The 140,323-nt window shown below is 45.8% G+C and overlaps 7 protein-coding genes across 10 annotated transcripts in view; 3 read left to right on the top strand and 4 right to left on the bottom strand.

Moving 5' to 3' along the window:
* Positions 1-13,523, top strand: part of PRPF4 (pre-mRNA splicing tri-snRNP complex factor PRPF4) — a 15,175-nt gene extending 1,652 nt beyond the window's left edge. The window contains exons 4-15 of the mRNA XM_087704689.1: positions 317-503; positions 597-684; positions 1,625-1,704; positions 2,775-2,868; positions 3,808-3,902; positions 4,839-4,897; positions 4,995-5,118; positions 7,590-7,679; positions 8,852-8,974; positions 9,454-9,561; positions 10,244-10,362; positions 12,950-13,523. Of these exons, the coding sequence (XP_087560815.1) occupies positions 317-503; positions 597-684; positions 1,625-1,704; positions 2,775-2,868; positions 3,808-3,902; positions 4,839-4,897; positions 4,995-5,118; positions 7,590-7,679; positions 8,852-8,974; positions 9,454-9,561; positions 10,244-10,362; positions 12,950-13,143 (1,361 nt within the window). The 3' untranslated portion in view covers positions 13,144-13,523. The remainder of the gene's footprint in view (positions 1-316; positions 504-596; positions 685-1,624; positions 1,705-2,774; positions 2,869-3,807; positions 3,903-4,838; positions 4,898-4,994; positions 5,119-7,589; positions 7,680-8,851; positions 8,975-9,453; positions 9,562-10,243; positions 10,363-12,949) is intronic.
* Positions 13,524-16,318: 2,795 nt separating this feature from the next.
* On the bottom strand, positions 16,319-17,143 carry RNF183 (ring finger protein 183). The gene has a single exon (XM_014075040.2). The coding sequence runs from the start codon at positions 16,964-16,966 to the stop codon at positions 16,319-16,321; it is 648 nt and encodes a 215-aa protein (XP_013930515.2). The 5' UTR covers positions 16,967-17,143.
* Positions 17,144-33,235: 16,092 nt separating this feature from the next.
* On the top strand, positions 33,236-50,936 carry SLC2A6 (solute carrier family 2 member 6; the record flags this gene model as incomplete). Its single annotated transcript, XM_087703655.1, has 10 exons — positions 33,236-33,402; positions 36,645-36,810; positions 38,334-38,540; positions 40,233-40,332; positions 40,433-40,644; positions 42,286-42,438; positions 43,725-43,833; positions 45,009-45,182; positions 46,963-47,108; positions 50,080-50,936. Coding segments are annotated over 10 exons (1,605 nt in total), but the record flags the coding sequence as incomplete, so codon positions are not given.
* A 4,955-nt stretch (positions 50,937-55,891) lies between these two features.
* Positions 55,892-63,965, bottom strand: CACFD1 (calcium channel flower domain containing 1). Its single transcript, XM_087704688.1, has 5 exons — positions 63,693-63,965; positions 60,489-60,561; positions 59,488-59,613; positions 57,509-57,616; positions 55,892-56,966 (listed from the first exon to the last, which is right to left on the bottom strand). Exons 1-5 carry the CDS (start codon positions 63,811-63,813, stop codon positions 56,870-56,872), a joined length of 525 nt encoding a protein of 174 aa, XP_087560814.1. The 5' UTR covers positions 63,814-63,965; the 3' UTR covers positions 55,892-56,869.
* A 2,015-nt stretch (positions 63,966-65,980) lies between these two features.
* ADAMTS13 (ADAM metallopeptidase with thrombospondin type 1 motif 13) lies at positions 65,981-104,699 on the bottom strand. The gene is made up of 28 exons (XM_087704687.1): positions 104,555-104,699; positions 104,261-104,400; positions 103,468-103,551; positions 102,347-102,471; positions 101,058-101,204; positions 98,603-98,737; positions 97,224-97,371; positions 95,727-95,831; positions 94,823-94,973; positions 93,846-93,928; positions 93,439-93,565; positions 91,978-92,129; positions 91,682-91,802; positions 89,527-89,607; positions 86,691-86,872; positions 84,881-85,016; positions 84,644-84,773; positions 82,596-82,789; positions 80,183-80,209; positions 80,052-80,123; positions 78,784-78,913; positions 77,436-77,612; positions 75,073-75,277; positions 73,417-73,756; positions 71,745-71,891; positions 69,271-69,447; positions 67,626-67,810; positions 65,981-66,430 (listed from the first exon to the last, which is right to left on the bottom strand). Exons 3-28 carry the CDS (start codon positions 103,489-103,491, stop codon positions 66,284-66,286), a joined length of 3,648 nt encoding a protein of 1,215 aa, XP_087560813.1. The 5' UTR covers positions 103,492-103,551; positions 104,261-104,400; positions 104,555-104,699; the 3' UTR covers positions 65,981-66,283.
* Positions 104,700-109,844: 5,145 nt separating this feature from the next.
* REXO4 (RNA exonuclease 4) lies at positions 109,845-117,311 on the top strand. The gene is made up of 8 exons (XM_087704686.1): positions 109,845-110,108; positions 111,278-111,615; positions 112,595-112,744; positions 113,835-114,028; positions 114,614-114,702; positions 115,588-115,662; positions 116,213-116,287; positions 117,200-117,311. The coding sequence occupies exons 1-8, from the start codon at positions 109,887-109,889 to the stop codon at positions 117,293-117,295; spliced, it is 1,239 nt and encodes a 412-aa protein (XP_087560812.1). The 5' UTR covers positions 109,845-109,886; the 3' UTR covers positions 117,296-117,311.
* Positions 117,312-119,402: 2,091 nt separating this feature from the next.
* Positions 119,403-139,614, bottom strand: STKLD1 (serine/threonine kinase like domain containing 1). Of its 4 annotated transcripts, XM_087704683.1 has the most exons (18): positions 139,441-139,612; positions 138,109-138,153; positions 137,258-137,332; positions 136,472-136,576; positions 134,335-134,405; positions 132,864-132,979; positions 131,341-131,459; positions 130,114-130,265; positions 128,649-128,779; positions 128,421-128,504; positions 127,391-127,510; positions 126,266-126,406; positions 126,019-126,147; positions 124,757-124,885; positions 123,183-123,311; positions 120,797-120,937; positions 120,626-120,705; positions 119,403-119,709 (listed from the first exon to the last, which is right to left on the bottom strand). In XM_087704683.1, exons 1-18 carry the CDS (start codon positions 139,546-139,548, stop codon positions 119,626-119,628), a joined length of 1,959 nt encoding a protein of 652 aa, XP_087560809.1. In that variant the 5' UTR covers positions 139,549-139,612; the 3' UTR covers positions 119,403-119,625. The 4 variants fall into 4 exon arrangements, with proteins under 4 accessions (XP_087560809.1, XP_087560808.1, XP_087560810.1 ...); XM_087704682.1 differs by having other exon boundaries at positions 119,707-120,705; positions 139,441-139,614; XM_087704684.1 differs by lacking the exon at positions 124,757-124,885 and having other exon boundaries at positions 119,707-120,705; positions 139,441-139,614.
* Between the last annotated feature and the right edge of the window lie 709 nt (positions 139,615-140,323).

Raw genomic sequence — 140,323 nt, 5'->3', positions numbered from 1 at the left:
CCAGAGGAAATAAAAGAGGAGCGACAGGGGAGTGGAGTTTGGAGGAGACAATTAGTTCGCTTCATTGGTTCGTGACTCTCCGAGACTCCTTGCCAAGTTCTGCAGAGATCGGCCTGGCAGCTCTCCAAGCCAGATAAAGTCTGTGACTGTAAATCCTCCTTCGAAAGATTTTCCTGGATGTGAATGAGCAGAATTCACGCGAAATTAATAAAAGGGTTTTTTTGTCGGGACCAGGAGTTTGCTTCAGGCTCTTGGGAAGCCTCCGCCAGAACAACATAGGATGCCTGATATATACTGAATTTCTCCTCTGGCCTAGGGGAAGTTTTTGACCTCGATGACCACATCAGCGAACGTCAAGCAGAAGTCCTGGCCGAATTTGAGCGCCGGAAACGGGCGAGGCAAATCAACGTTTCCACGGATGACTCCGAAGTCAAGGCCTGCTTACGAGCGCTCGGAGAACCTATAACGCTGTTTGGGGAAGGCCCGGCCGAAAGGAGGGAGAGGTGAGAGCCGATGTATTTAGATTGAACTGTCCCTCCCCTTGCCCTTCGTACATTTAAAAAGGCATTTTCACGTTGACATTTCCTTCTCGCCAGGCTACGTAATATTCTCTCGGTTGTTGGCCCCGACGCCTTGAAGAAAACCAAGAAAGATGACGAAAAATCTAAGAAGTCCAAAGAAGAGGTGGGTGTGTTTTATACAGTTGCTGCTCAAGTTCTTTGTCTCCTCTTGAGCTGGACTTCCACGATGCCTAACGTATATATAAAAGAACAATCCGTTTGAAACGGAAGGGATCAAGAGTGTTGATTTGTGCGTAAATCATTTGCAATTAACCGAGTTAGAGGCCAAATCAGTTGAAATGAATGTCTCATGATTTTCCAGCGAGGGTGAAAATATATAAGAATCCTCTGTGGAAAATACATTACACATCGCATCACTTCTGAAAAAAATTGTTCTGACCTAGGCTTCCTGAGACCGAACAAAGCACCCCAAAAACCCTCTTTTTAGTTCAACGGCTGTGAATTACGTTCATTCACAGCCTGCAATGAGTCACAGATAGTTTGTAAAGAGTCCGATAGAAGTCTGCCAAAGTCTTTCGGGATAAGGCTGATAAGCACCCACCTTTATCTCCCTTGAAACGCTGCCAAAGACCTGATTGGCAATTAGCTTTGCAAGGCCACACGGAGCGCAGAGTCAAAACGGAGCTTCAGACTTTAAACCGACCAGAACGAACAAGGTTGCTTCCTGCAGAGGCTCACGGGCCTTTGCTCCTCCTTTATGGCTTATGGGAGGGGCCAATCACCTCCAAAGCCTTAACTTCCGAGTTCGCCCCTTTTGTCTTAACTGTTTTTGTCTACTGGCAGCTCTCTGCATGTTCACACTGAGAACAGGCTCCCTCTCTGGCTCCAGAGGCAGCACATAACTCCCAGATGGCCCTGGCCTTCTCTCTCCCTCCGACGCAGAGCCCTCGTCTGAGCCTTCCCCAGACTCCAGGACTGGCCCATTTTCCTCCCCAACCCTCCTCATTGTCCAACTCTGCTGCCAGATCCGCTGGCCGCTGGTGGACCACAACAAAAACGTTGGCTCTGTGCCTTCACTTCTTTTTGCAATTTGTCTTTCTTAGTATCAGCAGACCTGGTACCACGAAGGGCCAACCACCTTGAAGACAGCGAGACTCTGGATTGCAAACTACTCCCTTCCCCGGTAAGGCTATGAGTGAAAGGGAGAGAGCAAACCCCACTCCCTCTAGCACTGATGTTGTTATCAGCTAGGTAACGAAACGTCTGCAAGAAAACAACGCAGCTCGGCAAGCAACAAGGGCCCCACAGTTCTCCTCCTTCTCACCCTCCTCTCTGTAAATCTCTCTCCCTCCTAGCACTGATGATATTCCCTAGTTGGGTAATGAAATGTCTGCAAGAAAACCACCAAGCTCAGAGCTTCTGTATATAAACAGAAAGTCCCACTCCCTCCTAGCACTGATGATGTTCCCTAGTTGGGTCATGAAATGTCTGCAAGAAAACCACCAAGCTCAGAGCGTCTGTATATAAACAGAAAGTCCCACTTCCTTCTAGCACTGGCGATACTACCTAGTTGGGTAATGAAACGTCTGCAAGAAAAGCACCAAGCTCAGAGAGTAACAAGGACCCTGCAGTTGTTCTCTTCCTCCTCCTCTTCCTCCCCCCCTATAAATCTATCCCCCCTCCTATCACCTAGTTGGGTAAAGAAACTATACAAGAAAACAACCCACTCAGAGAGCATCAAGGGCCTACCAGTTCAATCCTGAGCTACCAAAATCCTCTTCCACGTGTTTTCTCTGTCCTTGCCCTATAGCAGAACGGGTTTGTATATGTGGTAAAGGAGAAGTGGAAGATAATTCACATGTTCTATTACACTGCGAGCTATACAGAGCTTGTAGGTCTGCACATATTCTCCCCTTATTAGAGAGATTGCCAGGGAAGGCAGACCGTTTTTATCTAGGCTTTCTCCTCCAGGACACTAACCCGGTTACCACGTATGAGTGGCAAAGTTCTGTGCTGCTGCAATGTCCATAAGAAAAAAATTGGCTACAGAAGTATAGTACCATCTTGTACTAATTATCTGGACATACCTTTAACAATCTTTGGACCATTATGTTATTATCCACTTTTAATGTCAATACTTTTCCATTATATTTTAATGTTAGCATTTTTTAATATAGCTGTAAAACCTAATGTGTATTGCTGGTCTTTGACCGTAATAAAGATTTTACTTACTTACTCTCTGTCCTTGCGCAGGGCAGTGAAGCGACTGGACGAAGCCCGGTGGTTTAAGGAGGTCCCCGAAGCCACACGGACATCCCAGAAACAAGAGCTTCACAAATCTTTAAGGGTGAGTAAGGGGCCCTCCCCACCACGCTGCAGGTCAAGAGAGTTGCAACTTAAAAACCTCCTCAAAAAGGTGGAAGCTTTGCGCGACTTAGATCTGCTTTGCACCGGTAAATGTTGCAGTGGCTTTTCTCTGGCCGAGGGGAAATCTACGAGTCTTGTTGAGCAAACCTCATGTCGGGATTGTCTTGCTTAGCCACAGAAATGCTGGGTTCGATTGTTGGATCGTAAGTCAACAAAAATAAAAAATAAAAATTGCCTTCCAAGTCCCTCAATAAATGATTTTGAGGGTGTAACAGGAAGCATTCGGGAAGTTTTCTTCTTCCTACTTCTCCTCTCCCTCCCCTTTCTCCCTCTTCTCTTTACTGCTCCCCCTTTCCCCTTTTTTCCTACTCTCCCTTTCTCTCTCTCCCTTTCTCCTCTCCCCCTTTCCCTTTTTCTCTTTTCCTCTCCCTCTCCCTTTCTCTCTACTCCTTACTCTCCTTTCCCTTTCTCTCTTCTCCTCCCCCTCTACCTTTCCCTTTCTCTCTTCTCCTTACTCTCTTTTCCCTTTCTCTTCTCCTTTCTCTCCCTTTCCCTTTCTCTCCTCCTTCTCTCTCTTTATCTCTCCTCTCCCTTTCCCTCTTCTCTCCCCCTTTCCCTCTCTCTTCCTCTCCCTCTCCCTTTCTCTCTCTTCTCCTTACTCTCTCCCTGTCTCTCTTTCTCTCTTCTCCTTGCTCTCCTCTCCCTTTCTCTTTTCCTCTCCACCTCCCTTCCTCTCTCTTCGCCTTACTCTCCTCCTCCCCCCCCCTTTCTCTCCCTCCCTCTCTTTTGAATCCTTATGAAAGATGATCATTTATCATTTAGCATATGTCATATCACGCATGGACTGGCAATATATATTAATAATAACTGTTTGGAAAGAATTGGCAGCTTCATCCTCTTGGTGTCCTTTCATTTCCAGTCCCTGAATAACTTCTGCAGCCAAATTGGGGATGACCGTCCTATTTCCTTTTGTCACTTCAGTTCCAACTCCAAATTCTTGGCCACAGCCTGTTGGTAAGAAGGATTTTGTTGTCTTGGAGGGAAGGGGGGGGGGGTTCACCTCAGGCAGGAGAGGGCAAAAGAATGACTGAAGGGGGGCACCCAGTTTAAAACAAAAAAACTCTGACATTTATAGAATCAGCCTAAATCTAATTTAAAATCATTTTTATTAGGTTCTGCACACCTTCATGATGTGTGGGTGATATTGCTCTCTAGTTATAATTATTCTTTAGTTTAACTGATTATTGCTTTATTAGTTGCCATGAATAACTGTGAAGAAAAAAAATTAGAGGCCTCTCCTAAAAAAAACATAGAGATGCGGTGAACCCTCAGTGAACTGAACACTAACCCACTGAACCCAGTGTCCCGCTTAGTGACGGAATGTTTGGGCTCCATTGTAGTCGTAAGTCGAGGACTACAGGCAAGCCAGGCCTACTCCATCCTATCATTGTTTATTATGGCATGTAAGTCACTTAGGTACATGGTGGCTCGGTGGCTAAGACGCCGAGCTTGTCAATCAGAAAGGTCGGCAGTTCAGCGGTTCGAATCCCTAGCGCCGCATAACGGAGTGAGCTCCCATTACTTGTCCCAGCTTCTGCCAACCGAGCAGTTCGAAAGCACATAAAAAATGCAAGTAGAAAAATAGGTATCATCTTTGGTGGGAAGGGAACAGCATTCCGTGCGCCTTTGGGCGTTGAGTCATGCCGGCCACATGACCATGGAGACGTCTTCGGACAGCGCTGGCTCTTCGGCTTTGAAACGGAGATGAGCACCGCCCCCTAGAGTCGGGAACCACTAGCACATATGTTTGAGGGGAACTTTTACCTTTTTTACTAAAAAAAAAAAATCCATATGCAAAGAGGGGAGCTTGGAAGACTTTGAACATGAAAAATTTGGAGCAGCAAAGTGTCCTAATCTTTTCCTTGTGGTCTCCTTTCTTTCGGCCCACAGGAGCGGGCTCTGTAAGATATGGTCGGTGCCGGATTGCAATCTCGTCCTCACTTTGCGAGGTACTGCAACTCTCCCCTCCCTTTGAGCCACAGCCTGGTTCAGAACCGGGCAAGCACATATCCTGGTGTACCTGACAGCTTTCTCACCTCTCCTAAGGGCATAACACCAACGTCGGCGCCATCGTCTTCCACCCCAAAGCCACCATCTCATTGGACAAGAAGGACGTCAATCTGGCGTCTTGCGGCGCCGATGGCTCCGTCAAGCTCTGGAGTCTGGAAAGGTTCGTGCAGGCTTTTCTCATTTGCTATTTCCAATAAAGCCTCAGGGCGGATGGGATAGGTGGCTCAGGGGCTAAGACGCTGAGCTTGTCGATCAGGAAGGTCTGCAGTTCGGCGGTTCGAATCCCGAGCGCCACGTAACGGAGGGAGCTCCCGTGACTTGTCCCATCTTCTGCCAACCTAGCAGTTCGAAAGCAGGTCAAAAATGCAAGTAGAAAAATAGGAACCACTTTTGGTGGGAAGGGAAAAGCGTTCCGTGGGCCTTCGGGCATTGAGTCATGCCGGCCACATGACCCCGGAGGCATCTTCGGACAGCACTGGCTCTTCGGCTTTGAAACGGAGATGAACACCGCCCCCTGGAGTCAGGAACGACTAGCACATATGTGCGAAGGGAACCTTTACCATATATATCATATATATATATATATATATATATATATATATATATATATATATATATATATATATATATATATATATATATATATATATATATATATAAAGGGAGATCTATACTAGTCTCCCTTTATTTATTAGCACAAATACAACATATATATATATATGTAGTATTTGTGCTGATAAATATTTGTGCTGATATATATATATATATATATATGTGTGTGTGTGTGTATGTGTGTGTGTGTGTGTGTATGTATGTGTGTGTGTGTATATATATATATATATATATATATATATATATATATATATATATATATATATATATATATATATATATATATATATATATATATATATATATATATATATATGATTTTTTTACAACCCCCGGTATGCCCAAATATGGGAGGAAGCTAACTGCTTCCATTCTCTGTCCATCGGCTCGTCACAAGAGACCATCCAGACAGAAACCCAATATTTTTACTGTTGCCTTTTGTTACATTTGTGTTGTATTTGTGCTGATAAAGTCTCTATTTATTTATCAGCACAAATACAACACACACACACACACACACACATATAAAACTCCTCCCATAAATTCACGACACTTTTCCCCAGTAATGTTAAAGACTGAACGCCCCACTGCAGGGAATCAAGTGTGGCTGCTGGCAGAATCTGCTGATGGCCTAAATTTGCCTTCCAGAATCTGCAGCCCTTCCGATGTTGCTGAGCCAGCATTAGGCAACACGGAATCTGCTCGTGAGTGGGGGCGGCTGGAGTTGTTGCCAAGCTACAGCTGAGGGGGCAGAAGGGCCATTTCATTTCAGCAGAAAATTTGTTTAGCGCTGGGTGTTCAGTGCTAGGTGACCTCCGGTTGGGCCCTGAAAGGTCCACAAGAAAACAACCAGAGAGGACCAAGTCCTCCTCCTCCTCCTCTTCCTCTTTCCCTTCCTCTTTCTCTTCCTCCCACAGCCTGCTTCTAGCAGTAATGCCGTTACCTATTTGGGTAATGAAACATACGCGAGGAAACAACCAAGCTCAGAGAGCACCCAGTCCTCCTCCTTGCCTTCCTCCTCCTCCTCCTCCTCCTCCTCCTCCTCCTCCTCCTCCTCCTCCTCCTCCTCCTCCTCCTCCTCCTCCTCCTCCTTTATACCCTACTTCCTTTTAGCACTGATGCTGTTATCTATTTGGGTAATGAAACATCTGCAAGAAAACAACCAAGCTCTCAGAGGACCAAATCTTCCTTGTCTATCTCCTCGTCTTCCTCTTTCTCCTCCTCCATATCCTACTTCCTTCTAGCACTGATGCTGTTACCTATTTGGGTTGCAAAATATCAGCAAGAAAACAACCAAGCTCAGAGAGGACCAAATCCTGCTCCTCGTCTTCCTCCTCTACCTCCTCCTCCTCCTCCTCCTCCTTTACACCCTACTTCCTTCTAGCACTGATGCTGTTACCTATTTGGGTAATGAAACATTTGCGAGGAAACAACCAAGCTCAGAGAGGACCAGATCCTCCTCTTCCTCCTCCTCCTCCTCCTCCTCCTCCTCCTTTACACCTACTTCCTTCTAGCACTGATGCTGTTATCTATTTGGGTAATGAGACATCTGCAAGAAAACAACCAAGCTCAGAGAGCACCAAATCCTCCTTGTCTTCCTCCTCCTCCTCCCCCATACCCTACTTCCTTCTAGCACTGATGCTGTTACCTATTTGGGTTGCAAAATATCAGCAAGAAAGCAACCAAGCTCAAGAGAGGACCAAGTTCCCCTCCTCCTCCTGTTTCTCCTCCTCCTCCTCCCCCCACCCCCTACTTCTAGCACTGATGCTAGTAACCCACAATTTGGGTTACAAAACACCTGCAAGAAAACAACCGAGCTCACAGACCCACAATGATCCCACAGTATTGACCCCTCTTTGCCAAGGTCATCCGCTACAGGTTTGCCAAACCCTGTGACAGGCGTGCGTGTTTGCAAGCATCAAAAAATGAGTAACAATCCACATTTACGGTTTGGAGAATGGGACGCTCCCCTCCCCTCCCCTGGTTTCTTATCTTCTGCACCTTCTTGGTTTCTTTCAGCGATGAACCAGTGGCTGATATAGAAGGCCACACAGTGAGAGTGGCCCGGGTCACGTGGCATCCCTCTGGCAGATTTTTGGGCACCACATGGTAAGAAGGTCCCTCTCTCTTTCTCCCTCTGCTAAATGGGGGTGGGGGGGAGAGGATTGAAATTGTCACTGCCCAGCTAGCTGAAGATTCTGGGATTTGTGGTCTCGCGCCATCCAGAGGGGCAACCTGTTGAGGAAAGGTGGTATCTATAATTCTTCCTTAGCTAGTTCTAGAGTCCTTAGCTCTTATATACCGCTTCACAGTGCTTTTACAGCCCTCTCTAAGCGGTTTACAGAATCAGCCTCTTGCCCTCCAACAATCTGGGTCCTCATTTGACCCACCTCGGAAGGATGGAAGGCTGAGGCAACCTTCAGCTGGTCAGGATCGAACTCCCGGCTTTGTGGGCAGAATTAGCCCACTGTAGTGCATTCTAACCACTGTGGCACCATGGTTCAGATCTAGGTAGAGTGGGGAGAGAGAAAAAGAGAACAGAGAGAGAGAGAGAGAGGTGAGACGATTAATGAGAGTGGATAAATAGACAGACTGATATATATATGCAGATTAGGTAGATAGGTGGGTAGGTAGATAGCTAATGTAGATTAGGGGGGGATGGATAAATAGAGAGAGAGAGATAAATGGATGGAGAAAGTGAGAGATACTGGTTGGAGAAGCAGATAATGGATAGATAGAGGATGGATGGTAGGTAGGTGGAGGTAGATGACAGATAGATAGATGATAGATGAATGACAGATAGATACAGTAGATAGATAGATTGATTTGATTGATTGGTAGATGATAGATGGATGACAGACGGACACATAGATGATAGATAGATAGATAGATAGATAGATAGATAGATAGATAGATAGATAGATAGATAGATAGATAGATTTGATTGATTGGTAGATGATAGATGAATGACAGACAGACAGACCGACAGAGAGATAGATAGATTTGATTGCTAGATGGTAGATGATAGATTGATGACAGATAGAAAGATAGATGATAGATAGATAGATAGATAGATAGATAGATAGATTTGATAGATAGATAGATAGATAGATTTGATTGATAGATGGTAGATGATAGATGGATGACACATAGATTAGATTAGACAGATTGACAGACAGACAGAGCTAGCTAGCACTGGGACTTATGCCCCGTGGGGGGAAACACTTGCTGGACCTCTACAAGATCTGCCAGGTTAACCTTCCTTGTTTCTCCCACTGTAGCTATGACCACTCCTGGCGTTTGTGGGACCTCGAGGCCCAGGAGGAGATTCTCCACCAGGAAGGGCACAGCAAAGGGGTCTACGACATCGCCTTCCATGGCGATGGCTCCTTAGCCGGCACCGGGTAAGCCCTCGACCTCTGCACCAAGGCCTTGGCTGGCCGAATGGGATCCCAGGCCAAGCACCGAGGCTTTCCTAAGGCCAGCCTCCACTTGGGACCCTCCCGCAAGGTGTCCTTGCTTTACGGCCTCCATCAAGGCCAGCATTTCCATTGCTAAGCCAGGCGGTTCTTAAGTGAGCCGCGCCTTCATTCTATGACCTCTTTGCCCCCGGTGGTTACGCAAATCACTGCAGTCATTAAGTGAGCCGTGCTTTCGCTGAGCAAATCTGCCCCCCCCCCCCCATTGACTTGGCTTATTGGCTATCTCCTGGGAAGGTCCGAATTTTGATCAGGTGACCATAGGGATCCCGCGACGGTCATAAGTGTGAACAACGCTTATGAGTCACTTTTTTTCAGTGCTGTTATAACTTCAGCAGACATACTGCTGTAAGTTGAGGACTACGTTTTATTTATCGGACATATTTTGTTTTGTTTTCTTCCAGTGGTCTGGATGCCTTTGGCCGCGTTTGGGACTTGCGCACCGGAAGGTGCATTATGTTCTTGGAAGGTCATCTCAAAGAGATCTACGGGGTCAGCTTTTCCCCGAACGGGTAAGAGCCACACTGTGAAGTTTCCAAAAGACGACCTAATTAATTTACGAGCCTCGAGACAAAGTTCAAAAGAAACCCAGTCATTGATTAGGAGCAACGTTTTGGCATGTTCTTCTGCAGAGCCGAAACTGATTTCCTGTTAATGGTCTTTGCACTTTACCCCAAACTCTCCCCTCCCTCAGTCTGTGTCATAAATCATATCCACCAATGAGGTTGTAGAAATATGAGATCCGGCTCTGGACGAAGGTATGCATGGAATCCTCCCTCCCAATGTCAACTTGATAATAGTTGCCGCGGCTCATGTGTCCTTAATGTTGATTCATTCACCTTCCCATGCTGGCCCTGTGGTCAGAGTGCAGTACTGCAGGCTACTTCTGTTGACTGCCGGCTGCCTGCAATTGGGCAATTCGAATGAGTATTGAAGGCTCATTCTGCCCACTGCCAGGAGTTCAATGCTGATCAGCTCAAGGTTGATTCAGCCTTCCGTCCTTCCGAGGTGGGTCAAATGAGGACCCAGATTGTTGGGGGCAAAAGGCTGACTCTATAAACTGCTTAGAGAGGGCTGTAAAAGCACCGAAAAGTGGTATATAAGTCTAAGGGCTACCGCTATTTCTACTCCCCCTCTGCTAAGTGTAAGCCCCAGCTTCATTCTTCTTCTTCCTCTTCCTCCTCCCATTCATAGATACCACATCGCCACTGGCAGTGGAGACAACACCTGTAAAGTTTGGGACCTTCGCCAGAGGAGGTGCATTTACACCATCCCCGCCCATCAGAACCTGATCACCGGAGTGAAATTTGAACGTAAGCCTTTCTGCCGCGAGGCCTCAAATCTGGACTCTGAAAACTCAAGCTTCAACTTTGGGGAACCGCCGAGAGCCTCGCAGTTGGGGCTCAGATTTGAGGGCAAGGGGGCAGCTTCCCTTGTTCTTCAAAGCCAACTTAGCTTGCCCGCAGGGGCGCCTCCCAGCGAAGCAGCCTCACATCAAACTGGGTTAAGATTTGGCGAGTGAAGCCCTTGGAAATGTAGGTGAAGCTTCAGGTTGAAAAACGAAAGCACCTCCCAAATTTCGGACTGGAAACAAGGAGGTTGTGAGTTCTAGTCCCACTTTAGCCATGAAAACCAGCTGGGTGACTTTGTGCCGGTCACCAGGAGACAGTGAGTTCTAGTCCCACTTTGGCCATGAAAACCAGCTGGGTGACTTTGGGCCAGTCACCAGGAGACAGTGAGCTCTAGTTCTGCCTAGGCCATGAAAGCCAGCTGGGTGGCTTTGGGCCAGTCACCAGGAGACAGTGAGTTCTAGTCCCACTTTGACCATGAAAGCCAGCTGGGTGACTTTGGGCCAGTCACCAGGAGACAGTGAGTTCTAGTCCCACTTTGGCCATGAAAGCCAGCTGGGTGACTTTGGGCCAGTCACCAGGAGACAGTGAGTTCTAGTCCCACTTTGACCATGAAAGCCAGCTGGGTGACTTTGGGCCAGTCACCAGGAGACAGTGAGTTCTAGTCCCACTTTGGCCATGAAAGCCAGCTGGGTGTCTTTGGGCCAGTCACCAGGAGACAGTGAGTTCTAGTCCCACTTTGACCATGAAAGCCAGCTGGGTGACTTTGGGCCAGTCACCAGGAGACAGTGAGTTCTAGTCCCACTTTGGCCATGAAAGCCAGCTGGGTGACTTTGGGCCAGTCACCAGGAGACAGTGAGTTCTAGTCCCACTTTGACCATGAAAGCCAGCTGGGTGACTTTGGGCCAGTCACCAGGAGACAGTGAGTTCTAGTCCCACTTTGGCCATGAAAGCCAGCTGGGTGACTTTGGGCCCATCATCAGGAGACAGTGAGCTCTAGTTCTGCCTAGGCCATGAAAGCCAGCTGGGTGTCTTTGGGCCAGTCACCAGGAGACAGTGAGTTCTAGTCCCACTTTGACCATGAAAGCCAGCTGGGTGTCTTTGGGCCAGTCACCAGGAGACAGTGAGTTCTAGTCCCACTTTGGCCATGAAAGCCAGCTGGGTGACTTTGGGCCAGTCACCAGGAGACAGTGAGTTCTAGTCCCACTTTGGCCATGAAAGCCAGCTGGGTGTCTTTGGGCCCATCATCAGGAGACAGTGAGCTCTAGTTCTGCCTAGGCCATGAAAGCCAGCTGGGTGTCTTTGGGCCAGTCACCAGGAGACAGTGAGTTCTAGTCCCACTTTGGCCATGAAAGCCAGCTGGGTGACTTTGGGCCAGTCACCAGGAGACAGTGAGCTCTAGTTCTGCCTTAGCCAGGAAAGCCAGTGGGTGACTTTGGGCCTATCACCAGGAGACAGTGAGCTCTAGTTCTGCCTAGGCCATGAAAGCCAGCTGGGTGGCTTTGGGCCAGTCACCAGGAGACAGTGAGTTCTAGTCCCACTTTGGCCATGAAAGCCAGCTGGGTGACTTTGGGCCAGTCACCAGGAGACAGTGAGTTCTAGTCCCACTATGGCCATGAAAGCCAGCTGGGTGACTGGGCCAGTCACCAGGAGACAGTGAGTTCTAGTCCCACTACGGCCATGAAAACCAGCTGGGTGACTTTGGGCCAGTCACCAGGAGACAGTGAGTTCTAGTCCCACTATGGCCATGAAAGCCAGCTGGGTGACTGGGCCAGTCACCAGGAGACAGTGAGTTCTAGTCCCACTACGGCCATGAAAACCAGCTGGGTGACTTTGGGCCAGTCACCAGGAAACAGTGAGTTCTAGTCCCACTTTGGCCATGAAAGCCAGCTGGGTGACTTTCATTTAGTCCTTCTGTGTTACCCCAACCCACTTTTGTTTTGTAAGAGGAAGAAGGTGTGGCGAATATGCCCCCCATCTTTATTTATAAAAATAATAAAGTTGGGCTATACAAATTAAATGATAATAATAACAACAGTTCCCTCCATTCAGTTTTCCCTCCCTCGCCCTCCTCTCCTCTTCCTCTCCGTACCTGTTTTTAGCTGCTTGCAATAGCAACCCCATGGGACACGGTAGCTCAGTGGCTAAGATGCTGAGCTTGTCGATCAGAAAGGTCGGCGGTTCGAATCCCTAGCGCCATGTAACGGGTTGAGCTCCCGTGACTTGTCCCAGCTTCTGCCAATCTAGCAGTTCGAAAGCACGTAAAAAAATGCAAGTAGAAAAATAGGAACCACCTTTGATGGGGAGGGAACAGCGTTCTGTGCGCCTTCGGGCGTTGAGTCATGCCGGCCACATGACCCCGGAGACGTCTTCGGACAGCGCTGGCTCTCCGGCTTTGAAACGGAGATGAGCACCGCCCCCTAGAGTCGGGAACGACTAGCACAGATGTGCGAAGGGAAGCTTTACCTAACAGCATCCTTGTGTTTCCTGAGGTCAGTTGCTCTCCTGGAGCCCCCGTGAATGGTTCGTTTTTGTGCTTCCCTCCTCCCAGCGAATCACGGCAACTTCCTGCTGACCGGGGCCTACGACAACACGGCCAAGGTGTGGACCCACCCGGGCTGGTCTCCCTTGAAGACCTTGGCCGGACACGAGGGCAAAGTCATGGGCTTGGACATCTCCATGGACGGGCAACTGATCGCCACCTGCTCCTACGACCGGACCTTCAAGCTCTGGATGGCAGAATAAGCAGGGTATTTCCACCCATCGGAAACCTTCTCCACGCCACCTGGGGGATTTACCTGGGTTTTATGTCGGGGGGAGATCCGATCACAACTGGCCTTGCAGAGTCCATCCTCTTCCTCCTCCTCCTCCTCCTCCTGTTACGCCGGCCAGCCCAGGTGATAAAAGGTTGCAAACCACCCCCCCTCCCTGCTGCTTTTGCTGGCCTTGGACGGAGATGCTTCTGGGAGATCGGAGGGTCCCCCTCAAATAGGTGGTCTTTGGACCTCTCAGTTTGGGACCGGAGTCGTTTTCTCTGTTGGGCAGAGACTTTTTTTAAAAAATCAGAAAAAAAAATAAGTGTATTAAAACGAAGTGGCTGCTTCTGTTTCAAAGCCTCCACCGGTTCCGTTGTCTGCAGTCTCTCTTTTTCACTTAGTGCCTGATAGTTTGTACAGTTAGTCCTCCTGTTACAGCCACTTGTTTAATGACTAAAGACCGACAGTTCCTTCCTTCTATCTTTTTCCTTTCCTTTCCTTCTTTCCTCCTCCATTCTCTTTTCCTCTGCTCCCCTTTCCTCTCCTCTCTCCTCTCTTTATCTTCTCTCTTCTCTTCACTTTTCTCCTTTATTCTCCTTCTTTGTTCTCCCCTCCTCCTCGTCCTTTTTTTCTTCCTCCTTTCCTCTCTTTCTCTTCCCCTTCTCTTCCCTTCTCTTCCCTTTTTCACACATCTCTCTGTCTCTCTCTGCCCCCGCTCTCTCTGCCCCTCTTTCTCTCTGTCTCTCTGTCTCACTCTCTCTGTCTCACTCTGCCCCTCTCTCTCTCTCTCTCTCTCTCTCCCTGTCTGTGTGTGTGTGTGTCTGTCTGTCTGTCTCTCTCTCTCTCCCTGTCTCTCTGTGTGTGTCTGTCTCTCTCCCTCCCTCCCTCTCTCTCTCTCTCTCTCTCTCATGTCTCCTAGCAGATATATCTTGAAAAACACCAACATTATTTTCACCCCTTTTGTTTAAAAAAAATAGAGTTTTCTTCCAGCGCCTTCCTCTTAACTGTTATAGAAAATACTAGCTGGATAACAAAGTACAGATTAAGCCATCATCCTTTTGTCTGAATTCAGCCTCTTTTGCAACCCTGGCTACCTCTCTGCCCTAGTCCATCTGACTTTCCTTTTTTTTAAGTATTATTTGCTAACTGAAAAAGAGGATCAAAGGCCTTCAAATGATTTTTGAGTAGTTTATGTGACTCCTCTGCATCCTTGGTCTCTCTCCTTTATGCGCTCATCCACAGGAACTTCATGGAACCCAGAGTGCAGAGTTGGGGGGGGGGGATGTTAAAGTTCCTAATTAAAATCTTTTCCAGGCAGATTTTCCTGTCTTGATTCAGAAAAAAAAAGCTTTAGGAGAAATTCCCTTCTGGTTACCCAAGACGGATTCCTTCCTCACCCGCCTCAATAAATTTAATTTCACCCCATTGATTGTAACTCAGTAGCAGCACTGACCCGGTGGCTCATTTAGCCCACATCGGCATTCCCATCCCTGAACTGGACACCAAGCAGGTCAGGTTCCCAAAACTGGCTCGGCTGCAAAAAAATAAAATTAAAAAAAACCTCCCCTCACCTTGCTCAAAACAATTTTACAGTGAGAGAGGAATGTATTTGCTCGGTACACAGAACATGGTGAACTTCGTAATATTTGGACAGCGAGAAGAGAAGCATTTAATAAATAAGTGATACAAACCAGCCCAGTAGGTAAAGGGAAAAAAGTAAACATTTAATATGCTTGATTTGATTTTTTGATTTCTGTCTCTCTGTCTCTTTCTTTCTCTTCTCTTTCTCTCTCTCTCTCTCACACACACTGTCTCTCTTCGCTGTCTGTCTCTCTGTGTCTCTCTCCTCTGTCTGTGTGTGTGTCTCCTCTCTCTCCTCTCTCTGCCTCTTTCTCTTCTCTTTCTCCCTCTGTCTCTCCTCTCTCTCTTTTCCTCTCTGTGTCTCTGTGTGTGTGTGTGTGTGTGTCCTCTCTGTCTCCTCTCTCTCTTTCTTTCTCTTCTCTTTCTCTCTCTGTCTCTCTCTCTCTTCTCCTCTGTCTCTCTGTGTCTCTCTCCTCTGTGTGTGTGTCTCTTCTATCTCTCTCCTGTCTCTCTTTTCTCTGTCTCTTTCTGTGTGTCTCTCCTTTCTTCTCCTCTCTGTGTCTCCTCTCTCTTCTCTCTATCTCCTGTCTCTGTCTCTTTCTCTTTTCTTTCTCTCTCTCTGTTTCTCTCTCTTCTCTCTCTCTCTTTCTCTGTGTGTGTCTCCTCTCTTTCCTCTCCTCTCTCTCTCTCTCTCTCTCTGTGTCTCTCCTTTCTCCTCTCTGTGTCTCTCTCCTCTCTCTGTGTGTGTCTCTTCTCTCTCTCTTCTCTCTCTCTCCTCTCTCTGTGTCTCTCCTCTCTTCTCCTCTCTGTGTCTCTCTCCTCTCTCTGTGTGTGTCTCTTCTCTCTCTCCTCTCTGTGTCTCTCCTCTCTCTCTTCTCCTGTGTCTCTCTCCTCTCTCTGTGTGTATCTCTTCTATCTCTCTCTCCTCTCTCTCTTCTCTGTCTCTCTGTGTGTCTCTCTTATTTCTGTCTTTCTCTGTCTCTCTCTCTCCCCCCCACACACACATGTCCACACTTTTGCATTTACAAATGCCGCATTTTAAGTACAGAGAAAAATTTAACTTGATTTTCCGTTAAGTGCTGCAACAGACTAATTAAGAACTGGAAGGGACTGTGTGAGGTCTTCTAGCCCAACCCCCTGCTCCAGCGGGAAACCCTATATATCATTTCAGGCAGGGTCATCCAAACTTTTCTGAAAAACCTCCAATGTTCTGCCCACACCTAGCAGTTCGAAAGCACGTAAAAAATGCAAGTAGAAAAATAGGAACCACCTTTGGTGGGAAGGGAACAGCGTTCCGTGCGCCTTCGGTGTTGAGTCATGCCGGCCACATGACCACGGAGACGTCTTCGGACAGCGCTGGCTCTTTGGCTTTGAAACGGAGATGAGCACTGCCCCCTAGTCATCCTAGCCATCCTTTCTCCTACCTTCTCGACCCCCAAATTCAGAAGCTGAGCTCCTTAGGAAAGGATTTTTATCCCCCTTCCCAAAAATACTTTCCGGCTTCCTGCGCTCCCAGCCCCTGCGGAATCCCACCCCCATCACCCCATGAAATCAAAACCAAGTTTCCAAGGTCGTCTTCTCCCTCATCCCAAACCCGGGAAAAAGTTTTTCGTCCAGAAGATGGAGAAGACGAGGAGTAAAGTCACGCTTAAGATAATGACCATCAAGTAGGTGAAGATCCGAAGGTGCGGGTTCCGGGTGCATTCCCGGAGAAGGGAGCGCCGAGGCACGGTGGGGGTGCTGGCCACAGTCGCTGGCTGGGGGCTCTCAGGATAAGGCTGGGTGCCGAGTTCAGGGTCCAGGCCCAGGTCCAAGGTGTACACCCTGGGTTGCCGCAGGAAGTACCTGGTCTTGCGCTGCTCCTTGAGACACAGTTGTCGCCCTTCGAGGATGATGTGGTTGGGCTCCAGGCCCAGCTTGTGCAGAAGCGCGACGTCGGTGGGCAGTTCGGTCACCTGCTGGTTGGCGGGGAGCAAGGTCAGGCAGCGGCAAAGCGGGCAAGGCAGCTGATTCTGGGTGGCGGCGATCAGGCTGAGATGCGCCAGGCACTCGATGCAGAAGGAGTGGCCGCACCGCAGGAGTTTGGGGGTCCGGAAAATGTTATCGTAAGCGTTCCAGCAGACGGGGCATTCGGAAACCAAGCTGGGCTCCTGGTGTACATTTTTGGCCATGGCTATTTGGCTCGGGAAGCCGGAAGCGGTTCGGTTAAGGGTGAACGACCTGCTCCACATGGGAAGGGCTCAACTGGAGACTTATCGCTCATGCAATAAATTCACAGGAACCTTCCCCGACTGGCGGTTTGCACCTGGACTAGACAAGGCTCAAGCGGGATGAGATTTTGCCTTCTTGTGCCCACGTAAAGATTCCAGACTAAGTCCCTGCTTGACTCCTTCCTCTGGTTTGGCCAGTCTCTCTCCTGACAGTCCGACGCTTATTAAAATCACCCACGAGGCTCGGAAGAGCCAGCAGAAGCATGGCAGATCAGTTTTGTAGCATCCTGGAAAGGGGGGATTGCTGGGCAGGCTGAAGCCCCCCCTTAAAGCGCGTGAAATCCACCCCTGGAGTGGGGAAAAAAGAAACCCAGAAGAGACAAGTTAGAATAAGAAGCAAGGCTAGGCACGAGTGCAAATCTCCCGGGAACGCTCTAATTATACGCTGCTATTTATACAGTGCTACCTGAGGACGTAACGCGTTACCGAATACGGCAATGCGTCGTCCCCGGGGGACCGAGTCTCTATGATATGACCGCAGAGATAAGAGTGGGTGGAGGCGGAAACGAGCTGGCGGCAAAGGTGCACTGGAAAAAAAAGTTTCTAGCCCTCATGACGCAGACGTAAATGGGACGCCCTTCTGTTGCAGCCGTCAAGGGGTCAAAACTCTGGACATTTGGCAACTGGTATGTTTTGAACGACAGTTGCAGCCTCTCAGGGTCCTGGAATCACCGGTTCCCCCCCCCCCCCAAAAAAGCCAAAGCATTGGGGCAAGTTGGATTCCCTTCACAATCCCAGATTTGCTTAGTGATGTTACTTAACCGGAAAAATGACAGCGCGTCTATAAATATGAATATTGTTGGCTTCTCTTGTTGAATTTCAAGGATTCATTTCTCAGTCCCTGTGATCTCCCAAACTAATGGAGTTTCTTTTCCTTTTTAAAAAAAATAGTATTTATTAAATTTTCCAACCTTTAAAAGACAAAACACAAATTTACACTTTTCCATATTTTTCGCGACAAACCTATTTACAGAAAATTCTATTTCTATGTCGTTATCCTAAGTTACATCCTTATTTAGATGCTCTCCGTACATTTACACGTTGTGCCTTAAGTTTTTAACGTTTATTCTCAAGCCAGGAATACCATCTATATTCCAAATTCGATAGCACTCGGTTTCTTCCCTCTCCTTCGTTTCAAACTAATGGAGTTTCTGAGCTGGTCCCAAATCGTAGCAGCCGATGGAATCGGAATCACAGGGCTGGAAGGGGACCCTGGAGGTCTTCTAAACTGGTGTTTTTCAACCACTGTGCCGCGGCACACTAGTGTGCCGTGACATAGTGTAAGGTGTGCCGTGGGAAAAACACCTGCCTATAGTCAATATAGGCACAGAGTTAAATTTTTTTAACATTTTCTAATGGTGGTGTGCCTCGTGGTTTTTTTCATGAAAAAAGTGTGCCTTTGCACAGAAAAGGTTGAAAAACACTGTTCTAAACCAACCCCTCGACCAGGGCAGGTGTCCTTTATTCTAACCCAGACAAATCCCCCACTATTAAAACATCAGAGAACTTTGGAAGCAGCTTTTCAAACAGGCCAGTTTTGGTCTAACCAAATATTTGGGGTTTTTTTTTTGAGCTGACTTTGATGGTTACCAGGTTTCCAAATCTTTTTAAGCCTTGAACTCAGAATCTTCGGTGTGCAGAGCGAAGGTTTTCCCGCTGAGCAATGCTCCCTCCCCTAGGAAGGGTAGCAAGCCACCCCCTTACTAGATTTAAACCCAATCTACCGCAATGTTGAAATGTTTTTTTTCCCCCTGAGTTTTATTATTTTTCAATTACAAACAAAAAAAAATAAACATTCCATCTTCCCTTCTGCAGTGTGTCATCTGGGTAGGAACATCTCTGCGCAATACCATTCTTCTTTTGCCACATCTTTCCCATTTATGTTAACATTATTTCCCTAAGTTTAGTGTCACAATACGTTGAGCATTTAAACGTTAGAGAATTCTCCCATTTTTCTTCTTAAATATCGTCTAGTAGTATCGATAGGAAATGTTCCCCCCCCCACTTTGCACCCTCTTTCCCTCCTGCCCATCGATTCTCAAAACTGCACCTCTTTTGGGGAGACGCGAAAAGTTTACCCAGGTCCCCGCCAACCCTTCCTCCTGCCCCCCCCCACTTCAATTAAAACAGCAAGATCTATTAGAAACAGCCTTTTTTCTCTAAACCCTTTTCTTTGCTCGAGATTAAAAAAATGGGTACAGCTGCAATGGATCTCCAACACACTTCCTTCCATTCGTCCAACCCCAAATTCTTCATCCTGGGGACACCGCAGGGGATAACATCTCCCTCCTGGCTCCCCGCGCACAAGCCCAGCCCCTTCTCCGCGCCCACGCCACCCCTTCCCCCCTGAAAATATCCAGCCCACCTTGCCAATGGCATCATCCTTATTCTTGCATCTCTGGTGTTGGGGAGTAACAGGTCTGCAGGTTGCACCGAGAGAGGCGGCGCCTCCCTCCATGGATGGAGAGGGAAAGGATCCTCCACCCCCCCACACCTCCCTCTCAGGACAAGATCCTTGTCTATCGGTGGTTTCCCTCTGGGGCCTGAGTTTTTCAGCACTGCGAGAGAATGGGAGGCAGCTGTTGTTTATCACTGGATAACCAAGGAGACAACAGCCTAGGAGTCACCAGGGCTTCTCGGGCAGGGGGGGGGGGGGGCTGCTATGGAGATGGGACACCTTGATCTCGGCTGCTGGTATTGTCCTCTGCAAGGACAACAGAGGTTTCTTTCTCTCCCCCCACACCCCCACCTTGGGGGGGGGGACGACAAAACAACCAGAGGCCAATTCGCCTCCTGCCTTCTGGTCAACCTGACATCTGTCCTCTCAGCCCAGCCATCACCAAGGACAACCTGTTCTGGCTTGTCTATAAATCCTGGGTTAGCCGGAATTTCAACTAAGAGAACAAAGGGACTCCAAAATTAGTTAGTTAGTTAGATAGTTAGTTAGTTAGTTAGCTAGCTAGCTAGCTAGCTAGCTGTTTCTCCTCCTCTTTCTTTTCTTATCCTCCTCCTAATTCTCCTCCTCCTTCTCCTAATTCTTCTCCTTCTCCTTTTTTTCTCCTCCTCCTCCTCCTCCTAATTCTTCTTCCTCTTCTCCTTCCCCTTCATCTCCTCCTCTTCCTCCTCCTTCTAATTCTTCTTCCTCTTCTCTCTCCTCCTCCTCCTAATTCTTCTTCCTCTTCTCCTTCCCCTTCATCTCCTCCTCCTCCTTCTAATTCTTCTTCCTCTTCTCCTTCCTCTTCTCCTCCTCCTAATTCTTCTTCCTCTTCTCCTTCCCCTTCATCTCCTCCTCCTCCTCCTAATTCTTCTTCCTCTTCTCCTTCCCCTTCATCTCCTCCTCCTCCTCCTCCTTCTAATTCTTCTTCCTCTTCTCCTTCATCTCCTCCTCCTCCTAATTCTTCTTCCTCTTCTTCTCCTTCATCTCCTCCTCCTCCTCCTTCTAATTCTTTTTCCTCTTCTCCTTCTCCATCTTCTCCTCCTTCTAATTCTTCTTCCTCTTCTCCTTCTTCTTCATCTTCTCCTTTTCCTTCTTCTAATTCTTCTTTCTCTTCTCCTCCTCCTCCTCCTTCATTTATTTTATTTATTTAGTTTGTCAAACATGCGCAAGATTAGCAAGTCTAAGTATTGTTGAAAGACATGTCCTTCTGGGTTCGGCTCCAAGTGGGGGAGGAAGACACTGGAGACATGGAGGCTGCTTGGAAAGATGGTTTATTGTTGGACAGGGCCACATGGCTTGAGCCCTGAACAGAAAAGATGATCACATGCTTCAATGTTGGTGGAGAAAAAGAGAAGGGCTGAAGGAGGGGCTTGCTAGGCTTTTTATACCCTGTTTAGTCCCACCTCTCTTTTTCCTGTTCTTGTGTAAGAAATGTATTCTGATTGGTTGTCAGACTCCCATGGGGCCATGCAGGGGCTACTCTCTAGGCTGTGATGAGTTCTCAGATGCCTTGTGGTCAGTTGAGTAAAGTTCCAACATCATCATGCCTTTACTCCCCTCCTCCCTGGGGCTGCAGTGGAGAAGTCTTTATTATGTAAAGTGGACTAGCCTGGCCTTCTCAATGGTCCATTGAGAAAGTGGGGATGGGCAGGAAGCTACAGGCAACTATTCTGTCCTTTAAAACATGTTTCTTTTCACATCCAGAGAAACATTCTTCTTTTTCAATATTTCCCAGGATATTTTACTTCTCTGGGAGAGGGCTGGATGATAACTTCCCACAGTATGAATATGGACATGAACAAAGGAAGTAAATACAGATAAATGGGGACAGTGAGACAGGGACGGCAGGCACGCTAGTGCGCTTATGCACGCCCCCCCCCCCCCTTTACAGACTTCTTAGGAATGGGGTGAGGTCCATGGTGGACAGTTTAAGGTCGAAGCTGTGGGGGTTTGAGGATGTAACAACAGAGTCAGGTAGAGCATTCCAGGCGTTGACCACTCTGTGGCTGAACTGTTTTGTTATATATATATATATATATATATATATATATATATATATATATATATATATATATATATATATATATATATATATATATATATATATATATATATATATATATATATATATATATATGTTTTCTGAGGTTTATATATACACACACACACACACACACACACACACACACACACACTGGAACACCTCAAGCAATTTCAACCAAACTTGATACAGAGATGACTTACTTACCCTCTGGAGAAAAATACTGTGGTGGTAAGACACCTCTAACTCCCCTCGGGGTGTGGGTTCTGTTAAGATACAGCCTGTTGTGCCTTTCAATGGCTTCTACTGCACAGCACCGTGGAGTTGCCATGGTAACGGCTTTACAGTACTCCACAAGGGGGCTCCCTCTGATAAGGGGGAAAATCCAATAGTAGCAATTATGATCGGTCTGGACAAATACTGGCGGAGGGGGGGTAAGACACCCCTAGAGTGTGTGTGTGTGTGTGTGTGTGTGTGTGTGTTCCAGCATAACTCTGGAATGCCTGGTCTGTTAAGGAGAACAAGCGTGGCGTCCTAGAGCAGCAATTGTTTATGATGTCCGTTCCTTTGCAGCTTCCTCTGTGAAGCCAGCGGTGGCGTTCGCCCTCCAGTGGACCGATGGGGAAGTGCCCGATGGATTTGGGACAAAGTGCCAGGATCGTAGCCAGGGCAGGAAAGAGGAGCGCATGGGAAGTGGAAGGGAGAGGGCAGGGATGATGGGCATGGGAGTAGGGGGAAGGAAGCCCCCACTCAATGGCACCCTGTCAGACAAACGCTTTGACGTCTATAAATACCTGGGCAACTCGGAGTTATCAGCTGGTATTATATAGAAAGAGAAGTTAATGAATCCTGCTGAATCAATTACCTGTGTGTGCTTTCTGGGTTTGATTGCTGCAACAAACTCTGAAACGGCACATATCACATAAGCCACCTTTAGCAAACCAACCCACTTTCCAAATATGGCTCAGATGTGATGAAGAGGACAAGATAGTCCTTGTGGTCAACCTTCACCTCCTTTGGTCTCCCATCGTGATTCAAGCTCAAGATTCTTGAGATCAATGAAGGGATCAATCTTTGGAGCGGGAACTTCTCCCGAATCTGCTCCACGCCGTCCCCCAGGAGGGCAAAAGCGTTCTTGGCGACCCCCCCTTTTCCATCCAGCAGACTTTCCCAGGTCACCACCAGTCCTCGCGGGAGCCTCTGTTCCCCCCAAAGAACCTTCACGCTGCTGATCAGCCAGGTCCTGTTTTCAGAAGAACCCATCGGAGGAAGCCAAAAGCTGGTGGAGTCCAGAAACTCAACGCCGATGGATTTTTGCCGAGTCAGTAAGGAGAGCATCCTTTTTGTGAAGCAGAGAAGGGTCCGGCTGGCATCTCCTGGGCCGATTCCAACCAGGATCCAAGGCTCCTCCAGATGAGACTTGCCAACAGATCGCAGGATTGTTCTCCAGGTGGATTCCGGTTGGTTTGGGAAAAGGAGATGAAGAGATTGGAAATCTTCCTTGGGAAGATGAGCAGTGTTGAGACTCAAGACTTTGAGGTTCCTCAAAGAAAAGGGGACAGTCTCGTGACAAAGTAGGACCATTGAAACAGAGACAAAGACCAGGGCCAGAAAGGCTGCCATAAAGACGGAAGGGAGGCAGTCGGATTCCTGAGGCTGACAAGATGGGCTTTCCGAACATCCAGACTCCGCAGAATTGTCTGTCTGGTCCTCATCCGTGTGCTTCCTGGCTCTACAACAAAGTTCTGGAACATTCCCGGCGTCCATGCAACTTTCATCATCCCTTCGTCTTTCCTGCATCTCTCCGTCTTTCAGCACAGAGGAAGGAAAACAACAACAATACAACTTTCATGAGTTTGAAAATAAAAAGCAGGACAACATTCATGCTCAATCAAGAGGCGGGATCTCACTGCTGATTACTTCCTGCCAAACTGTTTCATAAAGCCTCTTGCTAATCAATAAGTAAACCCAAGGTTCTGTTTTAGGCCCAGGACACTTCAACATCTTCATCAATGACTTGGGCGAGGGGGTGGATGGGGAAACTCATCAAATTTGCAAATGACACCAAACTGGCAGGAATAGCCAACACTCCGGAAAGCAGGCTCAAGATACAGAAGGATCTGGACAGACTTCAACATTGGGCGCTAGCTAACAAAACGAAATTCAAGGGTGAAAAAAAGAAGGTTCTACATTTAGGCAAGGAAAACCAAAATGCACAGGTACAGTATAGGTGGCACCTGGCTCAATAGTAGCAACTGGGAGAGGGATCTTGGAGTCCTAGTGGACAACCATTTAAATAGGAGCCAGCCGTGTGCAGCAGCTGCCAAAAAAGCCAACACAGTTCTAGGCTGCATCAACAGAGGGATAGAATCAAGATCACGTGAAGGGTTAATACCACATTATAAGGCCTTGGTAAGGCCACACTTGGAATATGGCATCCAGTTTTGGTCGCCACGATGTAGAAAAGATGTGGAGACTTTGAGTGCAGAGAAGAGCAACAAGGATGATTAGGGGACTGGAGGCTGAAACATATGAAGAACGGTTGCAGGAACTGGGTACGTCTAGTTTAATGAAAAGAAGGACTAGGGGAGACATGATAGCAGTCTTCCAATATCTCAGGAGTTGCCACAAAGAAGAGGGAGTCAAACTATTCTCCAAAGTACCTGAGGGCAGGAGAAGAAGCAATGGGTGGAAACTAATCAAGAAGAGAAGCAACTTAAAAGTAAGAACTTAGAATAGCTTTCTATTCTATTCTATTCTATTCTGGGCTCGTCATCAACACACCCGGAGGTGAGTATGGGGAGCAGCCGGGGGGAGGGACGGATGAAACAACAATGGATGGAAACTAATCAAGGAGAGAAGCAACTTAAAACTAAGAAGAAATTTCTTGACAGGGAGAACAATTAATCAGTGGAACAACTTGCCTCCAGAAGTTGTGAATGCTCCAACACTGGAGGTTTTTAAGAAGATGTTGCACAACCATTTGTCTGAATTGGTGTAGGGTTTCCTGCCCAGGAAGCAGGGGGTTGGACTAGAAGACCTCCAAGGCCCCTTCCAACTCTGTTATTCTATTCTAAACCTCCAAGGAACAGGCTAGTCTAGAATTGTTCCCTGATAAGCTAGCTTTCTGGTTGCAAGGTGCAATTACATAACTTTACGTGAAAAGTTAAATTTTAGGCACGCGCCTATCTTGCTGTCCTCACCTGGTAGAAAGCCAAAATTAATTCGGTGATGTTTTTATGTGACAAAAACAGTTCATGCCTTAACTTCAAGGCCTCTTGTAGCAGAGAGTTCCATAGCTGAGCATTAGGGTTGGAGGAAAACCCATCTAGCTATTAACCAAGAAATTGCAAAGTGACAGTGGCTATTTACCGTCCGCCAGGCAATCCAACATTTCTTGTTGTCCTCTGTTCACAAAATCCTGCAGATCGTCTGACTCCTATTAAACCATGGAGAGAAAATAAGATTGGCCGAGCAGATCCCAGTAGCATTTTGTTGCAGCCAAAGAACGAACCTTCGAAACTTAATCCACTTTTTCCCAAGCACGTCAACTGAAATTATTTTTATTTTACTTTACTTTAGGAGAGGATCCTTGGTACTCTCTGAGCTTGGTGGTTTTGGTGCAGATGTTTTAATATGCTAACTACTGATGGCATAACCTAGTTTGCTCATGAAATGTCTATTCTCTGAGCTTGGTGGTTTTCTTGCAGATGTTTTTTTTTTTTCAATGTATGTAAGTGTTTTAATGGTTTTGATTTTGATATATTCAAAAGAAACCAAAAGCGAAAACTAAAAGACGAGAAATACATGGAGAATATGTTCACAATGTCACATATGTTCACAATAAGACGAGGTGGCGCAGTGGTTAAATGCAGGACTGCAGGCTACTTCAGCTGACTGCAGTTCTGCAGTTCGGCTGTTCAAATCTCACCGGCTTAGGGTTGACTCAGCCTTCCATCCTTCCGAGGTGGGTAAAATGAGGACCCAGACTGTGGGGGCAATATGCTGACTCTGTAAACCGCTTAGAGAGGGCTGAAAGCCCTATGAAGCGGTATATAAGTCTAACTGCTATTGCTATTGCTATAATAAATCTTCCATTGAATGAAAATCATATTTCATTACGATCATCCATAGCTATTTATTTATTTTTTAAATTGTTATTTTAAACACATAAACATATCAACAAAAACAAACACTTGACTTAAAACAACATAGGAACAAGTTCCATCATATACCATACAGCAGTTCCGTATCGGTTTCTTTACAGTTAGTGTTTTCCCTTCTATACATTTCTATCTTGCATTCATGCTTTCTTGCAGATGTTTTAATATGCTAACACTGATGGAATTACCTAGCTTGGTCATGAAACGGTCTGCAAGAAACGTTTCATGGCCAAACTAGGTAATACCATCAGTGTTAGCATATTAAAACATCTGCAAGGAAACAACCAAGCTCAGAGAGCACCAAGGACCCCCTCATTTCAACGCCAACCTCCTCTATCCGTTCTTTATTTATTGTTGAATAAATACGATTTTGTTGGGGGAATTTCAACATGTTATCATCTCCCTTCCCCATAAGAGAGAAAAAAAACCCACCAAATCTCCAAAAAACCCATTCTCCTGTAAGAGGCCCAAGGGTGGGGAAAAAAATAACATGGCCTTCAATTAAGAAGTAGAAGAACTGGAAATTTTACTCAGATGCTGAACTTTGTTCCAACTCACTTCCTGCTTTTCGCTTCTTCTTTTTTTAAAATAAGTTGGGCCTCCTCCAGGTACTGTCAAAAGAAGCTTTTATTACAAGCAACTTGTTTCTAGGTACCCCCAGAATCAAGTATAACTTGAATAATATAAGCTGTAAAGTAAGGCTGGCTTTTATTGGAAGAGAAAAATCAAGATTAGATGGACCAATGGAGAAAGTTATGTTCCAAGTCTTATATTACTCCTAGATTTTGTTATACGTTTATTACATGAATGTAAAACTTCTACTGGAGCGTAACAACAAATGGCTAAGAATGAATGTCTTAAATTAATGAAGTTTAATACATAAAATCTAAAAGCAGTGCAGGATTGTTTTTCTGAAGCTCAAACTAGATGTAGGCAAGAAACAGAACTGAGTAAAAGGTTGTTATGTGATTTCTTCCTTCCTGTTTAGTATATGAAATCAACCCAGGTTTGAATGCCTCCTTGCATTACAGAATGTCATTAATTACTATTATCTTAGCTGTTCATTTACAATTGATCTGTTCAAGAAAGTACAAACTAGAAGGGATGCTGTAAAGCATTTAATTATTAATTCAACATTAATATAGAACCATTTTACTCAGTGCACAGGACAGCCACACCACGCTCTCATAGAAGCTACGAGGATCTTCCTTGGTAGCAATTTCAAAGTCAACCGTGAAGATCAGATCAGGCCGAGTAAAATTTAGATAAACAGGCAGGTATATCGTATATTTTAATTTATTCAAGGGGTGCAGATGAGAGGCTGTAATGTTTTGACGGACATATCTGTGTTTACTTCTGTGTAGGCTTGAAGAGATTTCTTTTCATCCCCATTATGTACTAAGTACACACACACACACACACACACACCACTCCAAACTCAATAAACCCGAGAAGGAAATCCTTCTGAGTCTCCATCCCCAAAGGCTTCAAACGCTAACCTCCTTAGCGCCCGTGAACTGCCAACCTCCTCGTAGGGTGGGCTCGGAGCAGGGGGGAAGTCTTCAGTCAGATCCTCCTGTGTGGATGAGAGAGTCAGGCAGATATGTCACCTCAAGGCTCAATTACTGTAATGCGCTCTACATGGAGCTGCCCATGAAAAGTGTTCGGAGACTACAGTTGGTCCAGAATGCAGCCGAGCGAGCAATATCGGGTGTACCTAGATACACCCATGTTACACCCATCCTCCGCGAGCTGCACTGGCTCCCTATTGGTCTCCGAACGCGTTTCAAGATGCTGATCATCACCTGGACCTGGATACCTGAGACACCGCCTCCTGCCACATACCTCCCAAAGGCCGATAAGATCTCACAAGTTGGGCCTCCTCCAGGTACTGTCAACTGGATAATGCCGGCTGGTGGCTCCCCGGGGGAGGGCCTTCTCTGTAGCTGCTCCCGCCCTGTGGAACGATCTACCCGTAGAGATCCGGACCCTTCCCACTCTCTCGGCCTTCCGAAAAGCCACGAAAACCTGGCTATTCCAGCAGGCCTGGGGCTGTTGACTTCATGAACGAGGTCCAGCCCCACCTAGACTGAATGTATGGTGTGTTATTTTTAAACTTGTTCTCTTTTCTATTTTTAACCTTTATTTTTTATCTTGTTTTGTAAGCCGCCCGGAGTCCTATAGGATAGGGCGGCATATAAATTTATTAAAATTCAAATTCAAATATGTGACACTGGGCCGTGAAGTCTTCACTCAGGTCCTCGCATGAAGACGATAAAGCGAGGTGTAAGTTACGGTTACCATGATATGCTGTTCACTTAGGTGTCTCCATACACACACACACAATCAAGTACACACACAGACACACTTCATTGCTTTCTTAGGGAGAAATTTCTGCTTCACGGGGGAAGAAGCCTATGGAAGTTCTTTGACAGAAATCCCCTCCTCCCCTCCCCTCTCTCTCTCCATTTAAAGGTATAAACTACTGTGCACTGTGAAGTCTTCACTCAGGTCCTCATATGAAGATGAAATAGATAGGCATAGCTATAAACCACCGTTTTCTGCATTGTGGAGTCTTCACTCAGGTCCACTTCTCTTCCCCCCCACTCTTTCCCCCCTCCCCTCTCAGATATTACTCTCCATGGTCCACTTCTCTTTCCCCTCCTCTCTCTTCCCCCCCCTCCCTCTCTCCCCTCAGATATAAATTACTCTCCAACATGAAGTCTTCACTCAGGTCCACTTCTCTTCTCCCCCCCCCCTCTCTCTCTTTCCCCCTCCCGCTCTCCCCTCATACACACAGCTATAAACTACACTACGGTATATTATTAAGTCTTCCCTCAGGCTCATTTTTACACACACACAAATAAAGACATATAAATGGTACAAAAAGACAAATACAAAGACAAAAATACACAAAACAGGCATATACACACACACAAACACACACACAGTCATGTCTTTAGGTCCTCTCTCTCTCTCTCTCTCACACACACACACACACACACACACACACAAACAACCAGAAATCCCTCCCGTACATTTAAAGTCTTCACTCAGGTCCACCCCTTCTCCCTCCATAACTCCAACTACATCTTCATTTGAGAATCTGTGGCAGAAGAAGAAATCCCCCCTCGGATATAAATTATTCTTCAACATGAAGTCTTCACTCAGACTTACAGATTAAATAAATACACACAGCTATAAGCTAAACTGCGGTATATTATCAAGTCTTCCCTCAGGCTCATTTTTACACACACACACACATACACAAATAAAGACATATAAACGGTACAAAAAGACAAAGACAAAAGACAAAAATACAAACACAAAACAGGCATACACACACACACACACAAAAACTGTCATGTCTTTATTTAGGTTCTCTCTCTCTCATACATACACACACACACCCTTCCTGTACATTTAAAGATATAAATTATTCATTTCCCGTTTAATTTTCTCTCAGTTCCTCATATTTTGATTAGGTAGAGATATCAATGTAAGTTACCATCTCCATTTCAAGATAGACTACTGTGTATCATGAAGTCTTCACTCAGGTCCTCACATTCAATGGGCATGGCTATAAGCCACAATCTGGGTGCATTATGAAGTCTTCACTCAGGTCCTCACATTAAATGGGCATAGCTATAAGCCAAAGTCTGGTGTATTGTGAAGTCTTCAATCAGGTCCTCACATTCAATGGGCATAGCTTTAAGCCACAATCTGGTGCATTGTGAAGTCTTCACTCAGGTCCATCTCCCTCCCTCCCTCCCCCTCCTTCCGCTTATACATAGAACATTCTATTGTAGACTAAAGTCTTCAGTCAGGTCCTCCTCACAGATTAAATAGGTAGGCATAGCTATGAACCACAGTGCAATGCATTGTGAAGTCTTCGCTCAGGTCCACCCCCCCTCTCTCCCTGCCCCTCCATAACCCCAACTACTTCTTCATTTGAGAATCTGAGGGAGGAGGAGAAAAGCTGCCAATCGCCTTTAAAAATAACAAAACTGCCTAATTTTTTTTGCTAGGGTTTTAACTGCTAAGGATGGGATCTTATTGAGCAGCCTCTCCCCGAATCCTCCTTGGAGTAAGGGAAGGGGGGAAAAAAACCCCGCGCATAAGCAAATCAAATAAACCCATCCGCCCCTTCTCCCCACCATCAATCCTCAAGGGGTGGGACTACCTCAATCCTCCTTGTAGCTGCTCTCCGGAGGCTTTGAGGACAATGAAGGAGGAAAGTTAAAACTCCGGAGCTTTTCTTCCAAGTGGTAACAAATCTTCCGGTTGCAAGTTGGTTGCTTCATTTTTAATTAATTTATTTATTTTTTAAAAAAGAAAAACTTGTTGCAACTCTTCCTTGCAAGCTTTCCCATGGACCTCCCACCTGTATCTAGGTAAATGTCGTGGTGGTTGTGTAACTAACATCACCGTTCCCCCTCCTATGCTGTAGGTGTAGTAGCTAGAACTGCAGTGTTTCTCAACCTTGGCGACTTTAAGTCCTGGGGACTTCAACTTCCAGAATCCTCCAGCCAGCACAGCTGTGCTGGCTGGGGGATTCTGGGAGTTGAAGTCCCCAGGACTTAAAGTCGCCAAGGTTGAGAAACACTGAGCTAGAGGTTAAGGCATCAAGCTAGAAAGCAGAAGACTGGGAATTCTAGTCCTGCCTTGGGCACCAAAGCCAGCTAGGTGACTTTGGTCACGCGCTCTCAGCCCAACTCAAGCTCACAGGGTGTTTGTGGAGAAATAGCGCAACGAAAGCCAGTTTGGTTTGGTAATTAAGGTACAGGACTCTGAGCAAAGGGAACACGAATTCTAGCCCCATCTTTGCCATGAAAGCTGGCTGGGTGACTTTGCGCCAATCGCCAGGAGACGGTGAGTTCTAGTTCCCTCTTAGGCATGAAAGCCAGCTGGGTACCTTCCCACCAAAGAAGGTCCCTATTTTTCTACTTGCATTTTTTAACATGCTTTCGAACTGCTAGGTTGGCAGAAGCCGGGACGAGTCACGGGAGCTTACTCCGTTACGAGGCGCTCGGGATTCGAACCGCCAAACTGCCGACCTTTCTGATCGACAAGCTCAGCATCTTAGCCCCTGAGCCACCTAAACACTGGTGTACTTTTCGGGATGAGGGGAAATTCCGGCACCCACAACTGAGAGAGAACTTTATAGGAGACACAAAAATGCTTTCTAAAAGAGCAGGGAGCTTTTAATCCTTTTTAAAACCCACTTCCAGAAATCTCTCCCGGTTTCAGTTTGTCAAACTAGAAATATTTTCAGGGGATGTAGGTCTGTAGTTAGCCAAGTTTATTGGAAAGAAACTTGGTTTAAACGCTATTGAAAAGAAGGACTAGGGGAGACATGATAGCAGTCTTCCAATATCTCATCGGTTGCCCCAAAGAAGAGGGAGTCAAGCTATTCTTCAAGGCACTTGAAGGTAGAACAAGAAGCAATGGGTGGAAACTAATCCAGGAGAGAAGCAACTTAGAACCGAAGAGGAATTTCCTGACAGTGAGAACAATGAATCAGTGGGACAGAAGTTGCCTCCAGAAGTTGTGAATGTCCCAACATTGGAAAGTTTTCATGAAGACGTTGGATAGCCATTTGTCTGAAAGGGTATAGGGTTTCCTGCCTAGGCAGGGGGTTGGACTAGAAGACCTCCAAGGTCCCTTCCAACTCTGCTATTGTATTTGTATTTGTGTGTTTGTATTTGTGTCAGGTGAAGAGGGAAAATCTACCAAGATGGGGAAAGATTCAAAACAAGGTCAATTTCTCCTCAGGAGGTTTTCTTTGCTAGTCAACTTGTTTTGGAAATGTCGGCCTAGATGAGTTTATATTGGAATTTCCCCAATTTCTAGACTTGGCTTTAAATACCCAAAGTTTGTGACACATAAGGCCACACCATAAACCACAGCAGATGACTTGCTAAAATGTTGGTCTACCGACAGGGATGCTACTCTGAGGGAGGGGAGGGGGGGAGCACTGGACCTGAGTGAAGACTTCTCAATGCATAGTACTATGGAACCTATCTGTGCCTATCTATTTAAGCTGTGTACGAGGACCTAAGTGAAGACTTCATGGTGGGCAGTCATTTATATCTTTAAATGAGAGGGAGGGGGGAAGTGGATCTGAGTGAAGACTTCACAATGCAGAGAACTGTGGCTTACAGCTCTTACGCTGTCTTATTTAAGCTGTCAGTGAGGACCTGAGTGAAAAGTTCACTTTACAGCACTTTATACACAATGTATAAAGGAGGGAACACAGAGATGAAGGGTTATCCAACATCTTCTCCAAAACTTCCAGTGTTGGGGCATTCACAACTTTAAGGGGCAAGCTGTTCCACTGTTTAATTGTTCTGTCAGGAAATTCTTCCTCAGTTCTAAGTTGCTTCTCTCTTGATTACTTTCCACCCATTGCTTCTTGTTCTACCATCAGGTGCCTTGGAGAATAGTTTGTTGACCCTCCCTCCCTCCCTCCCTCCCTCTCTCTTTCTCCCTCTCTCCCATTCTCTCTCTCTTTCTCTCTCTCTGTCTTTCTCCCTTTCTCCCACTCTCTCTTTTTCTTTCTCTGTCTCTCTCTCCCTCTCTCCCACTCTCTCTCTTTGTCTGTCTGTCTGTTTTTCTCCCTCTCTCCCACTCTCTCTTTCTCTCTCTCTGTCTGTCTTTCTCCCTCTCCCTCTCTCCCACTCTCTTTCTCTCTCTGTCTCTCTCTGTGTGTGTCTTCCTCTCTCTCTCTCTCTTTCTCTCTCTGTCTGTCTGTCTTTCTCCCTCTCCCTCTTTCCCTCTCTCTCTTTCTCTCTCTCTCCCACTCTCTCTCTCTCTCTGTCTTTCTCCCTCTCCCTCTCTCCCATTCTTTCTCTCTCTCTCTCTCTCTCTCTGTGTCTTCCTCTCTCTTTCTCTTTCTCTCTGTCTCTCCCTCTCTCCCACTCTCTCTTTCTCTCTCTCTCTGTCTTTCTCCCTCTCCCTCTTTCCCACTCTCTCTCTTTCTCTCTCTCTCTGTCTTTCTCCTTCTCCCTCTCTCCCACTCTCTTTCTCTTTCTCTCTCTGTCTCTCTGTGTGTGTCTCCCCCCCTCTCTGTCTCTCTGTCGCCCTCTCTCCCACTCTTTCTCTGTGTCTATCTGTCTGTCTGTCTCTCTCTCTCTCCCTCTCCCTCTGTCTGTCTCTCTGTGTGTGTCTCCCTCTCTCTCTCTCTCCCACTCTCTTTCTTCTTCTGTCCGTCTGTCTGTCTGTCTTTCTCCCTCTCCCTCTTTCCCACTCACTCTCTCTCTCTCTCTGTCTCCCTCTCTCCCACTCTTTCTCTCTCTGTCTATCTGTCTGTCTGTCTCTCCCTCTCTCTTTCTCTCTCTGTCTGTTTCTGTGTGTGTGTGTGTCTCTCTCTCTCTCTTCCCCCACTTCACCCTCTGTTATCTTGCTCCACAGCCAGTTTCTTCACTCTCTGTGGCTTCCTCTTCTCACCCGTGATTTCCCTCCCCCCAAATTGCACATCTTGGGTCCTTTTTCCTTTCGTTTTCGTCCTTCCTTCCTTCCTCGCTGTTCAGCTCCAAAGCTCCCTCGGCTGCCCACCGGAGGAGAGAAGCCCCTCGCTGGCTGTCTGACTCCCATCACCTCCCTGCTTTTTCTCTTCTCCTCTCAGCGGGCAGCCCACACCTCCAGCCACCCTGGACGCCAACGTCAACACGCCACTGTTGGCCCATGAGGTCTTGGAAGATTATGACGCGCTGACGGACAAGGACCCTCGGCTCGTGGAGAAGGAATATTACAGGTACGGTTTCCATTTCTCTTGAAGACCCGAGAATGCCGGGTTCTGCCAAGGGAGGCAAGTTGTTTTGATGCGCTCGCTCAAGGTGCTAGTCCTCATCGTCAGCAGCTAATGCCCACTCTTCTAGATCTGGCTGGTCTTCCTCTCTCCCCCTTTTCGCGGTTTGATGACGAATAACACAAGCCGGTCGGTGCTTTTCTCCAACCTGTCATGTATTAAGGGAATCAGTGGGGTTCGATTCAATGAAACATATGGGAGATCAGCCGTGGATTATGGGCTGTAGGAAGATTAAAAAGCAACCAAGATAAATGCATTGGCCAAACCTTTCTATATCTGTTGCGGCCCGTCAGTGGAGCTGGCAGCAGCGTCGGACAGTGAGGAGGTTGGGGAGGAAGATGGGCCAGTCCTGGAGTCTGGGGAAAGCTCGGAGGAGGGCTCTGTGTCGGAGGCAGAGAGGGGGCTGAGGCCGTCTGGCAGTTATCAGCTGCCTTCGGAGTCAGAAATCAGTGAGGCAGAAGAACAGCTGGAGCCTGTTCCCAGTGTGCACATGCGCAGAGTTGCCAGACGAAGGGAAGAGCTAAAGAACAGAGGTCGACATGGGAGTAAGGCCACAGGTGGACGGTGAATGGCCCCTCCCAGAGGGAATAAAAGAGGAGCGAAAGGGGAGTGGAGTTTGCAGGAGGCAATTAGTTCGCTTAATTGATTTGTGACTCTCTGAGACTCCTTGCCAAGTTTTGCAGAGATCGGCCTGGCAGCTCTCCAAGCCAGATAAGGTCTGTGACCGTAAATCCTCCCTGGAAAGACTTTGCTGGATGGGAATGGGCTAAATTCACAATAAATTAACAAAAAGGGTTTTTGTCGGGACCAGGAGTTTGCTTCAGGCTCTTGGGAACCCCTCGGTCAGGACAAAACCTTGGCAGGAAAGCTACATCTCCAAAAGAAGATCTCTGGCTCCAAAGAAACTTTTTAAGTCATCAATATTTTCTCAGTTCCGGCTGTTTTTCTCAACTTCCCTTCTTCTCTCCCGACCACATAATTACTTGCACTTTTTTAAAAAAAATATCCTTTCACTTCAGCTTGCCTGTTGCCTGACTTGAGCTGGCATTTTGCAGAAGGAAAAGGAATTGGCAGATCCGCTGGGTTGCTCTTATACGGCAGAATATTTGAGGGTCTGCCCTCAACAGTTTTTCCCCGAACTCCATCACTCTGCTAAACAAATAATTCCCTCACCACTGTCAAACTCTTTACTAAGTCTGCATTACTATTACTATTAGTCTTCTCATCGTTCCTATCACCCATCTCCTCCCACTCATGACTGAAAGGACTGTAACTTTCTTGCTTCTGTCCTTACGATTTATACTGATTGTTTCCTACTATGATTTGATTGCTTATTTGTACCCTATGGCTTTCATTAAATGTTCTACCTTATAATTCTTGATGAATGTATCTTGTCTTTTTATGTACACTGAGAGCATCTGCACCAAAGACAAATTCCTTATGTGCCCAATCACACTTGGCCAAGAAAAATTGTTCTGTTCTATTCTATTCTATTCTATTCTATTCTATTCTATTCTATTCTATTCTATTCTATTCTATTCTATTCTATTCTATTCCATTCCATTCCATTCCATTCCATTCCTTTCTATTCCTATTCCATTCCAATTCCAATTCTATTCTATTCTATTCCATTCCAATTCCAATTCTATTCTATTCTATTCTATTCCATTCCAATTCCATTCTATTCTATTTCTTTCTTATCCTGTCCTGTCCTGTCCTGTTATGTTCTGTTTTATTCTATTCTATTCCATTCCATTCCTTTCCGTTCCATTCCATTCCTTTCTATTCCTATTCCTATTCCAATTCCATTCCAATTCCAATTCTATTCTATTCCATTCCAATTCCAATTCCAATTCTATTCTATTCTATTCTATTCCATTCCAATTCCATTCTATTCTATTTCTTTCTTATCCTGTCCTGTCCTGTCCTGTTATGTTCTGTTTTATTCTATTCTATTCTATTCCATTCCATTCCATTCCATTCCATTCCATTCCTTTCTATTCCTATTCCTATTCCATTCCAATTCCAATTCTATTCTATTCTATTCCATTCCAATTCCAATTCTATTCTATTCTATTCCATTCCAATTCCATTCTATTCTATTTCTTTCTTATCCTGTCCTGTCCTGTCCTGTCCTGTTATGTTCTGTTTTGTTCTATTCTATTCCATTCCATTCCTTTCCGTTCCATTCCATTCCATTCCTTTCTATTCCTATTCCAATTCCAATTCCCATTCCATTCCTATTCTATTCTATTCTATTCTATTCTATTCTATTCTATTCTATTCTATTTCTTTCTTGTCCTGTCCTGTCCTGTTCTGTTTCGTTCTGTTTTATTCTATTCTATTCTATTCCATTCCTTTCCATTCTATTCCATTCCTTTCTATTCCTATTCTATTCCTATTCCTATTCTTATTCCTATTCCATTCCAATTTCAATTCAATTCTATTCTATTCCATTCCAATTCCAATTCTAATTCCAATTCTATTCTATTTCTTTCTTGTCCTGTCTTGTTCTATTTTGTTCTGTTCTGTTCTATTCCATTCCATTCCATTCTAAGAAGAGGGCAGAGTCGTCAATGTATTCTCCAAAGCACCTGAGGGCAGAAGAAGAAGTAATGGATGGAAACTTATCAAGGAAAGATATAAAATGATTTGAGATTCCTGAAAGAGGGCAGAGAAGAGCAACAGAGATGATTTGGGACTGGATGCTAAAACATATGAGGAACAGTGGCAGGAATATCTAGTCTAACAAAGAGAAGGACTGGGGGTGACATAACAGCTGTCTTCCGATATCTCAGGGGCTGCCCCAAAGGAGAGGGAGTCAAGCTATTCTCCAAAGCACCTGAAGGCAGGACAAGAAGCAATGGGTGGAAATTAACGAAGGAGAGAAGCAACCTAGAGCTAAGGAGGAATTTCCCAATATGGGGAACAATTAACCAGTGCCTCCAGAAGTTGTGAATGCTCCAACACTGGAGGCTTTTAAAAAGAGATTGGACAACCACTTGTCTAAAACGGTATATCGGGTCTCCTGCTCAAGCAGGGGGTTGGACTAGAAGACCTCCAAGGTCCCTTCCAACTCTCTTATTCGGCATTCTGTGTTTAAAAGACATTTAGTTTCTCTCTGATTCACGCTTTGCCTTCAGCCCATTCTCTTTGGTTCCTATTCTCTCTCCCTCCCTCCCCCCCAGGACACTTGGAAACCAGAGTCTCCTCCTTGCCTGCTTCGCCGCCGTGTTGGGGAATTTCAGTTTCGGCTATGCTTTAGTGTACACCTCACCCGTCATACCGGCTTTGGTGAAATCTCCTCCAATCCCCAACTTGCAACTAACCGAGGTTACCGCTTCCTGGTTTGGGGTAAGTAGCCTAAATTGAGGAATCCAGTGACACCCAATGGAACTCCAAATGCCCAGTTAAGAATTGAGACAGGCATGCCTCAAATTCAAGTAAGAGCCTGGAAGATGATGATCATTTATTGGCTTAAAATGCATTTCTTTCCAGAGGGACTGTCCCCACTAGTGTTGACTGACAATTTCCCATCCCTCTGGAAACAAGCAATTGATCACAAGCTGGGCTCTTATGGGCTCTCACCATTATTCTTAATGTCCCTAGGCTTTGAGCAAGCCTAGGGACATTAAGAATAATTAATAGAATGAGGGACATGGAGTTCCAAGAAGAACTAAATAGGTTGCCTCTCCACAGTAGGGACAGAATCAAACAGGGTGTGTGGGAATTGGCAAGATACCTAAATGACCTGATCTCCCCAAAACAAAGAATAGCTTTCTTCAGAGCCAGATTTGACATTCTTCCTTCAGCACTCCTGCAGGGCAGGTATAAGGGAACACCTATAGCAGAACGGGTTTGCATATGTGGTAAAGGAGAAGTGGAAGGACGGAAGGAAGGAGGAAGGGAAAGGAAAGGAGGAAGGAAGGAAGGAAGGAAGGAAGGAAGGAAGGAAGGAAGGAAGGAAGGAAGGGCAATAGCACTTAGACTTATATACCGCTTCAGAGTGCTTTTACAGCCCTCTCTAAGCGGTTTACAGAGCCAGCCTCTTGCCCTGCAACAATCTGGGTCCTCATTTTACCCACCTCGGAAGGATGGAAGGCTGAGTCAATTTGGAGCCAATCAGGATCGAACTGCTGGCAGTCAGCAGAATTAGCCTTGCAATACTGCATTCTAACTACTGTGCCACCATGGCAAGGAAGGAGGAAAGGAAAGGAAAGGAAAGGAAAGGAAAGGAGGAAGGAAGGAAGGAAGGAAGGAAGGAAGGAAGGAAGGAAGGAAGGAAGGAAGGAAGGACAATTGCATTTAGACTTATATACCGTTTCACAGTGCTTTTACAGCCCTCTCTAAGTGGTTTATAAGAGCCAGTCTCTTGCCCTCAACAATCTGGGTCCTCATTTTACCCACCTCGGAAGGATGGAAGGCTGAGTCAATTTGGAGCCAATCAGGATCGAACTGCTGGCAGTCAGCAGAGTTAGCCTGCAATACTGCCTTCTAACTACTGCACTACCATGGCAAGGAAAGAAGGGTGGAAACAAGGAGGAAAGGAAAGGAAAGGAAAGGAGGAAGGAAGGAAGGAAGGAAGGAAGGAAGGAAGGAAGGAAGGAAGGAAATAAATCAATAGCAGACTTATGTACCACTTCACAGTGCTTTACAGCCCTCTCTAAGCGGTTTATAGAGTCAGCATCTTGCTACTCCAACGATCCAGGTCCTCATTTAAACCTCGGAAGGATGGAAGGCTGAGTCAACCTTGAGCTGGTCAGGATCGAACTCCTGGCAATGGGCAGAGTTTAGCTTGCAAGAGTCCATTCCAACCCCTGTGCCGTGATCGCGCGGCCTTCCCCCTTGACCCTCCCTCCCCTCTTTCTGTCTTCTAGTCCGTCTTCACCTTAGGAGTCGCTGCGGGTGGGCTGTGCACCATGTACTTCAACGACCGCCTGGGGCGCAAGATGAGCATCATGTTCTCCTCCCTCCCTTCTGTGATTGGGTTCTTCTTGATGGCCAGCGCCCACGAGGTCTGGATGCTCTTGGTTGGGAGGCTTCTGACAGGCTTCGCGGGAGGAGTCACCTCGGCTGCCATTCCAGTGAGTATGGCCCTCTCCCCATAGGTCCTTCCATGGAAGATCTCGAGATCATTGACATTCCTTCAAGGAACTTAGGGATGATTCAAGAGTGCTAATCTTGTGATCTAAGAGGGATAGATCCCAAGGGAGGAGCATGGGAAATTGTTCAAAAAGTCAATAAGAGTTGAAATACTTATGAATGAAAATTAACCAGAGTTTCTAATCACTATTACCAATTTTGTTGTATTTAAGTACAATGACAATAAAGATTATACTTATACTAGTAAACTCAAAGTATTGACCACAATGTAAATATAATGGTGATATGAACTATTAATAATATTACAAGTGTAGTATTATTACACTATTACAGAAGTTAAAATCGATAGGGAGGCAATGGAGAATGGACAACTACAGAGGCTAAATATGAATGCCAATACAGAAGGCTGTATAATTATTTTATATTGTTATGTTTGTTTGTTTATGTGTGTGTGGTTTTTTCCCTATTTTTAAAGGTAAAAATGTTTAATAAAAGCTTTTAAAAAAAGAGTTGAAATACTTAAAAAGGGCAAGAGATGACGGATAGATACAGAATACCTCAATATGGGACTTTTGTCTTACTAAAAACAGAGCTAGAAAATGAAAACTGGGAAAATGTCATTAAGTATACTGTGTGACATGATATAAGTTACTATAATTGGTATGTATATGTAAATGTTAGAAGTTGAAAGACTACTACTATGCATTCTTAAAACGTAACGGGTAAGAGATGATGGATAGATACACAATACTTAATATGGGATTTGTCTTACTAAAGATTAGAAAAGAGAGCTTGAAAATGGAAACTGGGAAAATGTCATTAAGTATTAAGTATACTGTGTGACATGATATAAGTTACTATAATTAGTATGTACAGTATATGTAAATGTTATAAGTTGAAAGACTACTGCTATCCATACTTCCCTTCCCTTCTTCCCTTCCCTTCCTCCTTCCTTCCCTTCCTCCTACCTTCCCTTTTCTTTTCTTTCCTTCCCTTCCCCTCCCTTCCCTTCCTTCTTCCTTTCCTTTCCTTTTGTTCCCTTCCTTCCCTTCCCTTCCCTCCTTCTTTCCCTTCCTCCTACCTTTCCTTCCTCCTACCTTTCCTTCCCTTCCCTTTCCTTTTGTTCCCTTCCCTTCCTTCTTCCTTTCCTTTCCTTTTGTTCCCTTCCCTTCCTTCCCTTCCCTCCTTCTTTCCCTTCCTCCTACCTTCCCTTTCCTTCTTCCCTTTCCTTCCCTTTCCTTCCCTTCTTCCCTTCCCTTCCTCCTTCTTTTCCTTCCACTCCCCTCCCTTATTCCTTCCTTTCCTTTCCTTTCCTCTCCTCTCCTCTCCTCTCCTCTCCTCTCCACTCCACTCCACTCCACTCCACTTCTCTCCTCTCCTCTCCACTCCACTCCTCTCCTCTCCTCTCCACTCCACTCCACTCCACTCCTCTCCTCTCCTCTCCACTCCACTCCACTCCACTCCACTCCTCTCCTCTCCTCTCCTCTCCACTCCCCTTCCTTCCTAGGATTTCCTCTTTTTCATCCTGTAAAAATCCGCTTTTTCTTACCTAACTGTCAAAAGGCCCATAAGTATCTTGGGAAGGTGATGAGCTCTGGCTCACAAATGCCTTGATTCCCACAACAGAACCACTTATTATTATTTTTTTAAGAAATCTTTTTGGCTTCTACCAGGTCTACATTTCCGAGATCTCCCACCCAGGAATCCGAGGGGCATTGGGCTCCTGTCCTCAAATCATGGCCGTTTTGGGAGCCCTCTTCCTTTATGCTTTAGGCAAGTACTGAGCCGCTTTTCACCGCAGTTGTGACGTTAGTGACACGGTCGTTAAGAGAGCGTTGGTTTTAGCTTTGGCTGTGTCTTCTCCTCACCCTAGGTCTCAAGGTGCCCTGGCGTTGGCTGGCCGTCGCCGGAGAAGTCCCTGTTCTCCTCATGATCTCGCTTCTCTTCGTCATGCCTGACTCGCCGCGCTTCCTGATTTCGAAGGGGAAGGAGGACGAGGCGCTGCGCGCACTCCGCTGGCTGAGAGGCAAGGATGTGGATTATTTGTGGGAATTCGAGCAGATCAAAGCCAGCGTTCGGGAACAGGTAGGCTCACGTTAAAGGGAAAACGGCAGGGAGTTAACCGATACCGTATTTTTCGGAGGGTGAAAATTTGGGTGCGTCTTATACACTGAATGTAGCCCCACCCACCCATTGGCTTCTGCCTCCCAGCAATTTACCTCCTTGTAGCAAACGGGGAAAATGGGGCTTGCTGAGGCTGCAATAGGCGATAGCAATCCCTGAGCCTGAAACAGCTGATGATCGGGAGGCCCAGGCTGAAACTGAAAGTGAAAGTTGCTGTATGCAAATTGCTGGGAGGCAGAGGCAGAATTTTTTTTCCTCGTGCTAATCAGGCTGTTTGCTGTTTGCCGCAAGGAGGTAAGTCAATAACTATAAATGCCTATAGAATATACAAATTATTAGACTTATTTTTTAAAGACTGCTTTATTATTGTTCTAGACAACAAAATGAGGGAGCTTTTTAAAAAATAAATACTTGATCGGAAGAGGCCCAGTGTGATTGTATCTCCTTTTAAATAGCAGAGAATAACGTATACTTCCAGAAATCCACATCAATTTTAACAGCCTTTGTACAAGTGTAGCCTGAAATGTAACAGATATACAAACAGTGTATATCCTCTGTACTGTTTGCTGTTTGCTGCAAGGAGGCAAATTGCTGGGAGGCAGAAGCAGATTTTTTCCCCTTTGTTTTCCTCCCCAAAAACTAAGTGCGTCATACTTCGGAGTTGCCACGGAGTTTAGGGTGTGAAATGGTTCGGTTCAGCCAGTTTGTATTTCAGGAGTCCTTGGTGTCCTCTCAAATGGGTTATCTGCTTGCAGACGTTTCATCACCCAGCTAGGTAACATCATCAGTGCTAGTGAGAGCGACTTGCTCCCTGTTTGGATAGAGGAGATCTGAGCTTGGTTGTTTTCTTGTGTAGATGTATCACGACCGAAGGAGGTAACCTCATCAGTGCTAGGTTTTGTCCATCAGACTGAACGTAGTTGGTAAGGCAGGGGTTGAAGGGGAAGTTACCTAGTTGGGTCATGAAACGTCTTCAAGAAAACCACCAAGCTCAGAGAGCATCAAGGATCCCATATTACTTCCTCCTCCTCCTCCTCCTCTTCTTCTCTTTCCCCTTCCTCTTCTTCTTCTCCTCCTCCTTTTCACAAACTCCCTCCTTTTTAGCACTGATGATGTTACCTAGTTGGGTCATGAAATGCCTTCAAGAAAACCACCAAGCTCAGAAAGTATCAAGGATCCCATACTACTTCTACTTCTGCCCCTCCTCCCCCTCCCCCTCTTCCTCCTCCTCCTCCTCCATTTCCTTCTAGCACTGATGATATTACTTAGTTGAGTCATGTAACGTCTGCAAGAAAACCACCAAGTTCAGGGACACCAAGATGCCCACAGTCGTCGTCGTCTTCTTCTTCTTCTTCTTCTTCTTCTTCTTCTTCTTCTTCTTCTTCTTCTTCTTCTTCTTCTTCTTCTTCTTCTTCTTCTTCTTCCTCTTCCTCTTCTTCTTCTTCTCCTCCTCCTCCTCCTCCTCCTCCTTCTTCTTCTTCCTCCTCCTTCTTCTTCTTCCTCCTCCTCCTCCTCCCAAGCTCAGAGAGCACCAAGGACCCCGCAATTCAACCCAGAGCTCCAAATATTCTTTTCCATTTGACTTTCTCTGTGTTCCTCCAGAGTCAACCCATCACTTGGACAGAGGTTAAAAAGCCACACATCATCAAGCCCATTGTCATCACTTTGGCGATGAGGTTCCTACAGCAGCTTTCAGGAGTTACTCCGGTCCTCGTTTACCTGCAGCTGATATTCGACAGCACGGAGGTGATACTGGTAAGCCCACCTGGAGAGCCGGGGACGCCAACCGTAGCCACTTCTAAGGCTTGTGGACTTCAACTCCCAGAATTCCCCAGCCAGCATCACTGTTGAAGAGCCGCAGGTGTTAAAGATGCCAAAGTTGGATCTCTCCTCCTCCTCCTGCAGAGGGTCCATGACACTTTTTCAATCTAAAACACACAAGGTGTCACCGTTTCCTTCGTCCATATTCAAGATTGGCCCCCAAACAGCAGGTCATGTAATGCAAAAAAAACCCCAAAACAAACCCATTTTCCCTCCCAATATTTTCACGTCCCGTGTTGTGGGCTGCCGGCAGTCAGAGCACCTGGCAGCAAAGTCAGAAAGTGAGGAGGTTGGGGAGGAACGTGGGCCAGTCCTGGGGGCTGAGGAAAGCTCAGATGAGGGCTCTGCGTCGGAGGCAGAGAGGGAGCTGGACAGCAGTGAGGCAGAAGAACAGCTGGAGCCTGTTCCCAGTGTGCGCATGCGCAGAGCTGCCAGAGGACAGGAACAACTAAGAAAACAGGGTCAACTTGGGAGTAAAGCCACACCTTGGAGGTGATTGGCCCCTCCCAGAGGGAACAAAAGAAGAGCGAATGGGGAGGGGGCTTTTGCAAGAAACAATTTGTTCCTTCGTTTGTTTCAAGAGTGGAAAGTTCTGTTTGTGATTATAAGAGTTAAATGCCAAGTTTTGCCTTGCCCTGCTGTTTGGAAGCTAGTTATCTGGCAGCTCTCCAAGCGAGATAAGGTTCGTGTTGATAAACATTCCTTTGAAAGACTTTTGTTATGTAGCCTTGTTGACTGTGAATGAAAGGAATTCACAAGTCCTGTAAATAAAAGGGGTTTGCAGGGACCCAGATTCTACTTCTTGCTTTCTAAAGAAGCCAAGATCAATACACCCCCTCCTCTTATAGGTTTATAGGTTTATTAAACTTATATGCCGCCCTATTCCCAAAGGGATTCTTCCTAACCTCTCTCTGCCATACTATATTACATTTTTCTCTAGGTTCAATCTAAAGGAAAGATAGCTCTACCTCTTCCTTTTTAAAAAAAATAAAAAAACTTGGCAGAAATAAGTCTTTTTCAGAGCATGTGAAGCTTTCCCAAATAGAGATCACTTTTATTGTTGTTTTTCGGTACACCCAACGGCACACATTAAAAAGGGGCAGGTTTTAGACTTGAATGAATGAATGAATGAATGAATGAATGAATGAATGAATGAATGAATGAATGAATGAATCAACCAATTTGATTGACAGCTCACAGCCATTATTGTGACTTTACAGGCCCCTAAATATGATGCTGTTATCGTGGGCAGCGTCCGCTTAGCCTCGGTCCTGGTGGCAGCTTTCTCAATGGATAAAGCTGGACGAAAGATTCTTCTCTACATCTCGGGTATGGGTTTTGTAGTCCTTCCTTTTACACACACATATACAGATAGTCCTCGATGTACCATCGCAATGGAAACCAGAATTTCCATGGCTAAGCAAGGCAATAGTTAACTGCCCGATGTCGCAAAGCTTTTGCCCTGCACTTACGCAAATCCCTGCGGTTGTTAAATGAATCACACGGCCATTAAGCAAATCCGGCTCCCTCCCATGGACTTTGCCTGTCGGGAGCCGGCTGGGGAGGTCTCAAACAGAGATCCCGTGAGCTCAGGACGGCTGCAACCGTCATAAATATACCCCAGTTTTGATCACATCACCGCAGGGAATGCCGCAGCGGTCGTAAGCGCGAGGACGGTTCGTAAGTCACTTTTCACAGTTCCATTTCAGCTTCAAAGCGTCACTAAATGAATGATTATAAGCCAAGGACTCCCTGCAGAGGCGAGGGTGGATAATTCAGGGATAACGATGTTGCAAAAGAGATTTTCTCTGTTGGTTTTGAGATGTTGTCTTCTGCTGTGGCCCACCAGCAGCCAGGAGAGCTGGCAGCAGATTCGGACAGTGAGGAGGGTTGGGGAGGAAGATGGGCCACTCCTGGAGTCTGGGGAAGGTTCTGAGGAGGGCTCTGGGTCGGAGGCAGAGAGGGGGCCAGGGCCGTATGCAGGTTATCAGCTGCCTTCAGAGTCAGACATCAGTGAGGCAGAAGAACAGCTGGAGCCTGATCCCAGTGTGCACATGCGCAGAGTGGCCAGACAAAGGGAACAGCTAAAGGACAGGGGTCGACTTGGGAGTAAGGCCACAGGTGGATGGTGAATGGCCCCTCCCAGAGGAAGTAAAAGAGGAGCGAAAGGGGAGTGGAGTTTGCAGGAGACAATTCATTCATTCGGTCGTTAGATTCCTTTCAGGAGTGTGAAGATCTGTCCGTGAATCTCAGAGACTCTGTGCCCAGCCTTTCCTTGCGCAGCACCTCATTTGGGAAAATATTGACATGGCAGGTTTCCAAGCTAGATGAGGTCTGTGGTCATAAATACTCCTTTGAAAGACTGTTTGCCAGGCCTTGGCCTGAATGGGAAAGAGAGGAATTCACCTTCGTTTAATAAAAGGGGTTTTGTCGGGATTAGGATTCTGCCTCCTGCTTTTTGGAGAAGCCTAGATCAGAACAGTTTCCTTCCCTTTCTTTCCTAGCTTGCCTCATGCTCGCCTCCAACCTGACGTTGGGTTTCTACATCCGCTTCATCCCTCAACTTCTCCATAATTCGTCAACGCTGGCGGGGAATGGGACCCACGTGCATCTCGGCGACACCTCCATGGCGGGTCTCACGGTGATTCCTCTGGTGGCCACCATGTTCTTCATCATAGGTAGGCTGGGGAAGGGCTGGTGGCCAACTTTTGGGCTCCAGATCAACTTTCTGGAGCTCCTCTGGGGTTTGGCCAGAAGACGATCAGCTGTAGAAGAGACTGCAGAGGGATGTTTTCCAAGAAAATATGGTGAGTTTAGGCATAGATACGGTTTTGGGACAATCAGCCTCTCAATTTCTCTCAATAGAATAGAATAACAGAGTTGGAAGGGACTTTGGAGGTCTTCTAATCCAACCCCCTGTTTAGGCAGGAAATCCATAGAATAGAATGGAGTAGAATGGAATAGAATGGAATAGAATGGAATGGAATGCAATGCAATGCAATAGAATACAATACAATAGCAGAGTTGGAAGGGACCTTGGAGGTCTTCTAGTCCAACCCCCTGTTTAGGCAGGAAATCCATGGAATGGAATGGAATGGAATAGAATAGAATAGAATAGAATAACAGAGTTGGTAGGGGCCTTAGAGGTCTTCTAGTCCAACCCCCTGTCTAGGCAGGAAATCCATAGAATGGAATGGAATGGAATAGAATAGAATAGAATAGAATAACAGAGTTGGTAGGGGCCTTAGAGGTCTTCTAGTCCAACCCCCTGTCTAGGCAGGAAATCCATAGAATGGAATGGAATGGAATAGAATAGAATAGAATAGAATAACAGTTGGTAGGGGCCTTAGAAGTCTTCTAGTCCAACCCCCTGTCTAGGCAGGAAATCCATAGAATGGAATGGAATGGAATAGAATAGAATAGAATAACAGTTGGTAGGGGCCTTAGAAGTCTTCTATTCCAACCCCCTGTTTAGGCAGGAAATCCATAGAATGGAATGGAATGGAATGGAATAGAATAGAATAGAATAACAGAGTTGGTAGGGGCCTTAGAGGTCTTCTAGTCCAACCCCCTGTCTAGGCAGGAAATCCATAGAATGGAATGGAATAGAATAGAATAGAATAGAATAACAGTTGGTAGGGGCCTTAGAAGTCTTCTATTCCAACCCCCTGTTTAGGCAGGAAATCCATAGAATGGAATGGAATGGAATGGAATGGAATGGAATGGAATGGAATGGAATGGAATAGAATAGAATAGAATAGAATAGAATAACAGAGTTGGTAGGGGCCTTAGAGGTCTTCTAGTCCAACCCCCTGCTTTGGCAGGAAACTCTATACCCATGATGGCGAACCACAGGTGGCACGCAGAGCCCTGTCTGCGGGCACCCCAGCCGTCGCTCCAGCCCAGCGCCACCGCACATGCATGGGTGCCTCCCGCCAGCCACCTGTTCTTCGGGTCTGTTCCGCACATGTGCAGTAGGTGGGGGCTTTCCCAATCTCTGCAGATGCCCCCCAGCAGGCTTTCCTTTCTCCTCCATTTCTTCCGCCTGCACCAACCTGGAAACCAAAACAGGGTGCTGGGTGGGGGGAGGCACATGCACGGGGGATGCAGTGGTGGGGTGCATGCACCCTCGCATTGCATTTTGGGGATTAGGGCACGCACACATGCCTTGGGCCCTCAGCACCAAAAAGGTTAACCATCTCTGCCCTCCGCCACTTCAGACAAACATCTATCCGACCTCTTCTTAAAAACTCCCAGTGTTGGAGCCTTCACAGCTTCTGGAGGCAAGTTGTTCCACTGGTTAATTTTTGCTACATGGATCTGATAGATCGGATTTGAAAACTTCAAATCGTCACTCAAGGAATCGTTTTTAAGTCAAGGATTAACTTAATTTCTCCGCTGCTCCTGATTTCTTTTTTGTTGTTGTTTTCATTTCAATGGTTCTTCTTCTTCTTCTAGGCTACGCCATGGGTTGGGGTCCCATCACATGGTTGTTGATGGCGGAGGTCCTTCCCCTGAAGGCGCGAGGAGTGGTCTCGGGTCTGTGTGTACTTGTCAGCTGGTTGACTGCCTTCGTTTTGACCAAAGTCTTTCTGTTGGTTAAGGTAAGAACACGGTGAAATCTATACGGAAAGGGAAAGGTTCCCCTTGCACATCTGTGCTAGTCGTTCCCAACTCTAGGGGGCGGTGCTCATCTCCGTTTCGAAGCCGAAGAGCCAGGGCTGTCCGAAGACGTCTCCGTGGTCACGTGGAGGGCATGACTCAACGCCGAAGGAGCACCGAACGCTGTTCCCTTCCCACCAAAGGGGATCTCTGTTTTGCTACTTGCATTTTTTACCTGCTTTCAAACTGCTAGGTTGGCAGAAGCTGGGACGAGTCACGGGCACTGTTCCCTCTAAGGTGCGCGGCTGCGCGGGCGCGCACGTGGCAAGAAAACCCCGCGCAGCAGTTTCTAACTGCCGCGCAGTGATTTCTGCCAAAGCAAACGTGGAGAAGTCCTTTGCAGGCAGCTAGAACTGGCCGTCCGCAAAGGACCTCCGCAGACTTGTTTTGATGAGCACGGAGTGACTGACGGTAGTTTGTGCCGGCCGCGGCCGCTCAAACTAGCACCAGTCGCCCCTGTGTTCAGCAAAGCAAGCCCGGGGAGATCCTTTGTGGGCGGCCAATCCTAGCCGCTTGTTCCCGGCGCTGCGGCTGAAGTAACCCCCCAAAGCCCCTGCCGCCACCAGAATATCTGCCTCCTCCTCCTCCTCCTCCTCCTCCTCCTCCTCCTCCTCTAACAGCACTGGATTTGCTGCCCGACGCCGCGGCTGAGATGAAGCCGCCAAAGCTCCCGTCAGCAGCACCCCCGCCTCCCCCTCCACGCGGAGCACCTGAGCTGGCCCGCACGGTATCCCTCCCCCTTCCTCCTCTGCCGTGCTTTTGAGGAGTTAGTAGAAAGGCGGCGGAGGGGGCGGGAGCAGGAGAAAAGGCCTCATGTCTTCTCAAAAGCACGGCAGAGGATGAGGCGGCAGCAGGGGGTAAATGCGGTGCCCAGCTCAGGTGCTCCGAGCGGAGGTGGTGCCAGCGGGAGCTTTGGCAGCTTCACGTCAGCCGCAGCGCCGGGCAGCAAATGTGGTGGTCCTCTTGGAGGAGGGGGGGGAGGCGGCAGCAGTTATTCTGGGGGGGGGCGGGGCTCGTCGGCATCTTCAGCGGCAGCCCTGCCCCCTGTGAAAAAAACCCGAAGATGGAGCAGATCCACGCAGATGACGTCGCCGCAACATGACTGGAGGAGGAATTCTGGGAGTTGAAGTCCACAAGTCTTAAAGCTGTCAGGTTTGAAGATCCCTGTGTTTTTTTCCCCTAAAGGGTTATGGGTGCAAGGATCTTGTAACTTGACAGCTTTAAGACTTGCATGCTTCAATGCTAGAGTTCCTGAGCCAACATGACTGGAGGAGGAATTCTGGGAGTTGAAGTCCACAAGTCTTAAGCTGTCAGGTTTGAAGATCCCTGTGTTTTTTTTCCCTAAAGAGTTATGGTGCAAGGATCCTGTAACTTGACAGCTTTAAGACTTGCATGCTTGAATGCCAGAGTTTCTGAGCCAACATGACTGGAGGAGGAATTCTGGGAGTTGAAGTCCACAAGTCTTAAAGCTGTCAGGTTTGAAGACCCCTGGTTTTTTTTTTTTTCTAAAGGGTTAGGGGTGCGAGGGTCTTGTAACAACAGCTTTAAGATTTGCGTGCTTCAAAAGCCAGACTTTCTGAGCCAACATTTTGGTTGCTAAGCAGGAGCGTTGTTAAGTGATACTGATATTATATAACACTTTTAATTAAGCGGGTACCTTGAATAAACATAACTTTGAGTTTCAAATAATACTGATTTCGTTGTTGTCTTAGGGGACATCTGTTAAAATAATTCAGATGCTCAGGCATGAAAATATGCCGCTCAAACACTCACACTGCTCACACTGAAAAAAAATTAGAGGGAACATTGGTCACAGGAGCTCCCTCCATTACACGGCGCTAGGGATTCGAACCGCCGAACGGCCGACCTTTCTGATCGACAAGCTCAGCGTCTTAGCCACTGAGCCACCGCAAAATCTATAGGTTTAATCATCTCCTTTCATCCAGGGAACAACTGGAGCCAGTCTTTCATATTTAAGCGGACTTGGTTTATACTTGGAAAAGAGACCACTGTGAAATGCCCAGATAGTAGGCTTATCAGGGAAAACAAAACAGCCCACAGAGGAAAATATCTGTAGCTTAGAATTGAAATGTGGAATCCTTAGTGATCTCTGAGCTTGTTGTTTTCTTGTTCCCCAGCTAGGTAACATTATCAGTGTTGGTGAGTGGGGTTTGTCCTCTGTTTATATACAGTTTACATACAGATAAACAAGGATTTACACCAGACAAACAAGCAAGGAGAAAACAATGTTATTTAGGAGGGAGTTACTATAGAGAAAATCTCACCCGGCCAATCCTGTTGTATATAAAGAGGGAGCAAACCCCACATTCACTAGCCTTGATGGTGTTACCTAATTGGATCATGAAACGTTTGCAAGAAAACAACCCAGATCAAAGCGATTGTATATAAACAGGGAGCAAATCACACTCCTTCCAGCACTGATGATGTTACCTAGTTGGGTCATGAAATGTCTGCAAGAAACTAAGCTCAGATCTACTGTATAAAAACAGGGAGCAAATCACACTCCTCCTAGCACTGATGATGTTACCTAGTTGGGTCATGAAACACCTGCAAGAAACTAAGCTCAGATCTACTGTATAAAAACAGGGAGCAAATCACACTCCTCCTAGCACTGATGATGTTACCTAGTTGGGTCATGAAACACCTGCAAGAAACTAAGCTCAGATCTACTGTATAAAAACAGGGAGCAAATCACACTCCTCCTAGCACTGATGTTGTTACCTAGTTGGGTCATGAAACGTCTCCACAAGAAAACAAGCTCAGAGAGCACCAAGGACTCCACACAGTTAACTAAGCCCTAATGGAGTTCGTCTCGTTTTGTTTTTATTTATTTATTTTGCCGATACTTTTTTAATCCGATCATCTCAACAGTCCGTTTGTTCTATTTCGCAGGAAAAATACGGTCTGGAGGTGCCCTTTTTCTTCTTCAGCATCATCTGCCTCATCAACCTCTTCTTCACCTACCGCATCCCCGAAACCAAAGGGAAATCCTTGGAACGGATCGAGTCGTATTTCCGCACAGGTCGGAAATCATTCCTGGAATCCTTCCGGCGCCATAGATGAGCCCAGCAACCCGACTCTGGATGCTGAAAGCAGCCCCTTCCGAGGGACATCAGCCTGTGGCTACATCTCCTCTCTCTCTCTGTCTATCTCTCTCCCCCGTGAAAACCGGGAAGGGCCTCAAACCAACGCCCTGTGCATCGCTGGCTGAACCGTTAATAATAACAATCCGAACAATTCCAAGCAGAACGAGCAATTCTGCATCTGGATCCCATCGTCGCTGGCGGCCAAGGCTGGCTTGGATGGTCCCTTCCCAGCTGCAAATACTCTGGGAAAACACACTCCCCGGCTTAACCTGCCTCGTTGCTAAGAATGGCGGATCGCCGTGGTTTAATGATAAGCGTAAAATATGAAGTATGAGCAGGTTAGTTGTTTTTTTTTTTAAACTCACAGATGCCCGATTCTTTAGATTTGGTCCCCAAGAGAAGAAAAAATGTGGGGAATTTAAGGCTCTAGAGGGCAATTCGAAGGAATATATTCAAAGTGGTTTGTAGGTGGCTTTATTGGTTATATTACAGCTCTAACTTATTTGTATGCGTGTTCCTTTCGATGCTTTCCACCTCTGAGAAACATGGGTGAAAGGCAGGGGATTCAAATTCAAATTTAATGAATTTATATGCCGCCCAATCCCGAAGGACTCCGGGCGGCTTACAGAAATACAACTCTAAAAAGGATAAAAATTAAAAATAGAGAAGAAAAGCAGATAAAAAAAAAAAACACATCATGCACTCAATCTAGGGGTTCCACCACAAAACCACGTTCGACTAAAGCGCGCTCGATGAAACCGTGTAGCTGACGTCATCACAGTGCGACGAAAAAAGCACGCTGCGAACGCTAACATTAACCCCTAAACCTAAACCTAACCCCCCTAAACCTAATCCTAAACCTAACCCTTAACCTAACCCTAAACCTAACCCTTAACCTAATGCTAAACCTAACGCTAACCCTTAACCTAACCCTTAACCTAACCCTAACGCTTACCCTAAACCTAACCCTTAACCTAACCCTAAACCTAACCCTAAACCTAACCCTAAACCTAACCCTTACCTTAACATGAATTGGCTTGCTTTCAAAGCGCTATTTAAAGCGCCCTTTTTTCTCCGCGGTCACTGTTGTCGCCCTGCTGATGACGTCAGCGACGCGGTTTAATCGGGCGCGCTTTAGTGGAGCGCGGTTTTGTCGTGCCACGAATCTAGGCGGGGCTGGACCTCATTCATGAGGTCAACAGCCCCAGGCTTGCTGGAATAGCCAGGTTTTAGTAGCCTTTCGGAAGGCCGAGAGAGTGGGGAGGCTCCGGATCTCTACGGGTACGTCGTTCCACAGGGCTGGAGCAGCTACAGAGAAGGCCCTCCCTCGAGGAGTCGCCAGCCGACATTGTCCGGTCGACGGCACCCGGAGGAAGCCCATCCTGTGAGATCTTATCGGCCGTTGGGAGGTATGTGGCAGAAGACGGTCTCGCAGATATCCGGGTCCTAGGCCATGTAGGGATAAAACGCAGGCAGTTCTCGACATACGACATAAGAATCAGGGCCCAGGATTTCCGATGCTAAGCGAGGCAAACTGTAAACTGAGTCGCGCCGGATTTTGCGAACCCCGGTTTTTGTTGTTGTTTTTTAAGCAAATCACTGTGGTTGTTAAGTGAATCGGGGGGCCGTTCACTGAACCCGGCTTCCCCTGCCATCTTGGCTCGTCGGAAGATCGAAAAATCGTGACACTTCAGGATGCTGCAGCTGTTGTAAATAACACGCCAGTTGCTTGAATGTTAATCCCACGGCCGTGTTGGAATGATGCGATGGTTGTAAATGCGAGGACCAGTCATTGGTTGCTGTTGTAACTTCAGGCAGTTGTTAAACGGACTGTCGTAAGCTGAGGAGTGCCGGAACCGGCTTTGTTTTAAACTCAAGAGCAATAGAAGAAGCGTTAGAAGTGCCTTGGGTTAAAAATTCCAGAGAATTTCCACCCGCTCCCAAGTTTTTCAAGCTATTCTTCGCAGATCCTTCCCAAAGAATTTAACAAAGAGGACTAGAAACTTAGAAGTTTTTTTTTTAATGTTGTGGAAGGAATAGGAATGAAGTAAGCACTCATAAGGGGGAGCCTTTATAGAAAAGGTGATAAAAGATTATTTTTTTAAAAAAATTAGTAAAGAACTTACTATTTTTTTCCCTGAAAAGGGTAGCAAAAACTGGACTTTAATTGCAGTTAAAAACACATTTTGATACCTCTTTGCATGCCCACAATTTCAATTTTTTTTAAAAAAAGCATTAAAACCACACACCTTATTACCAGAGGTAGAACGGTGTTTTTGTTTTTTTTTATTCACTGCATACACAAAAAGAAATTCCATTAGAGTCAATTTTATAAAACGGCGGTTAAAGAGATAATTGTCTAAGAAAAACACTTTTTTTTTCAAATCTAGTTCCCCCCCCCCCCCCACTTACAGTTCAGCTTTTTATCTTTTAAGACCTCAGAAGGGGAAAAGGCAACAATGGGAAACCACTTGAGCTGCTGATAGAATTTATAAATAAGGGGTTAGAAGCTGCCTGTTTGAATGAGATAAAAGTAGCCCAGAAGTCAAGATCTCTCCATTGTTAACTAAGCCATGGTTAGTTAAACTCTGGTTAGCGGAATAAGCACCATTTGGCTGAGGATCGAACGGTTGGGTGCACCGAGCTTAAAACAAAATCAAACATCACCCTGAAGGGTCAAACTAGCATCTGAGCCATTATTTTTTTTTGCAAATGTAGAATTCTGCTCTTCCTTCAAGATAATTTCTGTTTCCTTGACTTAAAACCTTTTGTTTAGGAACGGTTTGAAGTTACCACCCTGGTCACGTGATCGAAAATACAGGTGCTCAGCAACTGCTTCCTACTTACGACGGTCTCCTTTTGCGACTTTCTGAGTAGCCAAGTCAAGGGAGGGGGGGGAGACAGATTTGTTTAACGAACAATGCTACAAACTGAACGGCCCCAGGGATTCACTTAACGATTGTAGAAAACGGGGCCGAACTCCCTTAACAACACTCTCGCCTCTTAGCGACTGAAATGTTAGGCTCTCCATCATAAGTCAAGGACTGCCAGCCCCCCCCCCCCCCCCGGTCTACTGCCCCTTCTCATCTGAGTCCTAACAGCAAGGCAAAAAGCCTCATCTGGTTTTAAGTCGTCTTCGCGCCAAATTTCACGATGTCACATGCGAGAGATGACATCAACCTGAAAACAAAGTTAGAATTTTGCCTTTCCCAAATCCCTACAAACACTTGTTTTTTACAGTTCCCCAACACCATCCCGGGACAAGGTGGCTCAGTGGCTAAGACGCTGAGCTTGTCGGTCAGAAAGGTCGGCGGTTCAGCGGTTCGAAACCCTAGCGCCGTGTGTAACGGAGTGAGCTCCCGTGACTTGCACCAACTTCTGCCAAGCAGTTCGAAAGCATGTTAAAAAATGCAAGTAGAAAAATAGGAGCCACCTTTGGTGGGAAGGGAACAGCGTTCCGTGCGCCTTCGGGCGTTGAGTCATGCCGGCCACATGACCATGGAGACGTCTTCGGTTTTGAAATGGAGATGAGCAGCGCCCCCTAGAGTCAGGAACGACTAGCACATATGTGCGAGGGGAACCTTTAGCTTCAATGCCATCCTTAGTGCTCACAGTCGGTCCTCTTAGTTCCATTCCCAAAAAACCCCCGCAAACTTCCAAAATCTAATTTCCCAAACGTGTTTTGGAGTTTGGAAATCCAAATCTTTAAAGCAGCTGCCTCTTTTCTTATCAAAGCTGCCTAATGTGTTTTTCCAGTCAAAACACCGAATATCACTCTCCATGTCTACTGGGAAGAACATTTGAATTCACGGAGCCTTACTCTATAAAATAGGCTGAGATTGCAGCTAAAATTAATACTTCGCAGCATTTCCTCCTAGAAATAACTCCGTGTTTGCCTTCTGGTAAAGAATAAACAGTTGATTAAGAAGCAGAATCTCAGTGCCATAACAACAGATCTTAAGTCTAAATGAATATCACACAAAGGTCAAATAAAATTTGAATGTATGTATGAATAAAACTTTCTCAATAATAAGTTAACCGTAAACCAACAGTATAAAATAGGTGTGGGGCGGGAGACATACAGAAAGCTAACACATGTAGTCCTCAGCTTACAGCAATTCAGTTAGTGACTATTCAAAGTTATGACGTCACTTTAAAAAAACCGATTTACAACTGTTTTTCGTGCTTAAGGGCGTTACAGCATCCTCTTGGTCACACGACCAAATTCAGAGGCTTGGCAACTGGCATGTACTTATGACAGTTGCAGTGTGTGTGTGTGTGTGTGTGTGCGAACTTCTGACAAGCAACATTGTTGTTGTAAGTTGAGGACTATCGATATGGACAACGATGCAAAATATATGCATTGTGTCACAACCCCTGGTATGCCCAAATATGGGAGGAAGCATATTGCTTCCTTTCTCTGTCTATCGGCTCATCCCAAGAGACCATCCAGACAGAAAGCCATTATTTTTAATGTTGCCTTTGTTACATTTGTGTTGATAAATAAATAAAGGGAGACTAGTATAGATCTATTTCAAGTTATTTAGCTCTCATCAGCTAGCCATACCCTTATTGGGAATCGAACCTGTGCTGTATTACATATTAGGCAGTTGTGTTAGCCACTAAGCCACAGGCTCTCCTCCCTTCTCAGCTAAGCCAGGGAAATAGGTATACTGTGGCTTAGTGGCTAACACAACTGCCTAATATGTAATACAGCACAGGTTCAAATCCCGGTAAGGGTATGGCTAGCTGATGAGAGCTAAATAGCTTGAAATAGATCTATGCTAGTCTCCCTTTATTTATTTAGCAGCACAAATGCAACACATACACACACACACATACATATTCCACAACAGAAAATGCACCTAGCCCAAAATTTAAAAAAGGAACCGAAGTGTTGTGCTTTTCAATTACGAAGAATTGAAATGGTTTTACATCCATTTAACCCTTTCCCTAAGAAGATCTTTCATCTACCCCCCTAAAAAATAAGAAAATTTGCGCTGCTGGGAATTTTTCCTTCGTTTTAATAACGCAGTGGATTGGCCCAGCCTTATTCGACTGTTGCGAAAACCTCTCTTTTTTTTTCTCGGCATTTGAAGCCGCTAGAAGGAAACAGCCTTCGGTATGAAATTCCAAATTTTGGTTGCCGAAAATCCTAGAATAAGGAAGAGACCCCCCCGAAAGGGAAATTAAGACACACTGCCAAGAAAACAATCGTTCGGTTATTTCTCTGCCTAATGAAACGCATCACACAATCAGAACACACTCCGCTAATTTCTAACAATATGAAATCACAGCAGTTTTAAAAATGCAGAGAACAAGGCTCTGGGTTGTGAAAAAACACCCCCACCCCCCAAATGCTTTGCAAAAGTTTGAAGAACGGGTCAAAAACGACACCAAAGTCACGTCACACTTCGGAGCGCAAAGAGTACATTTATCAGAGGGAGAGAGAAAAAAAACGCAATCAAAAAATTCATTTCTGTCCTGTTTCTGGTTTCAAAAATTCCTTTTCCTGGTTTCAAAAATTGCTTCCTTTCCCTGGTTTCTGCGACTCTCCAACGATAATCAGAGATGGATTAATTGCTGCAAATAAACACGGCATGGATTTTTTTTAAATCTTTTTTTTTTTTTACTCTTGAGTTTTAATTTGAGACATTCGGCATTCCAATTCTCATCCCCCAAAAAATCTATCCATGTTTTGGCGTTGGTTTTGCAATATTTGCAAATTCAGGGACGCGATGGCTCAGTGGCTAAGACGCTGAGCTTGTCGATCAGAAAGGTCGGCAGTTCAGCAGTTCGAATCCCTAGTGCCGCATAACGGAGTGAGCTCCCATGACTCGTCCCAGCTTCTGCCAACCGAGCAGTTCGAAAGCATGTTAAAAAATGCAAGTAGAAAAATAGGAGCCACCTTTGGTGGAAAGGGAACAGCGTTCCGTGTGTCTTCGGCATTGAGTCATGCTGGCCACAGGACCATGGAGACGTCTTCGGACAGTGCTGGTTCTTCGGCTTTGAAACGGAGATGAGCACTGCCCCCTAGAGTCGGGAACGACTAGCATGTATGTGCAAGAGAAACCTTTACCCTTTTGCAATTATAGTTGGACATCACTGCAATACACAAAGCTTCTAGAAAACCATTGATTTCATCCTTCCCCTGCACTTACACACTGTTGTGTCGGTTTTGTCACAGTTGTGAAGTGTAAAAGGAGCAGGTTTTTTTAAAAAGCAGTGGAAACCGTGGCAACATTAGGAAGAGATCTTCTGCCCACTCTTCAAAATTTGAGATGCAAACTGTAACGGATGCTTCCATCTCTTCCAAAACAGCCAAAGAGAATTCACCTGGATGTGTGAAAAAAAATTCTTCCTTGCACCTGATTTGATTTCACTTTGACCTGAGATCTTAAGCAGGGCTGGGAGTTGTTCAGACCCCGTTTCAAATCCTGAAAAACGGCAGCGTATTAAAATTCACAGTGATGCAGAAATTCAAGGCATTGTTGTTGTTTTTTAAACGGAATTCATTTCGGAAGCACTTCAAAAAGAACACAGGGGACGTGGAGTGAAAGTCTGCTTCAAAAAGTGTGTGTGTGGGGGAGAAAACGTCACACCAGTTGCGCATGAATGTTGCCTGTTGTCCCATCGCCGCCGGCTGGCTTTTGTTGAATTTGTTGCATCCTGGCATACGCGATGGCATCTCCCCTGTGGAACACAACAGAGGTGTCGAGAGATCGCTCCGCACAACAGAATCAGATCCACACCTGGAGTAGGCCTTCAAGAAGATTGCATCTTTTTATTTAATATTAGCCGATAAGCCGGCGTTTCCCGGGTATTTATTTATTTATGGGGGGTGGGGAATGTCCGGACCAAACGTAATTTCTAATATTGGATTGTCCCCCTTATCAGAGGGAGCCCCCTTGTGGAGTACTGTGAAGCCATTACCATGGCAACTTCACGGTGCTGTGCAGTAGAAGCCATTGAAAGGCACAACAGGCTGCATCTCAACAGAACCCACACCCCGAGGGGAGTTAGGGGTGTCTTACCCCCACAGTATTTTTCTCCAGAGGGTAAGTCATCTCTGTACCAAGTTGGGTTGAAATTGCTTGAGGTGTTTCAGGGTTAGGGTTAGGGTTCCACTGTGCTGTACAGTAGAAGCCATTTCACGGCAGTACAGTAGAAGCCATTTTAGGGCGCAACCAAATTTAATTCCCCAGGGGGAGGGAGTAGGGAGAAAAAAATCTTACTTTTTACCCAGCGCAGACAGCCCATAAAGCACGCCCGTAGCGAAGGCAATGGCGTTGCCGAACAAGGTAGTCAGAGTCAGGCTTAGAATAACCGGGAACACAGCCATCCTGGAAAGAAGGAGAGACGAACCAGAGATAAAAGCCAAATTCATCACGATTTAGCCAGGAAAGATTCAACGGAGACAGAAAATGGAAAAATAAGACACGGGTTGAGGTTTCTTTTTTTTCCCTTTGCGTCTTGGGAAACCTTTCCCTGCTGCCCACCAGATATTCTGGAGCCCAAATCAGCTCAACAGCGTACAGGTAGTCCTCGGTTTATGACCGATTGCTCATTGACCCACATTACGCCCTTCCTTGCCGAAAAAACGGAGTTATGACCTAATTGCCACCGTTCTTCAGCAAATCACTGCCGTTACCACTTGAATCATGCAGTTGTCAAGCAAAATTCTGAAACTTTGGATCTTTGCTAAAGCAAGGGTCGTAAGTCGAGGACATAAGTCGTAAGTCAAGGACAGGCGGCAGTTATCTTACTTGGCAAGGGCACTCAAAGAAGCCATTCTTCCAGCGTTTTCTAGAGATAATAGGGATCGGTTCAAGGTTTCTCGGGGTGAAAGAGGCAGTGTCATCGCAAGTCCTCCGAGGCTGGTCATAGAAACAGGATCATCAGACAGGAAGGGACCTTGGAGGTCTTCTAGTCCAACCCCCTGCTCAAGCAGGAGTTCTTACACCATTCCGGGCATATACATATGTCAATAGAAGACTAGAACAACACCCAGGAAAAACAATACTGGGTTATGGTCAGTGAGTAAAGGAGACGAGATTTTTTTCTCTCCGCAAACACAAGGGAAAGATGTTGGCGGGTGATTTTGGAATTTCCCTTCCCCGCTTCCCCATTTTTCACGGAAAATATCCAGTTGCTAAAGCTGGCCTCGATCCCTATACGGTGAGGTTCACATCATCATAGCCGTTTGTCCGAAATGGTGTAGGATCTCCTGCTTGGGCAGGGGGGGTTTGTCTAGATCAGTGTTTCTCAACGTTGGCAACTTGAAGATGTCCGGACTTCAACTCCCAGAATTCCCCAGCCAGCGAATGCTGGCTGGGGAATTCTGGGAGTTGAAGTCCGGACATCTTCAAGTTGCCAACGTTGAGAAACACTGGTCTAGATGACCTACAAGGTCCCTTCCAAAACTCTGTTCATCTGTTAAATGGCTGTCCAATTCTCTCCTTAAAAACTTCCAGTGTTGGAGCATTCACAACTTCTGGTTCCACTGATTAATTGTCCTCACTGTTGGGGAATTTCTCCTTAATTCCAGCTTGCTTCTCTCCTTGATGTGTTCCCATCCGTTGCTTCTTGTCCTATCTTCTGATGCTTTGGAAAATAGCTTGACTCCCTCTTCTTTGGGGCAGCCCCTCAGATACTGGAAGACTGTTATCAGTCTTTCTCTTCAATACGCTAGACATATCTGCAGCAACCAGGATGATTAGGGGACTGGAGGCTAAAACATATGATGAACGGTTGCAGAAACTGGGCATGGCTAGTTTAGTGAAGAGAAGGATCAGGGGAGACAGGATAACATATTCTAATATTTGAGGGGCTGCCACAGAGAGGAGGGGGATCAAGCTATTTTCCAAAGCACCTGAAGGCCAGACAAGGAAGAATGGATGGAAACTGATCCAGGAGAGATTCAATCTTGAAAATAAGGAGGAACTTTCTGACAGTGAGAATAATCAACAGAAGTTGCCTTCAGAAGTTATGGGAGCTACATCCCTGGAAACTTTCAAGAAGAGATTGGACTGACCTCTGTCAGAAATGGTGTAAGATCTCCTGCTTGGGCAGGGGGTTGGACTAGATGACCTACAAGGTCCCTTCCAACTCCGTTCATCTGTTTATAACCATTCGTTGTACAGCTCAGCCTCCAGACCCCTTAAAAAGCGAGGCTGTTTGCTAAGACCGAGGATAACACAAAGGTAACACTCACCCACAATAGAAAAGGGCCTTCTGCCAAGGACGCAGCTTATCTGCTCTGGCCGAGACAATATTTGCAAACTCAATGAACTGACAACAGAAGGGAGCTTCGCATAGTATGAGAATGAAGGCATTCAACCTTGGGAAGGAAATAAACGGATTCAGTTAAGGCAGTTCCCATCTATTCTTCTGCACAGAAAACCTTCCCTTTCTAGCCAGTTCCTTTTAAAAAAAACAATGTTTCATTCCCCCGCCCCCCCTTGATATAAAATACAAATGGAAATAAAAACTGCGGGGAAAATCGGTCGAGGAAAAGAACACAACTAAAAGGGAGATTTTTTTTTAATCCAGTGCCATAAAATCGCAGAGTTAAAATTCTAACCTCAACTTTTCACTTAACATAAGAATAATAAACTCTCTCCATTTCTGTCGCAACAAAGCGTTTAGCCCTGGAAAAAATCAAAACCAAGGGTTTTTTTTTTAAACAGTAACAAGAGTTGGAAGGGACCTTGGAGGTCACCTAGTCCAACCCCCTGCTCACGCAGGATATCTGTACTAGGGACTTGAACCGCTGAACTGCCAACCTTTCTGATCAACAAGCTCAGTGTCTTAGCCACTGAGCCGCCTTGTCAGAGCAATTTGTATTTCTTTGGGGCAGAAATCCAGAGGTGATATCAAACAAAGCTAGTTAATGTCTCTTTTCCCTAATTAAAGTAGCTAATTTTAACCATCTTAGCCAATTCCAGAATTTTCCAATCTGTTCTTCCATGGTAGGAATTGATGTGGTTTTCCAATTTGGCAGATGCAAAGATTCTCGCTGCGGTCATTGGGGGGGAAATTCTGAATTTTCTCCCCAATTCGTTATCCAATAGATGTAAACTTCCTAGCCATTGCTTTGAGGCTATCAACAGAAAGGTATCCGGCCAGCCACGGTCCCAGATTCGATCCAGTCCCAAATTCAGTCCAGTCTAAATCCAATCCCAGATTCGATCAGGGAAATGGATCGATACTTACATCATCCAGACTCCGGCGGCTATATTCAGAGGGTAAATGGTCAGGCACATCCAGAGCCCGGAAAAAGCACAAGCTGGATGAAAAAGAAAAGAGAAGAAAGGAAGAAGAAGTTGGAAGACAAGAAAAATCACATAGTAGGCGCAGCTAGTCCTCAGCTTATGATCACATTTGAGCTCAAAATTCCCGTTGCTGAGCAAGACAAGTGAGGTTTTGTTCCAGACTTTCTTACCAATGGTACCTAGTTGGGTAATGAAACGTTTGCAAGCAAACCACCAAGGACCTCACATTTCTCCTCCTCCTCCTCCTCCTCCCTGCAAACCCCATTTCCTTCTAGCACTGATGATGTTCCCTAGATGGGTCATTAAATGTCTGCAAGAAAACCACCAAGGACCTCAAATTCCTCCTCCTCCTCCTCCTCCTCCTCCTCCTCCTCCTCCTCCTCCTCCTCCTCCTCCTCCTCCTCCTCCTCGCCCTCCCTGCAAACCCCATTTCCTTCTAGCACTGATGATGTTCCCTAGATGGGTCATGAAATGTCTGCAAAAAAACCACCAAGCCCAGAGCTACTGTGTGTAAATAGAGAGGGAGCCACACCCGCTAGCCCGGATGATGTTACCTAGTTAGGTAATAAAATGCCTGTAAGCAAACAACAGAGAAATACAATCAAGATCAAGGGAGGTACTAACACCACTTTATAAAGCCTTAGTAAGACCACACCTAGAGTACTGCGTCCAGTTTTGGTCACCAGACTATAAAAAAGATGTGGAGACTCTAGAAAGAGTTCAGAGAAGAGCAACCAAGAGGATTAGGGGACTGGAGGATAAAACATACGATGAATGGTTGCACAAACTGGGCATGGCTGGTCTAGGGAAGAGAAGGACCAGGGGAGACAGGAGAGCATCTTCTAATATTTGAGGGGCTGCCACAGAGAGGAGGAGGGGGATCAAGCTATTTTCCAAAGCACCTGAAGGCCAGACAAGGAATAATGGATGGAAACTGATCCAGGAGAGAAATTCAACCTGGAAATGAGGAGGAATTTTTTTGACAGTGAGAACAATCAACCAAAGGAACAGAAGTTGCCTTTGGAGGTTGTGGGAGCTTCATCCCTGGAAGCTTTCAAGAAGAGACTGGACTGCCGTCTGTCAGAAATGGTGCAGGGTCTCCTGCTTGGGCAGGGGGTTGGACTAGATGACCTACAAGGTCCCTTCCAACTCTGTTAATCTGTAAAGGATATTGAGGCTCTAGAAAGAGTGCAGAGAAGAGCAACAAAAATGATTAGGGGACTGGAGACTAAAACATACGATGAACGGTTGCAGGAACTGGGCATGGCTAGTCTAGTGAAGAGAAGGAGCAGAGGAGACATGATAGCATCTTCCAATATTTGAGGGAGGGGCTGCCACAGAGAGAAGGAAGGGGGCCAAGCTATTCTCCAAAGCACCTGAAGGCCAGACAAGGAATAATGGATGGAAACTGACCAAGGAGAGATTCAACCTAGAAATAAGGAGGAACTTTCTGAGAACCATCAACCCATGGGACCGAAGTTGCCTTTGGAAGTTGTGGGAGCTTCATCACTGGAGGCTTTCAAGAAGACTAGACTGCCATTTGTCAGAAATGATGCAGGGTCTCCTCCTTGAGCGAGGGGGGTTGGACTAGATGACCTACAAGGTCCCTTCCAACTCTGTTAATCTGTAAAACCAAGCTTGGAGAGCACCAAGGATCTCGCAGTTGTCCTCTGCAAATCACACTCCCTTTTAGCACTGATGATGTTTCCTAGTTGGATAATGAAACATCTGCCAGAAAACAAACAAGCTCAGAACTGCTACATATAAACACACAGGAACTTTCCCCCTCCCTTTTAGAACTGATGGTGTTCCCTAGTAGGGTAATGAAACGTCTCCAAGGAAAGCACCCACCTCAGAAAAGACCATGGCCCCCACCCTAGTGGGTGTTTATTAACCCCAACTTTCCAAGCCTGGTATTTCCTGGTGGTGCCCTCTCCTATCTGACTGGCTTAACCCCCAGAGCTCTACTGGAGGCTGCCGCTGGCTTTAAAAAGTCCCGTTTTTGTTGTCCCAGAAGGGCAGAATAACCAGGCAGGGCTGCTGCCCAGCTGACGATTACATTACATTATCCTTGCAACACGATCTTCCCCGCTGCCTGGAGCGTCCGTTCCATTGAGCGCAGCTCACCCAAGTAACTTAATTCCAAGAGTTTTTTCAAGGCATCTGAGCCTTGCCCGGAAGACAGCCTCAAGCGGTGACGGAGCTGACAATAAACATGCCCCCCCTTTTCAAAATAAAATGAAAATGAAAGCCTGTGTGGGGGTCTCCAGAAAGAGGTAAAAATGAAATTTGGACATAGAGAGATTGAGAGAATGATAAAATGAGATTAGAAGATAGATAGATAGATAGATAGATAGATAGATAGATAGATAGATAGATAGATAGACAGACAGACAGACAGACAGACAGACAGACAGACAGACAGACAGACAGACAGAGATTATATATACAGATAGATAGATATACAGGTAGGTAGGTAGGTAGATTAGATAGAGAGAGAGAGAGAGAGAGAGAGAGAGAGATTATATATACAGATAGGTAGGTAGGTAGGTAGGTAGGTAGGTAGGTAGGTAGGATAGATAGATAGATAGATAGATAGATAGATAGATAGATAGATAGATAGATAGATAGATAGATAGATAGATAGATAGGAAGGAGAGATGGAAGCCATGCATTGGATTGTGCAAAACAGATCCTCCCTCTCTCTCCACTCTCTCTCCCTTTCTTTCTTTCTCTGTGTCTCTCTCTCTGTGTCTCTGCCCCCCCTCTTTCTCTCTCTGTCTCTCTCTCTGTCTCTGTTTTTCTGTCCCTCTCTGTCTCTCTCTCTCTGTCTCTTTCTCTGTCTGTCTCTCTCTCTGTCTCTCTCTGTCTCTGTGGGTGTGTCTCTCTGTCTTTCTCTTTCTCTCTCTCTCTCTCTCTCTCACACACACACACACACACACACAACTTTGAGTACAGCCCAGCCAGGAAGAAAAGCTTTTCCATCAAGAGGGAATCAATATTTAGGAGGTGGAAATGGAAGGAATGCATGCTTTCGGTTGTAAAGAACAGGTCATTTTACACACACACACACAGAGAGAAACACACAAAGTCCCAGCAGGACTGGGGTTTGGGGTTTTTTTTGGTCCCAGGAGAAAATACTCACAGATGGCCCCTAAGATGCCAGCCAGCCTGCAGAGCCATCTGTACCACCAGGTCATCCCATCGTCCTGGGTGGCAGCTGGTGCCCCGTCGTCGGCTTCGGGCTGCTCCTCCTGGGGATTCATCCTGCTTGCCCCTCCCTCCCCTTGCGAGACGGACTGGCCACGCTGCTAGTCCTCAGGGCATCCCCAGTGCCCAAGGAGGGCTGCTGCCCATCGGCTGCAGGCGGACAATGGAGAGACAGCCAGCTGCCCTGCCCCCCTTCCAGACGCCGAGGCTTCCCCACACATTGCTCCCTCTGGCAATGCATGCCGGGTCCCCTCCCCACTGCAGGAGGAGGGCAGGGAGAAAGCTGGGCTCGTCCCCAGTTGTGGAGAGTAACCTGGCCAGAGAGGGCGATGGTGCCCGCATCATTTTTTCCCCCCTGGCTGAAGTGGACCAACAGATGCACAGGCTCTGTGATAAAACCCATTCATAATAGTTTGTTTTGTGACTTTCTACACTCACCTCATCTCTTTAGTTTGAAGTTAGTTGGCCTAGGTACCCAATTGCCGAGACCCACAATAGGTAGGTAGGTAGGCAGGCAGGCAGGCAGGCAAGTAGATAGATAGATAGATAGATAGAGAGAGAGAGAGAGAGAGAGAGACAGACAGACAGACAGACAGACAGAGATAGTGATTGGGATAGGTAGGTAGGTAGGTAGGTAGGTAGGTAGGTAGGTAGATGATAGGTAGGTAGGTAGGCAGGCAGGCAGGCAGGCAGGCAGACAGACAGACAGACAGACAGATAGATATAGACAGACAGAGATAGTGATTGGGATAGATAGATGATAGATAGATAGATAGATAGATAGATAGATAGATAGATAGATAGATAGATAGATATAGAAAGATAGAGAGACAGACAGAGATAGTGATTGAGATAGATAGATAGATAGATAGATAGATAGATAGATAGATAGATAGATAGATAGATAGATAGATAGATAGATAGATAGATAGATGATAGGATGGAGAGAGAGATGAATCAGAGATGATAAAGGGAGTGGATACAGACAGATGAGATGAGAAAGAGAGAGAATGACAGATGAGTGAGAGAGAGGGATGGAGAGATTGATAGATATGAGAGATGATAGAGTAGATACAGACAGATGAGATGGGGAGAGAGAGAGAGATGAGAATCAGAGATAATAAAGAGAGTAGATACAGACAGATGAGGTGAGAAAGAGAGAGAGAATGAGAGAAAGAGGGATGGAGAGATAGAGAGATATGACAGATGATAGAGAGTAGATACAGATGAGAAATGAGAGGGAGAGAATGGCGAGAGAGAGGAGGGGATAGAGAGGGGGGGATGGAGAGAGAGAGATAGGATGGATCGATGGATGGATGGATGGATAGAGAGATGAGAGTCAGATGATAAAGAGAGTAGATACAAACAGATGAGAAGTGAGAGACAGAGAATGACAAAGATGAGTGAGAGCGGGATAGAGAGAGAGAGTAGACAGAGATAGATGAGAAGTGAGAGATAGAGAGAATGGCAAAGATGAGAGAGAGGGAGGGAGGGAGGGAGAAGAGAGAGAGAGACCCAGACTTTTTCAGGCCCTATTAACTGTGGTGGGGTCCTTGGTGGGTTGTTTCCTTGCAGGCATTTCATAACCCAAATTGGCAACATCATCAGTGCTGGAATGAAGTGGGGTGTGCAAGGAGGAGGAGGAGGACTGTGGGGTCCTTGGTGCTCTCTGAATTTGGTTGTTTTCTTGCAGACGTTTCATGACCCAACTAGGTAACATCATCAATGCTAAAAGGGAGTGGGGTTTAGAGGGAGGAGGACTCTGAGCTTTCTGAGCTGGCTTGTTTTCTCGCAGACCTCTCATAACTCAACTAGGTAACATCATCAGTGCTGGGACTGAACGCAACTCACCTCAGAGGGCACCAAGGACCCCCACAATTCAACCCGGAACTCCAAATATTCTCTTCTATTGCTACGTCCATTTAATCATTTACTCCCTTCTCCGAGGGCCCAATCCACGATCCCTCAAAATCCTCAACAAGCAGGAATTCCCGAGGCGAGACTAACCAAGTTACGCCTTTCCTGCAAATGCCAACTGCCACTTTTTGAGCCCAGGCCGAGTTCAAACCGCGATGAAGGTGAGGACGATGCTAGTCAACGGCAACGGGAAAAGAAATTTAAGAGGAAGAAGGCGTGTCTTTTTTTCCCCAACTATGTTTTATTCAAAGGCAGAAGTTTTGGCGAGCTGCAGCTCACTTTTTTTCAGAGGCACCAAGTGGCTAGTCCACGGGGATTGATTTTGATGCTCAAGCGCCGAGTCCTTGTTACAACAACCCTGCAGGTAGGCCCCTGCTCCAGCAAACCATGGTTTGCAAAAACAGACGCATAAGACATCTACAGAAAGGCACAATAAAAGCTTCGCTCATCCGTTTCAAGTTTGTGGCCGAGAGCTCAGCAGTGGGCCCTTTCCTGCCTCCTGTCCGGCTTGAGCAGGGGGTTGGACTAGAAGACCTCCAAGGTCCCTTCCGACTACACTGGCGTTGCCTCCTTCGCGGCGTTTTCCACATCGGCCGAGCTAACAAAGGACTACTTGGTGGCCCAGTACTCCGCTCGGAAGCTGACGTTGGCCAGGGCTCGGTTGAATTCGATCTCGGCTCGGCTGCCGACGGATTCCCAGTAGAAAAGACGGTTGCCATGGAAGACGGTAGTCCTCAAGGATTCGATGTCTCGAATCTGGAATAGGGAAATGGTGATCGCGCTCAGCCTGCCTCCATCGGTGGCTATTTTGGAAGTCCATCATCTAACCATCCATCCTCATTCTATCTCTCTCTCTCTCTCCATCCATCCACTCTATCACTCTTTCTTCATCCATCCATCCATCCATCCATCATCCTATCTCTCTCTTTCTCCATCCATCCATCCACACCCTATCTCTCTCTCCATCCATCCATCCATCTATCCACTCTCTCTTTCATCCGTCCATCCATCCATCCTCACTCTATTTCTTTCTCCATCCATCCATCCATCCATCCATCATCCTATCTCTCTCTCTCCATCCATCCATCCATCCATCCATCCATCCATCCATCATCCTATCTCTCTCTCTCCATCCATCCATCCATCCATACCCTCTCCCTCCCTCCCTCCCTTCCTCCATCCATCCATCCATCCATCCATCATCCTATCTCTCTTTCTTCATCCGTCCATCCATCCATCCTCACCCTATTTCTTTCTCCATCCATCCATCCATCCATCCATCCATCTATCTATCCATCCATCCATCCGTCATCCTATCTCTCTCTCTCCATCCATCCATCCATCCATCCATCCATCCATCATCCTATCTCTCTCTCCATCCATCCATCCATCCCTACCCTCTCCCTCCCTCCCTCCCTCCCTCCCTTCCTCCATCCATCCATCCATCCATCCATCATCCTATCTCTCTCTTTCTTCATCCGTCCATCCATCCATCCTCACCCTATTTCTTTCTCCATCCATCCATCCATCCATCTATCCATCCATCCATCCGTCATCCTATCTCTCTCTTTCTCCATCCATCCATCCATCCATCCATCCACACCCTCTCTCTCTCACTCCATCCATCCATCCATCTATCCACTCTATCTCTCTTTCTTCATCCATCCATCCATCCATCCTCACCCTCTCCCTCTCTTTCTCCATCTATCCATCCATCCACCCCACCATCTCTCTCTCTCTCCATCCATCCATCCATCCATCCCTCCATCATCTTTCTATCATCTATCTATGTGTAGTTTTCCAAGAAAAGATTGGACAGCCCTTTGTCTGAGATGTTACAAAGTCTGCTGCCGTGAGCAGGGGGTTGGACTAGAAGACCTCCCAGGTCCCTCCCATTCCCTCTCCTTCTATGTTCCAACATGAGGGGTCCGTGTCCCAATTCACACCTTACCGAAATGTAGCTGGAGTGTGTTTCGTTGGCCGTTGTTTGGAACTCCACATACATGGCATGAATGGCAATGCGCAGATGGGGTGCCACATCGATAAATATCCTGCAAGCCATTTGTCGTTCCCCATCCAGCAATGGTCCTGGGTTCAGGATCAGCCCCTGGGGACCAAACAGCTGCCTGTCACAGGCTACAGAGAGGGGGGGAAACACAGAACACAGAATAACAGAGTTTTGAAGGGACCTGGGAGGTCTTCTAGTCCAACCTCCATCCTGTGACAATTAAATCAATGTCTGCTTTTGATTTCACTGCCAGCAGGGATCGCTTTCCTTTCTGCTGCAGCGAAGGACATAGAATAGGAAACAGAAGACAGAATGACAGAGTCGGGAGGGATCTGGAAGGTCTTCTAGTCCAACCCCCAGTTCAAGCAGGAAATCCTATGGGAGGGATCTTGAGAGTCTTAGTGGACAACCAGCTAAATATGAGCTACCAGTGTGTGGTGGCAGCCAAAAAAGCCAACACAATCCTAAGTTGCATGAACAGAGGGATACAAAGCCGAGGTGACGCAGTGGTTAGGGTGCAGTACTGAAGGCCACTACAGCTGAGTGTTATCTGCAGTTCAGCGGTTCAAATCTCACCGGTTCAAGGTTGACTCAGCCTTCCATCCTTCCGAGGTGGGTGAAATGAGGACCCGGATTGTTGGGGGCGATATGCTGACTCTGTAAACCGCTTAGAGAGGGCTGAAAGCCCTATGAAGCGGTATATAAGTCTAACTGCTATTGCTATTGCTACAATCAAGATAAAGAGAGGTTCTAATACCACTCTATCAAGTAAGGCCACACCTAGAGTACGCTATCCAGTTTTGGTCACCACACTATAAAAAAGATGTGGAGACTCTAGAAAGAGTGCAGAGAAGAGCAACCGGGATGATTAGGGGACTGGAGGCTAAACACACACGATGTACGGTTGCAGGAACTGGGCATGGCCAGTCTGGGGAAGAGAAGGACCAAGGAAGACAGGAGAGCAGCCTTCCAATATTTGAGGGGCTGCCCCAGAGAGGAGGAAGGGGTCAAGCTATTCTCCAAAGCACCCGAAGGCCAGACAAGGAATAATGGATGGAAACTGACCAAGGAGAGATTCAACCTGGAAATAAGGAGGAATTTTTCTGACAGTGAGAGCAATCAACCAACGGAACAAAAGTTGCCTTCGGAAGTTGTGGGAGCTTCATCCTTGGAAGCTTCTAAGAAGAGACTGGACTGCCATCTGTTGGAATTAGTGTCGGGTGTCCTGTTTGGGCGGCGGGGGTGGACTAGATGACCTACAAGATTCCTTTGAACTCTATTCTGATTGATTGATTCAACCTAGAAATAAGGAGGAATTTTCTGACAGTGAGAGCCACCCACCCATCAAACAGAAGTTGTGGGAGCTTCATCCCTGGAAGCTTTCAAGAAGAGACTGGACTGCCCTCTGTCAGAAATGGTGTAGGGTCTCCTGCTTGGGCGGGGGGGTTGGACTAGATGACCTACAAGGTCCCTTCCAAACTCTGTCAATCTAACCCATATCCCATGGCTATCCAATCTCTTCTTAAAAGCCTCAAGTGTTGGAGCACCCACAACTTCTAGTGGCCAGCCGTCCCACTGACTTACACACCTTGATGGTATTTCTTCTCTGCCAACCTGCTGGTGTAGTATAGCACAACGCCACTGCCCGACAACAGCCGGCGTTGCCTTATTATCAGAGTGTTGGTGTGGGTGTTCACCATCAACAGCTTCAGTTTCTTACAAGCCATCCTCCACATCGTCCGGGTCGCAAAGAGTAATATTTCTCCTGGGGAGAAAGACATGACGGAGAAATTGGGCCCTCCTGAAAACCTTTTAAGCCCTGGATACATCTGACTGACAGGTTGTCCTTGACTTACGACCACAATCGGGGCCCGGAATGCCTGTTCTTCAGCCAGGCATGTGTTGAGGGAGTTTTGCCCCATTGTACGACCTTTCTGGCCACCGTTGTTAAGCGAATCAGTGCAGTCGATAAGTAGTTAGCCACACGGTTTGTTAAGTGAATCCGGCTTGTTGAAAGGTCATGAAAGGGGATCAGGACACACACACAACACAACACACTCACACACACCTAACCTAAATTTAGACTCTAAATTTGATGTGGGTGGGTGGACGGATGGATAGACAGATAGACCCATAGACAGACAGATAGACAAACAGACAGAAAGGGTGGGTGGGTGGATGGATGGATGGATGGATGGATGGATGGATGGATGGATGGATGGATGGATGGATGAATAGAAAAGATAGAGTGGATGGATGCATGCATGGATGGAGAGACAGACAGAAAGATTGGGTGGATGGATGGATGGATGGATGGATAAATAGAAAGATAGGGTGGATGGATGCATGGATGGATGGATGGACAGACAAGAAAGATAGATTGGGTGGATGGATGGATGGATGGATGGATGGATTGGTGGATGGATGGATGGATAAATAGAAAGATAGGGTGGATGGATGCATGCATGGATGAATGGACAGACAGAAAGATAGATTGGGTGGGTGGATGGATGGATGGATGGATGGATTGGTGGATGGATGGATGGATAAATAGAAAGATAGGGTGGATGGATGCATGGATGGACAGACAGAAAGATAGATTGGGTGGATGGATGGATGGATGGATGGATGGATGGATGGATTGGTGGATGGATGGATGGATAAATAGAAAGATAGGGTGGATGGATGGATGCATGGATGGATGCATGGATGCATGGATGGATGCATGCATGGATGGATGGATGCATGGATGGATGGACAGACAGAAAGATAGATTGGGTGGATGGATGGATGGATGGATGGATGGATGGATGGATGGATGGATGGATGGATGGATTGGTGGATGGATGGATGGATGGATGGATAAATAGAAAGATAGGGTGGATGGATGCATGCATGGATGAATGGACAGACAGAAAGATAGATTGGGTGGGTGGATGGATGGATGGATGGATGGATGGATTGGTGGATGGATGGATAGATAAATAGAAAGATAGGGTGGATGAATGCATGCATGGATGGATGGACAGACAGAAAGATAGATTGGGTGGATGGATGGATGGATGGATTGGTGGATGGATGGATGGATAAATAGAAAGATAGGGTGGATGGATGGATGGATGGATGGATGCATGGATGCATGGATGGATGCATGCATGGATGGATGGATGCATGGATGGATGGACAGACAGAAAGATAGATTGGGTGGATGGATGGATGGATGGATGGATGGATGGATGGATGGATGGATGGATGGATTGGTGGATGGATGGATGGATGGATAAATAGAAAGATAGGGTGGATGGATGCATGCATGGATGAATGGACAGACAGAAAGATAGATTGGGTGGGTGGATGGATGGATGGATGGATGGATGGATTGGTGGATGGATGGATAGATAAATAGAAAGATAGGGTGGATGAATGCATGCATGGATGGATGGATGGACAGACAGAAAGATAGATTGGGTGGATGGATGGATGGATGGATGGATGGATGGATGGATTGGTGGATGGATGGAAGGAAGGAAGGAAGGAAGGAAGGGTGGGTGGGTGGGTGGATGGATAAATAGAAAGATAGGGTGGATGGATGCATGCATGGATGGATGGACAGACAGAAAGATAGATTGGGTGGATGGATGGATGGATGGATGGATGGATGGATGGAAGGAAGGAAGGAAGGAAGGGTGGGTGGGTGGGTGGGTGGGTGGATGGATGGATAAATAGAAAGATAGGGTGGATGGATGCATGCATGGATGGATGGAGAGACAGAAAGATAGATTGGGTGGATGGATGGATGGATGGATGGATAGCTGATAGAGATAGATAGATAGATAGATAGATAGATAGATAGATAGATAGATAGGACAGACAGGATGGATGGATGGGATGGATGGATAAATAAAATGTAGTTCAATAAACAGAAGAACTGGAATTTGAGGATGAATTCTATTATTTCTTCATCAAGAGAAGCGAATAAGAAAAAAGATGGAAAACATGAGGAGATACGAATTGGAGGCTTCCTGGGTTGATGACCGGCACCAACCTGCGTGGGACGCTCACCTGCGCTGCAGTTCAAGGAACTCTGCAACACCTGGACTGTGATCATCTCCCCTAAAGGCCGGCCTATGGCAGCCGTGCAAATCCTGGCTTGCACACCCGTCATGTTGATTAATCCACTGGGACCCAGCCACTGCCTTCCGCAGATACCTGGATGAAAAACACCAGAGGAAGAAGAGAAGACATTAGAGGTGGGGGCAGCCAGGTGAGGGGCACACCTTGGAAACTGGGTAGAAGAGAATATTTGTATTTTGTGACCCAACTAGGTAGTATCATCAGTGCTGGAAGGAATTGTGTAGAGAAGGAGGAGGGGGGGGGAGGAGGAGGAGGAGGGGAGGAGGAGGAGAAGGAGGAGGACGAGGACGACGACTGTGGGCATCTTGGTGTCCCTGAACTTGGTGGTTTTCTTGCAGATGTTACATGACCCAACTAGGTAATGTCATCAGTGCTAGAAGGAAATGATGGAGGAGGAGGAGGAGGAGGAGGAGGAGGAGGAGGAGGAGGAGGAGGAGGAGAAGGAGAAGGAGAAGGAGAAGGAGAAGGAGAAGGAGAAGAAGAAGAAGAAGAAGAAGAAGAAGAAGAAGAAGAAGAAGAAGAAGAAGAAGAAGAAGAAGAAGAAGAAGAAGAAGAAGAAAGACTGAGGGGTTGGGTGATCTGGACTTAGTGGTTTTCTTGCAGATGTTTCATTACCAAACTGGATAACATCATCAGTGGGGTTTGAGGAGAGGAGGACTGTGATGTCCTTGGTCTCTGAACTTCGTTGTTTTCTTGCAGACGTTCCATTACCAAACTAGATAACATCATCGGTGCTACTAGAGAGGTGGGTTTGCAGGGAGGAGGAGGAGGAGGACGGTGGGGGTCTGGTGGTCTGAGCTTGGTGGCTTTCTTGCAGACGTTTCATTACCAAATTCGGTAACATCATCAGTGCTATTACTGAGTGGGGTTTTGCCCTCATCTTATATTCTAGTAATTTATGCAGAGATCTTCACTGATCTCCATCGACTCATCTGCAGCTACATTCCTACACAGAATTTGAATTCCTAAATTCCAAAAGGGGGAGGGGAATATAATTCTCTTCCTCTTTGGGGAAGGCTCGGACGAGAGCTCTGCGTCGGAGGCAGAGAGGGGGCCAGGGCCCTCTGACAATTATCAGCGGCCTTCAGAGTCAGCGAGGCAGAAGAACAGCTGGAGCCTGTTCCCAGTGTGCGCATGCATAGAGTTTCCAGACGAAGGGAACAACTAAGGAACAAGGGTCGACTTGGGAGGAAGGCAGCAAATGGACCGTGAATGGCCCCTCCCAGAGGAAATATAAGAGGGGGAGAAAGGGAGTGGAGTTTGCAGGAGACAATTTGTTCATTCCTGCATTCTTGCCCAGTATGGCGGCTTCCGAAAGATATTGGCCTAGCCACCCTCCAAGCCTGATAACGGTCGGTAATTGGGAACTCTCTTGAAAGACTGTGGGAGAGGAAAGACTTTGCTGGAGAGGAATTCACTGTCAACTCAATAAAAGGGGTTTATCGGGACGAGGACTCGGCTTCGTGCTCCTGGGGAAACCTAGGTCAGAATACCAGGCCGGATTTTGCTGGATTTTCCCGCCAAACCCAATCCTGTTTCCGCAGGGGACAGATCCTGCCTCAGATTAAAGCCCTCTTAATAACCAACAGTGCTACGTAACTGGATTCTTCTGAGAGATCTGCCTTGGTTTCTTTCTTCTCGAGATCTTCTCCTTTTGACCACGGAAGGTCGAAGGCCTGGTCCTGACGTCCTTTGAGAGGATGAGTGGCCTCAGGGGTGGTCAGGGCCTCTGCCCTTGGAAGCCGGGTTGGTGTCGGGACATCTGCTCCAAGGTTTGCCTTCATTGTGGTCTGTTCGAGGCATGGGGTGGTGGAACACGTTCTCACCATCATGGGCTTAGGGGCGTGCATGCACAAGAGAGGGTTGACTCTGGTCTTGGTTTGGGGGTTGACGCAGAAATCCCGCCGTCTCTGGATGCCAGTTCCACAGGAGACGGAGCACTGGAAGGAGAGAACCAGAGATTACAGACAGTCCTCGATTTACGACCGGGGGCTTACCAGTCGTAAGTCGAGGACTGCCTCTACCCTGTTTTCTGGACCTTAGTACCGAACCGGTCTACTAATGTCCTTTTTTCCCTTTTCAGTTTCTCAGCTGGGAAGTTTCCAAATCTGTCCCCAGAGTAAATATTAACCAGTTTGGCTGTTTAGCTTTCAATATACCGTATTTTTTCGGAGTATAAGACGCATCTAGCTTTTGGGGAGGAAAAAATTTCCACCTCCCAGCGACTTGCCTCCTTGCTGCAAACAGCAAACAGCCTGTTTCAGTTTCAGCTCAGCCTGATAAGCACAAGCAGCTGATTGTCGGTTTGGATCGGCCTCCCGATGATCAGCTGTTTCAGGCTGCAGGGATTGCCACTGTCTATTGCCGCCTTCGCGTGCCCCATTTTCGGCCTCCGCATCCTGTTTTCAGCCCCCACGCGCCCCGTTTCCCACCCATTCTGGGCGGCGGGGATCAGAATGGGCGGAAAATGGAGTGTGCGGAGGCAGCAATAGCAATCCTGGCAGCCTGAAACAGCTGATGGTTGGGAGGCCAATCCAACTGATAATCAGCTGTTTGTGATAATCAGGCTGTGCTGAAGTTGAAACAGGCTGTTTCTGTTTGCTGCAAGGAGGCAAATTGCTTGGAGGCTGAAGCCCAAGGTTGGGGGCTGGCGGGTGGGCGGGGCTCCATTCAGTGTATAAGATACATCCAAATTTTCACCCTCTTTTAGGAGGGGGGGCGAGTGCGTCTTATACTCTGAAAAATACGGTAACTACGTCGATTAGATTAGACTGGACTTAAAAATTCATTTAAGTAGCCTATAATTCAGCATAATGCAGGAACCATCCAAATGCTGGCTAAACAAGGCTGTCACATTAAGCTAGAGTATTGTTCCTATGTTGGTCTGCATCCTGTGATCCTCAACCTATGACTGTTCGCTTAGCAGCTATTTGGAATCACGACGGACGGACCCCCCCAAAATCTAACTTACAAGGCAGGTTCAAAATTCATATGACCTCCTAGCTTGCATTTACAAAGTGGTGGGCATTCAGTTTATGACGCTTTTGACAGAAAGCGGTGTTTTTTTCCGGTTTCCACCCCAAAATACACCCCATAAAAACCCGGCTCGCTTTACGACGGACGTGTTACGACCACTGCCAAAAAAATAGGTCGTAAAATCGGGCACAGGGTGAGACCCAAGTCACGTTCGTAAAGCTGAGGACTTGTTGGCTTTCCCAAGGACTCTGAAATGTCACCGCAGTGCAAATGGGGGTACCTGCGTCCATGGGGTGAACCCCCATTCGTAAGGGCAGACCCGGAGGATGCAGGGTATGACGGAGAGGGGCTTTTCCGCTTCTGGGCAGTGGCCCTCGGCCACCTCCACCTTTCGGCCGCCAGAAAGCCTCACGCAAGCCACGGATTGGGTAGCTACTCCAACTCCACAGGAAGAGGAGCAGGGACCACGCTCACTCACTTTCCAGCTGGGTTTTTAGAGAGAGAGAGAGAAAAGCAGCGTTGAAGGGAGAGGCAAGTCAGTTGCAACTGTCTATCTCTCTGTTCTTCCTTCCTTCCATTCTCTCTCTTTCTTTCCTTCCTTCTTCGCTCCCTCCCTTTCTTCCTTCTGTTCTCTCTATTTCTTTCCTTCTTTGCTCTCTTCCTTCCTTCCATTCTCTCTATTGTTTTTCTTCCTTCTTCGCTCCCTCCCTCCCTTCTGTTCTCTCTATTTCTTTCCTTCTTTGCTCTCTTCCTTCCTTCCATTCTCTCTCTTTCTTTCCTTCCTTCTTCGCTCCCTCCCTTCCTTCCTTCTGTTCTATTTCTTTCCTTCCTTCTTCGCTCCCTCCCTTCCTTCCTTCTGTTCTGTCTATTTCTTTCCTTCCTTCTTTGCTTTCTTCCTTCCTTCCATTCTCTTTCTTTCCTTCCTTCTTCGCTCCCTCCCTTCCTTCCTTCTGTTCTATTTCTTTCCTTCCTTCTTCGCTCTCTCCCTTCCTTCCATTCTCTCTCTTTCTTTCCTTCCTTCTTCGCTCCCTCCCTTCCTTCTGTTCTCTCTATTTCTTTCCTTCCTTCTTTGCTCTCTTCCTTCCTTCCATTCTCTCTTTCTTTCCTTCCTTCTTCGCTCCCTCCCTCCCTTCCTTCTGTTCTCTCTATTTCTTTCCTTCCTTCTTTGCTCCCTTCCTTCCATTCTCTCTATTGCTTTTCTTCCTTCTTTGCTCCCTCCTTTCTTTTCCTCCTTCCATTGTTCTGTAATTCGCTGTTATTTCCCCCTTCCTCCTTCGGTCTTCTATCCTTTTTCTCTCTCTCTTAAGCCTTCCTTCCTTTCCTTCCTTCCTCCGTTCCTTCCTTCCTTCTATAATTCACTATCAACTTTCTCGTCCTCTTTCAATCTTTTAACCTTTTTTCTTTTATTATGAACTATATTTATTATGACATTTATTAAATTTATTTTTTTATTATATTTATTTATATTTCTTTCTTTTTCTGTCTCTTTCTTTTTTTGGGAGGGGGGAAGATTTTTTTTATTATTTTTTCCCTTCTACAATACCTTACAGTCATTAAAAGATAAAGAAGAGTCGGAATATTATGAAATTTGGAACAATTGGTACAAATGGCTGTAAAACAAGAATAAAATTAATTAAGCCAAAAAACTATATATAAATATATATAGAACTGTGTATAGAGGTGTGTAAATATAGAAGCGAAATATTATATACATGTACAGGTATGATAACATAACAAAGTTGATGTAATGATCTTTTTTTTCTTTTAATCCTTTTCTTCTCTCCCTTTCTTTCACCTTCCTTCCCTCCCTCCCTCCCTTTCCTCCTTCCTTCGTTTCTATAATTCACTAGCATCTTTCTCTTCCTTTCAGTCTTCTATCTTTTTATCTCTTAATTCTTCCTCTCTCCCTCCCTCCCCCCTTCCTTAATCTCTTTCTTTCCTTCCTTCTTCCTTCCCTCCCTTCCTTTCCTCCTTCCTACGTTCTATAATTTACCATCATCTTTCTCTTCCTCTTTCGGCATTCTATCGTCTTTTTTCTCTTAATCCTTCCTTCCTTTATGACAATAAGGCAAAGCAAAGCAAACTAAAATAAACTAAAATAAACTAAAATAAACTAAAATAAACTAAAATAAACTAAAATAAACTAAAATAAACTAAAATAAACTAAAATAAACTAAAATAAACTAAAATAAACTAAAATAAACTAAAATAAACTAAAATAAACTAAAATAAACTAAAATAAACTAAAATAAACTAAAATAAACTAAAATAAACTAAAATAAACTAAAATAAACTAAAATAAACTAAAATAAACTAAAATAAACTAAAATAAACTAAAATAAACTAAAATAAACTAAAATAAATTAAAATAAACTAAAATAAATTAAAATAAACTAAAATAAATTAAAATAAACTAAAATAAACTAAAATAAACTAAAATAAACTAAAATAAACTAAAATAAACTAAAATAAACTAAAATAAACTAAAATAAACTAAAATAAACTAAAATAAACTAAATAAACTAAAATAAACTAAAATAAACTAAAATAAACTAAAATAAACTAAAATAAACTAAAATAAAACTAAAATAAACTAAAGGAAAATTGTTTGCTAATCTCCCAATTTAGGACAAAGCTAAACACCTGGGTGGACAGGATTCCAGGTGGCACGCTTCCTGTTCTTCAGGGCGCAAGGAGTCCTCGCAGGCTGCGTCTGGCAGGACCTCTTCCTCCTCCCCAGTCCCTCGTGCGCAGTACAAGACCTTGCGCATAACACCTTCACCGCACGTCACACTACACGCACCTTGCTTGTAAAACCACCTGAGTGGGAAGGAGAGAGGCAGAATCCAGGTGAGAAAGGCAGCCCTTTCATTTAGAATAGAAGAACAGAGTTGGAAGGGACCTCGGAGGTCTTCTAGTCCAACCCCCTGTTTAGGTAGGAAACCCTACACCACTTCAGACAAATGGCCAACATCTTCTTAAAAACTTCCAGTGTTGGAGCATTCACAACTTCTGGAGGAAAAGTTGTTCCACTGATTAATTGTTCCCACTGTCAGGAAATTCTTCCTTAGTTCTAAGTTGCTTCTCTCCTTGATTAGTTTCCACCCATTGCTTCTTGTTCTACCCTCAGGTGCTTTGGAGAATAGCTTGACTCCCTCTTCTTTGGGGCAGCCCCTGAGATACTGGAAGGCTGCTATCATGTTTCCCGTAGTCCTTCTTTTCATTAAATGAGACAGACCCAGTTCCTGCAACCGTTTTTCATATGTTTTAGCCTCCAGCCTCCTAATCCTCTTTGTTGCTCTTCTCTGCACTCTTTCTAGAGTCTCCACATCTTTTCTACATCGTGGCGACCAAAACTGAATGCTGTATTCCAAGCATGGCCTTACCCTATGCCACCATTTTCCCTGCCCCTGTTTAGGGACCATCTTCTGGGATTCGAGAGCCAGTCCAGGAACTTCATAAAGCGAGGTAATCCTCGGACTTATGACAACTGAGACCGGAGTGATGTTCTGTCACTAAACAAGGAGGCTGTTACCCGAAGCGCGCCTGCTTTTTTTCACAGAAGTGTTTCGGGTTTTTTTGGCCACAGTAGTTAAGCTGTGGTTAAGTTGAATCCTGTGGCCACTAAGCGAAGCCAGCTTCCCCGTCGACTTTGCTTGTTGGGAGTTCGCTCAGGAAGTCCTAAATGGCAATCACATCTCACACACACACGCACACACACACACACAAACACCGCAACCATCACAATTACACACCGGTTGTCGAAATTATTATTATTTCACTTTTAACCGCGGTGTCATTCGCTTAACAGCCGCCACAAGAAAAGTGATAAAATCCGTTTGGCAGTGGGGTGGATTACAACTGTCGGGACTTAACGACCACGATAGGCGGGTTCCATTATATGGTTGTAACTCGAGGACTACCCATATAAGCGGGGAATGTCTGCAGACACACACACACACACACACACACACACACACACACACCTTACCTTGGGGGGCATGGGTCAGGGTTGCAAATTTCCAGGCGGCTCGCTGGTTTCTGGGTCTGGTCACAGAGTCCTTCCTCTCTTTCTTCTTTAGTGTCGAAAACCAGGCAGACGTAACTCAGCAACCTCCGTCCTGTGGAAAGGAGCAGTCGGGGAGAATGTTTTTAGCGGCATCGATTTTTTTTCCCCCCTGCTTTCCCTTACATTGTCCTCAGCAGGATTATTTCTTCAAATGCTCTCATGTACCCGGCAAATCTGACTTTATCTCGGCTGGGGAATTGCGGGAGTTGAAGTCCTCCCATCTTAAAGTTGCCAAGATTCAGAACTATGGCCTTAGACCTTTCTTTCTTTCCTTTCCTTTTTCTCATTCCTTCCTTCCTTTCTTTTCCTTTCCTCCTTCCCTCCTTCCTTCCTCCTTTCCTCCCCTCCCTTTCCTTCCTTCCCTTTCCTTTTCTCCTTCCTTCCTTCCCTCCCTCTCTTAACTTTTCTCCTTCTTTCCTTTCCTCCTTCCTTCCTTCCTTTCCTTTCCTCCTTCCTTCCTTTACTTCCCCCCTCCTTCCTTCCCTTTCCATTTCTCCTTCCTCCCCTCCTTTTACTTTTCTCCTTCCCTCCTTCCCTTTTCTTTTCTCCTTCCTTCCTTCCTTTCCTTTACTTCCCTCCCTCCTTCCCTTTCCATTTCTCCTTCCCCCCCATTTACTTTTCTCCTTCCCTTTTCTTTTCTCCTTCTTTCACTCTTTCCTTTCCTTTCCTCCTTCCTTCCTCCTTCTCTTTCCTCCTTCCTTTCCTTTTCTCCTTCTTCCCTTCCCTTTCCTCCTTCCTTCTTTCCTTTTCTCCTTCCTTCCCTTTCTTCCTTTCTTCCTTCTTTCCCTTTCCTTTTCTCCTTCCTTCCCTTCCCTTTCCTCTTCCCTTCCTTCTTCCCCTTCCCTTCCCTTTTCTCCTTCCTTCCTTCTTTCCTTGCCATGCTGATTAGAATGCAGTATCGCAGCCTAACTCTGCCAACTTCCAGCAATTCGACCCTGGCTGGATCCAAGTTGACTCAGCCTTCCTTCCTTCCTTCCAGAGGAAGGTTCTTGCCGGCATTACTATCAGTTCGATGCCCGAAAAATCTTGCCCTCCCCAGAGCCTTCCCCTGACTCCAGGACTGGCCCATGTTCCTCCCCAACCTCCTCACTGTCCGAATCGGCTGCCAGTTCTGCTGGCCGCTGACTGGCCACAACATACTGAAACCAGATCTACAGTCAAGGAATCCAGGGGGAAAAAAATATCTTCACCTCCTCCACAGGAGACTGGACACTCTCCAGCCAAAGGGCTCCAGACATACACAGACTGATTTCCAATCCGGTCTTGGTCTTCTGGAGCACCAGATACGGATTCCTGTTTCAGGAGACACCAAAACCATCACAAGGATATACAGGTGGAAAGGAAAGTGCTTTGCTGAGATCAAAAAGCCAAAAAGGAAACCAGGAGATGACAAATAGTCCTTGGTCTTACGACCGATCGCTTGTAACTTGAGGAATATCTATATGCTGTTTTCTTGTCTCCAGTACAGAGTTGGTCTACTAATAGGTAAAAAAGTAAAGATTCCCCTTGCATTCCCCGTGCTGGTCATTCCCGACTCTAGGGGGTGGTGCTCATCTCTGTTTCAAAGCCGAAGAGCCAGTGCTGTCCGAAGATGTCTCCATGGTCCTGTGGCCGGCATGACTCAACGCCCGAAGGCGCACAAAACACTGTTCCCTTCCCACCAAAGGTGGTTCCTATTTTTCTACTTGCATTTTTTAACATGCTTTCGAACTGCTAGGTTGGCAGAAGCTGGGACAAGTCACGGGAGCTCCCTCTGTTACGCAGCGATGGGGATTCGAACCGCCGAATCTTTCTGATCGACAAGCTCAGCCTCTTAGCCAGTGGGCCCCTGCTTCCCTTGATCTACTAATACCTTTTTCCAAATAGTTTTTGCGTTTCAATTGCTCCGCCTGGAGATTTCCAATTTATCCCCAATGCAAACATTAACCAGGTTTATCTGTTTAGCTTTTCAGTACGCTAGACTAGGCTAAAAAAACTCATCCGATTAGATTTGTTCAATCTGTAAAGTCAGGACCCTCTAGGAAGCAGGAAAGCTGTAAAAACCTGGCTGTTCCGGCAGGCCTGGGGCTGTTGTTGAGGTCCAGCCCTGATTAGAATGAATGTATGTGGTGTTGTGAATTTAAACTGTTTTTTCCCCCTCTTTTTTCTCTCTTTTTTGTAAGCCGCCCGGAGTCCTTTGGAATTGGGCGGCATGTAAATTTTATAAATAAATAAACAAACAAACAAACCGTTGTCTTCTCATGGCGGCTAAACAAGATCGCTACATGAATATTTTTCTTTTTTCTTTAGATTGTCTTAGATTTTAAATGGTCATTTTGTTAACGCATATTAATAGATTGTTGTTGAGAGATTGTTGCTTTTTGCGTTTGTGGAGAGAAGAGGAGAGAAAAATGTAAATAACCCTTAGTTAACTATAATAATAACAAAGATATGTTAGAGAGAGGAATTATAAAATGTCCTACTAATAGACCTTATTTTTTTTTTAGAATATGTTACAAAGATATAAAGATATGGCATATTGACTGGAACTGGGGGAAGGGGGGGGGGAAATGCCAGCAGGTGGTTGTGTTTTTGAAATCTTAATTTAATGAAAATTGTGGTATGGTGATAGTAAAAAATATATGTGTGTGTGTGTGTGTGTGTGTCTGTGTGTGTGTGTGTGTGAGTGTGTGTGTGTGTGTGTGTGTATGTATGTATGTATGTATGTATGTATGTATGTATGTATGTATGTATGTATGTATGTATGTATGTATATAGCATTGCCCGGCCTTTTCCAGCCTTCTTACATATACTTTTTTATTTTCCATTTTCATAACATACAATCACATGTATACTATTACATAGCCAATATCTTATTGTATTAAGTAGTAATTACATCAGTTCCTCTTGTCATCAACGCCCAGAAAGATAAAAACCCATTATTGGCTCTTCTGCTCTCCATACACCTCTTTCTTCTACCTCTCTCCTACCTCCTTTCTTCCCTCCAACATCCTTTCCTACTCTACATCCCCTTCCTTTCTCCTTCTCCTCTCTCTACATTCCACTCCTCATCCTCCTCATCTTCCCCCCTTACCCGCTCTCCTATCCCTCTCTTCCCATCTTTCTTCTCTCCACTGTTTCCCACTCTTCCTCTCATTGGTGTATTTCCGCTTCTGAGCAAACTCCATTCTACGTTGATGGTATTTATGCTTCCATATCAATATACTTAACATATCTTAGTTTTGTGTGTGTGTGTCTATATATATATATATACATTTTTAACATATACAATTTAAACTGAATGGAATATATGTGATTGTGGACAGAAGGCACGAAACATGCTTGTGACCAATGGATACGCTTTCTACAAGATGTAATGAAAGATGATGCTTTTGTGTGTGTGTGTGTGTGTGTGTGTGTGTGTTTGTTTGTAATAAAACTAATTTAAAAAAATTATATATATAAAAAAAGATAGCAATAGCAATAGCAGTTAGACTTATATATCGCTTCATAGGGCTTTTAGCCCTCTCTAAGCGGTTTACAGAGAGTCAGCATATTGCCCCCAACAACAATCCGGGTCCTCATTTCACCCACCTCGGAAGGATGGAAGGCTGAGTCAACCTTGAGCCGGTGAGATTTGAACCGCTGAACTGCAGATAACAGTCAGCTGTAGTGGCCTTCAGTAGTGCACCCTAACCACTGCGCCACCTCGGCTCTTCACTACATGAATGGCTGCAAGGCTACAGCAATGATACATACATCGCCCCATCCTATCGGGCAGTCGTCCACAGTGCAAGGCACGAAGGCCAGGGGTTTCTGGTCAGCTGGGCACAGCTTCTCATCCACAGTGGATTCCTGCCCATCGGCCACCTGAACGCAGGTCACGTTCCACTTGGCCACTCCCAAGCCGCAAACGGCAGAACATCTGGCCAGCTGTGATTTCTTCCAACTGGATGGGGAAGAAAGAGGAGTCCAGGGGTGGCTGTCCTTTCCCTATCTTAAGAGCAATAGCAATAGCAATAGCAGTTAGACTTATATACCGCTTCATAGGGCTTTCAGCCCTCTCTAAGCGGTTTACAGAGTCAGCATATCGCCCCCACAGTCTGGGTCCTCATTTCACCCACCTCGGAAGGATGGAAGGCTGAGTCAACCCTAAGCCGGTCAGGATTGAACTCCTGGCAGCTGGCAGAATACCTGCCATACTGCATTCTTACCACTGCACACCATGGAAGGAAGGAAGGAAGGAAGGAAGGAAGGAAGGAAGGAAGGAAGGAAGGAAGGAAGGAAGGAAGGAAGGAAGGAAGGAAGGGCAATATCCCTTAGACATAATTACTGCTTTGCAGTGCTTTGCATCCATCTCTAAGTGGTTTACAGAGTCAGCATATTGCTCCCAACAACAATCCGGCTCCTCATTTTACCCACCTCGGAAGGATGGAAGGCTGAGTCAACCCTGAGCCGGTGAGATTTGAACAGCCGAACTGCAGTCAGCTGAAGTAGCCTGCAGTGCTGCATTTAACCACTGCGCCACCTCAGCTCTTTTTCATCTTGAAGAGATGTTCAAGAAGAAGAAGAAAAAAAAACCCTGCACAGTTATAGAGACTAATTTGATTCTGAACTTAACAACGGCAGCAAGATTGTTGGTGGCGCAGTACTGGAAGAAGGAAGAATTGCCTACTCTCCAAGAATGGAGGTTAAAAGTAATAAACGTAGCAGAGATGGCCAAAATCTCAGCATATTTGAAGGACCATTCAGATGAGAAATATAAGTCGGAATGGAGAAGATGGATTGATTACATTCAAAATAAATATCGGACTCAGAAATTTCAATTAGCTTATGAATGAACAAGGAATGTTATAATTTATCTAAATTCAGTTTAATAAAAGGGGAGTTAAAGCACAAGAGGGAGGTAGGATGTTATAGTTAGTTAGCTTATGTTAGTGTATGATTGTTAAATGTTTATACCCTGTATTTTGCTCTGAGAGGTTGGGGGGAGGGAGGGTTGGAGGGGAGGGGAGGGAAGGGGAAATATTTGTAAAACTTATTAAAACTTTTCAATAATAAAAAAAGAAGGAAAAAAAACCCACTCTGCTCCTGGGACAATCCACCAATGGAACAGAAGTTGCCATCGGAAGTTGTGGGAGCCTCATCCCTGGAGGCTTTCAAGAAGAGACTGAATTGTCAACGGTCAGAAATGGAGTAGGGTCTCCTGCTTGGGGAGTAGCTCAGGGGTCCCCAACTTTTCGGACCTCAGGGACCACTAAATCCATAATTTTAAATCCTGCAGACCACTAAGAGGATCTGTCTAATAACCGGCTGGGTGGGCGTGGCAAGGCGGTCATGTGAGTGGTTGGGCGTGGCCAACTCGGTGTCACTCATCTCGAGGGGTGCCTTGCCAGCCTCTGCCCGCCATTCCTCGCCTGCCCGCCCGGGCTCCTTGGGGCCCCAACAGGAAGCAGTTGCTGGAGCTAAGCAGCCACCAGGAGAAAGAGTTGGCAAAACAGCTCAAATTGGATCTGGCCGAGAAGAAGCCTCAGCAGAAGCACCTCACTAAGGACTAGGAGCATGGGCTTTCCAAGCAGAGGGAAGACCTGCGGGAGTGCAAGGCCAGGTGCCGGTGCCTGGAGGCTCAGCGAGCTGAGATGGTCAGCCAGTTCCAGGCCGTGATGCAGCCCCACTGGAACGAGGCCCTCTGGCTCTTCGCCGCCAGCGGCTCTTCCCTCCAGCCTTCGCCCAAAGCCCCCCACCAGGAGGGTTGGATTCTGGTCTGATTGACCTCGCTTGACCCAGAGGCATTTCTACTCACTGCGGTTGGCAATGTTTCACGGTGCATGTTTCTTGCCTAGAAGCGGGCTTGGGCATCTTGAGGCAATAGCGGTCATCCACCTCCTCGCCTCTTGCCTGGTCCATGCAGGAGTAACGGACTTGCAGTGTGCCTGCAGAGTAAAATTTCTGACTGGCAAGCTCAGCGTCTTAGCCACCGCGTCCCTCGCTCCCCGCGTACCCGGGGCTAAAGATAAAGAGACGTAATTGAGCAACTGACCTGTCCCGCAGGTGACTGAGCAGGGGCCCGACTGAGCCGTCCAGGTGTGGCTCTCTTTCTCTCTCGGTCTAAAGTAGCTGAAGGTGATATCGGGACTGGTGGCACTTCCATATTCTTTCCCATATTTCCTGTAAACCTGGATGAGGAAAAGAAACAGGCATACAGGTACAGCGGAGCTGACAGTGGATTCGGACAGTGAGGAGGTTGGGGAGGAAGATGGGCCAGTCCTGGAGTCTGGGGAAGGCTCTGATGAGGGCTCGGTGTCGGAGGCAGAGAGGGGTCCAGGGCCATCTGACAGTTATCAGCTGCCTTCAGAGTCAGACATCAGTGGGGCAGATTTAGATTTAGATTTATTTGTATGCTGCCCTTCTCCGGGAGGGACTCAGGGCGGCGAACAACTCAAGGGGGAAAGGGAAACATAGAACACAATACAAGTAGTTAAAATAGCCAAGAATCACACAACCACACAAGTCGAGAGGGGAGGGGAACTCATCACCCCCAGGCCTGCCGGCAAAGCCAGGTTTTGACGGCTTTTCGGAAGGCCTGGAGAGAGGTGAGGGTCCGAATCTCTGCAGGGAGTTCGTTCCAGAGGGCCGGACCTGCCACAGAGAAGGCCCTCCCCCGGGTAGTAGCCAGGTGGCATTGGCTGGTAGACGGAAGCTGGAGGAGGCCGACCCTGTGTGATCTAATGGGTTTTTGGGAGGTAATTGGCAGCAGGCGGTCTCTCAAGTACCCAGGTCCAATACCATGAAGGGCTTTATAAGTTACGACTAGCACTTTGAAGCATATCCGGAGACTGATCGGTAGCCAGTACAGCTCACGGAGGATAGGTGTAACGTGGGTGTACCGAGGTGCAACCACAATCGCTCGCGCGGCTGCGTTCTGGACGAGTTGAAGTCTCCGAATACTCTTCAAGGGCTGCCCCATGTAGAGCGCATTGCAGATGAACAGGAGGAGCCTGTTCCCAGTATGCGCATGTGCAGAGTTGCCAGACGAAGGGAACAGCTAAAGAACAGGGGCCGACTTGGGAGGAAGGCCACAGGGGAACGGTGAATGGCCCCTCCCAGAGGAAGTAAAAGAGGAGCGAAAGGGGAGTGGAGTTTGCAGGAGGCAATTAGTTCGCTTCATTGGTTCGTGATTCTCCGAGACTCCTTGCCAAGTTCTGCAGAGATCGGCCTGGCAGCTCTCCAAGCCAGATAAGGTCTGTGACCGTAAATCCTCCCTCGAAAGACTTTGCTCAATGTGAATGAGCAGAATTCACAGCAAATTAATAAAAGGGGTTTTTGTCGGGACCAGGAGTTTGCTTCATGCTCTCGGGAAGCCTCGGTCAGAACAGTAGTGCTCAAATTACAAGCATTTGTTTAGTGACCATCGTAGGAAATTTTTCCGCACTTACGACCCTTAGAGCATTCCCCCCACGGTCACACGATCCACATCCAGATCTTTGGGACGCCTATTTATGACGATTTGCAGTGTCCCGGCGGGATCAGGCGATCTCTCTTGACAATGGGGAAGCCAGATTTGCTTAATAACCGTGTGACCCGCTTAAACCTCTGTAGCGATTCACTTAACAGCGGGGGGCAAGGAAGGTTGTCAACTCGGGCAAAACTCACTTAACAACTGACTCGCTTAGCAATGGAAACATTAGGCTCAACTGTGGTCATAAGTCCTACCTGCAATTTTATAACCTGCTACATTATCCCACGCATGTATCCTGTTTGCCAATGTAGTTTGATTTTATTTGTTAAGTTCCTTTTTTCCTTCCATTCAGAGTCCCTGCTCCGTAGCTGCTGCAATTTCACCGCCTTACCTGTATCTCTGTCTCTTCCTGAACCTGTCCAGCCAGGTGAATCTCCTCTAAGCTGGGGAGATTATCCTCCGTAAGGAAGACCTTGTACTCCAACCTGTTGTCTTCCACGATCGAAGGATAGGTGACGTTTAAAGAAATCAGTCCTTTCCCAGCAACTGCGTAGTGTCCTTGGATTTTCACAGCTAGGGTGAACGGAATAACAAGAGTCGGAAGGGACCTTGGAGGTCTTCTAGTCCAGCCCCCTGCTCTAGCAGGAAACTATAACGTTTAGACAAGTGGCTGCCAAGTCTCTTTTTAAAAGCCTCCAGCGATGGAGCACTTCTGGAGTCGGGCAGTTCCACCGGTTAATTGTTCTTACTCTCAGGAAATGTCTCCTCAGTTCTAAGTTGCTTCTCTCCTTGATTTAGTTTCCACCCATTGTTTCTTGTCCTGCCTTTGTGTGTTTTGGAAAATAGGTTGACCCCCTCTTCTTTCTGGAAGCCCCTCAACTACTGGTAGACTGATATCGTGTCTCCCCTGGTCCTTCTTTTCATTAGACTATAGGGTTGACTCAGCCTTCCGTCCTCCCGAGGTCGGTAAAATGAGGACCGAGATTGTAGGGGGCAAGAGGCTGACTCTCTAAAACCGCTTAGAGAGGGCTGTAAAATACTATTTAAGTCTAAGGGCTATTGCTCTTCCTTCCTTCCTTCCTTCCTTCCTTCCTTCCTTCCCTCCTCCCTCCCTTCTTTCCTCCTTCCCTCCCTTCCTCAGCCTTCCATCCTTCAGAGGTGGGTAAAATGAGGACCCAGATTGTTGGGGGCAAAAGGCTGACTCTGTAAAACCACTTAGAGAGGGCATCACAAAGTGGTATATACATCTAAGGGCTATTGCTCTTCCTTCCTTCCTTCCCTCCTTCCTTCCCTCCTCCCTCCCTCCCTTAGCCTTCCATCCTTCAGAGGTGGATAAAATGAGGACCCAGATTGCAGGGGGCAAGAGGCTGACTCTCTAAAACCGCTTAGAGAGGGCTGTAACAGTACTATTTAAGTCTAAGGGCTATTGCTCTTCCTTCCTTCCTTCCTTCCTTCCTTCCTTCCTTCCTTCCTTCCTTCCTTCCTTCCTTCCTTCCTTCCTTCCTTCCCTCCTCCCTCCCTTCTTTCCTCCTTCCCTCCCTCCCTCAGCCTTCCATCCTTCAGAGGTGGGTAAAATGAGGACCTAGATTGCAAGGGGCAAGAGGCTGACTCTCTAAAACCGCTTAGAGAGGGCTGTAACAGTACTATTTAAGTCTAAGGGCTATTGCTCTTCCTTCCTTCCTTCCTTCCTTCCTTCCTTCCCTCCTCCCTCCCTTCTTTCCTCCTTCCCTCCCTCCCTCAGCCTTCCATCCTTCAGAGGTGGGTAAAATGAGGACCCAGATTGCAGGGGGCAAAAGGCTGACTCTCTAAAACCGCTTAGAGAGGGCAGTTAAAAAACTGTGAAGCAGTATATAAGTCTAAGTGGTTCCCCTCACACATCTGTGCTAGTCGTTCCCGACTCTAGGGGGCGGTGCTCATCTCCTTTTCAAAGCCAAAGAGCCAGCACTGTCCGAAGACATCTCCGTGGTCATGTGGCCGGCAGGACTAATCTGCCATCTTTTTAGAGTGAGAGGCCTTCAAAGTGTCGATTCTTATCATCAGACCATTCAACCTGTCTGCCTTTCTAAGTAAATTATTTCCAACCTATGCTGTTTTCAAAAAATAAATAAAGAATTAGAAGAATCAAGGACCATCTAATGAAGGCGTCCACATCTCACAGGCAAGTGTGCCTGTTTTTTTGTTTTTGTTTTTGTAAGTAGTGGTGTTATAGACCTGTTGATTATTAATTATTTGATTAGCAATCCCCATTGCCTCCTAGCCCTGATGATGTTACCTAGTTGGGTAATAAAATGTCTGCAAGAAAACAACCAAAAGAATGCCAAGAACCCCATAGTTGTCCTCCTCCTCTTCCTCCTCCTCCTTTCTAGCACTGATAATGTTACCTAGTTGGGTAATGAAACATCTGCAAGAAAACCACCAAGCCCAGAGAGCACCCAGGACCACACAGTCATCTTCCTCCTCCTCCTCCTCCTCCTCCTCCTCCTTTCTAGCACTGATAATGTTACCTAGTTGGGTAATGAAACATCTACAAGAAAACCACCAAGCTCAGAGATGACCACACAGTCATCTTCCTCCTCTTCCTCCTCCTCCTCCTCCTCCTCCTCCTCCTGCTGTTCTTCCTCCTCCTCCTTTCTAGCACTGATAATGTTACCTAGTTGGGTAACGAAACATCTACAAGAAAACCACCAAGCTCAGAGATGACCACACAGTCATCTTCCTCCTCTTCCTCCTCCTCCTCCTCCTCCTCCTCCTCCTCCTCCTCCTCCTCCTCCTCCTGCTGTTCTTGTTCCTCCTCCTTTCTAGCACTGATAATGTTACCTAGTTGAGTAATGAAACATCTACAAGAAAACCACCAAGCTCAGAGAGCACGCAGGACCACACAGTCATCTTCCTCCTCCTCCTCCTCCTCCTCCTCCTCCTCCTCCTCCTCCTCCTCCTCCTCCTCCTCCTCCTCCTGTTCCTGTTCCTCCTCCTCCTCCTCCTTTCTAGCACTGATAATGTTACCTAGTTGGGTAATGAAACATCTGCAAGAAAACCACCAAGCTCAGAGAGTAACAAGGACCCCACAATAATCCTCCTCCTCCTCCTCCTCCTCCTCCTCCTCCTCCTCCTCCTCCTCCTTTCTAGCACTGATAATGTTACCAGAGCCGCAGATTTCTGAGCCCTGTTCTAGGCCATCGCCCTTATCCTGCCCCCCCTCCATCCAATTCTGGGCTTCATTGACTCACCCAAGTGGGTGAAGAGGGGTTTCCGGTTGACCACATGGACTGAGGTGGCGTTGGGAGGCAACATCAGGAAGGTGGTGTACTCTGAAAGAGAACGCAAGCCAGGGGAGATAGAAGATGGTCGTGAAGACCTCAACCAGGAGCGTGAAAAGCTCGAGCAATGTAGAGGTAGGGAAAGTGACAGCGGAAGGAGGCTCTCCATCTCCTGTCCAGCTCTTGAGTTCCTCAAAGCATCCAGTTTGGATGCCCCTGAGGAGTGTTCGGAGACTACAATTGGTCCAGAATGCAGCCGCGCGAGCGATATTGGGTGTACCAAGATACACCCATGTCACACCTATCCTCCGCGAGCTGCACTGGCTTCCTATCGGTCTCTGAACGTGTTTCAAGGTGCTGGTTATTACCTTTAAAGCCCTACATGGCCTAGGACCTGGATATCTAAGAGACCGCCTCCTGCCACATACCTCCCAACGGCCGATAAGATCACACAGGGTGGGCCTTCTCTGGGTATCGTCGACCGGACAATGTCGTCTGGCGACACCCCCAGGGGAGGGCCTTCTCTGTAGCTGCTCCGACCCTATGGAACGATCTACCCCGGAGATCCGGACCCTTCCCACTCTCACAGCCTTCCGAAAGGCTACTAAAACCTGGCTATTCCCGCAGGCCTGGGGGCTGTTGACCTCATGTACGAGGTCCAGCTCCACCTAGATTGAGTCTATGAAGTGATCTTTTAATCTGTTTTTATTCTCTCTATTTTAATTTTTTTATTTTTGAAATGTATTTCTGTAAGCCGCCCGGAGTCCTTCGGGATTGGTCGGCCTATAAATTTATTAAACAGTTAAACAGTTGGCCACAGAGGGTGAGTGAGAGGCCTTCACAATCCAACCCAGAAGGTCTGTTCTCATGTAGAGGCGAGCCTCAAGTTACAACCCTTCAAAATTTACGATGGTACTGGGGAAAAAAGGCAACTTACGGCAGGTCCTCACATTTATGGCCGTCGCAACATTTCCGTGGCCACATGAACAAAATTTGGGAGCTTAGCTTGCCGGCAATGTATTTGTGAGAGTTGCAGAATTCCGTGAGGTACGTGAATGCCGTTTGGGAATTTGCCAGCAAATTCAATGAGGGAAACCAGACTGGCTTCATGGCCATGCGAGTCACTTAACGACTGGCTGGTTCACTTAACAACCATCCCCAAACGGTTGTATAATGCAACTTAACTAACAACCAATTTAGCAATTTAATAAATTTGTATGCCACCCAATCCCTTAGGACTCTGGGTGGCTTACAGAAAGATAAAAATAAAAATTAAAAATAAAGAGAGATACAATTAAAAAAACAACACACCAGACATTCCGTTTAAGTGGGGCTGGACCTTGTTCAACAGCCCCAGGCCTGCCGGAACAGCCGGGTTTTAGTGGCTTTTCGGAAGGCCAAGAGAGTGGGAAGGGTTCGGATCTCCGTGGCACGACAAAACCGCGCTCGTCAAAATCGCGGTGATAAAATTGCGGCGCTAAAGCCGCGACATCATCACCGCGCGTTATCACTGCCGCGACAACAGCGCAGCAACAGAAGGGCGCTTTAAAACGGCGCCACGGCAGAAAGCCGACTTCAATTAACGTAAGGGCTAGGATTAGGTTTAGAGGTTTGTTTTAGGGTTAGGTTTAGGGTTAGGTTTAAGGTTAGGTTTAGCGTTAAGTTTAGGGTTAGGTTTAGGTTTAGGGTACTGAGTGCTTGGGAATGTGCGAATTTGCCCTCCGCGATTATGTCATCGCGGTAGGGTCGCGTTTTTCCTTAGCGCTTAGAACGGCGCGAATTAGTCTTCGCGCTTATGTCTCCGCGGATAAGGGCTTCGCGGATTTGTGGTGGAACCCCGGATCTCTACGGGTAGATCGTTCCACAGGGCCGGAGCAGCTACAGAGAAGGCCCTCCCCCGAGGGGCCGCCAGCCAGCATTGTCTGGTCGATGGCACTCGGAGAAGGCCCAACCTGTGAGATCTTATTGGTTGTTGGGAGGTATGTGGCAGGAGGCAGTGTCTTAGATATCCAGGTCCACCTTGCTTAGCAACCCAGATTCCGGTCCCAATTATGGTGAGAACAAAGATTATCTGTAGTTAGGACTGGACAAAAAAGGTAATAGACAGGGTAGAATGGAATTATACCTTTGGCTTTCCCCCCATTGAAAGAGCCCTTCACGTTTACGCATGATGTGCCATCTCCTCCGCATATTTGACATGCATCCATCGTCTTTCCGGAGTCCATCCGTCCATCGCACCCAAACACCTGAACGAAAGGCAGGAGAGTGGGGGAGGAATGAGCTGAAATTGTTCCCTGGGAACCCTGGATCTGAAAACCAGCCAGACCCATCGAGTCTTTTGATAAGGAGACATGGACTGTGAGTGGACGTTTAAGGAAGGAAAGAAGCAAGAAGAGAATTTGGAAGTCCCATCGCCCTCACCCTGCAGCTGCCCATCACACACAAAGCGAGGGTATACTCCTCCTCCACCAGGCTGCTTTTCTTGCATCTTGTCCCATCAATGAATCGGTCCCCACGGCTCACCATGAAGTTCTTCCCAGCTGCCTGGCACATATATTGGCACAGATCATCTCCTGGAGGTAGAAGAAGACAACGGGGAATTCAAATAAGGCAGGAGCAGGAGGACGAGGAGAAAAGGCGGAGGAGGGGAAAGAGGGAGAAGAAGAAGGAGAAGAAATGGAGGAGGGGGAGGAGGCAGAGGAGGGGGAGGAAGAGGAGGAGGAAGAAGAAGAAGAAGAAGAAGTAGCAGAAGAAGATAAAGAAGAAGCAGAAGCAGAAGAAGAAGAGAAGAAGAAGAAGACAAAAAGAAGGAGAAGAAGAAGAAGTTGCTGCTACACCAGACCCAAGGCTTCTCCAATGCAATGTTCTGACCAAATCTGGTGGCACAGGAGGGGGAGGAAGAGGAGGAGGAGGAGGAGGAGGAGGAGGAGGAGGAGGAGGAGGAGGAGGAGGAAGAAGAAGAAGAAGAAGAAGAAGGAGAAGGAGAAGGAGAAGAAGCAAAAGCAGCAGCAGCAGCAGCAGCAGCAGAAGAAGAAGAAGAAGAAGAAGATAAAGAAGAAGAAGAAGAAATAGTAGTAGTAGTAGTAGTTGTTGTTGCTGTTACACCAGACCCAAGGCTTCTCCAATGCAATGTTCTGACCAAATCTGGTGGCACAGGATGGGGAGGAAGAGGAAGAGGAAGAGGAAGAAGAAGAAGAAGAAGAAGAAGATAAAGAAGAAAAGGAGAAGAAGAAGAAGAAGAAGATGCAGAAGAAGAAGAAGATAAAGAAGATAAAGAAGGAGGAGGAGGAGGAGGAGGAGGAGACAAAAAAGGAGAAGAAGAAGAAGTTGCTGCTACACCAGACCCAAGGCTTCTCCAATGCAATGTTCTGACCAAATCTGGTGGCACAGGACGGGGAGGAAGAGGAAGAAGAAGAAGAAGAAGATAAAGAAGAGAAGGAGAAGAAGAAGAAGAAGAAGAAGAAGAAGAAGAAGAAGAAGAAGAAGAAGAAGAAGAAGAAGCAGAAGAAGAAGAAGATAAAGAAGAAGGAGAAGAAGATAAAGAAGAAGGAGAAGAACAAGAAGAAGAAGACGACAAAAAAAAGTAGAAGAAGAAGAAGTTGCTGCTACACCAGACCCAAGGCTTCTCCAATGCAATGTTCTGACCAAATCTGGTGGCAACACTGAGCCATAACCTTCAACAGGCTCATGTCCTGCATGAATTCATCCAATCCCCTTTCACAGCCATCCAACCGTCACCACCTCTCATGGTACACGAATCTCAGTCTCTTCCCAGTCAAGTGGTCCTTGCCCTTTGAAAGGGGGACAAAACCTTCCCTCCTTTCTACCTTTCTCCAGGGTAAATGTGATTTTGAACCCTAGTTTGTCACCCCAAACAATTACCTTTGGCGTAGCTCGCTGCTGAAATCCACCTGTAGAAGGAAGGCAACTGCCGATGAAGGTAGAGTGGCTTCACGTTGGTGGCTGAACACTGCTCATCCATGAAGTCCATCTGGCTCTTCAGGCAGGGCTTCAGGAGGAGAGAAGTCAGAAGCTCAAGGCCACATTCTCACCGTTTCCTCTCCCCAAGAGAGAGTTGAACTTTGCTTTCGAGGGGTCAGGCCTCCCCGAGAACTTCAGGCAGGTTTTCCTGGCCCTTCCAAGTGGAGGCATCTAATGGTGGAACACCACGACTGCAAAATCTGCACTTGCCAAGATAGCATGAATGAGCGTGCAAACCAGCGGGGGGGGGGGGGGGGGGGTGTCAAGACTTCTCTCAAAGAGAACATTCAGATCTGAAGCCCACCTACCTGCAGATGGCAAATCTCGGCTTCCAAGGCTTCTCCCTGGCACGGTTGCCCACCGAAAGCGGGCCTGAAGGAAAGAAAAGGAACTTCTGAAGCGAGGTGTTCCTGACGTCTGGAACAGCTGTTTCTCCTCAAGATTTCATCATCATTTAATAATGCAGTGGTCATAAATGCGAAGGTTGTAAGAGGAGGAGGAGGAGGGAGGAAGGGAGAGAGGAGAGGAGAGGAAGGAGGAGGAGGAGGAAGAGGAGGAGGAGAAAAGAAGAAGAAAGGAGAAGGTTGAGAAGAAGAGGAAGACAAAGAGGAAGAAGAGGAAGAAGGAAGAGGAGGAGGAAAAGAGGAGAAAGAGGAGGAGGAGGAAGAAGAAGAAAGGAGAAGGTTGAGAAGAAGAGGAAGACAAAGAGGAAGAAGTGGAAGGAGTAGGAGGAGGAAGAAGAAGAAGAAGGGAGAAGGTTGAGAAGAAGAGGAAGACAAAGAGGAAGAAGTGGAAGGAGTAGGAGGAAGAAGAAGAAGAAGAAAGGAAAAGGTTGAGAAGAAGAGGAAGACAAAGAGGAAGAAGTGGAAGGAGTAGGAGGAGGAAGAAGAAGAAGAAGGGAGAAGGTTGAGAAGAAGAGGAAGACAAAGAGGAAGAAGAGGAAGGAGGAGGAGGAAAAGAGGAGGAGGAGGAAGAGGAAGAAGAAGAAAAAGAAGAAAGAAAGAAATAACAACCAGGAAAACTAATTTTAGAAAAAGGATGGAATAACTTTTAATTGAAATTGGTGGTAATGACAGCATCTCACCAGTCACTGATCTTCTTATCATTATCCTCTTTTAATTACCCCATAATCCCTTGCGTGGTGGAGTCTGGGCAACTGAATGGAGCAGAGTGTTTACTGGCCCGATGCCCTTCCTGTCACCATTGCGGAGTTAGATTCAGCAGATACTATTCTCATCATGCCCAGAGAGAGAAACATTGGGAAGATCAAGGAGGTCTTATTTACCGGGGTTGTTGCATTGTCGTTGCCTTGACCTGATCCCCCCTCCACAGCTCCTGGAACAGGAAGTGAAGGAGGTCCAGCTGGACCACTGCCCGTGAACCATGCTAACCGGAGACAAATCTTCTAAGGAGCTGCAGCGTCCTTTAGAACACCACTGGGGGAAGAGAGATCAGGAAAGAAGCACAGTTTACATGAAACAGCTTTACATTTCAAATTGCTTTATGCCTTTGCAGGAACATCTGGCAGGAGATAAGTTGTTTTTGACCTCGGCTTCCACAACCACGAAGCAGACTCCTTGTCCCGACAAAAAGCCCTTTTATTAAGTTACTGTGAATTCCTCTCATTCACATCCAGCAGTCTTTGGAGGGAGGATTTACGGTCACAGACCTTATCTGGCTTGGAGAGCTGCCAGGCCGATATCCGCACAACTTGGCAAGGAGTCTCGGAGAGTCGCGAACCAATGAAGTGAACTCATGGTCTCCTGCAAACTTCACTCCCCATTCGCTCCTCTTTTATTTCCTCTGGGAGGGGCCATTCACCATCCACCCATGGCTTTACTCCCGAGTCGACCTCTGTTCTTTAGCTGTTCCCTTCCTCTGGCAACTCTGGGCACACTGGGAACAGGCTCCAGCTGTTCTTCTGCCTCACTGATGTCTGACTCCGAAGGCAGCTGATAACCGGCATACAGCCCTGGCCCCCTCTCTGCCTCCAACCCAGAGCCCTCATCAGAGCCTTCCCCAGACTCCAGGACTGGCCCATCTTCCTCCCCAACCTCCTCACTGTCCGAATCTGCTGCCAGCTCTGCTGGTGGGTCAGAACAATAGTCAGATTTTCCGGGTCCGAAGCTGGCTGTGAGTTTGAGAAGCGCGTGATGACCCTCTCACCACCAAGAAAAATCTGATTTTACCTTGTTGATCCCACATTCGGTTCCATCCAGAAGCGGGACATGGAGCCGAGAGCAGGTGGATTGATCAGCCAAATTGGTGTGGCAGGAGAGAACTTGACACATGTCCTGGGAAAAACAGATGGGATGGGTCAGGGAAAGGGGAAAAGATGTTCGTGACTCAGAATAAATCTATTTCTGTGGCCTCCTTTATCCCAAAAAACTGTAATAACGCTGAAACAGAGAGACAAGGGTACAGTGTGTGTGTGTGTGTGTGTGTGTGTGTGTGTGTGTGTGTGTGTGTGTATATGTATGTGTGTGTGTGTGTGTGTGTATATATATATATATATATATATATATATATATATATATAGATATAGATATAGATATAGATATAGATATAGATATAGATATAGATATAGATATAGATATAGATATATAGATATAGATATAGATATATAGATATAGATATAGATATATAGATATAGATATATATGATATATGATATATGATATATATGATACATATATTCCCCTGGATGAATGCAGGAAAGGTTTAAGAGGGGAAAAAAATGCCCAGGACAAGTGAAAGAATCAGGGAAAGAAGAAGTTGACTCTGCAGAAACAGAAGATGAGATTGTTTTCTCAGTTTATCTTTTCTGGCGTTCTTTCTTTCCACTGTTTCTTTTTTTTTTAACTTTCTCCATCTAGCTTTCTCATCCTTGTCCGCAATTGGAGTTCTAAGAATGTGGCGGAAGATGCTCAAAGCTAGGATGGAAAAATTCACTGGGTGAAATTAGGCCATTCCCCCTGCCTGGACCAGCGTAGATTACAGGATTGTTATTGGGAATCATTGTTAAGAGAGTCATTTTGCAGAGTGAGATGAGGAAGGCAGGAAGGAGGGAAGGAAGGAAGAAGAAGAATTGACAGATGCTGAAATCAAGGAAGAAAGGAGAAGAAGTGAAAGATGCTGAAATCAAGGAAGGGGAAGGAAAGGGAAGGGAGGAAGGAAGGAAGGAAGGAAAAAAAGGAAGGAAGGAAGGAAGGAAGGAAGGAAGGAAGGAAGGAAGGAAGGAAGGAAGGAAGGAAGGGGGAAAATTGAAAGATGCTGAAATCAAGGAAGGAAGGAAGGAGAAGAATTTAAACATGCTGAAATCAAGGAAAGGGAAGGAAGGGGAAGAATGGAAAGATGCTGAAATCAAGGAAGTGAAAGGAAGGAAGGAAGGAAGGAAGGAAGGAAGGAAGGAAGGAAGGAAGGAAGGAAAGGGAAGAATTGAAAAATGCTGAAATCAAAGCAGGAAGGAAGGAGAAGAATTGAAAGATGCTGAAATCAAGGAAGGAAAGGAAGGAAGGAAGGAAGGAAGGAAGGAAGGAAGGAAGGAAGGAAGGAAGGGGAAGAATTGAAAGATGCTGAAATCAAGGTATGGAGGAAAGGAAGGCAGGCTGTTTGAATGAACCCTTGCCAGCCTTCTAAAGCCTCTTCTGCCTTCAGAGCAATGAAAGAAACAACAGTTTTACCTACCACCTCATAGCTGAAAGTGCAGGCCGAAGCCCCCGAACCGAAGGCAATTTTGCACTGCTCCTCTGCTCCAAAATACAGGCCAGGCTTTGCTTCCGGCAGGCTGCTCTGTAACGCAGGCAAATCATCCGTGCAGCTTGCTTGGCCTGTACTGGTAATAAACCGGAAGAAACTTAAGGTTGCTGGGTCAGTTGGGAAGAATAGAACAGACTGTTCTCAAGAATGGAGGTGGAGTTCCTTGGGGCTCCCTGAGCTGAGCTATTTTTCTGCAGACGTTTCCTGACCCACCTAGGTAACACCATCAGTGCTAGAAGGGAGTGGGGTTTGCAGAGAGGAGATGAAGATGAGGAGGAGGAGGAGGAGGATGATTATGGAATCCTTGGTCTGTGAACTTGATTGTTTTCTTGCAGACATTTCCTGACCCAACTAGGTAACACCATCAGTGCTAGAAGGGAGTGGGGTATAAGGAGGAGGAGGACTGTGGGATCTATGATGCTCTCTGAGCTTTGTTGTTTTCTTGCAGACGTTTCCTGACCCAACTAGGTAACACCATCAGTGCTAGAAGGGAGTGGGGTATAAGGAGGAGGAGGAGGAGGACTGTGGGATCTATGATGCTCTCTGAGCTTTGTTGTTTTCTTGCAGACGTTTCCTGACCCAACTAGGTAACACCATCAGTGCTAGAAGGGAGTGGGGTATAAGGAGGAGGAGGAGGAGGATTGTGGGATCTATGATGCTCTCTGAGCTTTGTTGTTTTCTTGCAGACGTTTCATGACCCAACTAGGTAACACCATCAGTGCTGGAATGTAGTGAAGTTTGCAGAGAGGAGGAGGAAGATGAAGATGAGGAGGAGGAGGAAGAGGAGGTGGAGGGGGATGATGAGGATAATTATGGAATCCTTGGTCTGTGAATTTGGTGGTTTTCTTGCAGACGTTTCATGACCCACCTAGGTAACACCATCAGTGCTAGAAGGGAGTGGGATTTGCAGAGAGGAGGAAGATGAAGATGAGGAGGAGGAGGAGGAGGATTATTATTATGGAATCCTTGGTCTGTGAACTTGATTGTTTTCTTGCAGACATTTCCTGACCCAACTAGGTAACACCATCAGTGCTAGAAGGGAGTGGGGTATAAGGAGGAGGAGGAGGACTGTGGGATCTATGATGCTCTCTGAGCTTGGTTGTTTTCTTGCAGATGTTTCCCTGATCCAACTAGGTAACATCCTCAGTGTTGGTGAGCGTGCCTTGCTCCCTTCTTATGTCTCGTAGCTCCCAACACACATTCTTAGCAAAAGAGAACTGATGGAAAGATCAGGAATCTTCTCCTGAATCTCTGCATTAGACGAGGATCCGAGGAAGAGAGAAAAAGCACAACCTTGGTCCTTTTACCTGACAAATGCCTGGAGCTGCTCCCTGCTACAGACCGACCACGTCAGATCCACGCTGTTGTGTCCCCCTTCGGAGCCCATAATGTGTCGGTCTCCCACACAGCGGTTCCCTTCCCCATCATGGTCAACCCCAAAGCTGTCGTCAAAAAACAGAATGGGAGGGGGAAAAAAAGAACCCAGAGATCAAGATTTTCCTACGGTTATACCCAAATCCCAACAGCTTGCCTCCAGAAGTTGTGAATGCCCCCAACACTGGAAGTCTTTAAGAAGACGTTGGATAGCCATTTGTCTGAAACGGTATAGGGCTTCCTGCCTAGGCCTGGGGTTGGACTAGAAGACCTCCAAGGTCCCCTTCCAACTCTGCTATTGTATTGTATTGAAAATCCCAGAATTGCCGCTGGGACAATTTCCCTACTGGGTGTTTTAATAACCAGCTCCTATTTACAATCACAATTTATTGTGTGTTTTGCTGGAAACTGTTTTTTATTCATTTATTTACTGATAACCTGGGGTTGCAAGAGTATTTATTGTATAGGGGAGGGGGAATGTCTGGACCAAATGCCATTTCTAATGTTGGATTTTCCCCCTTATGAGAAGGAGCCCCCTTGGGGAGTACTGTGAAGCCGTTACCATGGCAACTCCACTGCGCCGTACAGTAGAAGCCGATTTACAGCAGTACAGTAGAAGCCATTCAAAGGCACAACAGGCTGCATCTTAACAGAACCTGAGAGACGTTAGGGGTGTCTTACCCCCACAGTATTTGTTTCCAGAGAGTAAGTTATCTGTGTACCAAGTTTGGTTGAAATTGCTCGAGGCGTTCCAGAGTTATGCTGGAACATACATACACACACATCTGTATATAGATAGATAGATAGATAGATAATAGATAGATAGATAGATAGATAGATAGACAGACAGACAGACAGACAGACAGACAGACAGATGATAGAGATAGAGATAGAGATAGATAGATGGTAGATATATAGATAGAGATAGATAGATAGATAGATAGATAGATAGAGATAAGATAGATAGATAGATAGATAGATAGATAGATAGATAGATAGATAGATAGATAGATATAGATATAGATATAGATATAGATATAGATATAGATATAGATATAGAGAGATAGAGATAGAGATAGGTAGATAGGTAGGTAGATAGATAGATATAGATTAGATAGATAGATAGATAGATAGATAGATAGATAGACAGACAGACAGACAGACAGACAGACAGACAGACAGACAGATAGACAGACAGATGATAGATAGAGATAGATAGATGGTAGATATATAGATAGAGATAGAGAGATAGATAGATAGATAGAGATATAGATAGATATAGATAAGATAGATAGATAGATAGATAGATAGATAGATAGATAGATAGATAGATATAGATATATAGAGATAGAGATAGATAGATAGATAGATAGATAGATAGATAGATAGATAGATATAGATTAGATTAGATAGATAGATAGATAGATATAGATTAGATAGATAGATAGATAGATAGACAGACAGACAGATAGACAGACAGATGATAGATAGAGATAGAGATAGATAGATGGTAGATATATAGATAGAGATAGATAGATAGATAGATAGAGATATAGATAGATATAGATAAGATAGATAGATAGATAGATAGATATAGATATATAGAGATAGAGATATAGATAGATAGATAGATAGATAGATAGATAGATAGATAGATAGATATAGATTAGATAGATAGATAGATAGATAGATAGATAGATAGATAGATAGATAGATAGATAGATAGTTATAGATATAGATATAGATATAGATATAGATATAGATATAGAGAGATAGAGATAGAGATAGAGATAGGTAGATAGGTAGATAGGTAGATAGAGAGAGATAGACAGTTATAGATATAGATAGCTAGATATAGATATAGATATAGATCAGGGGTGGGTTTCTCGCCCCGTTCCAACTGGTTCGTTTGGAACGAGGCCGGCGGTGTCCTCAGGCACGCGCGCGGCGCACGCATGCGTACTAGCGTCTGTGCGATGCTTTAGCTGCTCCCGGAGGATCGCGCAGGCTCTGTATGCGTCCTGCGCATGCGTGGAAGCGCAGAATTCGTCAAAACTGGGTAAGGAGTGGGCCCGGGCGCGCGGGCGCGTGCGGGCGGGCCCTTCGCCGTTCCCGGAAGTTACTTACTTCCGGGTTGATCGACCAACCGGTTCGCAGGGACCGCCACGAACCGGTTGAAACCCACCCCTGATATAGATAGATAGATAGATAGATAGAGAGAGAGAGAGAGAGAGAGAGAGAGAGAGAGAGAGAGAGAGAGAGAGAGAGAGAGAGAGAGAGAGAGAGAGAGAGAGAGAGAGAGAGAGAGAGAGAGAGAGAGAGAGAGAGAGAGAGAGAGAGAGAGAGAAATAAATTCCAGACTCGTTCTGGTTCTCCTTGCCCACTGACCTGTGGGCAATCTCATGCGCAATGGTGATGCCCAAACCAAATCCGGTGTCTTCGGTGATGACGCAGCTCCAAGACGTTGAACAGGCTCCTCCCTTCGAGGTGACCCCACGCATCTGCTTATTTCCATCCGGGAGTTCTAGGTCAAATCTAGGCGGGAAAAGAAAGAAAGGAAAAAAATTGAGGGAAAGAAAAGAAACTAAGCTAGGCCCAGATTTCCACCAATTTCAGATTGCAGTTTCCAGAGTTACGGAAGTGACTCAAAAGGAAAACGACTTTGTCCCCAAATCTTTGCTCAGAAAATGGACAGTCACATGAGTGCAGGACGGTATAGATGACCTTCATTGTAGCCCGGTTGTTGAATACCTGATGTATGGTCACCATGACCGGGAGAAGGACCACTGGAACTTAGAATCCGAGTCATAAGTTCCCCCTAACTGACCAGTTGAAGTTTTGATGGATCGACCTGGATTCTGAGGGATCCAGTTGTAAGTTTGAAGACTACTGATGCTTCCCAATATTTCACACAAGGCATTATGGCTCTGGAGAATGGGATTCGTCTCCCCAGTGCTGAGCTTGTTGCCTCGCTAACCATTCCTCAAAATTAACAGTAATTACCGGCAAGATTGGCTAAAATGTATAAAAACAGACTGTCAAACGTTGGAAATGCAATCAATCACTAGGTTCATACTCTCATATGAGGTGGGCCTGCCCAAAAACTAAAACATTTCGGACACAAATACATACTTGATTGGAAAAAAGGATAAAGCGGCATATTGACCTGAAACCTGAGATATTTTTATTGAGCATTCTACCGGAAAAAATATGACAAAAAGACTATCTATCTGGTTTTACATATATTAACTGCAGCTAGAATTGTATTTGCGCAACAGTGGAAAAATGATGAAAGACCATCAGATGAAAGTGTAATTCAGAAAATGTTAGAATGCGCAGAAATGGACAGATTAACGCTCGTTATTAAGGATAAAGAAGAAACTGAATATTTTTTTGACGTGGGATGCGTTTTATCAATGATTAGACAACAGAAACAGAAGTTAGAAAAGAGGAGATATAAAAAAGAGGAAATGTTGATGATGAAGATGTTATGTACTATTGTAATTATATTGATATATAGCTCTATTATTTATAGTATTGTGATGAATAGTATAACAAATATTATAACAAATGGGGTTTGGTTGTTTAAAACCCAGATCTCACGCTGTTTGGTGGAAGTTCAAAGTAATATAAATAAAATAAATAAAACATGGGGGGAGGGAATGAAGGGTGATTACTTGGTTACGTAAAGAACGAGATCCGCGTGGTAAGGATCCAGGTCGTTCTCTGGGTTCATCTCCAGGCTCCATCGACAAACGCTATGGATCGAGCTTGTGATGTTGGTGGAGATCTGGATGCCTTCCTGGGAAGAGGAGACACGTTGACCCGCCAATTAGATCCCGATTCAAGGGGACACAATTTAAGGCTGAGATAGCAATAGCAATAGCAATAGCAGTTCGACTTATATACCGCTTCATAGGGCTTTCAGCCCTCTCTAAGCGGTTTACAGAGTCAGCATATCGCCCCCACAGTCTGGGTCCTCATTTTACCCACCTCGGAAGGATGGAAGGCTGAGTCAACCCTGAGCCGGTGAGATTTGAACCGCCGAACTGCAGCTAACAGTCAGCTGAAGTGGCTGCAGTACTGCACTCTAACCACTGCGCCATCTCGGCTCTTGATCCACACGATAGCAAACGACCTCGTCAGGGATGGGACTCCCACAACTTTAGGTGGTCAACTTTAAACTTCAGACCCACAAATTTGGATTGTCCAGACAGGTAGGTCTATTACCACGATGGCAAACCTAACACACATGGGCCAGAGGTGGCACGCAGAGCCCTCTCTCTGGGGACATGCACCGCCGCCAGCTGCTCTTCTGGTTTCCAACATGCCAGCCAGCTGGTCTTTGCGGGTTCCGGAGTGCTGGGAAATAGCCCAAAAAACAGCCTGAAAACGTAGGCCATTTTTCAGGCTACATTCAGGCTATTTTTGGGGTCGTTATTTGAGCTGTTTCAGGCAGAAATGGCCTGAAAAACAGCCCAAAAAAAGAGGCATTGGCACACTGGCCAGCTGATCTTCGGGTTTCCAGCGTGCGTTCCGGTTTGAGTACTGTGTGCCGAAAAGATTCGCCATCACTGATCTATTAGAAATAAAAAAGACCTAATCTTTTTCTCTCTGGACAGTCCAAATACTTTACGTGGCCTTGACAGTTAATATTTTATCTCTATCTGAAGAATACACACGGTGGACTATCTCCAGTCCCTTCCTGGGCTGGGTCACAAATTCCCAATTTCAGTTTCCTTTTTTTCTGGAGAATATGGAGGGGGGGAAATATCAATTTATCTCTCTCTCTTTTTACCTCAGGTTCTGTGAGGATAATCATTTTGATCAGATGAATCCTGAATTGGATACCAAGTGAGGGATCTCGAAGAAGTTCTGCTCCCTACGTAAGAGAAATATAGATATATAGATATATTCAGATGATTTGTAGTGAGAAATTCAGATTCTGAGATTAACACATTATTATTTGCAGAGAGAGAAAAAATGCAACTAGGGAGGGAAGGGAAGAGAGGGAGGGAAGAAGGAAGGAAGGAAGGAAAAAGGAGAAGGAGGAAGGGAAAAGAGGGAGAGAGGAAGGGAGGGAGGGAGGGAAGAAAAAGAGGGAGGGAGGAACAAAGAAAAAAGGAGAGGGGATGGAAGGAAGGAAGAAAGATAGGAAAGAGAAGAAGGAGGGAGGAATATAGGAAAGAGAAGAGGGAGGGAGGGAGGCAGGGGGGATGGAGGGAGGGACAAAGGAAAGAAGGAAAAAGAAGGGAGGGAAGGAAAAAGAGGAAGGGAGGAAGGAAAGAAAGAAAAGGAAGAATGGGGATGGAAGGAAGGAAGAAAGATAGGAAAGAGAAGAGGGAGGGAGGAATATAGGAAAGAAGAGGAAGGGAGAGAGGAAGGGAGGAAGGAAAGAAAGAAAGAAAAAGGACAGGGAGGGAAGAAGGAAGGAAGATAGGAAAAAGAAGAGAGGAGGGAGGGAGGAAGGAAAAAGGAGAACGAAGAAGGAAGGATGGATGGATGGAAGGAAGGAAGGAAGGAAGGAAGGAAGGAAGGAAGGAAGGAAGGAAGGAAGGAATTTCCCCGTGTGAAGCTCCAAAAGAACTCACAATGTTGAGGTTGGTGAGGATATACCTCTCTGTATCTTCTTTGTGGAACTGGTGAACATCTGGCCCTACCACCACTAAGAGCTCCAGATGTTTCACCTTCTCCTCAACCCCTCTGCGAATCCGGGAGGAAACTTTTCCATCTGCAACGGCACACAGAGATGACAGAACCACGAAGCACACACAAATCCCAAGTTGAAAGAAGTGGGAGAAGTTCCCACCCACACGGACAGGTTAAAGAAAAAGGCTGTCCTTTCGCTTCTCTCTCATTTGCAAGGGGGAAAAACAACCACTTACTGCTCTTTGCTGATGTCGAATCATCCTGCAGACTGCTGAAGACGATGTGGGGCCTGGGGAGATGGGGGTCCCCCAGCTGTTGTTGGTGTTGCTTTCTCACCGGTGTGATGTGAACCTTCTTGCCCCCAACACAGATAAAACCTTGCTAAGGGAAATAAGCAGAGGTGGGTTCCTGCCAGTTCGCACCAGTTCGGTAGAACCGGTTCGTCAAATCTACCGAACCGGTTAGAAGAGGTTCCACCAGTGGACCCGGAAAGCAGGCCACACCTACAGAAGAGGTTCCAAAAAATTTTGAAACCCACCACAGACACACACACACACATACACAGAGAGAGACTCACACAGAGAAAGAGAAAGAAAGGAAGAAAGAAAGAAAGAAAAAAAGAAAAAAAGAAAGAAAAAGTGAGAGAGAGATGAAAGAAAAAAAAGGAAAAAGGGACAGAGAGACAAAAGGAAGGAGAGAGAGAGAGAGAGAGAGAGAGAGAGAGAGAGAGAGAGAGAGAGAGAGAGAGAGAACACATGGCCGGCAAGCCACTCCCACAAGGTCACATGGCTGGCAAGCCACTCCCACAAAGGAGGCCACACCCACAGGGTAGATTCGAAAATTTTTTGAAACCCACCACTGGAAATAAGAGACCCTCAGTGTGCTAATAACCAGATTATGGCAAATAATATAAATCCTTCCATCCACCATCCTTCAGTTTAGAACTAAAGAATGAGAAGTCAAATGTTTTTAAGGGGGAAAACCCTCCAGGGAAACTCCAGTTGCCTTTTGGAAAAGCACCATGACTTGGATGATGGGGGAATCTGCACACATGCATATCCAACACACCTTCCTCCTCTTAATTGCACCACAACGACAATCTTGGGAAGTGGGTTCGATTGAGAGGGAACAACTGGCCCAAAATCACCCCACCAAATTTAGCTCGACACACTAAACCTTAAGTAAACTGACTTGAGTTGAATTGAACTGTTGTAATATATTTTGAAAGGCTCAGTGGATAAGACGCTGTCGATCAGGAAGGTTGGCAGTTCGGCAGTTTGAATCCCTAGCGCCGCGTAACGGAGTGAGCTCCCGTGACTTGTCCCAGCTTCTGCCAACTTAGCAGCTCGAAAGCACGTCAAAAATGCAAGTGGAAAAATAGGGACCACCTTTGGTGGAAAGGGAACAGCGTTCCGTGAGCCTTCGGTGTTGAGTCATGCCGGCCACATGACCATGGAGACATCTTCGGACAGCGCCGGCTCTTCGGCTTTGAAACGGAGATGAGCACTGCCCCCTAGAGTCGGGAACGACTAGCACATATGCGCAAGGGGAACCTTTACCTTTAATATATTTTGTACCCTGAACACACTGGGACTCTGGGAGGTTTTAATGGAACTCGGCACTTTTGCAGCCCAAAAGATCTTGAGATGTTACTCACCAGCTGTCCTTCACAATATGTCACACGGCCTTTTGCCCCCAGGGGTTTGAGTGGCTTCCCTCCAGCGTAGCAATTATGCCTTAAACGCCGTAGCACACTAGCTGAAGAGTTTAATCGTCGGGTGCTCACGAAAAACGATGGGGAGAGAGCTTGATCTTGAGAGAACTCTAAGGCAAAGTGATCTCCTGAAGAGTGGAAGGAACAATGCTGGACTTTACAAGATGTCTCTCTGTCTGCGCAGGAGCAAGTCAGAGACGTGAACTCAAATTCTGGCACTGAAAAAAACGAGAATAGAGATGCAGATATGTTGGTCCTGAACCAAATTTGGATTGAGTTTATATCTGGAATGTTGTGTTGTGTTGTGTTGTGTTGTGTTGTGTTGTGTTCTGTTCTATTCTAGTCTAGTCTAGTCTAGTCTAGTCTAGTCTAGTCTAATCTAGTCAAGTCTTTCATTCCATTCCATCGCATCACATTGCAACCCATCCCATCCCATCCCTTCCCTTCCCTTCCCTTTATTTTGTTCTGTTCTCTTCTACTCTATATTCTATTCTATTCTATATTTTATATTCTATTGTATTCTATATTCTATTCTATTCTACTGTACTCTACTATATTCTACTGTATTCTGCATTCTATTCTCTATTCTGCATTCTATTTTATTCTATTCTATTCTGTATTCTATTCTCTTGTATTATTCTATTCTAGTCTCTACTTTTTATTCTTTTCTATTCTATTTTCTATTCTTTTCTATTCTATTTTCTATTCTTTTCTATTCTATTTTCTATTCTTTTCTATTCTATTTTCTATTCTTTTCTATTCTATTTTCTATTCTTTCCTATTCTAATTTCTATTCTGATTTTTATTTTCTACTCCTTTCTATTCTGTTTTATTTTCTGTTCTGTTTTCTATTCTATTCTGCATTCTATTCTATTCCTATTCCTATTCCAATCTAAATATGGAATACAACTGGGCTAGACCCATATACTACTTGCCTCACTGCATCTCAAGCCTCATTAAAATCAGGGCAACAATCATTAAAACCGGTGCCAGACGTGGCATCTTCTTACCTTTGAGACTTGAATTAGTCCCGAAATAAGAGTAAATGTCGCGGGCTTCTAAACTATTCAGAAACGTCTATAAGGATAAAGCGGAAAAGGAAATCAATACCTCACAGATCAAGATCAAAAACTCCCAGACCACAGATCAAAAGATCATGGATCAAAGGACCACACATCAAAGAAGTCAGGAGTTCCACACTTCAAACCAGCAAGCAAGAGAGAGAGCTGAAAAGAGATATAGTTGAAAGTTTGCAGAGGTTCGATCCAAGATTGGACGTGGAAAAATTAATATGGGCTGCAAGGAAATTCAAGAAAACCCACTTGTGTCATTTACAGATTGCACTTTTTTTTTTCCCGGTTAGAGGTCAAGCTTACCTTGTGTGTTTCGGATGGCCAGCAAACCTTCAGTGTGAAAAACAACATCCAAAGACTCTTAGCCATGATTCACGAGCTGAAGCAAGCCACCTTACTGAGCAGGCAGGAAAAACACTGCTTTCTTTCGGCTTCTGCAAACAGGCAGCTGTGGGGCAGAAGGGCCCCACATTTAAAGAAATGTGACAAGCAATCAGGGGACAGTGTTTTTGCTAAAGGCGCCAGTGGGCAGAGGGCGAGCTTACGCAATATTTGCGGATCAGCAGCAACCAAATAATTGAGATGGAAACGAGTTTAAAAGGAGGAGTGGGAAGGTTTAAAAACTCTAGAACAGAAAGGATGGAAGAGGAGGGGAAAAAAATCTGCATGAGGTTCTTTCCCATGTTTATTTTTCCAGTAACAGCCTAATATCTCTAGAAAGCATGAAGAAGGCTGAGTTAATATCATTTAACGGATGAATATCATTTTTACTAACTTTTCTTTACTGTATAATTCTGGAAACTCCCCTACTGTTGGAGCCAAGCCATAAATATCCATTTCATAAAAAGTGGCTGATTCAAATCCAAGGGAAATGTATGATATTGACAAATGTGAAGAAACTGAAAAATTGGATCAGCTGGTCTAATATTTTTTTTGGGGGGGGAATTGTCTTGGTGGGAAGGAAGACACTTCCGTTTTAGCATCTCTCTAAATTTAGTGGCATAAAGACAAGACAAGGAAAGTGTCAAAATCATAAGTCAACTTTAAAATTATTTTTCCATTGAGCTCAACTCTTGATCACTCATGACCAGAATCATGGTGAATTTTTTTGGGCAAGGTGATGTTAACGAAAAGTCATTGCCTGGTTCCAAAATGTGGTTTAAATTCCTTCTCCAGCTAGCCAATACTCTGGAATTTTCTGGTGATCTCCTATCTAACTCCTAACTTTTAAAAAAGCAACCAAGATTAGCTAGAAACTCTTTTAGCTGGACCACCAACAGCAAGCCACTAGTAGTCCCAACATTGTAGGGTCCTTGATGCTCTCTGAGCTTGGTGGCTTTCTTGCAGACGTTTCATTACCCAACTAGGTAACATCATCAGTTGCAGCACGATAAAACGCCTGCAAGAAAACCACCAAACTCAGAGAGCACCGGACAGTTCAACCCTGAGCTACCAATATTCTCTTCTACAAGTAATTCCATAATCCCCTGCTTAAAATGTGGCCAAGCCAACCTTTCCACTTTCTGCCCAAAATACCCTGAATTGGCTGCTGTCCTATCCATGTCCTATCCAAAGCATTCTATCCTATCCTATATTCTATTCTATTCAAATTCTATTCTATATTCTCTTTTACATTCTATTCTATTCGAATTCTATTCTATTCACTTCTATATTCTATTCTCTCTTCTCTTCTCATTTCTATTCTATTCTATTCTATTCTATTCTATTCTATTTTCTCTTCTCTACTCTATTCCATGATCCCACTCTATTCCATTCTGATGAATGTTGCCTACCGGTAGGAACCGAAGTCACCGGCCCCGCGCTTCCTGCCGGCGCCACCTGGGGGAAGGACCCACTTCCGGTTTCGGTTTAATCAGCTCGGCTGCAGCCACGTGGGGTGCTGCATTAGGGGCGGCTTCGCTGCAGGGACGGCGGGGGAAGCCGGAGGATCTTTTCGTCCGCCCAGGAAGTAATTTATGGAGTTTGGGAGCCAGGTGAGCGGTTTATAAAGAAGAGACAAGCTCTCTCTAAGTCACGCTTAGCCATGTCTGGGCAAGTTCTTGCAGTTGCATTTAATATAACCAGCTATCCTTAGCAAAGTAATAGCATTGCCCTGCTAATAAAAGAGGTGGAAGGGACCTTGGAGGTCTTCTAGTCCAACCCTCTGCTCAAGCAGAAGACCTTATGCCATTCCAGATAAATGACAGATAATAATAACGGAATAAGAGCTGGAAGGGACCTTGGAGGTCTTCTAGTCCAACCCCCTGCTCAAGCAGGAGACCCTATGCCATTCCAGACAAATAATAACAGAATAAGAATAATCCCTAGAGTTACAGAACGGAGTGAGCTCCTGTTCCTTGTCCCAGCTTCTGTTAACCTAGCAATTCGAAAGCATTTAAAAATGCAAGTAGAAAAATAGGGACCACCTTTGGTGGGAAGGGAACAGCGTTCCACGCACCTTCAGCGTTGAGTCATGCCGGCCACATGACCACGGAGATGTCTTCGGACAGCGCTGGCTCTTCAGCCTTGAAATGGAGATGTGTGCCACACCCCTAGAGTCGGGAACAACTAGCATATATGTGCCAGGGGGACCTTAGGTGCCGGAAGGGAAGAAAGAACCTGTTTTCTGGCCACTAAAGTGAAGTACCTTGGGTGGTGGTGTTTTTTTTTTAAAGTATTCCCGGTGGTTTTCTCTCTACTGTACAAATGATAAAAGGTGAATCTCTGTGTTTTCAGTCCTAGCATTTGTGGTCAAAGCTGAATGACCGTCTCGCATTAGAAATGACCAAAACGAAGAAGAAGGAATCCCCGTCCCCAACAGATAACTGTACAACTAAACCAGAAAACCTTAAGAATCAGCACAGAAAGAAGAAGAAGAAAAAGATATTTTGGAAAAAGATCAACCAAGTAGAGAAGAGAGCAGCCAAAGAATCCAAAGCAGTGGTAGACTTGCCTCCAAGAACCTCTGAGGAAGTTTCATCAAATTGGAAAGCCCTGCAAAAGGTATATTTGGACTTTTGGGGGGGGGTTATTTAATGGTAGAAAGGAATAGAATGTCAGATGCTGGGTGTGACAATCACGTTAATTTCTTTGATTAATCATATAAAAGGATGGAAAATACGAGATAAGTGTTGTTCACCAACTTAGTAAACAAAGGTTAGACATCCTACGATCCTTTGCTAACATTTCAGGTCAAGTCAAGTTAATAATTTCAGGCTAGAATTTTACCCAAACGCTCACAAATGCAAGAAGAGATTAAAAAGCTTGCTTCTTGGATTTCATTAAAAAAAAAACATGTTTAGGAGGTATTATGGTGACAAAATTACAATCCTCTTAAACTGAAGTTGGTTGGAATCTCCAGCAGGGTATTCTAAATTCGAGACCGGGCTGAAAAAGTCATATTAAGCTGGTTTTAGTTCAGGAAACTAGGTAAATCCAACGAGTTTATGGTTTATATCATCTTGGTGTCATCTGCACCTCTATAACTGTCTAGTTTGGCTCTGCAACCCAACAAGGCAGACACAGACTTCAGAGGATAATTAGAACTGCAGAAAAAACATTGGCTGCCAACCTGCCTTCCATGGAGGACCTGTAACACTGCAGGAGTCAAAAGGAGGGCTGGGAAAATATCTACAGACCCCTCGCATCCTGGACATCAATTGTTTCAACTCCTATCCTCAAAACGATGCTATAGAGCACTGCACACCGAGACAACTAGACACAAGGACAGTTTTTTCCTGAACGCCATCACTCTGCTAAACAAATAATCCCCTCAACACTGTCAAACTATTCACTAAGGCTGCATTACTATTACTATTAATCTTCTCATCGTTCCTATCATCCAATTCCTCCCACTTATGACTGCGACTTTGTTGCCTGTATCCTTACAATTTATATTGATTGTTTCCTAGTATGATTTGATTGCTTATTTGTACCCTACGAATATCATTAAGTGTTGTACCTTACGATTTTTGATGGATGTATATTTCTTTTATGTACACTGAGAGCTTATGCACCAAAGACAGATTCTTTGTGTGTCCAATCACACTTGGCCAATGAAGAATTCTAGTCTAGTTTAGTCTAGTCTATAACAAATGTGCAAATCTGGTTTAGTATGCTGTGCAAATCCAACCTGAAAATTGAATGCATGGTTTTTTTTGGTTTCTGTTTAGCTTCTGCAACAAAAGGCCAACCATTTGAATTCTGCTGTTACTGCTCCCGAAACGTATTCCAAGAAAAAGCACTCTGTCGAGGATGGAAAAACTGTTCCACCCACATCGGGACCAAATGGAATTGGGAAGAAGCTGACATCAAAAGCTCCGGTTCGAAGTTTGAGTCCCACAGGTGTCACGAGATCGAAAAAGTCCACTCAAGTGAGGAATCCACAACGGGTTCAAGAAACTGGCAAAGAGCAGAGAAGGCTCCAGGTGGGCATCGGAGAGAAGAAGCAAGGAGATATTAAACATAAGAGAAGGAAACAGGATGCGCCAGTTGAAACAACACCAGTGGAGTAAGTCTAATGGGCTTTGGGGGTTCTGACACAGCTCCCCAAACACGCAAACAGACCCGGCTAAAAGTTTCTCTCTCACTGCAGGATAACAAGTCCAGTTGCCCAGGAGATGAATAGTTGTCTGCCACATCTATTCTTCTCCACGCCCCCTGCCTTTTATCTTCAGAGCTAGGGTGGGACTTTGCTAGCAGCAGTGGCTCTTCTGTCCCAAGGACCGGCCCATAGATTTCCACTGCTCTCCTCTCCTCTGCCACATCTATTCATCTCCACTTCCTGCCTTTTATCCCCAGAGATAGGGTGGGGCTTTGCTAGCAGCAGTGGCCCTTCTGTCCCAAGGACCGGCCCATAGATTTCCACTGCTCTCCTCTCCTCTGCCACAGCTATTCATCTCCACTTCCTGCCTTTTATTGCCAGAGCTAGGGTGGGGCTTTGCTAGCAGCAGGGGCTCTTCCGTCCCAAGGATCAGCCCATAGATTTCCACTCCTCTCCTCTCCTCTTCCTTCGGTGCATCCTTGGTTCAGGCATTGGACCCAGCTGTTCCTCCTCTTCCTCATCAGCCACCTCCAGACCTGGGGGCTGTTGACTCTCCATCTGAGGGCTGACGGACGGCCCAGGCTCCTTCTCTGTCTCTCTCTCTCTCTCTGCCAGCTCCATTCCCTCTTTCCCCTCGGAGCTCTCAGGTTGCCTTGATGCTGAGCCTGACTCCCATGCCTCCTCCTACTCTGATAATATTCTCCAACACAGATTAGGCAGAGCAGCTCAGGCCTAACCCCAAGTACCTGCAGGTCGTCCTAGACATACGACCACAATTGAGCCCCCAGATTTCTGTTGCTAAGCAAGACAGTTGCTAAGAGAGTTCCCCCCCCCCATTTTAAGGAGCTTTGTTGCCACGGTTGTTTAAGTGAGCCTTGAATTATTTCACAGTGGGGTAACTTAGTCCTTGTCTTCCCCTCATTCCTGACTTCCTTTGGCTTTGTAGCATCTGGTTTGACGATGTGGATCCAGACGATATCGAGGCAGCCTTGGGTCCAGAAGCCGCCAAAGTAGCCCGGGAGAATCTGGGCATCCGAAACGAGACAACCCAGCAGGCGCCTGAACCTGAACTAGTGAAAGAACATGCCTTTGAAGGGTAATTAGGGTTATATAGAATCAGAGGGTTGAACGCTGGGGGGGTTGTTATGACCGAGGCTTCCCGAGAGCATGAAAAAACTCCTTGTCCCGACAAAAAACCCTTTTGTTAATTTGCTGTGGATTCTGCTCATTCACATCCAGCAAAGTCTTTGGAGGGAGGATTTACGGTCACAGAACTTATCTGTCTTGGAGAGCTGCCAGGCCAATATCTGCTGAACTTGGCAAGGAGTCTCGGAGAGTCACGAACCAATTAAGTGAACTTATGGTCTCCTGCAAACTCCACTCCCCTTTCGCTCCTCTTTTACTTCCTCTGGGAGGGGCCATTCACCGTCCATCTGTGGCCTTACTCCCAAGTCGACCCCTGTTCTTTAGCTCTTCGTCTGGCAACTCTGCCCATGCGCACACTGGGAACAGGCTCCAACTGATCTTCTGCCTCACTGATCTCCAACTCAGAAGGCAGCTGATAACCGGCATACGGCCCTGGCCCCCTCTCTGCCTTCGACACGGAGCCCTCCTCAGAGCCTTCCCCAGACTCCAGGACTGGCCCATCTTCCTCCCCAACCTCCTCACTCTCCGACTCTGCAGCCAGCTCTGCTGCCCACTGGCGGGCCACAGCAGGAGTTTTATTGTGGGGGGGCCTTAGACTTAATGACCGCAACGGAGCCCCAAAATTCCTGGTGTCAAGCGAGTCGTTTTTTAAGGGACCTTTGCCCAGCTTCACCACTTTCCTTGTCACCGTTGTTAAGTGAAGCATTGCAGTTGTTCAGTCGGTAGCAAACTTGTGAAGTGAATCTGCCTTCCCCCCGCTGACTTGGCTTTCCAGAAGGGGGGAATCCTGTGACCACAGGGTATTGCAACCGTTGTGCGTGTGATCCACTAGAGCAAGGATCTGAATTTTGATCACGTGGGAGGCTGAAGTGTGAAAAGAAATGGCCATGGGTCACTTTTTCCAGCGCCGTCGTAACTTCGATCACTTAAATGAACTGTTGTAAGTCGAGAACTAGCAGCAGAGGGCGGTCGTTCTGCGTTTCCTTCCAGGCCTCACTTCAACCGTCGAGTGTTTAAACTCTTTTTTTTCTTCCTGGCAGGCTAACCAAAGCAGTGGCTGTAGACTGTGAGATGGTAGGGGTGGGGCCCACCGGTGAAGACAGCATCCTGGCCCGCGTCTCGGTTGTGAATTTATTCGGCAAATGCGTTTACGACAAGTACGTCAAGCCTTTGGAAAAAGTGACGGACTACAGGACTCCAGTTAGCGGGATTCGGCCTGATCACTTAAAAGCAGGTAAGGAAGCTGGGGGATTCTGTGGCCAAGACGCTGAGCTTGTCGATCAGAAAGGTTCGGCGGTTCGAATCCCTAGCGCTGCGTAACGGAGGGAGCTCCTGTTACTTTTCCCAGCTTCTGCCAACCTAGCAGTTCGAAAGCACATTAAAAAATGCAAGTAGATAAATAGGAACCACCTTTGGTGGGAAGGGAACAGCGTTCCGGGCGCCTTCAGCGTTGAGTCATGCTGGCCACATGACCACGGAGATGTCTTCAGACAGCGCTGGCTCTTCGGCTTTGAAACGGAGATGAGCACCACCCCCTAGAGGCAGGAACGACTAGCACAGATGTGTGAATCTTTAAGGAAGCTGGTTGATGGTGGTTTGAACTTTTATGTCTTGGTTGCTGCACCCGGCTGAATCAAACTGCGGTTTATTGTGCATCTAGTATTGTCCTGTTACCTTTCAGCCAGGTTTTCTTTAAACATGGTTTGTGGAATAAGGCCTCATCTCAAAAGGCTTGGACAACCCTTTTATAGTATAAATGCACTAAATGAAAAAAAATAAAAATTCTCTGCAACATTGTGTTGTTTCTTTTTGATTTTAGGGGAGGATTTCAAAACTGTCCAGAAAGAAGTAGCTGACATCCTAAAGGGTAGGATCTTAGTTGGACATGCACTTCACAACGACTTAAAGGTAACTACGGGCTGTAGTTATAAACTTTACTTGCCTTTGTTTCAAACTGTGTTTCCACAGCGTAGCTTGCTTTTCTGATTTATCTTTTCTTTCTCATTTGCGGGAAGAAATGTGGGTGTGTGGGTGGTGTGTGGAGGGAGATGGACGGATGGACAGACAGACAGGTGGATGGACAGGTGGATGGGATGGATGGACGGATGGAATAGATAGGTAGGTAGGTGGACGGACAGATGGAATGGATGGATGGACAGAAGGAATGGATGGATGGAATGGATAGATGGATGGATGGACAGAATGGATAGATAGGTAGGTAGGTAGCCGGATGGACGGACAGATGGAATGGATGGATGGATGGATAGATGGATGGATGGATGGATAGATAGATGGGTGGACAGACAGAAGAAATGGATGGAATGGATGGATGGATGGACGGAATGGATAGATAGGTAGGTAGATAGAGGGATGGACAGACAGAAGGAATGGATGGATGGAATGGATAGATGGATGGATGGACAGAATGGATAGATAGGTAGGTAGATGGATGGACGGACAGATGGAATGGATCGATGGACGGGATGAATGGATGGACAGAATGGATAGATGGAAGGATGATGGATGATGGATGTACGGAGTAGATGGATAGATAGATAGACAGGTAGATGGTGGACGGACAGATTGGAATGGATGGATGGATAGGTGGGATGGATGGATGGACGGACGGAATGGATAGGTAAGACAGACAGACAGTAGGTAGATGGCTCGATGGACAGACGGAATGGATGGGATGGATGGATGGATGGATGGAATGGATAGATGGATGGACGGACAGAATAAGTAATTATGCCAATGGGGTCTCCCCCCCCCCCCCTTTAATTTATTTTCCAGATTCTACTTCTTGACCATCCCAAAAAGAAAATCCGGGACACACAAAGATACAAACCTTTCAAAAAGCAGGTCCAGGTGAGAAGAGATTCCTTTTTTTGACTTCAAAGGAAACAAATTCTATACAGAGACAACTGGCGGTTTTACAAGCTGTTTCACTTACCTACCTACTTGCGTCATAGCTGTGTTATTAATTTAATCACTGTAATAGCAATAGCAGTTAGACATATACCGCTTCATGGGGCTTTCAGCCCTCTCTAAGCGGTTTACAGAGTCAGCATATCGCCCCCACAGTCTGGGTCCTCATTTCACCCACCTTGGAAGGATGGAAGGCTGAGTCAACCCTGAGCCGGTGAGATTTGAACCGCTGAACTGCAAATAAAGTCAGCTGAAGTGGCCTGCAGTACTGCACCCTAACCACTGCGCCACCTCAGCTATTTTTCTTCGTCTGCAGAAATTCACTTAACGGCTGTGGCAAGAAAGGGGGAAGAATGGGGGAAAGATGCACTTAGCAAATGTCTCGCTTAATGACAGAAATGTGAGGCTCAATTGCGGCCGTAAACCGGGGGACTGCCAGCACAGGACATTCAAGCGTTCAAGTTCTCTCTGATCTTTCCTGTTTCCTCAGAGCCTGAGACCCTCCCTCAAACTGCTGTGCGAGAAACTTCTCAACGTAAAAGTGCAAACGTCAGAACACAATTCGGTAAGTGATTCGAACCCAGGTCCCGGTGGATAGATCCGGGAGGCTAGCAGAATGATGTGGGAAAGAGACCAGGGGTGGGGAGGTCTCGCTCAGTCGATAGTGTTCCGACCGAGGCTTCCCAAGAGCATGAAGCAAACTCCTGGTCCTGACAAAAAAAAACTTTTATTAATTGACTGTGAATTCTGCTCATTCACCTCCAGCAAAGTCTTTCAAGGGAGGATTTACAGTCACAGGCCTTATCTGGCTTGGAGAGCTGCCAGGCCGATATCTGCAGAACTTGGCAAGGAGTCTCAGAGAGTCACGAACCAATGAAGCGAAGTAATTGCCTCCTGCAAACTCCACTCCCCTTTCGCTCCTCTTTTATTCCCTCTGGGAGGGGCCATTCATCGTCCACCTGTGGCCTTACTCCCAAGTCGACCCCTGTTCTTTAGCTGCTCCCTTCGTCTGGCCACTGTGCGCATGAGCACACTGGGATCAGGCACCAGCTGTTCTTCTGCCTCACTGATGTCTGACTCCGAAGGCAGCTGATAACTGTCAGACGGCCCTGGCCCCCTCTCTGCCTCCGACACAGAGCCCTCACCAGAGCCTTCCCCAGACTCCAGGACTGGCCCATCTTCCTCCCCAACCTCCTCACTGTCCGAATCTGCTGCCAGCTCTGTTGGCGGGCCACAATAATTAGACCCGGGAGGCTAGTAAAATGATGGGGGGAAACGTTCTGCCCCATTGAGATTTGGGGGGGGGGGTCATGGGGGTGAGGTCTGGCTGCTGCAGAAGTTTTTAAAAACAGATGCGAGGTTGGTATCTCCGGAGCTTTAGCCTTAACGCCTTCATAGCCTTTCTTCTTCGGACCAACTCCAAAGCAGCACAAATTTTGCATTTCACTCCCTGCTTCTCTCCCTCTCTCTCTCTCAGGTCCAAGATGCTCAAGCCGCCATGCGACTTTACACTTTGGTGAAAAAACAGTGGGAGGCATCTCTGAAAGAAACCCCCAAAGTTAAGAAAAATTAAATCTGGACCATTTTGACGTCCGGCTGTGTGTTGTTGTTTGATCTGGCAGATCAAACGTTTTGCCCGATCCATTCTGCCGCTCTTCTTTCGGCCCTACATTGGATATCGGAGAGAAATGAATTGGGGATGGGGGCTTTACTTCCATCAGAAGATGGAGGAGGTGGTGTAGGGTTTCCTGCCTAAGCAAGGGGGGGTTGGACTAGAAGACCTCCAAGGTCCCTTCCCACTCTGTTGTTCTATTCTAAGATGAAGCTTCCCATGCGGTCGGTCATGGATTTGGGAAACTGCTGAATTGATCTGCTTCTGACTTAAGTCTCTGGTGAGGGATCAGCTGTTGGATCAGCTGAGGATCAAACCCCCCCAAAAATTCCTGTGCACATCGCTGGGCCAGGCTCCTCGATCCCTGAATCAGGTCCATGAATGTTTGCAAAATGGCAATTTGGATTCCTCTTTTGGACCATGTTGCCGTCCCTATTAGATTTCTCATCTGCCTCTTGAATCATATTTTACTCTTTTTTTTTCAAAACAAGCGTTAAAAGAGCCGACCAGCTTTGAAGATGGTGAGGCGTTGGGGGCGATCTTAAGAAAGAAGAATGAAATTCTGGTTTTTAAAAGTGAAAACCTCTTCCCTGTCTGTGGAAATGTCCTCCTGCAGGTGTTTATATAGGTAATCCTCGACCTTTAACCACCGTAATGGAGCCTGCCCGTCACAGTTGTAACGTGATAATGGTCAAAACAGTTTCAATTGTGTGAATGGTACAATTTTAACTTGGCAGTCATTAAGCGAACCAGTGGGGGGGGGGCTGGTTTTGCCAAAAGCCGAAAGATTTTTGCAAAAGCCATGGTAAACAGCAGTGCTTGACAGCTGTAAATCCATTCTAACTTTTGTCATAAGTCGGGGACTACCTCCACAGCTAGCGTATGAGCAATAAGAGTTCACCTTTTATTTTTTTACATTTTTTCTTAGGCCACTTCGTCTGCAGACACTAGTAAGGATTCCTTTTAAATCACTTGAGTTTTTAACTGCCCAAACTATGCTTTGAGTAGCATTTAAGTGAAATAGCAGCCATCTTTTCTCCTTACCTGTCCTGCCTTATGCAGATGCTCTTGAAATTGTGTTGAGATTCCAAAATTAGCAGTAATATAGCAGAGGAAAGCAGAGTATCTATCTATCTATCTATCTATCTATCTATCTATCTATCTATCTATCTATCTATCTATCATCTATCATCTATCGTCTATCTATCATCTATCTAATTATCTATCTATCTCTATCCTATTATCTATCTATCATCCTATTATCTATCTATCTTATTATTATCTATTATCTATATCTATCTACCTAACCTCTATCTATCTCTATCCTATTATCTATTCTATTATCTATATCTACCTAATATCTATCTATCTATCTATCTATCTATCTATCTATCTATCTATCTATCTATCTATCTATCTATCTATCTATCTATCTCTTATCTATATCCTATTATCTATCATCTATCCTATTATCTATCTATCTATTTTATCTATTATCTATATCTACCTAACATCCATCCATCCATCTATCTATCTATTATCTATCTCCTATTATCTATATCTATATCTATCTATCTATCTATCTATCTATCTATCTATCTATCTATCTATCTATCTATCTATCTATCATCTATCCTATTATCTATTTTATCTATTATCTATATCTACCTAACATCCATCCATCCATCCATCTATCTCTTATTTATCTCTATCCTATTATCTATCTATCATCTATCCTATTATCTATCTATCATCTATCCTATTATCTATTTATTCTATCTATCTATCTATCTATCTATCTATCTATCTATCTATCTATCTATCTATCTATCTATCTATCTATCTATCTTCTGCCTAAATCTGTATCTACACACCCTTTTCCAGCTACCTGGCAGTTCAAAAAACTTCTAAAACAAATTCATCCTTTTCCCCCTTTTTGCGGTATTCCATGGATGGGGTTTGATCCGTGCAAAATCCCCTGTTGAAAAAGACTTCATCGTTGCAACTCATTTTCCTATTTATTTGTACAACTTTTAATGTTTTCAGCAAAATACAATATCCGTTCAACCTTTTGCAAATAAATTCCAAAGTTCTGTAAAAGACGGCCAGCTTTCACCTCCTGTTCATAATTGACAGGGCGAAGATAGAAATTTTTTATTAAAAAAAATAAATCTTCTATGAGGGGTCCTGCATTATAAGCCCTGTGGAGTGTACAAATTGAGAAGAAGTTACATTTTTTTTAAAGTACCGTTTTTAAAAGATTTTCTTTTAGAAAATAGCATTTTTTTAATTTAGATAAATAAAGCTAAATTTAAGAAATGTTCACCTTTCTTCTCCAGTTTTGAGAGTGCCTTCTCTGACAGGGCAACTATTTCCTGAGAATAAATGCATACAACATTTGGGGCATCAGACCAATTTCTGATGTCTTATCATCAAAAACACACTTGTAAATTCACTTAACAACTGTTAAGTAAATAAAGAAACACTTCTTCTGACGTAGGCTTCCCCAGTAGCTGAGTCCTTGTCCTGATAAACCCCTTTTATTAAAATTACAGTGAATTCTCCTCCAGCAAAGTCTTTCAAGATAGTTCACTATTACCGACCTTTCAAGTTAATTCACCATTACTAACTTTATCAGGCTTGGAGAGTGGCCAGGCCGATACCTTTCAGACGCCGCAATACTTGGCAAGAATGCAGGAATGAACTAAGTATCTCCGGCAAACTCCACTCCCCTTTCGCTCCTCTTTTATTCCCTCTGGGAGGGGCCATTCACCATCTACCTGTGGCTTTACTCCAAGTCAACCCTTGTTCCTTAGCTGTTTCCTTCATCTGGCAGCTCTGTGCATGTGCACACTGGGAACAGGCTCCAGCTGTTCCTCTGCCTCATTGATGTCTGACTGAAGGCAGCTGATAACTGGCATACAGCCTTGGCCCCGTCTCTGCTTCTGACACAGAGCCCTCAACAGAACCTTTCCCAGACTCCAGGACTGGCCCATGTTCCTCCCCAACTTCCTCACTGTCTGAATCTGCTGCCAGCTCCGCTGGCCACTGGTGGGCACTAGAGTTCCTTACCTCAGCTCCTGCCCACTGAGCAATTCAAAAGCACGCAAATGCGAGTAGATAAATAGGTACCACAACAACACCTTGCAATTTCATCTTCTCCCTTCTTGCTTACCCATCTGTTTCTAAATTCCTTTGGTCCCTTTTCGGACCTCGATGACTTAGGCCAGACTGGATTGAAATAAACCTTGTTGCCACAAAAAGCGTCCCCTTAATATTCCTCTTCCTTACCAAACTAGAAGTAAATCTGTCCTTCATTTCTCTCAGCATGTCCGTAATGCTTTGGGAGGCCATCTCTACAATAATTTTGTCTGCGATTTAAAGAAATTTAAAAAGGCCGGAATCATTTTGCCGTTGGTTCACGGGGCTGGGCCAACGGGATTTTCTGCCCGAATGTTTTACCGTATTTAAACATCTCGTCGATCAGGACACAGATGTTTTCCACGACTTCGGGATCCTCCCTGTGGATCTGGTAGCAATCTTTTAGCAGGATGATCCCGTTGCCCTTCTCGTCCGTCACTATGAATCGGAAACCGGATAACTCTGAAAAGGAAGAGATTCCATTCAATCCCCAATGGGTTTTTCCCCCTCTCACTTTCCCGCAGCGAAAAAGTTCACTCCGTGCACACACTGTATAGGTGATTTCCCTGCTTCTAAACCTCCAGCAAATCCCGTTTAAGGAAGCGAACACGACAGTCCAGGCCCGTGACGGCAAACCGTGATGGCACAGGTGGCACGCAGAGCCCTCTGCGGGCCTGCCAGCCATCGTCCCAGCCTTGCTCCACTGAGCCTGAGCCAACCAGCTAGTCTTCAGGTCCCTGCCATGCACGCAGGGGCTGGGAGGGCGGGGCACATGCATAGCATTGCATTTTGGGGGCGTCACGGTGTTTTTTTTGTTTTGCCAGCTGTGCTCATATTCTAAGACATACGGTAGGCTGGCTCTTCTCTGTAAGCCTTCCCTTTTTCTTTCTGTTTCTGTTTCGCCTGCCACGAGGAGGTAGGCTAGGAACTTTACCAGAATGTAGTTATTAGCCAGTAAGTTTGTTTGTTATATATTTTACCATAAAAACATGTTTTTTAGAATATACCTTGGGTTTACTGTTCTTAATCATAAGGTATACTCCAAGGAAAAGCCACGATTTACCCCTCATCAAACACAGGGCTGAATTTACAACCCTCACAGGGGGTGCACATGGTGGCCCCACCCCTTTTGGACCTGGGGAGCCGCCTGCACTAACCCGGAAGCCAAAAATGTGCAGGAGGGGGTGTGCGTTGCATGTGCAGGGGGGTGAAGGAGCAAAGGGGGTCACGTGTGCATGTGCGGCAGGGACCGGGGGGGGGGGTTGCAGTTTTGTATGAGTTCTGCCCTGTTTAAGCCCAGCGTAATCCTATCCGTCTTTCCTCCCAGCCTTCTCTAAATCCGATCTAGCTCAGCTCCTTACCACTCTTCTTCTTTTACTTGTTCCTCTTCCATCTTAACATTTAACAAATAGCTCTATAGTTCCTTTATTAACTTTTCATCTTTCCCTACTAATATCTGATCTAATTCTGTTAATTATTTGCTTAAACCATTACATTTTAAGCGGTGGCTCAGGGGCTAAGACGCTGAGCTTGTCGATCAGAAAGCTCGGCGGTTCGAATCCCGAGCGCCGCGTAACGGAGTGAGCTCCCGTGACTCGTCCCAGCTTCTGCCAAACTACCAGTTCGAAAGGACGTTAAAAAATGCAAGTGGAAAAATAGGGACCACCTTTGGTGGGAAGGGAAAACCGTTCCGTGCCCCTTCGGGCATTGAGTCATGCCAGCCACATGACCACGGAGACGTCTTCGGACAGCGCTGGCTCTTTGTCGGGAAGAAACATTGTAAAACGGGGCGAGACTCGGCTGAAAACCCTCTCGCTTTGCAACAAGGGCTTAACGGTGGCCGTAGATTTTTTCAAGCAATGCCTTGGGAAACCCACGGCCTGGTAGATGAATACAGTGGGACTTTGGGTCCCGAACGGATCAGACGATTCGGGTGCCGAGCGGGAACATCGTCTAAATGTTTCACTCGCATCACAAACATCTTCGGGTGCTGAATAGGACAGCTGTGGTGATTTTCCCTGCTGCGCCAATTTTTTGGTGTGTGCGTGCTCAGGTGCAGTTTGTCTTGCTTCTGATCACGACCAAGCCGAGTGCCAATCGAAGTCTGGGAACGGCTTACGGTCGGCAGCCAAGGTCCCGCTGTACAGTCCACTGAGCGATTGGGGCAGTGATGGGTTTAAAAAATTGTTCGAACCTATTCTGTGGGTGTGGCTTCCTTTGTGGGAGTGGCTTACCGCCCATGTGACCGGATGGGAGTGGCTTGCCGCCCATGTGACCGGATATGAAGATGCCGACGACACTTGTCAGAACCACCTTAAATTACCTCACACACAGCACTGGCATGCATAAGAATATGATGTAAACTTGATTTTTTAAAAGGCATCTTTGGTTTGCGTTAGAACAACTTCAACACACGCAATGTTCTGATTGCACCACAAACACAGTAGTCATCCTTACCTCTCACAGAGGCACTGAGTTTTATAAATATGAGCATGATCGTGTAGAATAATCATATCCAAGGACCAGCAGTGGGTTTCAAAAATTTTTGGAACCTCTTCTGTAGGTGTGGCCTGCTTTCTGGGTCCACTGGTGGGACCTCTTCTAACCGGTTCGGTAGATTTGATGAACCGGTTCTACCGAATAGGTGCGAACTGGTAGGAACCTACCTCTGGATTGGGGGTTTGAGATATTGATTGAGAATTCTTACCGGATGTCCTCAGAAGGCTGGCCAGCCCGAGACAAACATTCTTCACCAATATGGAACTGCCAGGATGCTGCCTCATGGCTTCAAGCAAAAGCAGAGAATAAGGCTCGTATTTGACTTCATCTATGCATCCTGCAAGGGAAGCCAGAGAAAACCTCTGATTAAATTATATTCTCTTTTTAAAAAAATGATTTTTATTGAACGTTTTTAGTCGTTTAATGTCATTTAATGAAAAGAAGGACTAGGGGAGACATGATAGCAGCGTTCCAATATCTCAGAAGCTGCCACAAAGAAGAGGGAGTCAAACTATTCTCCAAGGCACCTGAGGGCAGGACAAGAAGCAATGGGTGGAAACTAATTTAAGGACAGAAGCAACTTAGAACTGAGGAGGAATTTCCTGACAGAACAATTAATCAGTGGAACTCCTTGCCTTCAGAAGCTGTGAATGCTCCAACACTGGAAGTTTTTAAGAAGTTGGATAGCCATTTGTCTGAAACGTTATAGGGTTTCCTGCCTAGGCAGGGGATTGGACTAGAAGACCTCCAAGGTCCCTTCCAACTCTGCTATTGTATTGTTTTAATCGTTAAAAACCACAAGAAAAAAACAAAACACAAAAATACATAACAATATAAAGTAATTATACAGCCTTCTATATCAGCTTTCTTGTTTAGCCTTTATAATTCTCCATTCTGTATTGCCTTCCGATTGATTTTACCCTGTCCTATAATATAACAACAGTAGTGCTAACACTTATAATAATATTGATTATTTATATCACCATATATTTACATTCTCTATTTTCTGTTTTGGCTTCTGTTTTCTAGCCACTTACAGATTTTATTCCATATTTTATAGAAATCGATTCCTCTCTTTCTTTTAGTTCTATTGTCCTTTTGTCCATCTCTGCACATTTAAGTACTTTTCTAATTATTGTTTCATCTGCGGGTGTATTGAATTTTTTCCAGTTTTTGTGCGAAAGCAATCCTGGCTGCAGTGAGGATGTGTATGATTATGGATTGAGATTGTTTATCCATTTTTTGTTCTAATACTCCTAATAAGAATGCTTCTGGTTTCAGCTCTATTTTTCGTTCTGTAGTTTCTTCCAACCATTTCCGAATTTTGCACCAGTATTTCCTTGCGATGGGACATTATTATATTCTACTGGCTCATAACCCAGCATTGTTTGGGTATTTATTTAGGGGGGGGGGGGAAATGTCTGGATCAAATGTAATTTGTAATGTTGGATTTCCCTGCTTAACAGAGGGGGCCTCCTTGTGGAGTACTGTGAAGCTGTTACCATGGCAACTGTACCACACTACAGTAGAAGCCATTTTAAGGCACAACAGGCTATATCTTAAAAGAACACACCCAGAGGTTTTAGGGGTGTCATTCCACAATGTTTGTCTCCAGAGAGTAAGTCATTTCTGCGAATGATGCCCACTGCCAGAAGCTGTCTTCACTGGACTCGCTTAACAGACCCCTGTAGAAGTCGTCATAAAACTGGCTCCATCTTGACTTAACAACCCACAGCAACTTACAGCAGAAATCCCGTTCCCGATTATATTGTGGTGACTCACTGTGAAGAGAAAGGGCCCAAAAGGCACTACAGGCCGCCTCTGCGACGTCCACGTGATGGAGATGTATGTGGAGGATGAGGGAGACCAGCTCCGTGGCGTATTTCAGTGGGCTCTGTCCCACGTCGGCCACTGAATTGACAAAACAAGGCAAATAGATTAGGCCTGAAGTGCTTGCTTATGACTACAGTTGAGCCGAAATAACTTCAAGTAAGAAGAGTCAGAAGGGACCTTGGAGGTCTTTTAGTCCAACACCTCCCCCACAGCTGAGGCAGAAAACCCTGTCCCATTCCAGATAAATGGTCATCAAACCTCCAGTGGTGGATCATCCAGAACTCCTGGAAGCAAGTAGCTCCACTGATTAATTATTCTAACTTTCAGGAAATTCCTCCTTGGTTCTAGGTTGCTTCTCTCCTTGATTGGTTCCCATCCGTTGTTTCTTGTCCTGCCTTTATGTGTTTTGGAAAATAGGTTGTGTTCTGACCCCACCCTCCGTATGACGAGTCACGCCGACACAAGATTACTGCTAGACAATTTATTCACAGTAAATTAACACACCGACAAGACTTTGGCAGCAACCCAGACTTCCGCAGAGAAGAAATACACACAAGAGTTTCTCCAGCTTTAGTATAATAGTTGAATCCTGCAAACAGCCTCTTCCCAAAGTCTCTTCTTATATACTCTCTTGGGAAGAGCCTAATCACAACCACCTGGCCCCAATTATCTTCTATATCTCCGTAGTTGCTGTTGGCGCTTATCTGCCCGTCTTTGCCTGGTGTCCGGGACCAACTCCCTTAGCTCCTCCCCACTGCTTCAGGGCCTGACGTCAGGGATCAACTCCCTTTGGCTTTCACCGCTGCTCCATGCCTCAGGCGCCTCCTGGTGGCCAACCAGCCTCTCTGGTCCATGCTTGGAGTCTGAACCCTGTCCAGGGTCCTCCACATCTTCCAGAGCCGACTCAGAGGGCCCCTCGCTATCGGAGTCTGTTTGTGGCTCCAACAGCTCCTGCTGGACCACAACAGGTTGACCCCTCCCCTCTTCTTTGGGGCAGCCCCTTCCTTACGCTAGAATAGATTAACCTGGCTGCTTTCATCAATCCCTCCATGGCCTGTCTACCTCCTGAACTTCATAAGGAGCTACAACAGGATGTTCCCCATCCAAAATGGCCACAAACGCCTGGAAGAGCTGGGGACGAGTGTCCGAGTGGAGACTCTCTTTTCCAGCTGTGCAACCCGGAGGTGTCCCGGGACTCGTTTTCTACCCACCCTGTACAGCCAGCGTCCAAATGAGGCCGCAACACGCAAGGCAGATTTCTTTGTTGTGAGCAAAAGTGCACATGATGGTCAAGATGTCTGTGAAAATGTTGGCCCCTCTGAGGGCTTCCGTGGCTGCCTCTAGAAAGGGGAAGAAAAAGAGAGAAGGGAGGTGAACGACAATGGATTGTTAGGCCCACCTCAGCCGTGCTAGCATTCCCAGCCAGTGAGGCCTCCAGGTCTAGTGGGCGCGCCTTACCGTTGGAGGACATCATCATAAACAAGGTTAAGATCATACAGAGCAGCTCTTCGTGGTCTGGATGGGTCCTCATTGAATTCAGCAGGCAGCTGAGGTTGCTCTCCACAGCCAAGACCTCCACGCTCAAGTTCTCAGCAACAGCTGTCAGAAGCAGAACATCAGTGCAGGAACATCTAAGCTGCTGGCCACCATTGCAAAGATCTAGGCTGGTCCCAGCTCTCCTTTCCAAGCCGAAGATCCCCGGAAGCTCACAAAAATCTCCCTTTGTGCCTTCTAAAGTTTGCAAACACATGGCAGTAGGTGTGTTGTGTTTACAGAGAAGGTGGCAATAAATCACTAATCCCATAATGGCGAAGCTATGCCACATATGCCAGCGGTGCCACCCAGAGCCCCTTCTGGGCATGCACACCATCGCCAACTGCTTTTCTGGCTTCTGGCACAGATGCCTCCTGGCCAGCTGGTCTTTGCATGGGTCAAAGTGCCAGAATTAGCCTGAAAATGGCCAAAACTGGTTAAAAAGAAAGGTCGTTTTCTGGTGTGTTTTGGGGCTGTTTTCAGGCTGTTTGGGGGCATTTCTCAGGCTGCTTTAAGACTGTTTTGGGGCCTGACAACAGCCTGAAGAACAACCTGAAAATGACCCCAAAAGCAGCCTGAAAACAGCTGAAAACAAGCGGTGTGCATTTCCAGTGCACATGCATGTGCATACACACATGTTCTGCTTTGTGCACTCGGTGCCGAAAGGGTTTGACACCCCTAACACCCTTTGGAGTGTGCGTGTCCGTGCGTGTGTGTGTTCCAGCATAACTCTGGAACGCCTGGCCCGCTGAAATTAAAAGGACTGAATTATATCTAATTATATCTATTATGTCAAGTCACAGCACTTTTGACAGTGATTGTGTGCATTTTGGATTCAGGTTTTGTTAAGGTACAGCCTGTTGTGCCTTAAAATGGCTTCTACTGTACAGCACAGTGGAGCTGCCATAGTAACGGCTTCGCAGTACTCCACAAGGGGGCTCCCTCTTATACAGGATTAGGATAAATACATACTGGGGCTATGCCAGGTTATCAGCTATAAATAATAATTTCGGTTAGCACAGAGAACCTAATGGTTGTTGGTTCTCTCACCTCGCCCAGCGATTCCGAGCAGCAACGAAAACCCAGCCAGCAGCGTCTCAACAGAATCGTTGTGTTTATTCATGGCATCGATCACCGGCTCCACCAGGTGAAGGAACACCTTGACACCAACTGTAGGGAGAAGTAACTGCAGCTGTTCACTTTCGTTTTTCGTGCCTAATTAATAACTTGCCTGGGTTTTAGCACCAGTTGGGAGCAGTGACGTGCGGTGAGGTTTATGGCTGGTGAGGCAAGCGGGCAAAAGCCGCCCTATGTCGGACACAGCGGCAGGGCATTCGGAAATTACATTAATTTTGAATTCCTCCCCCCTCCCTCTGACCCACATACCTTTTCCAGCTGTGTCACAGAGGATTTCAACTCTGCTCTTGTCTGCCATGATGAAAATGTAAAAATGTAAAAGGAAAAAGGCAAGAGCTGCTGAGGTCAGGCTGGGTTAGCTGCTGCCAGAGTCTCCAATGGATGACTCTGCTTAACTGTTTAAAAAAAGCCTCTAAAAAGTGCCCTCTAGAGGAGGCGAGAGAACCACGTGCCTCATCTACATAAGGAATTTTTCCGCTTTTAACCCTTGCTTAACTCTGCTCGAGTGATCATCAAGGTAGACTAAATGAGGCACGGGGTTCTCCCGCCTTCTCCTGTACGGGGCACTTTTTTAGAGGCTTTTTTAAACAGTTAAGCACTAAGCAGTCTCATCCATTGCGACTCTGGCAGCAACTACCTCAGCCTTTTTCCTTTTAATTTTTCTTTTCTTTTCATGATGACAGGTGAGGCCCTGCCTCCCCTGACTGCATGTCACTGGTTGGGAGCACGGCTTTTTATTTCTCTTTTGAACAGTGTGGAAATGCTTGGAAAATCCTTAAGTCGGCAGTGCTAAGGAGGCTCCAGGCCCGTTTTGCACCACTCAGGTGACCCTGAGGACAGAGATAAACCTCCAAGTGGCCTCAACGACTCTCTAAAAGGATGCAAGCAAGCAGTTGCCTGCAAGGAACATAAATCCTTCCATTCTCCCCACTATCCGACGTACCTTTTCCCTCGTTCAACAGGATTTGGAGCCTTTCGATAGCCTTTTCTTGGGCTTCTTCGGCTTCCGGGTAAGACAACATGAATTCTGCAGGGGATTAAAAGCAAAAAGCAACTTTTTATACTCCGTCTTAGACTCCGGAAAATACGGTATATATTGTACATTGTATTCCTTAAGACTTCACAAAACAAAACACAAAAATGGGCGTGCTAAATTACTAGCCGGTATTACCTAGAATTGTCTGGATCCTATCAGTCTGAATTATGTCCAGGAAACCCGGGGGAAGTTTCTTTGTCACCTTTATTAGAGGAGATTTCGCTTCAACGAGGCATTCTCGGATATATGGGTTTTCCACCAGTTCCCTATAATTACAGGAAAAGAGGAGAGAAACAGTTTTCCCTGAATCCAACTTGGCTGAAGAATGTAATCCTCGACTTAACAACCATCCATTTAGAGACCACAAGTTACAACCGAATTTTTAAAAAAGGCACACATGGACGTTTTTCAAAGTTACGACGGTTGCGGCAGGACGAGGGGTGAAGAATTGGATATGTCTAGTAGGAAAGGAGGACTAGGGACTAAGGTGGCAGGCTGAACCAAAGTAGGCCTCAAGCCTGAACCAAACTAGGGTTTCATGATATTAAGCTTTAACTGTTCACATAGAAATTGCAAGGTTTTCTTTTAGGACATAGTACGGTTAGACACGGATTAGAAGGAAGTCTGTACATGAAATATGCTGAGGCAAAACATCTATTTTAGCCCATTGCTGGCTTGGCTGTTAATCTGTTTGGTAGACACATATTGTTAGTTCCTCAAAATATGAGCTATGCATGTCAGTTAGCTGACCCATGTATTATGACATCCTGTAGACATAATATTGCTGTAACTCAAGGGCAAATCTTGAGGGGTGTTTCCAAAACTAACAGATGGCTTTAGCTGAAAGTGATAAATTATATAAGGAAGTTCCTGAATTTCACTCAGTGATCAGGACATTTATTCTTTGCGCAAATAAACTTCCTTCTCTGAAGAGCTGGCTTGTGTGTCCTGTCATTTTCTACAACAGGACGACATGATAGCATCTTCCAATATTTGAGGGGCTGCCACAAAGAAGAGGTGGGGTGTCAATCAATTCTCCAAACAACTGATGGCAGGAGAAGCAGCAACGGATGGAAACTCATCAAGGAGAGAATCAACCTAGAACTAAGGACATGAGATAAAATTAATCCGTGCAATTGATTCTCTGCAGAAGTTGTGAGTGCTCCATCACTGGAAGCTTTCAAGAAGAGACTGGTCAGCCATCTGTCCGAGATGGTATAGGAAGCTCAAGGTTATTCTTTGTCTCCGCACCTCGACACCTGACCAGAACCAGCCGGGTGGAGATGCCAGCGTGGAAAAAGAAGATTGGACCATGTGATGGATTTGTGGGTGTGAGGACAAGATCATGAACTTTCAGCTAGGTGGGAATCCTACGTAACTTCCAGAATTGGGATTCCACAGATGTGCTAAGATGTCTGGTTTATTAAATTGGAACTTTAAGGATCGTTTTGCCTTGGACTCTGATTTAATTCTGCATGATACTTGGAACGCTGACAATAGGGCCTCCTGCTTCAGCCTGAGGTTGGACTAGAAGACCTCTGAGGTCCTTTCCAACTCTGTTCTTCTATATTCTAATGGGACAATCTCAGCTGGGACTCACTCTGCAGTTGACCGCACAGAAGGATCAATCTTCAGCATCAGAAAGAGGACGGAAGACAGCAAGGGGTGCAGCTGGCTCATACCACTCACAGCTTCCTCAAGAGCTCTGGCCTCCTTCTTAATGTTGTGCAGCAACAACGTGGGCTCCTTCACCTACAAAATACCCACAACAGCATGGGTGAAAAATGTTGGATATGCAATACAACTTGAGAAGTAGCAGCAATTATGGGAAAGGAATTATAAATTAACAGTGGCAACAGTATATAAAGAGAATTTGTACAACATGTTTTACAGATGGCACATGTTGCCAGAAAGATTGGCAAAAAATGTTTAAAGCTAAATCAACAAAGTGTTGGAAGTGTCACCAGACGCCGGGATCATGCGCAGAGGCAAAAAAAATATTGGGCAAAAATTCGTATGTGGTTGGAAAGAAGGATACAGCAGCATATTGATTTAAAGCCGGAACTGTTTTGGTTAGGTATTTTACCAGAAAAATATAGTAAAGAAAATGCATATTTAAATTATTCATGTAATAACTGCAGCTAGAATTGTATTTGCACAAAATTGGAAAAATGGAAAAAATTCCCTCAGGGAGATGCAATTAAAAATATATTAGACTATGCATGAATGAACAGATTAACGTTGGCAATCAAAGAGAAGGAAGAATCAGAGTATTCTAAGATATGGGGATGTTTTTATCCCTGGATAGAAAATGAATATAGACAAAAAGGAAAGAGAAAACTGAATAATTTGGAAAAGAACGCAGAATGATAGGGGAAGAGTTGAATTAGAAGGCAACTGAAAGGTAAAGGTAAAAATAGATTTAAAAAGAGGTAACTGTTAAATATGATGACACAAAGATTGTACCCAGGTGACACACTGTAAGATTACTAATGTTAAGAGTGGTTATGGAAAAATAAAAATAAAAACTTTTCATATGAGCTCCCGTGACTTGTCCCAGCTTCTGCCAGCCTAACGGTTTGAAAGCAGGTCAAAAATGCAAGGAGAAAAATAGGAACCACCTTTGGTGGGAAGGGAACAGCATTCCATGCGCCTTCGGCGTTGAGTCATGCCGGCCACATGACCACGGAGACGTCTTCGGACAGCGCTGGCTCTTCGGCTTTGAAACCGAGATGAGCACTGTCCCCTAGAATCGGGAACGACTAGCACATACATGCGAGGGGAACCTTTCCCTTTATAGTGCTCTAACAGGAAGGATAAAACATACCTTTGAGTAAGAGCAGGCTATCATCTCCAGCAACATGGAGCCCAACGACCAAATGTCGGATTTGTCACTAAAAGAAAAATTGGCAGCCTCTGGAGCCATCCAGCATTTAGAGTCGGGCTCTGCGGAAAAGGAAAACCCACCCAGAACCATTTTTAAAATCCCTGCCAATGATAGCCAAGGCCGGTGTTTTACTTATGAAACTGAGCAGAAACAAAAGTTGAAAACCCCTGTTGCTAAGCAAGGCAGTTGTTAAGTGAGAGTCCATGGAGGTTCTCAGCTCATGGTTGTCTTTTTCAAGAGGCACGGGAACTTTCTGCTTTTTTTCTCTGAAGACGTTTCACTTCTCATCCAAGAAGCTTCTTCAGCTCTGAACGGATGGTGGGGAATGGAATGGTTTTAATATCCGGTCCCCTAATCCTCTTTGTTGCTCTGCACTCTTTGTAGAGTCTCCACATCTTTTTTTTTACATCATGGGGACCAAAAGTGGATGCCGTATTCCAAGTGTGGCCTTACCAAAGCATTATAAAGTGATATCAACACTTCACATGATCTTGATTCCATCCCTCTGTTTATGCAGCCTAGAACTGTGTTGGCTTTTTTGGCAGCTGCTGCACATGGCTGGCTCCTATTTAAATGGTTGTCCACTAGGACTCCAAGATTCCTCTCACAGCTACTACTATTGAGCTAGATACCACCTATACTGTACCTGTGCATTTGGTTTTTCTTGCCTAAATGTAGAACCTGACTTTTTTCACCATTGAACAAACTGTTGTAAGGGGAGAACTGCCTAGTAATCCATCATTCCTCCTTCCCTTGAAACTAACAGGGGTCCTACATATACATCCTCTCTTTAGTTTATAATATTTTCCAAGCCCCCCAGATTTTTTTTTATTAAAAGAATTATTATTTTTTAAAGATAAACTTACTCAAACAAAACATAAAAACATCTTCCAGTTACATCTAGCATGTCGGTTGGTTACAAAACTTTTTAAAAAAAAGATTTTTATTAACAAACATGTAAAATACACACACACAAATTAGATGTGCACCACATTTATACAATAACAATACGAACAGGAACTTCCTGTTCTTTGTGCATTCTCTCCACAGTCCTCACTTACAGTTTATATCAAGTCTCATATTATCAATCTAATATATATGTATACATTATTATCATTATTAATCTTTTATTTGACTATTATTCCTTCATTTTATACGAGATATTCTAAATTTTGAATTAATTTATATTATAACAATTCATGACATCCTCCTATATCCATCCTGTCGTAGTACATCTTTATATTATATTCTGTGTCGTTCCATTGTCTTTGTATTGTAAAATTCTCAAGTCATATTTCATTTCCATCTTTTTTTGGTCTAACCATTGGTAAAATAAATCCCATATCTTATAAAATTGTTTTCTCTTCTTCTTCTCTCATTTCAAATGTCAATTTATTCATTTCAGCACATTCCCAGATTTTTTTTATTTTTGATAGGGATGGAAACCAGCGAGAGGAACTGACCTTCTTCAGCCCTTATTCTCCATTTCATCTCATCCGTCATGAGGGTTTCCGAGCCAAAATCGCAAACCATGAAGGAGGCTTCACCAGTGGAAAGGACATTAGATGGCTTGAGATTCCTGAAACAGAGCAGAAAGAGGGGCCACCGTCAGGCAGGCTCGCCACCCCCCCCCCAAAAAAAAATCCCACAGAAAAAATCCTGCATGGAATTTCTTTTGTCTAAGCCAGTGTTTCTCAACCTTGGCAACTTGAAGTCCACAGGACTTCACGTTGTCAAGGTTGAGAAACACTGGTCTAAGCAGTTTATTGTTCCTCGCTTACTGACTGAAATCCTGCCAAACTAAGCAGACAGATAGTCCCCGAGTTACAACTTCAGTGGAACCTGCCCCTCGTGGTCATAAGTCTAGGAAAAGGGGACCTCTTTTTTGGGGGGGGGTGTGGTGGTTAAGGAAATAAAACGGTTAGCTGTAGTTTTTGCTAAAAACCAAACCGTCGTTGAATGAGGGAAGCTGAGTTGCTGAACAACTGAAGTTCAATTGTGTGACCACGGCTGGCCTTGACCGTTGGAACTTCAACGTCTGAAAATCAGATCAGATTTAACAGAGTTGGAAGGGACCTTGGAGGTCTTCTAGTCCACCACACCCCGCCCAAGCAGGAGACTTTAACATCATTTCTGACAGATGGCAGTCCAGTCTCTTCTTGAAAGCCTCCAGTGATGAAGCTCCCACAACTTCCAAAGGCAACTTCTGTCCCATGGGTTGATTGTTCTCACTGTCAGAAAATTCCTCCTAATTTCCAGGTTGAATCTCTCCTTGTTCAATTTCCATCCATTGTTCTTTTTCTGGCCTTCGGGTGCTTTGGAAAATAGCTTGACCCCCTCCTCTCTGGGGCCGTGGCACAACAAAACCGCGCTCCACTAAAGCGCGCCCGATTAAACCGTGTCGCTGACGTCATCAGCAGGGCGACAACAGCGACCGCGGAGAAAAAAGGGTGCTTTAAATAGCGCTTTGAAAGCAAGCCGATTCAAGTTAAGGTAAGGGTTAGGTTTAGGGTTAGGTTTAGGGTTAGGGTTAGGTTAAGGGTTAGGGTTAGGTTAAGGGTTAGGATTAGGTTTAGCGTTAGATTAAGGGTTAGGTTTAGGGTTAGGTTTAGGGTTAGGTTAAGGGTTAGGTTTAGAGTTAGGTTTAGGATTAGGTTTAGGGGGGTTAGGTTTAGGTTTAGGGGTTAATTTTAGCTTTAGCGTTTACAGCGTTCTTTTTTCGTCGCGCTGTGATGACGTCAGCTACGCGGTTTCGTTGAGTGTGCTTTAGTCGAACGCGGTTTTGTGGTGGAACCCTCTGGGGCAGCCTCTTAAATATTGGAAGACTGCTATCCTGTCTCCCCTGGCCCTTCTCTAGACTAGCCACCCCCGAGTTGATGAGGTTTGTGTGTGTCCCTCCTGCTAAAAACCCCAAAATAATCAAATCCTTCTCACCGGTGGAAAATATTTAGCCGATGGATGTAAACTAACACATCCACCATCTGTCCTATGAATATCCGAATGACCTGCGGAGAGAAATATATAGACGGTTTAGGAAGAATCGAGATTTCTTGACTCACAATGAAGAGGGTGGAAAAAATGAAATTACAGTTATGCAAGTGGATGAAGGAAGATATTTATCTCATCCTGGAAGGTCTCAAAGGATGCCCACAAAAGCAGGAGAGATTTCATTGATGATTGATTGGTTGTTTGTTTGATTAAAAGGACCTTCCCAGGTTTCCGACGAGCAAAGTTAGTGGCGGAAGCCGGATCTGCTTAATGACCGCATGATTCACTTAATGACTGAAACAGTCTGCTTACCAACCATTGCAAGAAAAAAAGGAGGGGCAGGAGCAGCTCCCTTAGGAACCGCTTCGTTTAACAACATTAATTCCAGTCTCTCATTAAGTCGAGTTGCAAATTTAAAAGAATTTGTTTTGCTGCATCTGAACCTTTTCTTTTGTTTCCTTTTTAATTTTGAGATTGGTATTACTTGGATTTACACAATTTTGCAACCCTCCCCTCTTCCCACAAATGCCATCACTGCGCTTAACAATTAATTCCCACAATACTGTCAATAATTTACTAAGACTGTATTACTATTATTCTTCTCTTCCTTCCTAGTATCTATCTCTCCCCACTTATGACTATAACCAGGTTGCTTGTATCTTTCAATTTATATTGTTTTTATTTGTTTCCTACTGCCGATTTGATAGCTTATTAGTAACCTATGACTATCACTGTGTTGTATCTTTATATTTTTGATGAATGTATTTTATTCTCTTATGTACACTTGAGCGCATATGGACCAAAGACAAATTCCTTGTGTGTCCAATCACACTTGGCCAATAAAGAATTCCTATTCTATTCTATTCTATTCTATTCTATTCTATTCTATTCTATTCTATTCTATTTATTCTATTCCCATTCCCATTCTATTTATTTATTTATTTATTTATTTGTTTGTTTGTTTGTTTGTTTGTTTGTTTGTTTGTTGGTCTTGTATGCCGCCCACTCCCGGAGGACTCCGGGCGGCTCACAAAAGACAAGGGAAAGGGGGGAACGAGACAAAGACAACATATTAAAAACAAAAACCAACATTCACAATTTCTGTGGAGGTAGATGCTTCTCAGCTCCCCCCAGCCTGCTGGAACAGCCAGGACTTGGTGGCTTTGCAGAAGGCCTGGAGGGTAGTAAGGGTCTGGATCTCAACAGGGAGCTCGTTCCAGAGGGCCGGAGCTGCGACAGAGAAGGCTCTCCCCCGGGGAGTTGCCAGCCGACATTGGCTGGCAGATGGCATCCGGAGGAGACCTAACCTGTGCGATCTAATTGGTCTGAGAGAGGTAATCGGCAGGAGGCGGTCTCTCAGGTACCCAGGTCAACTTATTGTTTACCTATTCCATCCAGGTAAACAAAACAAAAAAAAGTTTAAAGGTGAGACTAAAACTTGAGACGAAAACATATGAAGAACGGTTGCAAGATTTGGGTTTGGCCAGTCCAGAGAAAAGAAGGACTAATGGGGACGTGATCGCAATCTTCCAGTATTTGAAGAGCTGCTATAAAGGGGGTTAAATTATTCTCCAAAGTACCAGAAGGCCAGACAAGGAATAATGAATGGAAACTGACCAAGGAGAGATTCAACCTAGAAATAAGGATAAATTTTCTGACTGGGAGAACAATCAACCAGTGGAACAGAAGTTGCCTTCAGAAATTGTGGGAACTTCATCCCTGGAAGCTTTCAAGAAGAGACTGGACTGCCATCTGTCAGAAATGGTGTAGGGTTGGACTAGATGACCTCCAAGGCCCCTTCCAGCTCTATTCTGATTGAAAACCACACTGTGTTCAACGAACACGCTTAGCTTAAACAAATCAACCATGTGATGACTTAATATATGACAATATCTGGTTCATCCAACATTCCAAGAAGTAGATTGATTTCTGCAAAGTGGGGAGAAAGAACTGGAATTTGCGTCCATTATTCGTCCCCATGTTCAGCTGATCTAGGATGCTGTTTCAAAGACATCATGGCTACAGGGGAAACATGGGCCCGGATTTGCAAAGATCTCGATGATTCAGCTAGCTTTGGTTTGACCTTGTTCGGAAATCCCTCGTGTCTCAGCCTCTTGGCCTTGATATGCGAGGAGAGATCCTCGTGATGGGAATGGTTCATCACCAGACAAAGGAAGAGAGAAGAAATCTGAAAAGAGAATTAACGGTTGGAATAACCTGTTCCCAGCCCCATTAAATTCTTTAAAAAACCCTTCAGAATTATTCTGACAGAGGCTTCCCAAGGGCATGAAGCAAACTCCTTGTTCCGACAAAAAACCCTTTTATTAATTTGATGTGAATTCTGCTCATTCCCATCCAGCAAAGTCTTTCAAGGGAGGATTTACGGTTACAGACCTTATCTGGCTTGGAGAGCTGCCAAGCCGATATCTGCAAAACCTGGCAAGGAGTCTCGGAGAGTCACGAACCAGTTAAGCCAACTAATTGTCTCCTGCAAACTCCACTCCCCTTTCGCTCCTCTTTTATTCCCTCTGGGAGGGGCCATTCACCGTCTCCCTGTGGCCTTACTCCCAAGTTGACCCGTTCTTTAGCTGTTCCCTTTGTCTGGCAGCTTTGCGCATGCACGCACTGGGAACAGGCTCCAGCTGTTCTTCTGCCTCACTGATGTCTGACTCCAAAAGCAGCTGATAACTGGCATATGGCCCTGCCCCCCTCTCTGCCTCCAACACCTCATCAGAGTCTTCCCCAGACTCCAGGACTGGCCCAGGTTCCTCCCCAACCTCCTCACTGTCCGAATCTGCTGCCAGCTCTGCTGTACCCTGGCATGGGCCATAACAAGAATGCTTGCAACTTCAGTGATCCTGTTTCTCACCTTATTGTCCCAAATGATAAAAAATTCTGTGTAAGCACAAATATTCTTATGCTTTAATTTCAACAGCTCCATTACCTGTAAGGAAAAAAATGGCCCATCAGGGGGGGGAAAGGTGTGTAAAACTCAGTCACATTCAACTCTGCTCTTTGACTAAATTCTTCCAATGTTGAATTTGTGCAATAAATTAACCCGACTAAGCAGACTCACAAAGTCGTTTTAAAAGAAAACTACCAAGTGTGATTAAACACTAACACTTCATGTATTGTGAGAATGGTGTTGCTAGGACTTTCACCGACTTTGTTAATAATTTTGTGCGAACCCAAGCCCTAGAATCAAAGTTGGAAAACTCCAGTTTAACCCACAGCTAAAGATAAAGGTTCCCCTTGCATATATATATATGCTAGTCGTTCCCGACTCTAGGGGGCGGTGCTCATCTCCGTTTCAAAGCCGAAGAGCCAGCACTGTCCGAAGACGTCTCCGTGGTCACATGCTGGCATGACTCAATGCCGAAGGCGCATGGAACGCTGTTCCCTTCCCACCAAAGGTGGCTCCTATTTTTCTACTTGCATTTTTACGTGGTTTCGAACTGCTAGGTTGGCAAAAGCTGGGACAAGTCACGGGAGCTCCCTCCGTTACGCGGCGCTAGGGATTCGAACTGCCGAACTGCCAACCCTTCTGATCGACAAGTTCAGCGTCTTAGCCAATGAGCCGCCGCGTCACATAAGCCCTAAAGTTCCTCTTTCTTTATAAGGCAGGAATAAATCACCAGCATATTGTTTCATAATTACAGCATAAGCAAAAGATCATTATTTTATGGAATATAGTTTAAATAAGGACAATTGACACATTACCTCTTGTAGAGCGTTGTTCGCCTGATTTTCATCAATGCATTCGACCTGCCCCAAAGAGGCAAAGAGTCAAAACAGATCATCCTTTTTAATAAAGTTTAAATACCCATATTTTTCAGAATATAAGACTCTCCAAAGTATAAGACCATACCAGGGGTGGGTTGCTAATCCCGTTCCAACCGGTTCGGTTGGAACGGGGCCGGCGGCGTCCTCGTGCACGCGTGCAGTTCACGCATGCGTCTTAGCGCCTGCACGATGCTCCAGCTGCTCGCGGAGACTTGCGCAGGCGCTGGATGTGCCATCCAGCTGCTCGCGGAGAATCGCGCAGGCGCTGTATGTGCCATGCGCCTGCGTGGAAGCGCAGAAGCCTTCAAAGACCGGTAAGGAGTGCGGGCGGGCGGGTGGGCCCTTCGCGATTCCCGGAAGTTACTTACTTCCGGGTTCGCCGACCAACCGGTTCACGGGGACCGCCGCGAACCGGTTGAAAGCCACCCCTGGACCACACCTAGCTTTTGGGGAGGAAAACAAGGGAAAAAATTGCCTGTGTCTCCCAGCAATTTGCCTCCTTGCAGCAAACAGCAAACAGCCTAATTCAGTTTCAGCACAGCCTGATTACCACAAGCAGCTGATTGTCGGTTACATCGGCCTCCCGACCATCAGCTGTTTCAGGCTGCAGGGATTGCCATGGCCTATCGCCACTTCCGCACACCCTATTTTTAGCCTCTGCATCCCGTTTTCAGCCCGTGCGCGCCCTGTTCGGGTGGAAAGTGAACAAGGAGAGATTCAATCCTGGGAATAAGGATAAATTTCCTGACAGAACAATCAACCAAAGGAACAGAAGTTGCCTTCGGAAGTTGTGGGAGCTTCATCCCTGGAGGCTTTCAAGAAGCGCCTGGACTTCCCTCTGTCAGAAATGGTGTTGATTCTCCTGCTTGGGCTGGGGGTTGGACTAGATGACCTACAAGGTCCCTTTCCAACTCTGTTTCTGTTTATATCCATTCCTGCCAGCGGGGTGATTTTATTCTAATTTAATGGTGAAAGAAGCAGAAAGATTTGGTGAATATTAAACAGGATATCAAAGGCTGAACATCAAAATCCTTTGAAAGTGACGGCAAGGCCGAAGCCATCGGTGAAATCCTGGCTAAAGCTGGGCTGGTGAATCATAAGCCTAATTTTGTTCTATTTATAAGGTGATTTTATTCCAAGAGTGTTTTGTTGGTGCCTTCTGCATCCTTTTCGACCTGCGGGTTGGCCTCTTGAAATAATTCACGGGGATGTATTTGGGAATCCCATCCAGTTGCCATAGTGACATGCGTTTCCTTGCTCTCCCCTCACCTTTTTCAACATGTGCTTCTTTCTTGTGGTATCTCTTCCTTTCGCCCTGGATTCTACTTCCAGCATCATTCCCAGAGCCCCCGGGGGCAGCTCCTTCACAATCTGCATTGCCAGCAAACAGATAATATTTTAATAATGTTATACAAGTCCTCCATAATGGCCAAGCATTTGTCTGTCTGTCTACCTATCCCATCTAATTTAGCTATCTAATCTCGGTGTCTCTTAGCTATGTCATCGAATCTGTCTCTCTTTATCTATCTATCTGTCGGTCTGCCTGTCTGTGTCTGTTTTATATATGTCGTCTAATCTTTATTTCTCTTCAATCTCATCTAATCTACCTATCTATCTATCATCTGTCTGTCTGTCTGTCTGTCTATGTCTTATATATGTCTTCTAATCTGTTTCTCTAATCTTCTATCTAATCTAATCATCTATCTATCTATCTATCTATCTATCTATCTATCTATCTATCTATCTATCTATCTATCATATGTCTGTGTGTCTTATCTGTCATCTAATCTCTAGTTCTCTAGCTAATCTTTTATCTAGCTAATCTAATCTACCTACCTACATGTCTAATTTATTCTATCTATCTATCTATCTATCTATCTATCTATCTATCTATCTATCTATCTATCTATCTATCATCTATCTGTGTCTGTCTTATATATGTCATCTAATCTCTATTTCTCTAATCTTTAATCTAATCTAATCACCTACCTACCAATCAATCAATCAATCAATCAATCATATGCGTGTCTTATCTGTCATCTAATCTCTTTCTCTAGCTAATCTTTTATCTAGCTAATCTAATCTAATCTACCTACCTACCTGTCTAATTTATCCTATCTATCTGTCTATCTATCTCTGTCTATCATCTATC

The sequence above is a fragment of the Thamnophis sirtalis genome, unplaced genomic scaffold (assembly GCF_051295495.1).
Source record: "Thamnophis sirtalis isolate CommonGarterSnake01/CBP01778 unplaced genomic scaffold, rThaSir2_p1.2 scaffold_2, whole genome shotgun sequence".
Taxonomy (NCBI): Eukaryota; Metazoa; Chordata; class Lepidosauria; order Squamata; family Natricidae; genus Thamnophis; species Thamnophis sirtalis.
This window is presented reverse-complemented; position numbering and strand designations above follow the sequence as displayed.

Excerpts from the sequence above, each read along its gene's own strand:
- RNF183 (XM_014075040.2), bottom strand. The coding sequence starts at position 16,966 with ATGTGGAGCAGGTCGTTCACCCTTAACCGAACCGCTTCCGGCTTCCCG.
- CACFD1 (XM_087704688.1), bottom strand. The coding sequence starts at position 63,813 with ATGAATCCCCAGGAGGAGCAGCCCGAAGCCGACGACGGGGCACCAGCT. Across the intron at positions 60,562-63,692 it reads TGGCATCTTAGGGGCCATCT|CTTGTGCTTTTTCCGGGCTC; the intron begins GTGAGTATTTTC and ends TTTTTCATCCAG. Across the intron at positions 56,967-57,508 it reads CTGTCTGCGCTGGGTAAAAA|GGGAGATGCCATCGCGTATG; the intron begins GTAAGATTTTTT and ends TGTGTTCCACAG.
- REXO4 (XM_087704686.1), top strand. The coding sequence starts at position 109,887 with ATGACCAAAACGAAGAAGAAGGAATCCCCGTCCCCAACAGATAACTGT. Across the intron at positions 111,616-112,594 it reads GTTGAAACAACACCAGTGGA|CATCTGGTTTGACGATGTGG; the intron begins GTAAGTCTAATG and ends TTGGCTTTGTAG. Across the intron at positions 112,745-113,834 it reads AAAGAACATGCCTTTGAAGG|GCTAACCAAAGCAGTGGCTG; the intron begins GTAATTAGGGTT and ends TCTTCCTGGCAG.
- STKLD1 (XM_087704682.1), bottom strand. The coding sequence starts at position 139,548 with ATGCAGATTGTGAAGGAGCTGCCCCCGGGGGCTCTGGGAATGATGCTG. Across the intron at positions 132,980-134,334 it reads CGGCTAAATATTTTCCACCG|GAATCTCAAGCCATCTAATG; the intron begins GTGAGAAGGATT and ends GCTCTGTTTCAG. Across the intron at positions 120,706-120,796 it reads CGACGAGATGTTTAAATACG|ACAAAATTATTGTAGAGATG; the intron begins GTAAAACATTCG and ends TTTAAATCGCAG.
- ADAMTS13 (XM_087704687.1), bottom strand. The coding sequence starts at position 103,491 with ATGATTATCCTCACAGAACCTGAG. Across the intron at positions 102,472-103,467 it reads TTATCCTCACAGAACCTGAG|GAAGGCATCCAGATCTCCAC; the intron begins GTAAAAAGAGAG and ends TCCTCTTCCCAG. Across the intron at positions 80,124-80,182 it reads CTTTCCACCTGTATATCCTT|ACCGGATTGGAAATCAGTCT; the intron begins GTGATGGTTTTG and ends CAGAAGACCAAG.